Raw genomic sequence first — 121,896 nt, 5'->3', positions numbered from 1 at the left:
TTAAACGAACTCTAACACTTGTTTATAAATTATTGATACATAAATATTTGAAATAATATTTAAATAAAGCTCAATATAATATAAAAACTTAATCTTGTTAGAAATATCATCGTGACATTTATATAAAGGTAAAATTTTGTCTCAATTTAAACAGAAATTTTAATTTATTCAGTTTTAAAAAAAATTAGAACTAAATTGAGACAAAATAACATACAGGAACTCGGAATTATATTGAGACTTTTCACATAGAATAGTAACACGTGACACTGTCACTCACATTGCATTGTCTCCGTCATTTGACATAACGTTGACACGTGTTAATTTTTTATTTTTTTTTAAATTATAAAAATAAATTAAAAGAAAATTTAAAAAAATCACATTAAGACGTGTCAGATAACCTTAAACAATACATGTCAAAAATAGTTGTTGCCCTCTACATTTTTCTTGTTTGAGAAAGATGTTTGATCATGGTCTTTGCCACTGACCACAGTCATGGAGTATATATATTTGCCTGTGAAGTTTCTTTATCGTCAAAAATCCTACAAGAACTGCCTCAGTTTTCAATAAACAACAATGATTCCTAAGCTGTTACTTCCTCTCTTCTTTGTCTCTGTTCTTCCTCTTTTCTCCTTCTTCTTCCTTGGACCTTTTTCCCTGAAACTGAACACAAAAGATAAACCTTCTTCACATGACAACATTGTCCTCCCAAAAGCATACCCACTCATAGGTTCCTACTTGGCTTTCAAAGCCACCGAAAACCGCCTTATCCAGTGGTTATCCGATCTGATCAAAGTCTCACCGGCTGCCACTCTCATCCTTCACGGCCCCATGGGCAGCCGCGAAGTCATCACAGGCAACCCCGCCATTGTAGAGCACATTCTCAAGACCCGTTTCTCCAACTACCAAAAGGGCACCACCTTCACTCATACTCTCTCCGATTTCCTAGGCAAAGGAATCTTCAACGCCGACGGCCACAACTGGAAGTTTCAGAGACAAGTAGCCATCCAACAATTCAACACAAAGTCACAACGCAAATTCATGGAACAAGTCGTGGACGAGAAACTCTCCAACCGTCTCATCCCCATCCTAGCGTCAGCAGCACAAGAAGATCGAACCCTCGATATGCAAGACATTCTTCAACGTTTCTCGTTTGACAACGTATGCAAAATCGCGTTTGGATTCGACCTTGATTACCTGACGGCGTCAGATGAACGGAGCAAGTTCGCGCAGGCCTTCGAAGAAGCAATGGAGATCAGCACCAAACGGTTCTCCGAGCCGTTGCCGTTAATCTGGGAGATCAAGAGGGTGCTAAACGTAGGGTCGGAAAGGCGGTTGCGAATGGCAGTGAGGGAAGTGCACGAGTTCGCGAAGAACATAGTGAGAGAGAAGAAGAAGGAGCTGAAAGAGAAGGAAACGCTGGAATCCGAGGACATGCTTTCGCGGTTCTTGAATTCAGGGCACTCCGACGAAGAGTTTGTGACGGACATAGTGATAAGTTTCATACTAGCTGGGAAGGACTCTACTTCCGCCGCGCTTATATGGTTTTTCTGGCTAATATGGAAGAACCCGCGTGTGGAGAAGGAGATTGTGAATGAAATAAGGGAAAATTCAGAGATTCCGGTGGCCGATGAAGCGAAGGATATGGTTTATACGCACGCGGCGTTGTGTGAGAGCATGAGGCTGTACCCTCCGGTGCCGATTGATGTGAAGGAAGCAATGGACGACGATGTTTTACCGGATGGAACGGTGGTGAAGAAGGGGATGCAGGTGAAATATCACGTGTACGCTATGGGGAGGTTGGAGAGTATCTGGGGTGAGGATTGGGCTGAGTTTAAGCCAGAGCGGTGGTTAGAGAAGGTTGAATCCGGAAAGTGGAAGTTCGTGGGAAGGGATTCCTTTACCTATCCAGTGTTTCAGGCGGGTCCAAGGATTTGCTTGGGGAAGGAAATGGCTTTTATGCAGATGCAGAAATTGGTGGCCGGCATTCTCAGGCGGTTCAGGGTGGTTCCCGCGGTGGCTGACGGTGTAGAACCTCGCTACTTTGCTTTCTTGACTTCCAAGATGGAAGGTGGCTTCCATGTCAAGATCCAGAAAAGGGTTCTCTGAGACTGAAAGCCAATTAAGCAATTATGTCTAAATTTATAAAACAACTTTAAAATATTATATTATTATATTATCGTAATAAAACTTTCAGATTGTGTTTAAAGTAAGTAAAGATTATCAAAATATCGTTATTTTAAGAAAGTCAACATGAATTTATGAACTAGTAATCTTATTTCAAATGTAGAAGTAAAAAAGAAAATTGTTGTTCATCTAAAACAGGAAAATTTCAGTGTAGGAAACAACAAATATACAATCGTTCAAGAAGAATGAAAAGAACCAACAACAAAGATGTCAGATACATGAAAGAAATCAAAATTGTTAACGCTATGTTTTCGTTTGACTGGAGTAGTTCATTTCATTTGTTATCCTTAAACACATGTTGTTATCTATATGATAATTAGCTTTGATGAAGAAGTATAACAAATTACAATTAATCTAAACTGCAAATATCAATGTTTTTTTATTACTAATCTTTTAATTAAGGAAAGCAATGCAACGATGCTAATTTAATAGATTAAAAGTTAATTTATGTATTCAAAGTATATGGGACTATAAGAATTTCAATATATTTAGAAAGGGGATAAGAGATGGTGAAGAAACTTTTGGAACAACATACTTAAAAGCTTGGACATGGTTAATAAACAAAATATTAAAAGCAAAATTTTCATGCTTTCATTAGTATTTCTATAAATATATATATATATTCAATTTGTCCTATATTAGTTTAGAAGTGAGATAAAAACAAGGGTCTCATGTGTTATAATATTTTTATTTTTCATTCTAACCTATTATTGTCATCACCAATGCTATGTGTTGTTTTGTTAAGATTTTTGGACAAATTTTATTGTAAAGGAGAAAGCAATGTCTTAAATTATTAAACAAGCTACTCTAAGAAAATAATCTCTTGTTGACTATAATGAAAAAGGATGATCTAAGATTGTTTGTTGGATCTCAGTTTTTTGCAAATCTATTGTATGTTAGATATAAAATGTTAGATTTACTTTGGTGGGAGATAATCCTAGGATACATTTGTATAATAAAAGGACTTTTTGTAATGTTTTGAGTATATAGAGATCACAAGATATGCATCCCATTTGTGATTTGTTTTGTGGGAGATATGGGTGTTGTTTGTGGATGTCTATGTTGAAAAAGGAGATTTAATATACATAAGTTTCAATTTCTCATCTCTTATGTTTTTATTGGTCTTTTGTATAGGTTGAGACATCCTAATGTCTTATTATTTTATTTTTATTTATATATTGTTGGTAAAAAAATTAATTTTGTTGCTGGCAAATGTTTTTTCATAATCTTTCAATAAACTATTCAGTCTTTGGATTCAATCTTTTCTAGTTACCTATGTGACTTAAGCTTTGTTCAGTTCTCATTAGAACTATCAAAACAGGTTATCCGATCTAACAATATCTATTACAGATTAGTCACTTAATAAATCAATATAGTCCGACTCAATTATTAGTGAACTTTTTTTTTGTCATCGATATATTGTGATATAGTGTTTTTAAAACTTCTTATAATTCAAACTCTCATATTAAGAAATGTGCATGGTGTGAAAACAATTTGTATAATCCCACGTTGGATGTAAGAATATTAGAAGCTTTAAGAATATTTCATTAGAACATTCAACGTGTTAGTTGTCCTATTACATGTATTCTTACTTTTTAGAGACGTAGTAGAAATACACGAATTATTATAATTTAATACCTTTATTAATGTTTATAACATGTATTTGAGCCAAATAGTCAGTGCAACAAAAATATCCTAAAGCACTCAAAATCCACTAATTGTAAACGAAAGAAGTGTCCACCACGAGGACACATTCCATGCTTTTTCTCCGAGCCTTCCTCTTTGACTGTCCAACGTATCATTCTCTATATATACACAAATTTTCCTTCACGACCAACATATCTAACAAAGTACATCTCAAGATTTATCATCCACACATTTAAAAGTTAATACCGAATTCCGATTAGTCGCTAACACCTACGAAAATGATTGAGATTCTTCTGAATATGCAGCTGATAGCTCTTGTCTTCCTCTTCCTCTCCCTCTTCCTTCCCCTCTTCTTCTTCTCTTTCTCACGTTTCAGCAACAACAAAGAGGCTGCTCCAAACAAACAAACCGTTACTATCCCAAAATCATACCCACTCATTGGCTCCTACTTTGCCCTTAAACGCGTCGGCAACCGCATTATCCAGTGGGAATCTGATATACTCCAAATCTCACCAGCCAACACGTTCACCTTCCACCGCCCACTGGGCCACCTCCAAGTCTTCACTGCCAACCCAGCCAACGTGGAGTACATTCTCAAGACCCGCTTCTCCAACTACCAAAAGGGCTATATCGTCATTAGTACCCTCTCCGACTTCCTCGGCACGGGGATATTCAACGCCGATGGCAACACATGGAAGTTCCAAAGACAAATCGCCAGCCATGAATTCAATACAAAGTCTCTCCGCAAGTTCGTGGAGCAAGTGGTGGATGCCGAACTCTCCCACCACCTCATCCCCATCATGGCTTCAGCGGCACATCAAGACCAGACCCTCGATTTCCAAGACATCCTTCAACGCTTCACCTTCGATAACATCTGCAAAATCGCCTTTGGCTTCGACGCCAACTACCTGACGCCGTCGGTTGAACGGAGCAAGTTCGCGGTGGCTTACGAAGAGGCGACAGAGATAATCAGTAGACGGTTCCGCCAACTGTTTCCGTTGGTGTGGAAAGTGAAGAGGGCGCTTAACATAGGTTCGGAAAAGCGGTTGCGAATGGCAGTGAGGGAAGTGCACGAGTTCGCGAAGAACATAGTGAGAGAGAAGAAGAGGGAGCTGAAGGAGAAGGAATCCCTTGAATCGGTAGACATGCTATCGCGTTTCTTGACTTCGGGGCACTCTGATGAAGACTTTGTGACGGACATGGTCATAAGCTTTATATTGGCGGGGAAGGATACAACATCAGCAGCGCTGACGTGGTTTTTCTGGCTGCTATCGAAGAACCCGCGAGTGGAGAAGGAGATTGTGAAGGAGATAATGGAGAAATCGGAGGCTCCGGTGTACGATGAGGTGAAGCATATGGTTTACACGCATGCAGCGTTGTGCGAGAGCATGAGACTGTACCCACCGGTGCCCACGGACACCAAGGAAGCGGTGGAGGACGACGTTTTGCCGGATGGGACGGTGGTGAAGAAGGGGATGTTTGTGACTTATCACGTGTACGCCATGGGGAGGTCGGAGAGTATTTGGGGTGAGGACTGGGCGGAGTTTAAGCCGGAGAGGTGGTTGGAGAAGCTTGAATCCGGAATGTGGAAGTTTGTGGCAAAAGATTCTTTCACTTATCCTGTGTTTCAAGCTGGTCCCAGAATGTGTTTGGGGAAGGATATGGCTTTTATGCAGATGCAGAGTGTGGTGGCTGGGATTCTGCGGCGGTTCGCGGTTGTTCCCACGGTGGCCGAAGGGGTGGAGCCCAACTTCATTTCCTTCCTCTCCTCCCAGATGGAAGGTGGTTTTCCTGTAAAGATCATCGAGAGGGAAACCACAAACTAGTTATCTGGAACGGTGGTGTCAAATAACTTTTTCCATGTTACTATCATGTTTGGGATTTGACCTTGAGCATGAGCTTTATGTTTGTTTTAATTGTTTGTATTCTTTTGACTGTGTTAATATTCGTAATCATTATTATTTGAGAGAAGAAAACAATTTTTTTAACATTCAGAGTTATTTGACACCTTACTTTTAAGAATAAAGTAGATATTAAAAAATAAATTTTCATATTTGTAAGAAAAAAAAAGGATAAAATATCAAATATCAAATGAGTGTTTAATATTTTTATAAAGTTTATAATTTAGTCGTATTTAACTTAAAATCGAGTCAACGTGTAACTTTTCTGGTAACAGAAATATTAATTAGGTCGGGAATAGTCCAAGTGTGAGTCAAAGTCTTATTGAATAGAAAAGACAAATTTAAACAATATATAAAAATAAAGACCCATAACAACATTGACTTAAAGTTTTTGTGTAAAATTGGTGTCAAATATTTTATATGTGTAAGACTAATGTCATATAACCATATAAAACCACAATTTGTCAATGACTATAACCATAAATCATATATATGAAGAAAAAAAAATATAACCCATGAGTAGTATCAGAGCCGAGGGTTCGGAGTGACTGACCGTATAACCATAACCAAAACATATGACAGAATATATAACCCAATAGATTAACATGCCTTTCTTTTTTACCCATAACCGACAGATTTTACCAAAATTTTAGAAAAGTCAAAATAATAAACTCAATTTATATATTTAACATTTTTATTATTAATTCAGTGAAAATTAATACATAATTTAATATAGTTATAATTATAACAATATATATATATAGCTATAAATATAACTATAAATAATATTATCATTAGTTTTTTATATTCTTGAACTTATTAAATAATTGAATCATAATTACATTTTTTAGTTATTTTTTGTTCAATGTAAATAACCATATGTTCCGGTATATAAATTCGGATGCGATTCACTACCGGACTAGTTTCTGGTATTTTTCACTCTCTCCTCCCTCTTCTCCTGCTTTCACTCACATACCCCTTCAGTCATACCTCCCCGTCTCTTTATAATTTTTCTGATAACTTCCAACCCCGACTGACAAGCGAAACAACCTCTCTTTTTGGCGCTTATTCAGGTAACCTTTCAAGTAACCACCCGTGTATTTTGCATGGTATCTAGATTCATCTGGATTCAAGCCTAGATTTGGGGAACAAACTCTTATATTTCAGGACCATAACGTAGTGGGCTCGTTGGGCCTAAAAATCTGATCTATTGACTGAGAGAAATATCCCACTTCATCCTCCGAGCTAATGATCATGCCCAGAGCAAGTCGGAGTCCGAGCTAGTAATCACGTCAAGAGCATGTCGGAATCCGATCTTGGTACTATCCAGAGCAGGTCGGAATCCGATCTTAGTCTTATCCTAGTACACTATATTATTTATAAAATATTCATTTTCCATTTTACTAATATGCACATATCGATTCAAAAATCATCAGAAGCTTTCATTTCATCATTGTTATGTTTATGTGATGAGCAACCTTATTGTCTTGTTCTCATCTTCACTTTTTTTTATCAATTTAAAAAAATAAATTTATTCTTTTATTTTTTTTATCAATATACATGTCTATAAAACAAGTTTAAGACTAAAAAATAATTTATTATAATATAATAAAAAATTGAGAGACATAATTACTAAAAAAACTATGATAATCAAGTTACAATTAAAAACCCTCTATAAAAAATCACATAATACATTATTTGCTCTTCTATATTTATAAAAAATGAATATACAAAAGGGTAATGGGATAAAAAAAACAGGACTAAATATTAAACAAGTATTGTACTACCAAGTGAGACAAGAGAAATTTTTTTTCTTTAAGAATAAGAGAAGATATGAAAAAGATGGGGACAAAAATAATGAGTTTCTGTTTAACTTTTTTTTTCAGTAACAAAAGAAATCAGGTAAGAGTAAGAGATGAGTACAACATGTGAAAAAACACAAAAAAAAAATGTGAAGAAAAATAAAAATTATCTTAACAATTTTTTCTTTATTATATTTAATTTTATATTTTACTATTTATTAAAATTAAATGTTGTACTTTATAAAAAAAATAAAACAAAATACCTATTGATTTTTATTAATTTTCTGTGTATTAGTATCTAATTTAAAATGATACACATAATTTAAAAAATTAAAAAATATATAATTTAAAAAATTAAAAAATATATATAATTTAAAAAAATTTAAATACATAAAACTTAAAAAAAAGGTTTGGTGTGTGTGTGGGGGTGCCTCTGCCAAAGTTTGGTGTGTGTGGGGGGTGCCTCTGCCTGCTCCTTTGTGGCCCACTGTGATACATTCTTCGTCGATAATATTATGTTTGATATCAAATACACGACGAAAAACATAAATATTGAATTCAAAAGGATAACCATGACAGATTAAAAAAAGAAGGCAAATGTATTTAACATTGCTCTGATATCAATTGTAAAACTAATACGAAAACAGTTGTCATATAAATTGTTGTCAATTAGATGAGATTATTATACAACAATTATATATTGATTGACAAATGGATCACATTTATGAAAAAAATTGACCATGCGAATATCTCATATCATCTCACATATCAAATATTTGAAAATTTTATAACATTATTTGATCCTTAATTTTTGTTGATTTCATAAACTTTTATTTCGCTAAAATAATTTTCATTATTTTTTAGCATTTCAACTAGTTTGATATATAAAAAAACTTTTCTTAGATCTTCAAGGTACATTTCATCTTATCACAGTTTCAATTATACATTTATTTTTCTTTATGCGATTTTGTTAAATGATGTATCAAATTGTTTACAATACACAAATTTGATCAATTTTACTTATTTTTTATATTTTTATTTATTGGTTATTTTTATCCTGTTTAATACTAATTTGATGATTTTTATATAATTTTTTTATTTTTTAATTCAATATCTTAAGTGTAATTTTATCATTATAATTATATATGAAGACATTCTATTTATAATTTAATATCATTGTCATTCTTATTTATTACTGTTTGATTGAAATTTAAAAGATGAAAGATTTATACTAGATTTCAATTATTATTAATTTACTTTTTGTTCACTCATTTCATTCAAGTAATATTTATAATTTTTATTAGTGTATAAGAAAAAACAAGAAGATTTCATTTGAATTTAGAAAAAAAAAGTGAAGAGACATTTAAAATATTTTTAAACTTTAATACTTGTATTTTTCTAAATTTTTTAATTTTATCAATTTTGTTTCATTAACGTTGTTAAAATTAGTAAATATAATAGATATTTGAATTCTCATAAAATTTGACTTAGTACTCTAATTTAAAATACATATAATTATAATTTATTTCTAAATATTTGATATAAAAAAAATAATATGTCACTTTACTATTGAAAATTTAATAATATCATGTTTTCTTTGCATGATTGTTTATTTTTTTATAAAAATTAATTATTTGATAATGAAGAAAGCATGTATGAGGATGAATATGAGTTTATACTCTTTATTTGGTGGAGACTAGGATGAGATAAGTGCTATAGCTGTAACATCTCCTGGCGTATCCCATCCCAGGGACCTAGTAAGCATGTCAGGTTACACAGCCCGATGCACCCCAACCCATCACCCTTCTCCGTCCATTCATACTAGGTGGGTTGTTGGGTTGTTGCCAGTGGGAATCGAACCCCCAACCTGACCTTTAACACCTCTGGCACGCTAGCAGATGCTACCAGTTATTGTTAAAGGTCAGGTTGGGGGTTCGATACCCACTGGCAACAACCCACCCAGTATGAATGGACGGAGAAGGGTGATGGGTTGGGGTGCATTGGGCTGCAGTAACCTGACATGGTCTGGCGGGCTAGGGGTGTTACAATAGCTGTTGTGAATGGGTATGAGGATGAAGATCAATTTTTCCTTACAGATGGATATGGAATAATGAAATTTGTTACCGCGCTCAACGGCGAATCTTGACCAATAATTCTAGGGAGCCAAAATAATACAAAAAAAATTTATATATTTAAAATCATTGTTACTAATATAACAAAAATAAATGATTTGATCATTTAGCATCATGTTTCAAAATAGATTAAGAGATTGAATTTGTGATATTTTCATCTCCTCATGTAAGTTTTCTTTTATCACATGTAGATTAAGATATTCTTTTAATTTTCATAAATATATTTATTTAAAAAAAGTTCAAAACTAAAAAATAAACTATCAAAATCTAATAAATACGAAGTAATTAAATATTAAGAGACGTAATTATCAAAAGAAAATATATGATAATAAAGTCACAATTAAAATAAACATATAGTAGTCAATTTTGTTATGTTTATAAAAAATTACTATACAAAAACTCATGACATAAAAAAAATACAAAACTAATATTCTAATATCAAGTAGGACAACATGAAACAATAAGTGAAAAATAACAAGAGTAACTAGATAAGAAAAAAAATATCAATTAAGTTTGCATCTTCTCTTATTCATATATATATATTTCTAACTATTTTTGAACATGCCAAAATTTTAGGTATATAAAAATTAAAAGATATTAAAAAATAATTTATTTATATATAAAAATCTTTATATAAATACAAAAATAGTTAGAAAAAATCTGGGGTGCCAAAGTCTCGTTCAAGCCCTTCAAAAATCTGCCTTGACCATCTCACCTCATTGTCATTCCTAATTGCGATAAGCTAAATTGTAGACTTTTTTATCTCTTTTATTTATGTTTAAGATATTAAAATTCAAATAAAAAAAACATCTTTAAAAAATAACTATAGATACAATGAAAATAATCCAATCTTCATTTATTATAAAACTTTATTTTAGTAATGTGTATCTAATCAATGACGAATCTTCAAAAATTATTTTGGGACGTCAAAATATATATTAATTTTTTTGAAGGTGTGAAACATACTGAATGGGGGTTAAAATATTTTTGGTCTCTTAACTTACACAAAATTGTAATTATTTTCTGTCCCAAACTTTCAAACTTAAAAAATGAATAAATGTAATCCTTTTAACCCAACTGTGTTGATTGTTTGTTTTACGTGTGTGCCTTTTATATTGATATTTAAATTACTTACAAAATTACTTACATCATTTAACATCTTTCTTAGCTCAAATGTCTACCAAGGACGTCGTTTCGTTTAACATGTCAAATAAATTTAATGTTATTAGATTAAAAATATTATGTCCATTCATTTTTAGAAGTAAAAAATTTAAAGTATCAAAGTTTAGAACATAAACAAATTACAATTTCACTTTAGGAATTCAAATTAATTCGGGGGACAATAGCCATCCTCACACTATACTAAGGTTCATCCGTGTGAGTAACTAAGAAATTACATATATCTAGATAATGATATTTTACAGACTTTTGTCATGTTATATATCACTTTTGAAATTTATTGATGTTAGTAGACCATTAGTTTTAGTTTTTTTTTTTTTTTTAATGTTGAATAAAATAATTCTCATCATGGTTTTTCTTAACTTTGTAGGTTGTTTGTTGGTGTGATTCTGTTTTTCTATGAACAAACTCTTAGCAACATTTTTTTCTATTATAAAATAATATTTAAAAAATACTAAAAAAGAATATATTTTTTTAAAAAAGTTTTAAAATAGTAAAAAATATATAAACTTAAATTTGAATGACTAATAACTTCAAAAAATAATTATCTAAATTTTATTTAGAAAAATGTATAAATTTAAATTTAGATAAATATATGTTGAATTTATTAGTCATTTAAATTTAAATTTATGTATTTTTCCTAAACCAAATTTTTTAATTTGTTTTTTTATATAACTTTTAAGTTTTTAAATTTATTTAAATTAACAAATATAATATATTTTAATTTTTAATCAAATATTAAATTCAATGTATTTTTTAAAGTTTATGCTTACATGAGTTTATAAAAAATTATAATTTTTTATTAAAGTAATTTACTAAAAAAATATATATAAATTTATAAAATTAAAAAAGAATGTTGCTAAGAATTTGTTCCTAAAAAAATAGAATTTCAGCAGGAATTATCCTATTAGAAAAAATATTATGAAAATTTAGTCTTTTGGAAAAAAAAAATTACTTAAATAGTACAAAGTCTAGTTTGAAACAGAAATTGACTGATCGGCTACTCATATAAATAAAATTTAAAAGTTCAAAAATAGTTATAATATTAAAAATTTTAATTTTAAGAAATTAAGTTTATAATATCATGAAATTCTTCTCTAGTGCAGAATTTTCTATTTTACCTATAGTCCAACATCGTGATGTAATTTGACATAATTTGAAAATTATGGTAATGATCTATACTCATATATATATATATATATATATATATATATATATATATATATATTCTATTTCTATGTTGTTGTTTATTTTTTTAATTTTACTTTTTAAATAATTTTTAAATTAAAATAATTATGTTTTCAAATTTATTAGTAACCATTTTTAATTTTTTTTTCAATTTGATATCTTTTGAATTTAACCATTTTTTAATTAAAAATTATCTAAAACAAAATTATTTACAACAAAATTATAAAAGTTATTTATATTTAATTTTATAATTATAAAAATATTTTTTTTATTTTTTTATTTTCATAAAAGTATACAGACATACTCATAAGAACATGTAAGTTAAATATAACGTAAAAAAGTGATTAGACGGGCCCCTAAATTAAATATGTATTGTGATGATTTTATATATATATATATATATATATATATATATATATATATATATATATATATATATATATATATATATATATTGCGATTGATATACTTTTGTATTTGTCATTTATTTTTATGAGTCTGTATCATGTTTTTATTGTAATAGTATTTTATATGATTATATGATAGCAAATAACATTACACGTACATGCTTAAAAATATTGTTTTACTCATTTTTATTTGAAATACAATTTGTCAACAGGGTGTTTTCCTATAATATGTAGATAATAGATTACTATGTATTTTTTATGGAGTTTATGTCTCTCTCATAAATGCTTTGTTTCAATTATCGGATTAGAACAAAGGACAGACAGCATCCACATATTTGCAATGTTGTGAAAGTTGGAACTACAATCTAATTTGAGTTTCAAAACATGATTACGGGTTAAACACGTTTCTATCATCAAAACAAAATAAAATTTTACTTCGTATTTCTTGTATGTTTTTGTTTGATTATTACTTTTGTAACTTTTCTTAATTTGATCTCTGTTATTTTTATTTATTTTTTAAATATATCTATATTTTGTTTTAAACTTCCACTATGTAAATTATTTGTTTTTTTTTATGTCATATGTTTTTCAAAATAGGGAAACAAATTTCAATCTCCGAATTCAACCTTCACTGGCCACCTATGTGGCTCAACTCAGTCCAGTCGTCACCCCATATATTATCCCTTAAGATTCTTTTTATCAAAATGATTCAATTTAGATAATTATTATTGATATAGATACATTTAAAAAAATTTAAGGGTAAATTATGTTTACAAGAATAAATATAGAACAACATAAAAAAGAAGTTGGGTTTAGAAGCATGTGTAAAGATACATTTTTCATTTTTTTTTTATCAATTTTTTATTTAAAAAATTGATTTGTTTTAAACAACAAAAAATTAGAAAAAATCATTGATTTTGATTTATATTTATTTTGTAAAATAATATTTGTATTTATTCTATATGCACATGTATTATATTTTTAATTATGTCGTTAATTAATTACATTAATTAACATAATATGGAAATAAAAAACAATATCAATAATACAATTAATAAATTAAAGTAAGAACAATTTCAAAGAAAGTGTTCATATTATAAAAGAAATACAATAATTTGAATAAACCAAATATTTAAATTTTATTTTTTTATGAGTAATTTTGCTTACTTTGACATGTATTTTGACAATAATTTTTATTTTATTTTATTTTAAATATATTTATTTATTTTGTTTGGATACGAGTAAAATTATTATGGATATTTTGAATTGATCGATGTGATAATTTGAATTTTAACGATGGTTTTCCATTAAACTTAGATTTGTCATCACAAAAATTTTCAAAATTATTGACAGAAATAAGATTGTTATTAAATTTAAATTAATGACAAATTTTATCAACAAATGGTTTTTTTATGAATTTGTGAATAATATAATTTTTAATTATCGTCGAAATTTTTTGGTCGATAAAATTTATTAATAATAAATATCTTAAAATTTGTCAAACAAATTCATTAATAATTTAAATTTTTTATTATCTATGAATTTGTTAGTCGATAAATTTGTTGGAAAAAAGAGTGATAAATTTTACGCTCATTTTTTAACTTGGTATCACTTCCTTCTCTCTTTAAAATACTAGAAACTTTAATTTTGTGTTTGAATAAAGCACTTCAGCAATTCTAAGAAATTGAAATGCATTGCATTTAAAATTCTTGAAATTAAATTTCCTTCATTTTCTAAATAATATGTTTGGATATAGTAATTAAAATACCTTACATATCAATTTGTTGTTTAGATAAAATAATTGAATTTCTCTTATGAGATAAATTTCATTTTAACAATATATAATTTAATATATTAAATTTTGAAATTAAATTTAAAAAATATAACTGTCAAATTAAAATAATTAAATTTTGTCAAATTTTGATCGAGCCGACTTGATTGAATTCAGCCAATTTTTTTGTTGATGTAAATTCAGTCCAATTTGACCAAATTTGATCAAATTTCGGTCGGATCCGACTCGATCGAATTTAGCCAAATTTTGGCCAAACCATCTCGGTCACATTTGGCCAATTTTGATTGGGGATGACTAGGTCGCAACCTACCTATTTATCTATCGAGTACTTGCTTAAAAAATACCCATGGATATGTTAAAACTCGCAGGTACATGTAGATACATGTAAATATTTAAAGAAAGATATTTTATAAATTTTTAAAATAAAATACAAAAAATAATATAAAAAATATAAATTAAATTTTAATTTTAAGTTTTTTTTCAAGTAATACATACTTGCGAGTACAAATAATTTGATACCCGTATCCAAATTATTTATAAACGGGTATTACAAATTTTATCTACGAATACCTGTATGTACATATATTTTTTTCGTCCCAATCTTTAGCTTGTTGAATCTATTGGTCTCGTTATTTTGTTGCCATAAATAATTAGTAGTTATTATCCTTTGTTTCAAAGTGAAAGTCTTTTTGTCATCAGTGTTTCTAGAACTTTTACTTTAAACTATATTAAGGAATTTATAATCCCACATTGAATGTAAGAATATTAAAAGCTTTTAAGAATATTTCATTAAAACATTCAATGTGTTAGTTTCCTGTTATATGCAATATTACCTTTTTAGAGACATTAATTATTATAATTCAATACCTTCATTATTATCATAGTCCTTTTTATTGTACTATATGTTTACCTTGTTGACCAAGTAAGTGGATGTCACAATCTAAATAGTCCAATTTAGCCCAACTTCATGTCGTGGTTATTTGCACGTGATAAAGTATATATATATATATATATATATATATATATATATATATATATATATATATATATATATATATAATGTTATATCTTTTAAATACACTCAAGAAAACAAAAATGTTTAATACGCATATAACTTATATAACTTATAGTCTCAACTATAATTTAAGAGCAATCTGTATGAATACAGTAAGATTTTGGTTATGGGAAAAAATGCTTGTTCTAGATCTAGGCCCCTCTGTTAAATTTTAGATGTAGACAAATATCACACGTTAACAGGAAGATAAAAGATGACGAGTTTTCTTTTGCAAGGAAATGTGTGTTTTGGGTCTATGCATTCGAGAAATAAGGAGACTTTTCTTACGGCTAATTTACGCCCCTAGTCAAACCCGAAAAAGTTAAACAGACATGATAGAAAAATTGTAATGAAAACATGTGACATTCATCTCCAATCAATTATTCAAAGCCAAATGTGCAAATTGTGGACAATCGTTTAAAAAAGTTTGGACTAAATGACTTTCAATTTTTTAATATATTATCGATTTTTATTTAGTGTATAATATTTTCTTTTAAATTAGCTACTTCATAAATTAATCCTTTAATCTAAGTTTATGATACTATCTTTCTTAATTCTACCATTCACATCTTTATTAGATTAAAATACATTTCACACTATGTACAAGGTAAAGAAAAGACATATTTCATTCCCTCCATTAATTCTACTAACAATATACGTCAAAATTATCATAATAAAAATAAATTTAAAAGCAAAAAGGAGAAGTTGAAATATTTTAAATATCAATTAAAAGGTTAAAAATAATAAATAATTATGTTTTCGAGGATTCAAGTCAATTTTATCATTTAGTAGAAAAATGATTATTGGATACAAAATCTGAACTTTTTGAGACAAATAATTAATGCAAATGTCAATTTGGTCGATGGTCAGTGGGTTAATCCTATTTCACTCTTCATTAAAATCCGTTTTAAGGGCTCCCATATGAAAATGTCAAAAAACAAACCTAACCCCAAAAGTCCCCTCACAAGTGGGTTAGTGTTAAAGCTAAGGTAAGTTTGGACCCCTTAAAACATTACTTTGAGTTTGAGTAAAAGATTCAAGCTAAATTATCTTAGGTTGGTCTAGAATGAAGATCAATATCGATAGGCTGGCCAAGGCCAAAGGTCAACATGACCTTGCCCAGGCGAAAGATCAATAGGGCCTTGTTCTAGCCAACATTCTAGATGGACCCGACCAAATCAATTCTTACAATTCATAACTCAATTAGACAACAAATTTTCCAAAAAAAAAAAAAAAAAAAACTCTCTTTGTATTTTGGCTTAAATACTTATTTCGTCTTCATTTTTGCGGTATTTGTTGTCAATGATCCTTATTTTTTCCAAATATTTAAAATGATACATTTAAAATGAATCTCTGAAATTTTCACCTATCTACAAAATATAAACCAAATATTTTTATTAATAAAGGGTTAAATATGTTTTTAGTCCTTCAACTATTAGTGAAAATTGAAATTAGTCCATCTTGAAAACCTTAAACCAATTTAATCCCTTATCTTTAGAAATATGTGCATTTAGTCCTTTTAACCAATTTTTTATTATGTTGAAATCTAAGGTTTTGTTATTTTGAGAGGAAGGATTAGAGGGAGGGGAGAGGAAGAGATCAAAAGGATTAGATGGTGAAGTTGGTGTTGTTTCTTTTAAATGATTCAGAGGTGATTATACAGTGGATTAGAGAGTGAAATTTGTGAAAGTTTGTGACTGAATTGATTGATGTGATATATTAAAGAAAACTTTTAATAGAAAAAAGTTAGACTACCAAAATGTCCCTATTGTTATAGGTAATATAAAATTATATATAAATAATTTAAAATTATTTTATAAATTTTATTGAATGATTGAAAATATAAAAAAAAATATTTATAAAAAATGAATGATACAATATATTTTGTATAAAAATAAATTTAGTATATAAGGTGGAAAATAATTAATTTACATGGATTTTTTTTCTTTTTAATAGTAATTTTAGAAGTAATAATTTTTATTATAACCATAATAAATTATTATTATCGTTAATATGGAATTAAGAACGTGAACTAAAACCACTTGTATTGATTTTAACCGCTAAATCACATGTAACAAAAATTAAATAATGAAGGATAATTTGGTAAATTCAGCTGTGTCACCCTCTAATCTCACTATAGACGGTGAGATTGAATTTTCAGTCAATCCCTCTAATCATCTCCTCTCATCACCTTGTATTACCTCCAAAAGAACACGCTACTCACCTCCTAATCATCTCTTCTAAATTCTTGTAAATAGTACATTCACCCAAAAGAACACAGCCTAAATATAATACCATAATGGGGTATCCCTCGATAATAGAAATGTGAACACCAAAATAGGATATCTCATTATATATAGGTATAAATTTTAAAAATAAATATCATTTTTTTTAAAATTTTATTATATATTTTTTATTTTGTTGAATTTTTTTGTATGATAAAAGTACTTATTTTAGTTTAAAAATAATTAATTTAAAAGAAAAATTAAATGAATGAAACGGTTAAATCTAACAAAGCAATTAATTAAAAGTTAAAAATGATAAAATAATTATTTTAAATGGTTATATATTAAAGGATAAAATTAGGAATAGAAATGTGAACATAAGAATGGAGTGTATATATTAAACGATTTCTTTCTGTCTGTTCACATTTCATAATTCCAATTTTACCCTTTATAATATAATTATTTGTTAAATTTGTAAAGATTAACATTTAATTTACCTGTCTTCTATCAAATTTTCTATCTTCTATCCTTCCTTTCCTTATTCATCAATAGTTATTTTCTCATTTTCTTCTCCATTTATTTCACTTTATTTTTAATAAATATAAATTTATTTTGTATATTAATGAATAACATTACAACATTATCACCTACTAATATAATATTCTGCATATTTAAAAAATGCGTAAACACAAGTGCGATAACTAGGGATGTCAAAAAAATCGTATCTGCGCATAAAATCTGCAACAGGTAGGAAATAAATATTGTAAATGGATACTCGTAGGTAACATTTAATACCTGCATGTTAACGAGGCGGGTACGAGTATCATAGTATATGTACCCGTGGATACTCGTATCCGCTATACTATAATTTAAATTAAAAAAAATGATTAAAATATTAATTTTGAATGAGTTATTTTTTTATCATTTAGTTTTAACAAAATTTCATTTCCTTGTAAACCCGCGGATACCCCGTGGATATCTATGGATATTAAAAAATTATGTGAGTACCCACATAACGAATACCTAACGGATATAGATATGGGTACGAGGCGGATATTTAACCAGCAGGTAAGATACGAAGGAGCTACTACCCGTACCATACCTGCCCAGTTGACTTCCCTAGCAATAACACATGTCTTTTACGCTAGTAATAAAATATAAAGAGGATTACCTCTTTTTGTGTCCACAATTACTTATCCCTAATTTACCCTTTACAATACTATAAATAAAGATAATTCTCTTTTTTGTGTCCATAATTTCTTATCTCTAATAGTTATTTTTATATAAACAGGTAAAACTATTTTACGGTTTTTTTTTTTCAATTTATTAACGATTATTCTCTTTTATTTTCTTCATTTATATATAACAGGTAAAACTATATTTAATGTTTAGTGACAAAAATACATTTATCCACAAATAGGTTGTATTCACGAATTTTTATTATCTACGAGTAGCAGGTAGTGGATATTTTAATACCCGTTTATAAATGGATTAAGTGTGAGTATCATATTACCCGTATATGTGGGTATAAGTTATTTGCAAAAAAAAAAACTAAAATTAAAATTTAATTTATATTTTATTAAATTTGATTAAAATTAAAATTTAATTTATTTTTTATTAGCCATTACTCTTTATAATTTGATTAAAATTTAATTTAATTTACTTTTCTCTTTCAATAGCCATTACTCTTTATCTATGAAGCACGAATATGATACGTGTATCGGATACGTCGATACGTTTATTTTAAAAATAATAGGACAAGATACGTGATATATGAATATTGAAAAGTGTATAATAATTCTTAGAAACATAATAAATATATTATTGTTACTTTGTGAATCCAAATTAAACCATATGTAATAAAGTCTTCAACATAAAAAGTATTGTCATGACAAAAATACCATTATAAGAAAACTTTTAAACAATGATCAATTTTAGTAACAAAATTTATGTTAGAGACTAATTTTCTAATTAAAGACAAATTATTTTAGTAATCAAAACCTCAGTAGTTAATATAGTGACCAATTTAGAATCTAATTTATGATAAAAACTATTTTAGTTATCAATTTAGGGACCAATTTTAATTTTTCGAACTATTTTAGTTGCTAATAATGTTTCGTTTATAATTTGGTATATAAATTAATTACTATAATGACTAATTATTTTTTGTCACTAAAATTGGTCATTATTCAAAGATTTTCTTATAATTTACTACAACTTTGTAAATGAGATACTTAATTGATAAGTATTAATAAAGTATTTTAAAATATCTGATACGTGATCCAAATTGAAGTATCGATGCGTCATAGCTCTTTATAAATGCAATGCCTGACTTTTCTCTCTCCAATGTTTATCTTTTTATGTATTGTCTTCACTTTCCACATACTAAATGATTTTTTAAGGAAAATGGTTGTTTTATACTATTTTACTACCATCTGACAACTTTTATAAAAGTAAAATAATCTTAACAAAAATTAATTTTTGTATTTCTTAATAAAAAAAATGAAAATAGTAAAAAGAAATTATAGTGTCAAAATACCAATATCCATTATTTAATAGATTAAATATGATTTTAATATTTAATCTACTATATCTATGAGGAAAAAAAAATGTGCCATCGAAATTTCTTAAATGTCCATTTCTGTTCTCACGGCACGTGACCATTATTTTGGTCTTTTAGTCATTTCATGTTTTGCTTTTCCCAAATTTACTACTTTACCCATAGTTAGTCTTTTAACATCTGTATAGTTTATGGGCCTTTTTTTTTTCGGCCTTTTTATATTTAGTTCATTTTTCTCTCTCTTTATGGCCGTTGTTCATCAAATTACATGTATTGAAACATTCAAACAAAATTGTATAGTGGTACGAAAACATTAACACATTAAATGATACTAGAGCTTTGCTTTTTCAAGTAAAAATTGCTTAACAATTATGGTGATATATTGTTACGCTATTTTTTTTACAAATTGAATCCGTACCCCTTTTCTTATTAATGTTTCTTTTTGTGAAAAACTCTATAATAAGTTGAGTGACATCACTAATATAAAAGTGTTTGGATGTCTTTGTTACGTAAACATTATTAATGCTAAAATAATTGCATATGAGAGTTTGTCCTAGCAAATTCTTAAGGTATAAGGCTCGTATCAAAGAGTATTTAGTTTTTAATCTTGATACTCATGGTATAGAAAATAAGTTTTCTTATTATAATCAACAAAGTAACGATAGAGATAACAATTAATTCTCCTTATATTTATACAACAGTTTTAAATAATAATGTTTATTATTCTTACAAGATTGAGATGTACCCATGTTCCTAACGCTTCTACTGCTTTTTATGTATCTGCTCCTTCAAAACTGATATGTCTTTGCGTATGTATGTTTGAGTTCTCCTTCCAGACTTGATCACAAGAGTTTTCGGTTGAGAAGTCTGTAAAGTCACTCTGACGCTCAAATCAACAATACATCACAAGTAATAAATGTTATAATAATTGAGTTAGATCTAATACCTCTTGAATCATGTATATTTATAGTACCTGTATGAGTTTTGTCTTTCATGGGCCTAGATTTCATAGGGGTATCCAATCTTAGGGTTTCTTTACCTGTGACTAGTCATTTTAATCCTTTATTATTTATCTAAAATTGTGTCTCTTAGGGTAATGTCATCAGCGTGGACGTCTGAAGTTATCTCGTTCAACATCGATATATTGGTTGACGTCTTCTCCTCCCTAACCCATACATAGATATAAATGTTGATAATTCTAATAATTGTCAAATTCATGATTTTGTTTTGAATGATAATGAATTAAGCTCTAACATCATATGATAATGGTAATTTTTCTTAATTTTGTTCAAAACTGGTTCCCAAAACTCTTTTTTTTTGTCCCCCTTCTCTCTTGCTAAGTAAGTGAAAGGTACCACAATTGAAAATTGTTGTGATTATTTCTAGATTACCTTTTTGGATTCATATTCTTCCAGTTTTAGTTTTCTTAACATTAATCTCATATCTGAATGTTATCTCAAATTTTCTAAGCTATAATGATTTTGTAAACTATAACGATTTTCTAAAACTCGTATATATGATTTTGTATTTTCTAAATAAACTTGAGTAAGCATAATTTTCAATACTCATATGTTGACATAATTTAGAGTCCAAACTATAAAGAAGTAATTTATAAGAGAATAATAACTATTTTAGTTACGCAAGGTCAAAGAAATATGTGTCAGGCTAGACACTCATGTTAATCTTTAAAGTTCAAGAAGCAAATCAATGTCCAAATTGAGAAATATGTATATTAAGAAGAAAGATGAAAGGTGATGATTTTGCTTACGCAAATAAATGTTTTGGAAACAACCATCCTTCTCAAACTTTATACCTGTAGGACCATACAACCAAAGAATAACAAATTTTCTTAGCAAAACTCGTGTATGTTAGGCACCATAGGACAAGAAGTTAGCATCAAGAAACCTATGGCCACTATTTCATAGTCTTCAACATATAAACATGTTAAGACTAGGGGTTGTTGTGTTGTACACGAATAGGATACCCTCAGAGGTACATGGCATAAGGGACTCACTAGTGCAGGAAGGGCTTTTGGCAGCGGTTATTTTTGTCATTTTACCCTGATTGTATAACAGTTCTAGAACCGAGGCATATTAGGGCGAGGCCAAAAAGGTTAGCTTTTTGCCTCGGGTCTCAACCGAAGCAGAAGCTTTATATTCTGCCTCGGTTCTACTGAGAACCGAGGCCATATGTGCCTCTCTACATTTTCAACATCCCATCTTCTCCACCAGAAACCCTAGGTAGCCACCATGGTTCCACCACAACTTCGTCAACCACCGCCACATCCGAAACTCAAAACCAAAGATCCGCAACCACTACAATCTTCTCCTTCATCGTAAGAGCAATTTGTGAATTGTGCCACCACCATGAAACCCCCATGTTCTTCATACACGAAAATGTGAACATCACATTTGCATAAATGCAAACAAAAATCAACCATCTGCAGCAAATCACAAACCATAACCTGTGTCTCCTCCCCCAAATCGTAAAACCACCTCCGTCACAACGGCAAGTTTCTTCACGCTGCCACCACCTACACGTCTCGCCACCATCAACGACCGATCTCCATCCACGCACCTGCAACACAACAAAATGATGCCCACTTTGCGAGCCCCAAATCGCACTTTGCTAAGCCATAACAGGAATGAGCCAAACGTCAAGTAATTGCGAGTGGTCGGAGCGCAACAGTAGCAGTGGAGGTGGGTTGCTGAGAGAGAGAACGCGCACGCAAGGAAGAAGAAGAAAAAAAGTGATTCGCGATTTTTGAAACCTAACGAACCTTTTGGCCTCGGTTCAATTTTTAACCGAGGCAGAAAACAGTTTTTGGCAACGGTTCAGTTTCACCCGAGGCAGAAAATAACTTTTGGCCTGGTTCAATTTTTAACCGAGGCAGAAAACAGTTTTTGGCAGCGGTTCAATTCCAACCGAGGCCAAATATCACTGCTGTAGTGGCATTTTTGAAATATTAGCCAACTTTTAGGCTTCGAGTCTTCAAAACCGAGTCATATAAGACCATTTGGCACCGGTTTTCTAATGAATCGAGGCATAAAACTTGGAAAAAATTGCAAAAGTACCACCGCACCATTTTATGCTTCGGTTAAGCGATAACCGAGGCGTATAACGCGAGTTAAAAGACCAAAATTGTACTAGTGGCTGATGGGACTACCCGGCTAAGGTACCCTCAAAGTACACAACCTGGGAAGCCACTAAAATCATACACCTAAGGAACCCACCTCGTACACGGCCTAGTCGGGTTCATGTCGATCCTATAGGACGACATATGCTTGGACTGGCCGCCTTACCAAGTTAGTATAACCACCCCTTGTAACACCCCGTCAGAGTGTTACTAAAATACTTAGAAAATTTTTCCCAATTACAAAATTTCCTTTAATTCATCAAAATAAACCTTCCAATTTAAAGAATATCCAATGTTCAAACCATCTGACTTATACCTCCACTAAGATAACAACTGATCATATGTTCCCAAAACCACAACATGCAATTATCAAATCATATTACCCCCTAGTAATATCAAACATTACATCATTCTCTCATAACCAACCAATCCACCTTTCCTGCGCAACAACGCTTCTTGGAAAAGGCCTTTCCCATGCTTTCCATGGACTTACAAGCAACAACTCTACCCACTCAACAAAGACATGGGTAAGAGCACTCTTGCTAAGATCCTGCCAAAGACTTATGGCTGAAAAAAAAAATCCTTTTATCTTGACTTTATAGTTATCAAAGAATTAATATTGTCCCATCACATATGCACACTCATGTATATCATACCTCATCATCATAAGATTAACCATACATCATCATCATATCATAACCTAAACAATTTATCCTTAAACTTAAGGATTTTAACATATAAATCACTAAAAATTGTACACCAGATAATACAGATACAACAACATTTTCTTAAACCAACAACAACACCATTAAAAAAAATAAGAAACAGCAACAACCCTGATTTTTAAAACAACAACAACCATCTATATCTAAACCAACATAATAACATTATTGTAAATCAACTTTTGATTCCAATAATAATATTTTCTTTAACCACTAATGTAAACAATATTCATATATTGAAACATATTTTGTATATATAATATAATAATACTAAAACTCAATTGCTTAAATTCATATAAACTCAAAATCCAAATAATAATAATAATAATGTCCTATACAAAATATATATATATATATATATATATATATGAATTCAAAAGTTTCATTTTTTGCCAAAAAGATATTAAAAAATAATCTAACTACACACCAAAGCTTTCGACATTTCGTTTTAGTTTTATCAAATGAAACTCACCCAATTCCAAAACCCGGAAGCCCCTTTTTTTTTCTCTTTATCTCCATAAAAAAAAATACCAACACCTGATAATAAATAAAATCAATCACGCAATAATAAAAAAAACCACACAATCGCCATAACCATACTCTTACACCCAACCTATATTTATTTATTTTCTTTTTATTTTTTATTTACAATATACCTTCTACCATTACCCAAAATGCAATTTTTTTAGAATATTTCTATTTGAGACCAAGACTTAACGAAAATAGCACCAACTCACCGATGTTAAAACAGTTTTTTTTCCTTAAAAAAAATCCCTTAACACATAATTGTGATGCACCTTATGTAAGCTATTAAGTAAAACACTACCCCGCAAAGCATTCTATTAACTTCTCATATAAATTTAATATATAACATAGCAGTAAAATAATAAATTCAAGCCGCAATGCCAAAAACATAAATTGTTGTAATTCGTTAAAATCATTTTGTTCTTTACCGTGATCAATAATCTTACTATTCTCAAACCCAAAGTTAAAAAGCATGCAACCGTCATAGTCCAGATATATACTACGTGTAATCCTTCAACAATTAAAAATATTCTTTCACCCCAAATCATCGAACACACGTTACAACCTCTAAAATATTTTCCTAAAATATTTTCATACTATTTAAGTGCATAATTGAACTGATAAATTCAAGCCCACCATAGGTTATTATTATTTCGGTCTCTGTTTATCACCAACAAAAATTCACAACTTTTAATACGCATATAACTTATGGAGTCTCAACTATAATTTAAGAGCAATCTGTATGAGAATGCAACAAGATTTTGGTTATGGGAAAAAATGCGTGTTCTAGATCTAGGCCCCCTTGTTAAATTTTAGAAGTAGACAAAAATCACACGTTAAAAGAAAGATAAAAGCTGACGATTTTTCGTTCGCAAGGAAATGTGTGTTTTAAGGTCTATGCATTCATGTCAAACTTTAAAATTAGGGAAATAAGGAGACTTTTCGTACTGCTAACTTACGCCCCTAGTCAAACCTGAAAAAGTGAAACTTGATACTTGAACCTGAAGTTTTTCAGCCAAATAGTTAGCGCAACCAATACATCCTAAAGCAGACAAAATCCACCTCTTACCCAAATATGAAAAGCATCATAAACGAAAGAAGTGTCAACGAGAACATGTTCAATGCATCTTCTGGAAGTCCTCTTTGACTGTCCAACGTACCATTCTCTATATATATGTACAAATTTTCCTTCATCACCAACATATCCAACAAAGTACAACCTAAGATTCTACACATACGAAAATGATTGAGATCCTTCTGAATATGCAGCTGATGGTTCCTGTCTTCCTCTTTCTCTCCCTCATCCTTCCCCTTATCTTCTTCTTCTATTCCTCACGTTTCAACAACAAAGAGGCTACTCCAGCCAAACAAACTGTTACTATCCCAAAATCATACCCACTCATTGGCTCCAACTTAGCCCTTAACCGCACCGGCAACCGCCGTATCCAGTGGCTATCCGATATAGTCAAAATCTCACCCGCTAACACGTTCACCTTCCACCGCCCACTGGGACGCGTCCAAGTCTTCACTGCCAACCCTGCCAACGTAGAGCACATTCTCAAAACCCGCTTCTCCAACTACCAAAAGGGCAATTCCGTCATTAGCACCCTCTCCGACTTCCTCGGCACGGGGATATTCAACGCCGATGGCAACACATGGAAGTTCCAAAGACAAGTCGCCAGCCACGAATTCAACACAAAATCTCTCCGCAAGTTCGTGGAGCAAGTGGTGGATGCCGAACTCTCCCACCACCTCATCCCCATCATGGCTTCAGCGGCACAACAACACCAGACCCTCGATTTCCAAGACATCCTTCAACGCTTCGCCTTCGATAACATCTGCAAAATCGCCTTTGGCTTCGACGCCAACTACCTGACGCCGTCGGTTGAACGGAGCAAGTTCGCGGTGGCCTACGAAGAAGCGACAGAGATAATCAGCAAACGGTTCCGCGAACTGTTTCCGTTAGTTTGGAAAGTGAAGAGGGCGCTTAACATAGGTTCGGAAAAGCGGTTGAGAATGGCAGCGAGGGAAGTGCATGAGTTCGCGAAGAACATAGTGAGAGAGAAGACGAGAGAGCTGAAGGAGAAGGAATCCCTTGAATCGGTAGACATGCTTTCGCGTTTCTTGAGTTCAGGGCACTCTGATGAAGACTTTGTGACGTACATAGTCATAAGCTTCATATTGGCGGGGAAGGATACCACGTCAGCAGCGCTGACATGGTTTTTCTGGCTGCTATCGAAGAACCCTCGAGTGGAGAAGGAGATTGTGAAGGAGATAATGGAGAAATCGGAGGCTCCGGTGTACGATGAGGTGAAGCATATGGTTTACACGCATGCATCGTTGTGCGAGAGCATGAGGCTGTACCCGCCGGTGCCCATGGACTCCAAGGAAGCGGTGGAGGACGACGTTTTGCCGGATGGGACGGTGGTGAAGAAGGGGACGCTGGTGACGTATCACGTGTACGCCATGGGAAGGTTGGAGAGTATTTGGGGTGAGGATTGGGCGGAGTTTAAGCCGGAGAGGTGGTTGGAGAAGCTTGAATCCGGAAAGTGGAAGTTTGTGCCAAAAGATTCTTTCACTTATCCTGTGTTTCAAGCTGGTCCCAGAATATGCTTGGGGAAAGATATGGCTTTTATGCAGATGCAGAGTGTGGTGGCTGGGATTCTTCGGCGGTTCGCGGTTGTTCCCGCGGTGGCTGAAGGGGTGGAGCCCAACTTCATTTCCTTCCTCTCCTCCCAGATGGAAGGTGGTTTTCCTGTAAAGATCATTGAGCGGGAAACCTCAAATTAATACCAACTTCTTGCAATTAGACAACGCAATTGCTTCACTATGTTACTAGCATCATGTTTGTGATTTTGAGTTTCAGCTTTATGTTTTAATTGTTTGTAATTTTTTTATTGTATTAATATTCGTAATCATTATTTGAGAAGAAAAATAAATTTTCATATTTAGTTATTTGATAACTTACTCCTCAATTTTGTGTATTGGTGTAAGACTTTAAGGGTCTCTTCGTTTCGGTGTATTTATTGGTGTCACGTAAATAAGGAGATGGATTAGGAGGGATAAACGTTGTTAGATGGATTAGGAGGGATAAACGTTGTTCGTTTTGCATGATATCCAAGCGAGGTTTAGCGAGGATTTGAAGGATACGAACATTTTTTCATCCCGCTTATTTAGCTCAGATTTGAAGGAGAGTTTTATGAAATGACTCATTTACCCTCGTCACATTATATTATTCACGTGTTGCATGTACAACTACGTTCTTCAGCTTCAGCGGCTAGTGTGAGATTCCCTCAGAAAAAAGCAATAAGATTCCTGACATGTTGTGACTATACAAGCTGTGTTTGAATTTCTTTGACTGCAGCGGCCATTAAATAGCAATTGAATAAGTTAGAAGGTTGGTGTGTGTGGTTGGTGCAGTGTATAAGTTGGAAGAGGGGAGAAGACAGAGTTAGTTTTTGGCAGAGAGCAGAGGGTGGTGTGGCTTGTGTCATTTGAGGTGAGTTATTTTTCTTGCTTATATGTGCTTGGTGCCAGTGCGAATGAGAGTGGAGAGAAACACCAAACTGGTTCCAATTTGAAGCAGCTTGATGTTGTTCTTGGTGCGATGAGGGTGAAGACAAACACCAAACTGGTTCGAAGCTACATCTGAGAATTCGGAATGCTGGTGGCCTGGAACAGTTCCAAAATCTGAGAAATCCCCTACGCTGGAACGATGTTCGTGCCCTGGAACGGATCCGATGTAGCTTGGATAAGCTTGGAATCAATCCAGAAGGAGCAGACCCGATCCCCAACTGTGGAACCGATCCAGTGAAGCTTGGAATCGATCCCAGAAGTAGCAGATTACCAATTGATTAAACTCATACAAACACAAATTTATACTACTTATTACATAAGGGCAAAATGGTAAACTCTCTTTTAAATATATTAAAACATTTTTTTTAATCTATCATATCAATCAAATCACTCACTAACTCTCACAGACTTTACTACTAAATTCACTTATAATCACCTTTAAATCCCTTAAAGAAAACAACACACCCTTTACTCTCAAATTCACTCAAACCCATCCTCTCCCTTTCCCTCAAATCCATCTTTGGAAGTGAACAAAGCCTAAGTCTAGCTCAACTCTATAAACAAGGTTTAGACAATGAGTTTTGCACCTTTTCCAACACAGATGGCATTGAACAAAAGACAAACCTAGCTAAAATAGGCTTAACACATGGCTTTGATACCATATTAAGAAGTGGATTTTAAGTTTAACTCAATCTCACAAAACCGGTTGCACCCACTTATGTATTTTAAAATCATCTTATCCCTAGCCAATGTGAGATTCCAACACAAGAAACAACATAAGACAAAAAAATGTGGTTTCCAAATTTTAAAAATGTTTTTTCAAACTAAATTAATATAAATAATAAAAGTATATAAATATATTTTTAAAATATATACATATAAAAAAAATTTAAACGTTTCCAACTTTAAATTATGCTTCAATTAATCTATTGTCCACTAAAAGACTAGTCCCCAATGTAATTATCAGTTTTTTTGAAAAAAGTTTCGGTTCCTCGTCATGATATATAGAATTTTTGTTTTTTCAAAACTTGTACGTTGAAAAGTACAAAAAACAAAACTAGACAAAAGATACGCATTTCTAATTTTAATATAAATATGAAACAAAATAAAAACAACATCAATACAAAAAGAAAAAAAATACTAATCAAGTATGAGAATGGAAAAATTGGTACATATAAACAATATGATATTCAATGAATGTAATATGCCAACACCCAGAATAAGGATGCATGACTCTTAGAAGATAACAGATAATAGAGAATAAAGATAAAAGATAATTGACTAAAAGAACAAAACATAATCCAAATTGATTACAAGAGAACAAAGATAATTAATTATTCTCTTACTTGTAAATAAAATTATAATTTTACTAAATAAAGATTTTAAGTCATTAATTATCATTTTAATACCAATAAAAAATAACATATATTAGTAATAATTTAATTAAATTTATTATTAAACACACACTTATAATTAATTCAATATAGCTATTTTAGTAATAAAATATTTTTTTATGTTTATTTTTTAAACACAATTTTATCATTAATTTAATAAAGGCATATTAGTACAAAATAAATTCAGACATTTTTTCTTAAACATAATTTTATAATTAATAGAATAGAGAAATAATAGTAATAAAAAAAATTGAGACCTTGTTTTACTAGATATCTAAAGTGAATATTTTACTTGTTTTACCCTTGAGTCAGTCCTCTATAATTAATTCCAAAATCTTTATTTTGTATCATAGATTTATTGCTTAGAAATTTCAAAGGATATTTTTTGTCTTATAAGATATGTTATATGCATTTATATTTTTTTAATTAAAGAAATTAATTATTCCAAATTTGAATATAAAAATATGAAACTAATACGCATTAATTATTCCTTAACATAGCGGATCTTTACCAATAATTTTTGGAGAGCCAAAATCATATATTCAAAAATTAATTTATAAGCTTGTATTTATATCAACATCATTTTAAATAATTTCATCTTTTGTACTCATTGGATATTGTCATATTTGAGGATGTTTACTTGTATCATGTTTCAAATAATTAATATCAAATTCATCACTTGTAATTCTTTGAACCGTAAGAGATGACTCTTCTCATTAAACAATTGGAATATTACTATGATGTTTATATTATGTAAAGAGATTGAATTTATTTTGTTTTTGTCTTCATCGAAGCTTTCCTTTTATTACTTTTAAAAAATAAATTTATTCTTTTATTCTTCACATCAATCTACCATTTTTTTAAGGCATAAAATTCAAAAATAATTTTTCATATTTTAATAAAAAAATCAAAAACATAATTACTAAAAAAAAACTCTATAATAATCAGGCCAGAATTAAAAACTGGTTATGAAAAAACAAATAATACTTTATTTTTTCTTTTATATTCACAAAAAATAACATATAAAAAATTCATGAGATAAAAACAAATAATGTTAACTATTGAACTAATATTTCATTATTAAGTGATACAAAAAAAATAATTTTTTTTTCTTCAAGAATGAAAGAAAACATAAGAAATGAGAGCAAAATAATAAATTTGTGTTTAATTTTTTTTTCTTCAAAACAAAAATAAATAAGAAAGAAAGTAGGTGGGAGGGAGATGAGTATAATATGTAAAAAGTTCAAAAGACAATAGGAAGAAAATAAAATAAAAATATCTTAATAATTCTTTTTCTATTACATTTTATTATTTATTAACATTAAATATTGTGTTTTATAAAAAAAATTATTTAATTTAATTGTCATTCATTTTTAATATACGTTACATATAATTTAAAAAACTTTAATATATAAATTTAAAAGACTTTAAAAATATTTGTGGGATCATTCCCCTCGTCCCATACAAGATCCGTCCCTAGGTATAGGAACAATTTCCTAATTCTACCATGGACGTAAAAATATTCAATTAAAAGCCTTTAAGAATTCTTAATCAGAAGATTCAATATGTGTTATAGTTGTCATGTTATATAATCTTAAAATCATTTTAAAGATGGAACAATTATGATTTACCTTTCTTAATATATGTAAATACTTTTTATTCAACTTATTTGCCAAACTAATAGGTGTCACAATATGAATAGTCCAAGTTCGTATAGATTCATATCATTTTATTTTGTCTTCGTAAATTGTAATAATTTTTTAAAATTCGTGCATATGATTTTGTACTTTCGAAGTACACTCAACTAAACATAATTTTCAATACTTATGTATTGACATAATTCATAAAGTCCTTAGACAAACTAATTAATTTGTAAGAGAATACAATAACTATTTTAGTCAGTGAAAAATGAAAGAAAGGAAGAGAAAGGAAAGTGAAGTTGTATGAATTTAAGAAAAAAAAAGTTTCAGGTGGGAGAACGAAAGAAAAGTTTGTGAGTTATTTAATTTATATAATAATTTTTTAAAAACTCATAAAAATATATAATTGTAAAATAATTAAGTTACTTTTCTTACTATAAGTTAAAATTAATTAAATATAATTAATATAATATTATTTTATCAGTTTTAATTATTTTGTTATTAATATTATTTATTATTTATTTACCTTACTTATATATTATTATTATTTTATGATTTTATTACTATTATTATACATTAAATTATATTATATAATTAATTATATTATGTTAAATGTAAGCCTTTTTTTTTCAGTGTATAGAGTTTTGGGCCTGGCCTTTTCGGAGGCCCAAGGCTAGCCCTACAGTAGGACCCTATACCCTGCAGTGTTCACTCATTTGCTCTTGTATCCCTTCTCAGAAAACAGTTTCCTCTGCTCTCTTGTCCTCTGCTAGGGCACACCAGCCACACGTCTCCGAGCTACCAAGACCTTTTCTTTTCCAAGTAAGTGAACTTCGGGGCTTCTGGTCTGTTCATTTCCTTTTTCCTCTCCGTTTAAAACGCGTGGGTCAAGTTGGGGTTAAGTTCTCTGAGCTCGTTTTGTCCCTTTTTCCGTGTTTCAGCTCATTCCTGGAGCTGTAGTACCCCTTAGTTCAGATCGGGTTGCTTTTGGTGCTCAATATAGAGGTAAGGGAAGCTAGATTCATCGGTCTTAAATTATTCTTGGCTGTTTTTGGTCGTTGTATGTTTATATGCGTGCATAGTGTGCTTTTGTTGGATGAAATGGAGTTGCATGTGTGTTTGGGAGTGGAACTGGGCGGTTTCCGCCACTGCATGTGGGTTGACAGTGGTGAGCTCTGTCATTCTCGCCCAAGCGAGCTCGTCTCGCCTAGGCGAGGGTATCAGAATGCTCACCCTGGTTCTGCCTCGAGCACTCGCTCAGGCGAGGGGCTGCATTTTTGGGCGACAGGACAGCTCACTCAGGCGAGACAGCGTCGCCTGAGCGAGAAATCGTGAAAGCTTCCAAGACCCAATGTTGTAGGCTCGCCTAAGCGAGAGCCAGTCGCCTGAGCGAGACAGCTTCTCTCGCCTGGGCGACTACTCCTAGCTTGAGCGAGGCTGCTACAGCGGGTGGTTCCAATTCTGTTTTCTCTCTTTGTTTGATGGGTGAATTTTGTGATTTATTTATTTACCCCTTTCTTTCAAAACCTAAAGAATGTGAATATGTTTATGTGGTTGTTTGAATCTTATGAATTAAAAACTTGTATGTTGGCATGAATAACGCATGGATTTTGTTTGGTTGGTTGGTTGAGAACTTGCATGAGAATTGGATGTTTCGAGAAAAAGGTGGTGGATATGGTATGAAACATAAATTTGGTGTGATAGGCGTAATTCCATGAGTCCCGTGGGAAGACTTTATGGTGGTGTGTAGTGTATATATTAAGATAAGGATTCAAGTAAGGATCGCATCCCGAAACTCTAAAGGGTTAGTGAGTCTCAAGTAGAGCAAACTGACCCAAGTGGTGAGAGTAGCGGGAGGCCCTAGTCTTTGGCAGGATAATGGCCTTAGACATTTAAAGGCTAACCTCGTGAGTGGTAGGGTGAAACCCATTGGCAATGGCTCTGCAGAGCAGTAGAGGCCACCACGAGTGCAAGCATCCAGTGAATCCGATCTTAATATATGTATCCGGATAATTGAGTCATAGAGTTTTGCTTGCTTGTCATAACATGAATTATGTGCCTCTGTGTTGTATGTCTGGGAATGTTTATGCACTTATTCCTTTATACCATGATAAGTCTTATATTGCACTAGCTTACCCTTGCATGTTGTGTTTGTTTTCTGTTATGTTTTCCCTTTTGCGATGATCACCTTCTGGTGGGAGCAGATGGGAGGGAGGTTCGAGATGGATCCGGGAGGAGCAGCGGTGCGGCCTAGACTTCTCTGTCTGGATGTCTTAGGAGTAGTTTCATGGCCATGAGGCCTTTTGTATTAGTTGCCTTAGTGGCAACCTTTTTGCGAAACTGTTGCACCCTTTTGAATTTCTTTTGCTTAGGACTATGTGGTATGCCTAAGTTTCCTTTTAAGTAATTCCGGATGACTGTAATAGTTATCTTTCCTATGTTTTATATTTCTCTGAGTGCTTCTCGTTATCATGATCTTGTGACGTTTCATTTAGTAGTAATATCTTTCTAAAATGGGATGTCACATTAAACGTAATATAATGTATTATGAATTATGTATATGTATGATATAACATTTCACAAATTCGACATAAAATTAGAGTAGACAAAAAAAAAGTAATTGATATTTTTACAACTAATTTTTTTTTTTATGTAATTGCTGGTCATAGCATATATATATATATATATATATATATATATATATATATTTCTACAAATGCATCTTTGCTTTTTCGTTAAAACAGTAAATACAAACGTGTATAAAACTTATAAATGTAAGAATGGGTTGGAATCTGCAAGTCAATCTGGTCCACCACCGGTTCGAGCTGGATTGAGTTGAAAATTTTTTATAATTTATCAAGCCTACCTAGAATCCGGCTAGTTTATCCAGGTTGAATCCGTAGTAAGTCAGATGACTCACCAACCTGCAAATAAAGGTTACACAAGTATTTTTTGTTAAGTTAGACTTTATGTTTAGGTAATGTTAGGTATGTTTTTTAACCAACACATAAATAATTTGTATTTTTGTTATTTTAGTTTGTATTTGGATTATATTAAAGTTTATTTGAATTTTAATTAGAATTATAATTTAGTTTTGATAAAAAAAATAATTTTTTTTTTAATTTAGTGAGTCTGTGAGTTAGCCCGTTTAACCTACCAACTCGTGGTGAGTCGGATTAAGTTTAATTTTTTTTTGTTTGGTTGATTAACAAATAAGTTAGATTAGATTGACTCACTACATAATCAACCCATAGTGAATTAAACCAGATCAGACTGAATTATTTGTTTTGACAACTCTCCATAAGTATCCATAAACATACATGAGATAGAATGTTAAAAATTGTTAAAAATAAATAATGATATTTTATTTTTTTATCCATTTTTAATTTACAATTCCAATTAACTTTTAACTATTTACTGTAATATATTTTTTAATAATGTAATATAATAATTTAAGAATAAATTAAAAAAAATTAAAATATCATTATCTAAAAAACGTGACGATCTTGCTTACGTAAAGAAATGAACGTGTGTTTAAGGTGTAGCCAGTCTTGTCAAACTTTAAAGACAGACAAATATCACATTAAGAAGAAACCTAAAAAGTGACGATTTTGCTTACGCCAAACAGAAAGTAGTTCATGTGGTCAAACCCAAGAAAACTAAAAAGTTCATTCATCCCCCTCGACTTTTCAAAGTCAAATGTGCAAAGTAGTTTAGAATAGTTAAGCCTAAGGCCTTTTCTTTTCTATGGATTTTACTATTCATAGAGAAATAGAAGGATGAATTTATGCTTTAAATAGTGTTTTTTTTCGGTAGTTTTTTGAGTGAGGAAAGGAACGGGATAGAGAGATTTTAATTTTTTTCCATCTCTCATGTACTAAAGAGATTTAGAGTGATTTATTTATATTTACAATAATACCCTTGTTCTTACATAAATGTAAATTTCAGTTGACCATGCTTATATTTTTGATTTCACTATTTAGTTTTTCTTTTTTTCACATAAAATTGCAACATGGCCATCATTTCTATCGAAAAAAGACTTGTAAGGTTCTAATTTGACTAAAAAGAATTTAATTTTTATGAAAATAAAATAACTAATTATTATTTATTATTATTATTATATTAATAATAACAAATAATATTAATAATAGTAATAATCATAATTAATATTATTAATAAATATCATTAATATTTTGAATTATTACAAAAAAAAATTAAAATTAATTACAGTTTCTCTAATTATCATTTTATAATACTTTTAATATCAAGAACAATTTGATAATCTAATTTTTTTGTCAATTAAATTTTATTTTTTATTAGTCACATCCATTCAATCTTTCACAAATTTTTACAAAATTTACTCTCAAATTCACTCCATTAACATCTTCAAATCCTTTAAAAAAAATAACATAATCTTCACCTTCCAATTCACTCAAATTAATTATTTCCCTCTTCCTCAAACCCTTCCACTCAAAAGAACACACCCTAAATAACTTTCAATTTTCTAATATATTATCGATTCTTATTTTGAGCGTATAATAATTTCTTTTAAATTAATTACTTCATAAATTAATTATTTTTTTTAAGTTTATGATATTATCTTTCTTAATTATACTATTTCCTTATTTATTAAATTAAAATACGTTTCACACTGTGCAGAAGGTAAAGAAACGACATATGTTAAATATCAATTAAAGAATAAACATAATAATTTAAATAAATAGATGTTTTCTCGAGGATCCAAGTTAAACTTTGATAATTAAATAGAAAACATTATTGGTTCAATGAAAATATCAGAAAGCTGACAAAAATGCAGACATCACCCATGAGGACTTGTTCATTACATTTTCTCCACGCCTTCCCTCTTTCGCCTCTTTCGCTGTCCGACCCATCATTCACTATATATACACAAATCTTCAACACAAACATATCAAACAAATTACGATTCAAGATCAATCTAGTACACACTCAAAAGTTCACACCAAATTCGGATTTCGCAGTCACAAAACTTCGAAAATGATTGAGATTCCTCTGAGTCTGGAGCATATAGCTCCTCTCTTCCTCTTCCTCTCTCTCGTTCTTCCCCTCATCTTCTTCTTCTTCTCCTCCTCACGTAACGATAACAAAGAGGCTGCTCCAACCAAACAACCCGTTACTATCCCAAAATCATACCCACTCATTGGCTCCTACTTAGCCCTCAAACGCATCGGCAACCGCCGTATTCAGTGGCTATCCGATGTAGTCCAAATCTCACCCGCCGCCACCTTCACCTTCCGCCGCCCACTGGGCCGCCTCCAAGTCTTCACTGGTAACCCCGCTACCGTGGAGCACATTCTCAAGACCCGCTTCTCCAACTACCAAAAGGGCTATTCCTTTATCAACACCCTCTCCGATTTCCTCGGCACCGGAATCTTCAACGCCGACGGCAACACGTGGAAGTTCCAAAGGCAAGTCGCCAGCCACGAATTCAACACAAAGTCTCTCCGCAAGTTTGTTGAACACGTGGTGGATGCCGAACTCTCCGACCACCTCCTCCCCATCATGGCTTCAGCGGCACAACAGGACCAGACCCTTGATTTCCAAGATATCCTCCAACGCTTCGCCTTCGATAACATCTGCAAAATCGCTTTTGGCTTCGACGCGGAGTACCTGGCGTCGTCAGGTGAACGGAGCAAGTTCGCGGTGGCGTACGAAGAAGCGACGGAGATAAGCAGCAAACGGTTCCGCGAACTGTTTCCGTTTGTGTGGAAAGTGAAGAGGGCATTGAACATAGGTTCGGAAAAGCGGTTGCGAATTGCAGTGAAAGAAGTGCACGAGTTCGCGAAGAACATAGTGAGAGAGAAGAAGAGGGAGCTGAAGGAGAAAGAATCGCTCGAATCGGTTGACATGCTTTCGCGGTTCTTGAGTTCAGGGCACTCTGATGAAGACTTTGTGACAGACATAGTCATAAGCTTCATATTGGCGGGGAAGGATACCACGTCAGCAGCGCTGACGTGGTTCTTCTGGCTGCTGTCGAAGAACCCTCGAGTGGAGAAGGAGATTGTGAAGGAGATAATGGAGAAATCGGAGGCTCCGGTGTACGATGAGGTGAAGCACATGCTTTACACGCATGCAGCGCTGTGCGAGAGCATGAGGCTGTACCCACCGGTGCCCATGGACACCAAGGAAGCAGTGGAGGATGACGTCTTGCCAGATGGGACGGTGGTGAAGAAGGGGACGCTGGTGACGTATCACGTGTACGCCATGGGGAGGTTGGAGAGTATTTGGGGTGAGGATTGGGCGGAGTTTAAGCCAGAGAGGTGGTTGGAGAAGCTTGAATCCGGAAAGTGGAAGTTTGTAGCAAAAGATTCTTTCACTTATCCTGTGTTTCAAGCTGGTCCCAGAATGTGTTTGGGGAAGGATATGGCTTTTATGCAGATGCAGAGTGTGGTGGCTGGGATTCTGCGGCGGTTCGCGGTTGTTCCCACGGTGGCCGAAGGGGTGGAGCCCAACTTCATTTCCTTCCTCTCCTCCCAGATGGAAGGTGGTTTTCCTGTCAAGATCATTGAGAGGGAAACCTCAAATTAATACCCAACTTCTTGCATTTAGACCACATCATTTCTTCATTATATTACTAGTCCTATGTTTGGGATTTGAATTTGAGGTTTGTGTTTCACTTGTTTTTGTGTTCTTATAATATGAATATGAATAATCGTTTGGAGAAAGACGAGTGAAGAAGAAAAAGAGCAGTGGAATTTGATTTTGATGTATTTAGTATAGGTGGAAAAGAGTTCGATATAAATATAGTATTGTATAGTTGAATTGGAGTAGAGAAGGAACCTTGGTGACATTTGTCTCAAGGATGTGGACGTGGATTCCTGAAAAGAAATACCGTTCTTATTTATTTGACCCAGGACCACTCTTGATCAGTTTCGTAGAAAAAGATGAAGTAGTAGAAATATTTTATAAAATAAAAATTAAATGAAGTAGTAGAATGGATAAATTTATAAAATATTTTAAAATTCCTTTTCCTATTACTTCTTCCTAAACACTTCAGACATCATGCTAATGTTTTCAATTACAACACTTCAAAGATAAAATATAGCCAAATTCATCAAACATCCCAATTTTCTTTCCAACTTGTGGCCAGGAATCGCTCATATCTCCACGTGTAGCTTTTAAGCTTGAAAGTGTGATGAATAACTGCTTATGACGCATCTGCTTTCATTTAATCTTTGTTGACTGCTTATAAATAATTATCACTGATATATGACAAAAACATAAAGAAAAATAATACTTACATAACAATTATAACTATATTATAAATAAATAATATAGCACTTAACTAAAGTTGTGATTTAGTTTTATGTTTAACCAGGACTTTGAATACATCTTGCAAAGCATGGAAACTACTGCACCAGCTTAAATAATTTAGAATACATGACTTCGGTCCAAACATGACTAACACTTTCTGTATATTTAAAATTAAAGACGTTATCCTATGACGTAATTATTTTTTAACTTGTCTAGTTTTGAAACATTTGGACAAATTTATCCAGATATGTAAAAAACCGCAAATTTTAATGAAACACCAATGTATATACGCACTCAAATCGGCATGTTAGAAATCCCAAGTAGAAACCAACATGGAGGAATCCAATTTCTATGAATTGATATGCAAATTCAAGACCTTCCCTTTAGTACATCTTCTGTGGAGAGTGACACTGAGCAGAGTGATAACGTGTGACAATCTACACAATAGATGGGTAGGTAGTAGAGTTCTTCATGTATCATGAATGACTCCTGTGCAAAATCAGAAAGTCACCCCTTCTTCTACTCAAGTAGTAGTGAGGGTATGGAACCTATGCTATAGGTAATAGTACTAAACAACATAAAGAAGTCAATATCATTTCTATAACTTTGAAATAAGCTGTATCAGCAACAAGGACAACAAAATTTGGAGATGTACATTGGTTGCTATTATTTGGAACATATGGCTTCAAAGAAATATATTATTTTAAGGGATCATAGGATAGATGCAAAGAAGGTTTTTACCCTTGCACAAGTTAATGCATGAAATTGGATAACCCATAAGCACCAAAAAAATCAATTTTTTTCCGGATGTGTCTAAAATTAAATGTACAAGTTACATTGAATAACCAACTTAGTTTTACATTAGAGGTCATATTCTTAATACCTTCTTAGGGGAAAAGGTAGTATACACCACAAATGTAAAAGATAGCATAGAAAACAATCATTACAAGAGAATTCATTATTACTTATTATAAATATTCGTAGGTAAAATCTAGTTATTCTTTAATTTTCTTTTTCCTCAATTCAATTTTTATTTTATTTAAAAAGATCCAAGGATTCTTTAACTAATTTTAAGCTTTTAACTTTTTTTGGTTTGCTTTCTCTTCTTCCTCCGTCTTCATTATGATTCCTTAACCTTTCAGTTTTTTCCTCGTACCTTGTACATGGCTGAAGAGTGCACTCCTCATCGCACTCACCTCCATTGAAGATATAACGCGCTGGCCACAGCATGCGGTATGGTCATGCATTTGCGTCTCCAGATAGAGTTCCACCCGTTCAGCCTCTCACATCCACCGCCATTTAGATAGTTTTCAAGGACACTGGCCATACGCTCATGGAGGCAAGGAATCTCATCAAGGAGTAGGACGAACCATCCCACAAGATTGGGAAGAATCTAATCTTCGAAGTCCTTCACATCTACATTTGTTTTTCCCTAATTATGGATCAACTTGTGACACTGACAAATAAAGGATGCGGATGCCTCCTTGTGATTGATGAACATCTGATTGGAGTGATGACAAAGATGGAGACCAAAAAAACTAAAAGATGAAAGGTGAAGGCAGAAGAAGAAACAAAAAAATCCAGAAAAAAATACACTTAGAAAAAACAAACCACGTGATCACCTTTGAACACTAATCTTTTTAAATAAAATAAAAACTAAATTGAAGATAAAAAATTAATAAATCTCATCGAATAGACTATACAAATATTGGGGGGAAAAACTATTCAAGCAAAAATCTAATAAGATAACATATATTCCATAAACTTGTTCAGCATAGGCTAGAAATATCAAATCATTTATAATAATAATAATAATAATCAATGTGAAATACCCAACAAAAACAAGAGGACTAACAGTATAATAATCATCTACCCAGAAAAAATGAGAAAAAAAATCTAGTACAGCATAATCTAGAAATTATACCCCATAGTATAACTGGACGTAAAGTTTACAGTTTACAAATAGCTCTCCTCAAGCAAAATAAAAGAAACCATATCAATACCCATAATTAGTGCCATATACGGGCCCATAATCTGCAGAAGGCACGTGGCCTGTATGAGCACCAGTGCTAGACGGGGGAGATGCGTAAACCGGAGCATTAGTTGGATAGGCACTGTAACCTTGGCTAACTGATCCACCCAGTGGATCCTGCGTCGCATTTGCAGCTTCAGCCATGAAATTCTGCATCAGAAGATATAGAATGTGAGCATTTCAGAGAAACTAAACCATTAAAAAAACACCATTCCAGTAACTGCTCCATATTCTGTAACTATATGTTCTAATTAGTTGTATCTTCAATGTCAATACCATCATTAAAATGCGGGGAAAATGTATTAAGAAAGGCCATAAAAATGAATATGATAATTACAGTCATTTTCGGTGTATTTGAGTATAAAATCAATGGGCAGGAATCACAGATATATGCAAGGGATTGGTCAAACTAATGATTTCAGCATTTGAAATTAATTAATAAGTTTTACAGCAAGAATTGTCCAATAACGACAGGAGTCGTTACTCTTTATAGACGTGGATTCAGTATACAGATGCCCCCATTAATCATCTCTTCCTTGCCCAAAATTTGTCAAACTATTGTTTTAGATTCAACAAACATCACAACTAAAAAGGAGTTTCACCAGTAGGACTTCGAATTGTAGCGGATAGTAAGGCCAATAAATTGCCAATCGTGGACACATTGGCAACAGCGAAGTGGGGCTACCAGTACAAGGGTGTAATGTTTGACAGTGTTAAAATCATTTAATAACTCAAATTCGAATCAACAACAGCCCACATATCGAGGAGTGCCACATAAAGTTTGAACATTTGCCAATACAGGTAAAAAGCAGAATACAAGATGTGAACAAATACCTGAACCAGCTGTTGGGCTGCCTGTATTTGAGAAGAAGTTCCACTCATCTCGACAGTCATCTCCCCTGGAACACCCCTTGTTTCCTGAATTGTAATACTTGCTCCACTAGCACGACGAATATAACTGATATTAGTGCCAGATGCTCCAATAACAGCATCTGCATATGAAAGAGGAATTTGCATGTGCTGCGTGACCTGCACAGTATACAGAAAATTACATCATTTGAGATAAAAAACAAAAGGGTTTCAAAAGCGAGTGATATTCTCTACAAGCATCCTCAAGTTAGGCAAAAGACAACACCTTAGTTACAAGAGATTGTTGTGGTTGCGCACTTGATGAATGAATTCCAACAGAAGCATCCCTTGCATAGGCAGGTGGTGGACCTTGATGAAGGTGCTTATCCATGGGAGGCAACTCAGTAGTGGGTGGGTAATAACTATCATAGTGATGTGTAGGTGGCATATACTGTTGATTGGGTGCAAAAGCAGGTCCTCCACCACCACCACCAGCAGGAAACCCTTGCGGAGGAGGACCCCAATTTTGATGTGGTGGTCCATTCTGGTTAGCTCTGACATCTGATGTTTGCATCTGAAGTTTGGAAGGGAAAAATTTACCCAGAGAATGGTATCCAAAGAAACTTATACAATAAAGAATATTATAACATTGCAAAACACTCAACATTGACGAAATAAAGACAAGAGGCAGGAAAGAAACCTTGAAGCTATTTCTGAATTCAGATCTTTAACATTGAAAAATAATTTAAAAACAGGGAGACTTGCCTGTGTCTCGAAAACTCCAACTATACTGCGGTCAACCAAGAACTTGCGTAAATGAACTGCAATAAGTTCAATGGCCTTGTGAACACCAGTAGAATCCCCTTGTATTTCAACAATACTATCATCTCGCAGAGCAAATACTGGCAGGTGTTCTGTTTAAGCATAAATAATATATTAGTCCATAATAGAAATTCCCAATATCCAGGCACACAACAATAAGAGATTTAAAAGAACAGTCCAGTACTTTTCATTCAAAATAGGCTAAATCATTTTTCTTGTGTAATTGCTCATCAAGAAAAAAACTAATAAAAAATGCAGCATTTGACTGGAACAGAATCTTCAAAAACAAATAAGAACAGCTGATACAAAAACCAGTACAAGTGTAATGGGTCGATCTAGTGACAGCATATGCAATTTGGTATAATATGTCTAGAAAGACCCAAATGAAACCTAGGGCAAAAAGTAATTAAAAGCAATATTTATAAATAATTAGATGCAAACACAAGCAAGAATACCCTAAAATAATATACAACAGCTGTGAGCAAACCTGAACCAAGAACTCGTATGGTGCAACCAGAACCATCTTGAATGGATTTTATCGTTGATCCCTGCTTCCCAATCAAGCTTCCTGCTTGAGTATCTGCCACTAGAAGCCTGGTAACAACTGATCGTCCAGCAGTCAAAGCGCTATCTGTAAGTTCACGGTCAACATTGATAACTTGCTTATGAACCCTTAACAAACCGTCAACAGCAGGTGGTATGGGCCGATCTGGCTCTTCTTTTGCAGAAACCATTACCTATCACAAACATCAAAGAAAGAAAATTCAGTAACACAAAATACAAGACTATAAGATCTCAAAAATATGAAAGACATTCATTTCGTATTTTAAAGCAAACAATTAAATTGATCCATTCAATGTTCAAAAAACATATTTGTCCATCAAAATTGTAGTAATAGCAACAAAAAACCATTGGGTTTTAATTTCATTTTCAATTCCTTTCACACTGTGAATCTCTGTTTCAATGGATTAGCAACCAATTCCAGTTCAAGGCAGCTGTCACCCAACTAATTGATGGATGAATCAAGACAAATTTCAGATTTACAGATGTCAATCACATTATCTCCTGAGTCCTGACTTCATCTAATAGTTTCTGCTGTATTATCTTTTTATTGAGTTTAGGTGTTCTTCAAGGAAATAGTTTCACGGAGTGTGGCAAGACACCAATCGACCTGAGTTCTGAAGTTACCAGGTACAGTGAAAGCCTCTTGCCATCAAAGTCTGCACAAACTATTTCTGATTGTTAACATAGACACTTGACATGCTCATTGTTGTTCCCTGCAACTTGAACTTTGGCACTTCGATTTGAAGCCACTTTGATCACTCATATTTGCTTGACAACCTGCACATATCCATTTGGTTACCGAGACAAAAGACATCTCCTTTTCTTGTGTATATTTAACCAGTTTTATTATTATGTATTGTATTTTGCTTCACTTGGATACTTTTTGATCCACTCCGTTTGCAACTCTATTTTTTTTTAAATAAAATTACTCCATTGTAAATATCTTACATGTTTTATCATGACACGTCATTAATTTTTCAAGTCAATTACATAATAAGTTTGTTTGACTATGTAAAAGTCTTCCCTACAGTATTACATAATTCCCAATTTAAATATAAGCCACACTAGTTCTAAGTAACCATTATGACGGTCAAAATAGAGTTAATTGTTTTCAATGTACCAAGATGATCAGCAAAATAAACAAGTATGATATTCTTCAAACAGACATTCATACATGTGCAATGTTATCCTTCAATGCAAAAAATAACCAGAAATTGAAACTTACTGCTCTTTCTGAGATTCCAGGCGGACCATCAAGAATTTTAATTCGCGCCTTAGTCTCTTCTGTAATCTTCTTTATAAACTCACCCTTTCGGCCAATAATACTGCCGACCTTTTGCACTGGAACCAACATCCTGAAGACATTCTCTCCAGGCCACCCGGGCCACTTTTTTATTTCACTCCCTTTCAAAACGGCCTCGGATCCCTCTACCGGCAAAGAATCAAAATTCTCAGACATTTCTCCAGCACCATGGTCTTCTTCAACATGCTCCTGCTGAGGAGAGTCCGTGTCTCCGGGCAAACCTCCAGCATCATGTTCATGTTCATCAAAATGATTTTGAGGAAAATCGGTATCCTCCACCAAATCCACTGCATCATGTTCATCAGGCAGCAGATGAGGAAATCCAGAGCCATCAATAACAGTCCCTACATCATGTTCATCGGAGTGATTATGAGGAAAATTAGGGTCCTCCGGTACATATCCTTCATCATGACCATCAAAACCGTGCTCGGCCATGAGAAATGTTTTCTGCAAAAAATAAAAAATAAAAAAATCACTCAGTTTGAATAATTAACCGTCCGTCCCGTATTCGGCAGAAATTGAAATTCACGAAAACTAAACAGAAAATTGCCTTTCAGAATGAACATAAAAAGACAATGTTTAACAATTGAACAAATTCCAGAGTCTCAAAAATTAAAAACAAACTTCAAATCGGCGTCCTGACGGACGATATCGAGCAGAAATATATAAAAGAAAAGCCCTAGAAACTACAGTGAGAGAGATGAAACAGAGAGTAACGTTGAAAAAATTAGGGCTGTAAGTTGTTGAGATTAACGGTCAAATACACTTACATGATGGGTGAGAGAAGAGATTGCAGAGGAGTACAAGAATATTGAGCCGCGGAGAATTTAGGTTTTGCAAGAATGAGACGAGAAGAATAAGATAAACAGCTGCTAAAGCCCAAAGAAACAAGTTGCATTTATATATTGGATATTTTCGTTCCGAGTCACAAGGTGATAGCTTTAGCTCGTATATATATAAATAAATATATATATATATATATTTATTTATTTATTTATTTATGTATGTACGTGTACTCCATGGTATTTTTGTGAGAGATGAATTTAAATTAAGTCGTATGTAAATAAATTTATGTACACAAATTAATATATTTAGTATATGAATTCACTTAACACCTTAGAATTTTCATGTAAATTAATTTAATTTACATTGGGTTTATAATGTATTTAGTTTAATATTTGATTTTGAGTATCAAAACCCCTAATTTACGTACACGTTTAGATTAATTAATTAATTTATTTTTTTGCAAAAATTGAATTGAATTGCTTTAAATTGTAATTAAATATTTTAACATATAAAAAATGTTTTAACTTTCAAATTTAACTTTCAAATATTTTTTCAATATTAATAATTTTAGAATAATTAATTGATTTTAATTCAATCTAAAGATAATTCAACATTACTTTAAAAAATCCTTATTTTTTGGATTTATTGGTAATTATGTTGTTAATTGAGAAACAAAATATTCACTCTACATGTGAGACATTAGAAAGAAAATGACTGCAGATTTTTTATGTCATGATTTACCTCATTTTTATCTGATTTGAATTATTTAATTATTATAAATGAAAAGGATACTTTTGTATTTTAAAATAAACAAAATAATGATAGTTAAACTAAATAGTAGATGATTTATGATATGTTACTATAATATTTGAGTAATTTAATGAATTTAAATAAGATTTTGAGAAAGACTTAATAGTAATAGTTACAAAGGTAAAATAAATTGTATAATTTCCTTGAAAAATATAAATATTTGTTTATTTTTAAGTTGCAGATATGTTAATAAAAGTTTATTAACAAATTCGAATATCAAATAAATCAGGTTTCACCTTACAGAAATTTTAAACACAACCCAGTTGAAGTATTGACATCAAAAGTTCTAATCAAATTCCTTAAAGATTTTACATTCTACACTATGAATCTTTTTGTATATTTTAAATTAATACTTTTGCCAAAACTAGCACATATTTCCAAAATCTCTTAAAAAATAAAATTAATATGTGCACGATAATGAAGTATGAAGAAAAAAATAGTTTCATCTCCAAAACAATCAATTTCACAAAACAAGTTGACATTTTCATGTTTTATTTCAAAACATTATTTTGCATAAAAGGTGCATAAAGTAATATAAAAGTTTATCTCTTCGATCCACAACCAATCAATGTTAAATAGTCATTAATAAAATAGCGTAACGGTGTTTATTTTTTATATTATTCACATTTTTTTTAAAATATCCTAATTTTTGTTGCCATAATATATATATATATATATATATATATTATTTTGAAGTTAAACACCACAACAAACGTTTCTTTATACCTTAAATAAAGTGTCACTTTAAAGAAGTAACTAGTGAGAGACAAAAACGATATTATTTACTTTTAAAAATAAATATAATAAAAATAACAATACTTGAAAATGTCATAATTCATATTATATTACGACATTTATAAATGTTATTATTTTCAATTGTCGTAATTTAAATATTTAATTATTTTTTTTCACTATGTTTATAATTTCAAAATTCAATAAAATATATTTTTAATAATTACAATTCAAAATATATAAAAAAGTATTATGACTCTACAAAAAATTAACAAATTAGTAAAATAATTAAATCTTTTATTCCAATTACATCATTGATGTTGGGAAGATAACAAATCAACATATAAACAAAGAGAACCAAAACACATATCAAATCTTTCATAAATAAATAATACACAAAATAATAAAATGTATAAACAAAGAATAGAGGAACTAGCACACACCAAAAACTTTCAACCTGAAAAAATCTCACTATGAGGAAAAAATCATTGGACCTGCAGTAAAATCTTCGACCAATAATAATTAATTGATACAAAATAAATTCTCTTAGAACTTCCAATGATCAATAGAACATTATTTTCTTCACCAACAAGATACATAACAAACTCCAATGGATACTTAAATAAATAACAGAGGGAACATAATAAATTAGTTGTTATTTCTTTCTTTTTCTTCTTCTTCATTCTCTCTCTCTTTCTCATGCTTTTTTCTCTCACAAAAAACACTCACAATTTATATCACTATGTCTCCCACTCTATTTCATCTCTTTAAATCTCATGCAAGGATTGCATATTTTAAATTACATAATGAGTTTGGAGTTCATAAAAAAAATTACCTATTTTATTTTTCTTAATTAAATTAGTAGGACCAATAAATTGGTGACCCACCTAACAATTGTAAATATAAAAAAAAACACACACACACAATAAAAAAAAAATACTCTTATGGTCATTCTTCACGATGATATTTGATCCTCTAACTTTTATCTTCAAGTTCCCAATATATTCATTGTGTAAGCCTTATTGTTTTATCTTCAAGTTTCAAATTTGACTTTTTATCTACCATGCTTGTTTTCTTTCTCCAACATTTTAATGAAAGTTTTGTTGAAAATATCTTAATATAATTTAAAATATATATAATTAAAATATTTTCTTGCGGTTAAAATATTTTAGTATAATTTAAAAAATATATAATTAAAATATAATTGGAACTAAATTGAATTAAAAATACATATGTGAGGACTAAATTGAAATAAATAGACATATCGGGAGCACTAAATTGATATAAGACAATGACACTTAATAATGACACTAAATTGAAACTAAGAGATATATGTGGGACTAAATTGAGATCAAGACAATGACACTAGGTAATGACAATGACACTGACACATGACAGTATCTTACTACGTGGCACTAATAGTGTCACGTGTCACACTAGAGACCAAACACGTGGTAATTTTTTTTTTCAAAAAAAAATAAAAAAGAAAAAAAAAATGAAAAAAAAAAACACAAATTGACATGTGACACATCATTCATTTTTTAGTGACCTAATTGAAACATTTTGTCAAGAATTAAAACGTAATTGACACGTATTTAAAAGCGAAGGGCAAACTGACACATGTAAATAAAATTAGGTATCACCCGACTAATTAAACCAGATAAATATGATAATAATATAAATTAATTTTCATTTTAATATTAAAAACTAATAACAATAATAAAATAAAATAATAATATAAATACATTTATATGATAATAGTAAAAATTAATAATCTTAAAATATGGCAAATATATAAAATATGTTAAACTACATTGTTAAATTATTCCTAATTTTGTTTGTGTACTTAAATAGATTTCAATTTTTGTTAATTTTGTTTAATTTAATCTTTTTTAGCTAACACCAATTAAATCATTAATATCGTTTAAATCAAAACTTATCAAGTGGCCTTTATATTTGTATAACTCAGTTGGTAATATAATATAAAAAAATGATATAAAAAAGGAAATAATAAAACCAAAATAAATTATAATTATGCGAAGTGTTCACATAAAAGAAAAAACAAAGATATGATAGGATATAGTATAAATTATGTTTAAACGATACTTTATCAATACAATATTACGTAACATTTTCTTAAAAAAAATACTCGTGATTTATATTCGTCTACGAATTATGCAAATTATATAAAAATGTAACTATATTAAAAAAATGCATTTCATTAATATAACTACTTTTTCTATAATATAGAAAATTTATGTAACATTTTTAAACTACAATTAATATTTATAAATATTCATATAATATTTTTTAATTTTAATATTTTATTAACCAGTATAATTTTAATTAACATGACATAAAAATATGAATACATATACAACAGTATATTACGTAAAAACTATGATATATATATATATATATATATATATATATATATATATATATATATATATATAAATTTGTATTTGAATAATAACTTAATTAATTCTTTGGTTCCATACTATGCTTTGGTCATATATATTTTTTATTTGGTTTCTTTAGTGCATGTTGTTAACTCATTTTAAATCCAAAGATGATGACGCTAGCATGATGACACCATTACTTATACGATAGGAAAATTGTAAACTTAATAACGTCATTCAGAATGTCATGTGGCATATGACATGATTAGAAATTAAAATAAGAAAAGTGTTGTGTTTAAAGATCACAATAAAAAAATAATAAGTTGAGGGGACGAAAATAAGTAAAGATGTATTTTCTGAGAATACAGTCTTAAAAAATATTTATGTAGACTAAATTAAAAATAACATTTATAAAAAAGAATTATAATTGTTAAATATCTTATATTTATGGTTTAAATACACATTTGGTTCCTATTTTTATCAAAATTATTCAATTTGGTCCATATTTTCGTTGTTTGTTCAATTTGGTCCTCGTTTTGGTAAAATCGCATTTAATTGAGTCCTTTTGGTAGACGGAATTAAAAATTTTAACGACACAGTGACATGGTGTAATTGTTTGGGCTACGTGTCAGTTTTTTGAATACGTGATGGCACACATTGGCACAGTGTATCGTTAAATAAAAATTGGGGAAAAAAGTTAAATAAATTAAAAAGTTAAAAATGGTAAAGTGAAAAACAATTAAAACTTCAAGCACAATGAACTTAGGCAATCAAATGTGGTTTTACTGCAGCGAGAAGTGATAACTGTGGAGAGCAATCAATTGAGTGAAGAATTGAAATTTATCATTGGAGAGGGTGGAGAGCATTCGAGAGATCGCGAAAACTAGGGTTGGTCAGAAAGGGGAAAATTAGGGTTTTTGCGATTGGAGACAACATTAGTTAGGCTTCGACATTGCGGTTGGACATTTAGGCCTGTTTTGTAGTAATTTTGTAGTAATTGGTACTCTGTTTGTTAACTTTTTTTGTCCAGCACACTTTTGTTTAACATCTAAATTGCATGACTTTAACAGATTTTGATTGCACTTGAATGAATATTGGTCTCCAATAGTGGAGTTGTGATTCGCATTTGGACTTGTGTGACTGACAGATTTTGTATGTTCAATATGGATTCAATTATATTTTGGTATATTTTGCACTTCTGATTGACAGGTTGTGTTATAAAACAGGGACTCTATTCAACAGTTTAAACTTAAAACAAGGACCAAATTAAACATTTTAAACATAAAATAGGGATCAAATTGAACATTTAAACTTAAAATAGGGACCAAATTGCACATTTTAAACGAAAATATGGACTTAAATGGACTTTTTTAAACAAGAGTTGGGATGGAATTAAACAACGTAAACCAACATAAAGATTCATTCATGCAGAACAAAATACACATTACTCAACCCTGCTTCATCACCAACACACACAACATTCATAACTTACAACCCTGGTTTTTTACATTCATAACTTCAACACCCACAAAACATCATCCTCACCTACACACATTGAATTTTTAACATTACTGGCACCATGACTACAAAGATTACAACAACAACAATAACTAATCCTAAGAAAAATTGATTCGTTTTCTTCATAGCCCTCACAAAAATCTCCAGTTCAAAAATCTTCATCCTTTGCTGGGCTATAATACCATCTCTTTCATCACAAAATTCTTCATCACACCACTTGAAGTAGTTACACCACACATTATCACTGGAAGCAGCACTCTTGAACTTAGAACAACCCCAAAATTGTCTACCATTATTCTTCAAAGTTCTTGCCACTCGAAGCACTGCAACTTCTCCACATTTGCAAATGGGGATTAAACCCATACCCTTGGAACCACGAATATGAGACCCACCGCAACTTGGTTGCCCCCAACTGTTACAACAAGAGGAAGAAGACGAATGGTGATGAGACATACCTCTCAAACGCCAAATTCGAATCACCAACTGGATTCTTCCCCAACTGGATTAGCCACAGTTTTGCTTCAAACCTCTCAAACCCTAATTTCTTCCCCAAATCAATTTCCCTAACTTTTAAACTTCCAACGGTCATAAAAGTTCATTGTGCCAACGTCACAGCCCAAAAACTGACACGTAGCCCAAACAATGACACCGTGTCACTGTGCCGTTAACAATTTTAACTCCGTTTGCCAAAAAGACTCAATTAAATGCGATTTTACCAAAACGAGGACTAAATTGAACAAACAACAAAAATAGGGACCAAATTGAATAATTTTGACAAAAATAAGGACCAAATGTGTATTTAAGCCTATACTTATTTGTATGGACTAATAATTCGATTAAAATAGTATTTAATTATATTCTTTAATATTTTAAATTTAAGTTAATAATATATCACAAATGATATTAAATATTTTCTTTCGTGCTTTATATATAATAAGTGAACTTAAAGATTTGTTTAATATGTTTGAACTCTTCAAATAACATAAGAGTCTAAGACTTCATCTAACATACAAATGTTAAGAAAGGTAATTTATTCTAGTCAGATTCGATTCGAATTGATTATTTAGTGAGTTAATCTGATATAAAACTCATTTATTAACGAGTCGAAAAGATTTAAACCCGCCTCCCGATCGTACCACCTAAATAACCATCATCTTACCCTTCTTTTGTTTTTAAAGCATTGCATGCCCTTCGGTGTCGTTGGAAAGAAAGTGAAGAAACTCAGACAACACACACAAAAACTACTCATAGTGGGCACCGAAGACCATTTTAGAGTTTGCAATTATTTCTCTAGTCCAGATTTTCTATTTAATCTGTAATACTGTATTTCTAGTATACTAAAGAAGTTTTTGATATATTTTAAAACATTAAAATTATTGTTTATCAGTAAATCTTGAAAAATTCAATAAAAACAGCATCAGAAACTCAACTGATGAGAATCTAAATTATTATTTTTGCTTGTTTTATAAGATTGTCTTGTAAGTTATTGGTATTAAAGGATTTTGTTGCCTGAATTGTAGGATTTAAAGTTTTGCCAATAAAAGGAAATGGAAAACATAAAGCAAAGCCCCCACCTTGAAATGCCTGAGCAGATGATTCTGGTATGCTATGGAATTATTCAAGAAAGTGATCCTTCAATTGCCATGACGGAACTTAGCAATTATTATCACAAACACTGTCGGCCAAGATAAAAAAAATTATTACAACCATACAACATGTAATTGTCTCACCTTAAATAATAACTTTGTTGTCTTGTTTTTACAGTCTTCCAATATAATGTTTCCATAATAAGAGAGCATTGACATTTGAAATACTTTTTTTACACAATAATCTTTTATAAATTTAAATGATTAAGTAAGAACGTAAGGACTATTTTAAAATTTGTGATTAGGAATTTGTAATTTCATTGTTCCAACATATGGATTTACTACAATATAAAGGATTTTATGTATTTAAAAATTATAAATACCATATATCTTTAAATTTTTATGGTGAAATGAAATGCACCCATCTATTATTCTGTTTTACACAACTATGAATAAAGTGTATTTTACTGAAAAAGAATGTTAATTTTATGAGAAACCATTAAACATAAAAAAAAAAACATTTGATACTAAGTCATTATTAAAAATAGTAAATAATTATTATTTGTAATATATTTCTTTAAATAGATAAAATGTTAAATATTTAATAAAAGAAAAAAAAAACGTAAGTGATGGAGGATATGTGTTTAATAATCCACTTTTTCTAGATAAAGTAAAGTGAAATTGTGAATAAAAAAATTTCAAAACTACTATATTAATCGGCGAGTAAGCCAACAAAGAAAGAGATAATAATTGGATTAAAATATAAATTGTAATACTTAATTCATTGTAACTTTTTCTTTTTTTCCAATTTCACATTTATCCACATATCTAAAACTATAGGTAGTTATTCTATGCATTTTGAGTATGAATACTAAGTTTAGCGTTATGACATTCATTCCTTGATAAATCTAAACATGAATATTCATATCTTTAGGAATTTGGTAATTGGAAAATTATCTCTTCAAACATGTACAAATAGAAATAGGAATATAATACAAATAAATTTTTATTTTTCATAGTAATTTTGTGCTGTTCTTTTTTTTTTTTCATATTATTCCATCTGAAATTTTATTGAATAACCACACATATAATTTAGTGTTGAGAATTTAAAATTGAGTTGAAGTTCTACATTAGATAAATATGAGAAGGGTGAGTAGTGTATAAATATTAAAACTAATAAATTTATTGTCTTAACATTTTTAATTAAAGTTTATGTCAATATATAATGTAAATTAACCTCATATTTCATCTGGTGTTTATCTCTTCATAAGTAATTTTTTTTCTTAGAAAAATGTGTCATAATTTATGAACTTCATCTATAAGGTAATAAAAAAATTAAAGTAATTACTTTTTACAACTTTTTAATCTACAAAACTATAATAAGATTTGTAATGCTTTTTTTTAACGACTCCGAAATATTTGTTTATTTTTTATTTTATAAATTTTTCTTAAAATATCTACAGATACTTGTTAACACGTATAAATATATAAAAAAAGCGCACGGATGATTTAGTTTGAGTGTTAAACATAAACCCTAGTGTTTATTGTTAACAAAACTTTTTTAAAAAGTCAAAATTTTCTAAACTAGGAATACTAGAATTTATGTCATAAAAAAGTTGTTATATTTTTGACAAGTTTAACTTATTTATAAAACTATGTTGTATTAACAATTATTAATAGAGTTTTTATGATAAAAATAATGTAATTTAAAATTTTTAAAATAGTTGAATAAGTTGATCAAAGATTACAATAATTAGAATGAAGGGAAGCGAAAAACAAATACATCACGTATGTACTGTTTTACATTTTTATTTAATTACAAATTATTATAGTAATATATGAAAAAAATAACGTTATTTTTTTTTTATAGACTTTCTAATAAGCGCATTAAAGAAATAATAAAAAATTCAGAATAAAAGTAAAAAGGTCTCAAATATTTAGATGGAATTATTTTGTGAGAATAATTTGTATACATAAAAATAAAAGGCCACAGAATTTATAAAAGTCTAACCAATAAAATTATATTCATTGAAATTTATATCCACTCCTACCAAAGATGACATCCTATAAACAACACATAGTAGTACATTTACACAACAAAATTATCGATAGAAATTCCTCCGTTAAAGTATCATTTTCCAACCGAAGTGTACAATAAATAATTCTCTTTTAAGTATTATTTCTTTATGATAGTTTTAAAATGTAGTAATATTACCTAAAATATATCAGTAGATAGTATTGTTACTGGTAGTCAGAATTAAAATAAAATAATATTAATATAGTAGATAAATTCCATGTTTTTAACTTAATTGTAAACTACTTCAAAAATAAATTAAATACATATGTTTTTAAACATAAACATGATTACGAAAAATTTGTCTTTTTTATGTGCCTCTCACAATCCAAAAATTGTAAATCTCATTTCACACTGTTAAGTAACTCACATATACACACTATTTACACTGGATTTCAGTGATTAGAAGTGAAAGGAAGAAAAAGAAAAAAGAATTTCCGGAATTAAAAAATGCTAACAACAATGGGAAGTGTAGCATAGAGTAAGAAAAAGTACTTACCAAGTTAAGAATTTGTGTTTTAGGAGTGTTTCAATTATTGTCACTTTTGACAGAATTTACTAATAGGATCACAGTTTTTGAGGTGAAGATCCTTGAAATGTGAAAATGAATTTCCATTAGGTGGGTTCCCAACATGATCCATTGCTCTTGGAATTACATAATCAAAGCTTTATTCAGCAGAGCTTTGCATGACAACCTGTTGCCACCCCCTCTCCCATTTCCCAACAAATCTCATTTTCCACCTACAATTTTCCTATCAAAACTTCACGTGGTATACATTTTTGGGCCAGACACTTTTTTTACCACATTTTGAAGATGTTCTTCACTTATTCAACTCCGATTCAAAGGTCGAGATGATCCAAATATCTTCTAATATTATATACTTTTATGTTTTCGATTCTCATTTGTTCAAGAATGCACCAACTTATCTAAAATATACAAGTTTGAGTTTAACTATCATTTTGAATTGAATCCACACTGGATGGATGATTGGAAGATATGAACTGCATATAAAAAGCAATAAAAGGGGAAGATCTCAGTTCTGAGGTTTGAAACACTGTCTTCTATATCACAGCTGGAACAATCATGTGCTGAGATCATATGGCCATTATTACTTTTTCCTCTTTTTGTTATGTTCTTGAGCATATTAACCACTACTTGATCCATTATTTAATTAATTATTTGCAACTTTTCATGTTACATTTCCCCCTCATATACTATTACTCTCCCCTTTTTGTTCATATATGTTTATACTTTTTAACCAACCTTTCTTAATTCATTAAACTTGTGTGCTCCAAAATTGGCATATTCAGTGGTATATGGTCCTTAATGACTGATCACCATCACAATTTTTTATCCACATTAGTGGCAAACAAAAGTGAATTCCTTTACTTGAGAGAGGAGAATAAAGCCAAGGTCAAAACCTTTAAAAATAAGGAATCTCAAGGCATTACAAAATATCATTATATTAATTGAATGATACTTAACTTCCAATATCAGCAATTTTGTTTAGAGTACCAAGTGAGTCTAGGGGTGCCCTCCATTCAAATTTTAAACTGAGGGTATAGGTAGTATTTTAATTAAGGCCAATAACCTAATCTGAAATATATCTACTTTCAACATCGACGTGGTTCCGTTTGTGAGAACCAAAATGACAGTTTAACCTTGATTAATTAGAGACAATTCGAATACACAATTTTTGTGCAAACAAGAATTGTTGTTAAGGAAAGTGTGGTGCGCAAGAAACAAGAGTGTAGAAAGTGGACTCCAAATTGCATCACATGGCCCAAGAAAGAAAGCATCTGGTCTGAAATTTACGTATATAAGGACATCCCTCTGGTAAAATAATGCATGGCATGATCATGTAAAAAACTGTATCAATTTCTCTCCCTCTTCATCGTGCACGCGTCAAAGTTGTGGGGAATGTCATCTGGTTCGAGATCATTCATTGAGACAGAAACACGTTACATAACTTTGTCGAGTGATTTCGGACCAGGCTTCATTCCCCTCAGCTACATGCTCATCAACAAAGTGAAGAACTGGTATTTATGTTGGGTTGGTTGAGAATTGGATCAGCTACTATACTAGCAGGTAGGCATACTCAGGTGACTCACCGATACAACTCTTTCTTTTTCTTATTCTCTCTCTCCAATTCAAAAGCCTCTTATTGCTGATAATAATGGCAACTGTAATTACCGCATTCTTCATTGGATTTATGTACTTATGTCCCACTTACTGAGATTATGGCGTTATGAGTGGTTTCGATTTACAAGGGTGGAAAAAACAAGTGTTTGTATAAAACTATTTTATGTTTATAGGTTCAAAATTCATTGAGGACAACAGTTTCTGTTTGAAAGTTTGCTGATATATATATTTTTCTTAAATGTTGATTAATTTTTGGGCACATTTTGCTTTTTTTTTTTTGAAATTATATTTTAACTAAGTTTTGTTAATAAATGTTTGAAAATGCACACATGACGACATATTAATGGAGGAAAGAAAGGTTTATTGTGACTTGAGAAGTAAACTTTGTCGACCTCTGTCAAAAAATTGTTCTCAAATATCATAATCTTTTTACTTTTTTTATCTTATGCATTCAACTTGGAATCATTATTAAAAAAATTTATATTACAGATAAATTTTCTTACAAACTTTTAACAAATTTGTAATAAAATACTTTTTCTTGCAATTTTTAAAAAAAATCTTAATTGGCAGGTAAATATTTCTTACAAAATTATAAAATTTATAAGTATTTCTTATAAAATTTGTTGCGAAAAGTGTTTTATACAAAATATTTTGCAAAAACATTGATAACAATTTTTTGCAATTTTCTTTAAAACAAATTTTTTAAGTATTTTCTAAAAAAAATCAAAATAAAATTGATACGAAATGTGAGTTCTTTTAGTTCTGAATTAAATGACTTCGGTGTTAATATTTTTGAAAAGTATATTTATTTCAAATTTAAAAGTGTCTATGAATTACCTTGTGTGACTTAATAATTCTTTTAACCGAAAAAAAAATCACTATTTTTATTGAAGATGAAAGACTTAATACAATATAGAAATCAAATAAAAAACATGGTGACTAGAAAATAATACAGGAAGTACGAATAATAATTTATTTGTCTTACTAAAACTAACTATATGATTCTACAAAATTTCAAACCTTTCTTATATTTAAAAAATAGGGTTCGCAAAATGGGATATTGTCTCGATTTTGTTTATTTTATTGTTGATTCGAAAAAATAAATTGAAATAGGTACATTTCTCATACTTAAAATAAAGTAATATCTCCGTAAAAACAAGTTGATAAATAAGTTTACTCATTTTATGTTTGGTTGAAATCAAAAATTGAATTTTGACTTAGGTCAATTTGATATGGACTCATTGTCACTTAATTCAAAATTAGCTTTTAATTCATCTGGACTTGGTTCTTTACTTGTTTTTGTTTGACTCAGGTTTCGACAACTTGGCTCACCTTGGTTTTGATTTGATTTGGTCTAACATAGATTTGTCTTAGCTTTGTTTGAAAATGACTTGGTCTACTCAGTTAAATCTGAGTTAATATTGACTTAGGCTGATGAGGACTAGTCTGACTCAGCCTAAGGTGAATCCAGGTTAACTAAGTTTGACCAAACCAACTTGAGTTCAATCTATTTTAGCTCTACCTAGGCTTACTGGCTTGGTCTCGACCCTAAATCAACGTGACGGGACAACCCAAGCTTGGCCTAACATGAATCTAAACTAACTCAACTTGAATTTGACGTAAACAAATTTGACCTAAAGTGGAAACATGTTAGTTTTGCCTTAAATGGATTAGGATGACTCGACTCAAGTTGGGCTTGAGTTTACTCTGGATGTGGACTTGGGTCATCTCAACCTTACATAGATTTGACTCAACTCAATTTGACTTATCTCAACTTGATTTGTGACCATTCCGACTAGACTAGACTTGGGTCCGACTTGACCCTATATGGCCTAATTCTGGTCAACTTATGTGCGACCTAACTCAAGGCTAGGTTTGTCGAGCCTAATTGAGATTTGGCTTGGTCTAGCCTAATATGCGTATGACTCAGCCTATCTTGCGTCTGATCCTAACTAACTTTTTATGACTTGGCTTTAATTCAACTTTATCTTGTAGGAATTAGATTCAACTTATCTAGACCATTCCTTACTTATGTCTACTTGACCTTACATTTGTTAACTTAAACTGATTTCAATTTATGTTGATTTGAAATCTTTTAAATTTAAAAATGATTCAATTTAAATTTAATTAAACGAGTTGTACTAATTCCAAAATTATAGATTTAAATTTAAAATAAATCTATATTTTAGCGACCAATGATAATTTTTATTCATAATAGTGACTATTTTAGTAATCAATAATTTTTATTTTGTAAATTGATATCTAAATTGGTTACTATAGTGACTAGCAACTTTTGGTCACTAAAATTGGTTGTTAATAAGACCTTTTCTTGTAGTGTTTTCTTTAGTAGTTAAAACCTTGAAAGCTAAATTTTTATAAACTAATTTAGAGACTAATTATAATTTTTTATTCATAATATTAACTATTTTATATCAATAATTTTTTATTTTGTAGATTGATCACTACAGTGACTAACAATTTTTTGTGAGATCACTAACATTGGTTGTTAATAAATATTTTCTTATAGTGTATGCGTATTAATGTAAGAGTTATATATTACAATATTACATAAATTAATTTTCATATGAAAATTACTCAAATAGTTTTGGGCTTTTTTAATATGACAAAAAGAGGCACGATTGATATATAATTTAGACCTTAGGGTGTGTTCCTTTTTGACGGGTGAATATGGGAATGAGTGTGAAAATGAATTTGTGTAGATTTAAATGGATAAATTTTTGTGTTTTTTTGAGTGAATTTAGAAAGTAAAGTGAGTGGATTTATAGATAAGTTTTATAAAATTTAGAGAGATTTGATTGATGTGATAAATAAAGTTAATTGTAAAAATAGATAGAATTAGGAAATTACTAAAATATCAATGAAAAAAGAGAATAATTTTGTAATTTGATGTTATAAAAATAATTATAATTAATTAATAGAAATTAAAAAATATATATTAAAATTGTATGAAATTTTAAAATAAAAAAATTAAATTTTTATGAATGTAAAAAAAATTATACAATTAAATTTTAAACAAAAATTATATAAATAAAGTTAAAAAAATTGTAAAAAAATGAGAAGCAATCAAAAACACGTGAAAATTGGATGGCACGTGATAAGGATACTATGGTAAAATCACAAGTTATCCCTTCAAATCTTCTCACCTTGATTAGATGAGGATCATCATACATCCTGCATTTTCATTCTTTGACTTCCACGCAAATCGCTGCATAGGAATACATGCAATCTCTCAAGTCTGTTCTCTCAAACTCCTCTCAACAGGACCAACCATGCATAGAAATACAGTGTTAGAGATTAACAAGATACATATATCGTGTAAGTACATTTAAAAGGAACGAGTAATGCAAAGCGAGTTTTTATTATCCATTTTAAGTAGTATCAGTTTTGGATTTCATTATAATAAATATATATATATAATTAACCTACAATTATGAATTTGTATGAAAAATGATAATGTTTTATATTTCCAACAATGAGGAAACATTTTCCTTTTACATACGTATGACCCATAGACAAATGTGCATTGACGTGTCAATTTTGTAATCTATTCCAAACAAATATAACAATGAACAGAATAATAATACATTCTTAACCTATTTTTGTTATTAATTAATATTTATTAAAATTATGAACATCATTTATCATTTCAAAAGATTAATTTGGATTATTTCATGAGTTCTTTTTGTAATTTTAAATTAATAAAATTATATTTAAAGACGTGTGTTGAAAAAATATGATGAAGAACTTCATCAAACAACTACAGAATCAAATCTTCAAAAAAAAGACAGTGTCAAAAGACACAAAATTCTCCTTCATTGCAGCTCCTGTGGCCTCTGGGTCTTTTGTTTTATGGGAGATATGCAGAAAGGTAAACTCGGAAAAATAAAACAAAGGAAAACTCAAGTCTCATGCGCATGTTGTAGTTGATTTGTTAAAATTTTTTTTCATTAGTTTTTTCTCTATATTTATTCATCAAAATATATAATTCCTCATGCAATGTGAATTGAATTACGATGGTTTTCTCCCCTCACTCCCCTCAAACTTGTTCAGATTATGATGTCAAACCCAGTTTTACACAGATCACCGTAGCCATTTCTGTGGGGTTGTTCTTTATCGTGATCTTTCACTTTCGTCTGAAACATTCTAGAGATCGAAAGATCATCCCACGTATAAGATTATCACGCGCAAGCCACGTCCCAAAGCTTGAAAGATTCTCGCATTACGTAGGTAATAATGTTTGTTTTTCCATTTCTTTTCGATTATATACATGGATCCACAAACATGTATATCGTTCTGAAATTATGTTGCAAATGTTATGTTGTTTTCTAAAGCAATAACAATAACAATAATTGGCTTGAATAAAATGTGCTTTATTATAGAAAAATGGTATAACTATCACCATTTTCCTTATTCGAAAGTTCTCTGATTCTGCAGCTAGGCAAATGGGGTTCAAAGACAGAAGATTTTGTCCCCATCTATGTAGATTAGCTTCTGAATACATAAGGAAATACGAGGGACTTGAAGATGATATATACGCCTTTTTTGAGAATGAACCCGATGCAGATTCACTTTATGTGAAACTGGTTGAGGAGTTTGAGAGATGCATTCTTAGTTACTTAGCATTTCATTGGAACTACGGTGACACAATTATGAGTCAGGTATTGTGATGCTTACTCATTTAATAATTAATCTAAAATGGCTTCTCTGTACAATACTCGTTGAAACCGTGTTTTCTTTCTGATTAATATGCAGGTGTTGAGCTCGGAAAACGAGCCAAAAAAGAAGCTCAAGCACATAGTTATGGCAGCAACTAGGTGTGTATTATTGGTATTATGTGGTGGTACTACCATTAAAACTAAAAGTTCTTCCAACAAATTCAATAAAATTTGTCTTTCTATCTATTTTATTCAAAACTTCTCCACATCACCTACCTTTTACTGAGTTGTTTTCTCCTAATCATATTTATTACAGTGTTACACACTCCATTAAACTTATCTCTTAAGCTCACCATGATAACAAAACAATAACTATAGTATTTTCTATTTTCCTTAAATTACTTCAGTTGTTGGTTCTTTACCGAAAACCCTACTAACATCAAGAGCTTCCTTAGGTTTACCTTTATTCTCATTCTTGTCTTAAAAAATTCATAAAAAGATTTTACCTTGGGAAAGTTTTCATAAGCTATAATATAATCCAAATTTTACTGATTATGTGTTCCTTTTAGTGTTCTGGTGCATGACTGAAAAGATAAACAGTTTTAAACAATGCAGGTTTAGGGAAAAAAATAGTTTTTGCTTCTCATCACTTGAAAGGAAATATCCAAACCTCTGTTCAAATGCATTTGTTCATGTCAATTTAGTGGGATGAAATCCTATAAGTTAATGAAACAAGACTTTATTCTCTATGGTTCCAAAAAAGCTGGATATTTGTAGTTAAATGATTTACAATTATCATTGTCTTAGATACAATTATATTAGGTTTGGTTGAGCTTAAATTTTTTTCTGAGGCAAATAATTTTGAATTACACAGAGAGCAAAGGTTCGAGAGACTTGCCAAGAATCTGAAGGTGGCTAGAGTTTTTAATACCTTAGTGGAAGAAATGAAAGCGATGGGAATTGCTACAACTGATGATTCTCAATGTACAGAGGTGATGGCTCCAGTAGCTCATAGCGATAGGAGCCCAGTGCTCCTTTTAATGGGTGGAGGCATGGGAGCTGGCAAGAGCACCGTGCTCAAGGATATTCTCAAAGAGTAAGTGTAAGACCTAGTTTGTTTAGTGTTTTCGGAAACGTTTTTTCATTTAGTGTTTGTATACTCAGCACATTTCGGCTGTTCAAAAATTTGTTCATGAACAAAGTACTCCAAGAAAACATCTATGTTGGTTTTTTTACATATTTAGGACAAATTTGTCTATATATTACGAAAATGATCAAGTCACCAAAATATTACTGATCATGAACTGAATTGTGTGGACTTATACGACTTTAAAAGCAAGGTTCTGACGACTTTATATAACTTCTGTGTAAGTGTATGAAATAGTGAGACTTCGACTTGTCCATTTTTGTAAAATTTGAGCAAATTTGTCCTAGATATGTAAAAAATACTCATCTTCGTTTGTTTCCCTGTTTTCAACGATAATTTGTGCTAGCAATAGGTTTTAATTATGAATAAACGACAATGAACTAATGATGTTTGTCTGTAAATGAATTTTGAACAGACCTTTCTGGGCAGGAGCAGCCGGGAATGCCGTAATCATTGAGGCAGATGCGTTCAAAGAATCAGATGTGATCTACAAGGCCCTGAGCTCAAGGGGTCACCATGACATGATTCAAACAGCAGAACTGGTTGAGACTCTTTAATTTTCTGCTCTAGCCATTGCAATAAAAGTAGGAATTGGTAGATGTTAGTGTAGCATTATTCAATTCCAAATCTTTTGAAATGGTAACTTTTTCAAGTCCAAAGTGGTTCATCCACTTCACATTTGCATTGGATTGTTTGATTTTTCTTTCCAAACAGGTACACCAATCATCCACAGATGCAGCCTCATCACTCTTAGTTACAGCACTAAATGAAGGACGAGATGTGATCATGGATGGCACACTGTCCTGGGTGCCCTTTGTTGTGCAGACAATTACAATGGCTAGGAACGTTCACCGTCGACGTTACCGCATGGGAGCTGGCTACAGAGTGAAGGATGATGGAAGTGTAATTGAAAACTATTGGGAGAGAATTCAAGGCGAAGAGCCTGAACAAGTTGAAGGCAAAAAGCGAAAACCATATAGGATAGAGCTTGTTGGTGTAGTATGTGATGCTTATCTTGCAGTTGTTAGAGGCATAAGGTCATTTTCAAATTCTTCAATTTCTGATCAACATATTCATTAGTTTCACTTTGGAGATTAACATCTTAATTTGAATGTAAACAGGAGAGCTATCATGTGCAGAAGAGCAGTGAGAGTAAACTCACAGTTGAAATCACACAAGAGATTTGCTCAGGCATTTATGACTTACTGTCAACTAGTAGATAATGCACGACTATACTTCACAAATGCATTGGAAGGTCCACCCAAGGTACACATTTCCCTTTTCTTCTGCCGATAAAGTCAAATTTTTTATTTATTTGGTGTACACAAATTATTGATGCAACTGTTAGTCAATAACAAAATGGATCCCACCATTTGCCGAGAGAGAAATTTAGCCTCATGAATGAAACTAATGTGTATCAGTAAGAGAGAGATAGACAAAGAAGAGTGTTTTTCTTTTAATCCATTGCATCAAAATTCACTGAAAAATATGGATATCTTAACTCAGATCTTATTGTTGTTAAATCATTATAGGATAGACATGTGATCGAATCTCTGATGACATGCTTAAAGGAACAATATTATCTACTGAGTAACGAACTATGTTGATCACAAGATGATAAAAGTATTTAAGACATGAAACTTTGACACAACAAACTACAAATGTTGTTATCCATGCATTAATCATTTGATTAATATTGGTTGAAGATCTATTTTGGTATTACTGAGCCCATAATTGTTGTAAAGTTGATAGGATGGAAAGACAGAGACAAGACACTGCTTGTTGATCCAGATGAGTTCGACTGTTTGAAGAGGCTTGCGAAGTTGAACGAAAATGCGAACTCCATTTATGAACTTTACAAGCACCCCAACCCAGCTTGTGAAGCTGGATCAGTATGGAAAGACATCGTATTATCTCCTTCAAGGTTGAACATTCAACAGGAGCTCAAGTACTCCATCCAAAGAATTGAAAGCGTCAGATACAGCTTCACCCTTGAGTAACAGATCAAATTCTTCAACCAAAACCACCTTTCTAAAATCTCTCACTGCACACATTTCATGTTATACCCACCTTCATTACTTTACATGTATAAACAAATAGCATCTAGTGTTAATCTTACAGGATATTTTAATTTAATTGTCTTACACAAATTGAAACACACATTTCCTAAGTTAATGTTCAGATACAACTTAATGATCAAAAGGATAATTCAAACACCCTTCTGGGGCAGATTCTTTTATAGTTGAGAGTGAATCTTTATTGTGCTTTTAGACCCTTTTATTTTATAGAATTATTGGAAATATTTCGGAAAACAAGGACTAGTGTTTTTCATGTGGATATGAAAATCATTATGTTGTGGCTCATTCACTAAAGCGTTTTTTGTTTTTTTTTTTTCTGGAAAATATCAGATTACATATGAAACATGTTCGTATGGAGCTAATCGGAACAATATTTAGTGATAAAGTCAATTTGTGAAAAGAAAATTATTACTTTCTAAATTCTTTTAATTTATGTTGAAAATTAATTTTAATTTATGGAAGACTATTCTAATTCTCTTTGTTAGGAGTTCTTATAAGGAAGTATATCCAAATTTAATAAATCATTAAAAAACTCAGAAAACTGAAATTTAGCAAAATAGATATCTATTACCATGCTTTGTCTGCCACAAAAATATAAAAGGAGAAGGGGAAAAAATGAAAGAAGAAAGATTATAGGAAAATGAAGGGAACTTTTATCAACTCATAAATGTATGGGTTGCAAAAAAAACAAAAAACAGAGCACACTTTCTGCAGACGAAAAATGTAAGTTGCACTTACCTTCAAAGCCAAAGGAAAAAGTGGTTCAAATTCGCATTAGTTTCTAAATTTTATTCAAGCAAAATTTCTTTCTCACACCGATTTTCTCTGCAACACGTTAAGTTCTCTTTTTTGCCTTAGAAATTTGCAGTCAATAAAATCAATTACTTTGAATTTCATAACAACGAAAAAGTAAACTCGTTTTATGAAAAAACCAATTAAAAAGCCATGTGTACCACGTAGGTGAGAAGTAACAACACATCATGAGCGTCAATGTTAAGTTTGTTAAAACTGATGTGTCTGATATAATCCAATCAAAAGGGATGAATTGATTATTTTGGTTTTTCAATGAATTTAAGGAAATCTTGATTACTATTTCTAATCTTTAAAACTCAGATCCCCAGTTTTTAAAATTTATAGTTAATGGACTGATTTAATCAATTAGGAAACATAGAAGATGAAAGAAACAAAAGAGCACAATAATTTTTATACTGGTTCGATTCAAAATGAACAATAGAGTTACAATAGTCCAATCTTTTCCTAGGCAACCTGAGCTTAAGAGCATCCCACTAAATTAATAGAGTTACAAGAATTACAAAAGCATCTATATAATTCAAGACCCTAAAGAGTAAGGAGCTTGATCTACAAATCAAGAACTCCCCTAGATGCAATGCCTCCACACAATTGCACCTAGACCTTCACTCACACAGTGAATCAACAATGAACAAAAATACAATTCAAAAGAGAACAAGGAACGAATACACCTAATGGATGTGCAGATGTGACACTCAATCCTAAAGTTAAATCCATCATCAATCTTCTTGAATGTCCAATTGAATGATCTCCAAGAAAGCAAGAACTCTGCGAATCTCAATCTCAGAAAGATCTCTTCTTGATTCAGTTATGTGTAACCTTCAAATTGATTTTCAAATCTATTTTTAAATAAGAGTTCTGCTAGTGAGATTAGTAGATTAAGAGATTTACCGAATCAATTATCGTGGGTGAATTTTCACTACATCAGTACAGTGCCCTCTAATAGTCCATTAGTTAAATATTCAATCCATTAGTAAGTTCTGCATATGACATATTCAATAGATTGACAACTAATCTATACAACTCAAGCTTAGTTTACATGTAGTCCTAGATATGCATCACCTATACACAAGATAAATTCATGTCTAAATCTAAGACAGTAAAACAGTGATACAAAGACGTTGGACATCATCAAAACCAGCAGCTTTATAATATTAAGTAGACTCCCCCTTTCAATAAAGTTTACGGTTTTTAACATCCCACTAATGGAGGGATGGAGGGATTAGCAGGCAAACATAATTAATGAATAATTAAGAATCCAAATGCATGAATTTTTTAGGAGCTAATTAGCCCGTACACCAATCTTTCAAGGACTATAATTTGGAAAATTATCCGTTAATATTACCTTATAATATTAATAAAAAACTTTTAAGAAGAAAATAAATATTTTTTTTATTTGAAATTATCATGTTAATTAAACAAGTTATCTGTTACACATTTTAATTTCAAACACTAAATACTCCAAAAACACCAGTTGAATGGATATTTGATATAATTAAATGCTTGTTTAGATGAATGATGATTTGAGAAGGGACTCATCAATTATAGCATAAAGTTACATACAATAAACCTGTGTAAAATTCCACACAAGTGAGTGTTCTAGTATTTGTTAAATAAATTAAGCTATATACTCTAACAAAGACAGGTCTAGTATCTACTCTTTTTAAAGTCTTTTGATACTATCTATCGTGACTTTTCTTGCTTGCAAACTGATAAACAACAAATTGCAAAGAAAAGATAATTGAACCAAGAAAAACACTATACTCAACCTTGTTGACACATAATGTCCTTTGTCATATAAACAATGAGAAAAATGTTGTCCACCTTTTCTTTTTGTGTTTTCTTCATTTATTATCTAGAATCTCTATTATAGTTAGTTGGGGAGTCAAGTACAACATTGTCACCCTATTTTTGAGGAAAAAATGCTACGAAAACTTAATTGATTATTGGAAATTATACGGTTTATTAGGACATACAAGAATAATGTTACCTTCGAATAAGTGGTGCCAAAATTATCTTCAGAATCTTATTTATCTACAAAACTAAAAAAGTCTTTTTTTTTTTCTTCATGGATTTTTCAATATAAAGTACTAGTCTAGAACTTTGTAGTTTTTCTTTTCTGTTCATATTTATAAATGGGTTCAGATAACCTTATACCTATGTTTTTTATGTAGAGAGATAGAGGATCCATGTCCTGACAGCTCCAGAGATTAAATATTACATCTTTATAGATACGAATTATAATAAGTTTCCCAGGTTCATTCTCATATGAATCATTAGAATGTGAAAAATAAATCTGCTCTTACGTTAACTTTGGTGTGGTGTTTTTGTTTGTGGTAGCCACGCATGATGTCCCAGTGTTGTTAGAATCTAAAACCCCAAAGCGTGGTGGAGTTTTCAACGTCAGAGTCAGTAGTGTGGCCCACAAAAGCCCAAAGTCCTAAACCTAACGTAATGGGAACCAAAGCAAGTTCAAAGTTTGGGCATAGCCGCCGCATGTTCACATTCACAAGTCACAACCACGCTTTTGCAGTTTTCTTACGTTTTCCACGTGCTTCCCCTCCCAGTCTTCCATGCCTAGCTTAGCGACACACTACAATTCCATGCACTTCATCATTTCTCCTTTTTTTTTTTCTTTTTTTTTTACTCTGTTAGGCTGTGTTCTTTTAAGAGGAAGGATTAGAGGGAGAGAAAAAAGGAGAAGGAGAGGAAGAGATAAAAAAATTAGAAGGTGAAGAAATTGATGTTGTTTCTTTTAAGTGATTCAGAGGTGATTTTAAAATGGATTAGAGAGTGAAATTTGTGAAAGTTTGTGACTGAATTGAGATTAAAAATAACTTTTAATAAAAAAAAAGTTAGATTACCAAAATGTCCCTAGTGTTATAGGTAATATAAAATTATATATAAATAATTTAAAATTATTTTATAAATTTTATTGAATGCCTGAAAATATATAAAAAATAAATGATACAATATATTTTGTATAAAAATAAATTTAATGTATAAGGTGGAAAATAATTAATTTACATGAAAACTTTTTTTTCTTTTTAATAGTAATTTTAGAAGTAATAATTTTTTATTATAACCATAATAAATTATTATTATTGTTAACATAGAATTAAGAAAGTGAACTAAAATCACATGTACTGATTTTAACTGCTAGATCACATGTAACAAAAATTGAATAATGAAGGGTAATTTGGTAAATCCAGTTATGTCACCCTTCCATCTCACTATAGATGGTGAGATTGAATTTTCAGTCAATCCCTCTAATCATTTCCTTCAATCACCTTATATCATCTTCAAAAGAACACGCTACTCACCTCCTAATCATCTCTTATGAATAGTACATCCATCAAAAAAACACAGTTTTAACCTTTCATTTAGAATATTAAAAGAGCTTTTAATATATTTAAAAATATTAAAGACAATGACGGTATATTTAAAGATAAAATAAAAGGATAACATTTTTAATTTAAAATTAAAACAGTTTCATATTATATAAATAAATATAAATTTTATTTATAAATTAATTTTATAAAATTAAATTTGACTTAAAGTCTCTTTCTAAAAAAAAAAAGCTCTTTAAATCCCTTTCTCCATTGGCTCATTTATTTTTTTTCAGACCGAAAGACCAGCTATTGAAAACCTTACTGTGTAGGCTTTGCAGCATGTGTCTTGTTCATTTATGAGGATGATATATATATATGCCTTGTATCCATTTGTGTGTGTTGACCTTTGAGTCTTGAATTGGGTGGTTGGTTAGTAACATTGGTGAGAATGCAACTAAATGTGTTGTTTGGGAGATGAACCTTTAGGGTTCCGTAATCTCTATTCTTTGCTTCGACATTTATGGGTCATCTGCCAAGTTGGAATTCGACATAGTCAAGAAAATATAATGGAGACTTAATTCGGTTCATCAGGACTTTGGTTCCAACTGGAATAACTTTTCTTCTTCTAATGATCTAAAAATTTAGATTTAGCTAATTACGCCTACACTTTAATTTATTAGACGTACCAATTCACCCAAAAACATAAGGCATATAATTATAAAGATAATATTAACTCTTTTCTAATTTATTATGGGTATTATATATATATATAAAAATTTAGAATTATTTAGAAAATAATATTAAAATGCAAAAAAAAAAATGAAATTGAAGACTAAATTGGTATGATATTCTATTAAATCTTTAATTTTTAGTTATTGAATCTTAATTTTCTTGAATTATATTCCTTTAAACATATAAAATAAATTAATATGTTAATTTTAAAAATTATTTTAAAAATAGAATAGATTAATCTATTTAATTCATCAACTTTTGATGCGTTAGATTGATCTAATATCTTGGTTGTGCAACATGCCAAGTTAACTTGAATCAACGTATTTATAAAATGGATAAAGAAGATAGGTTCAAATAATTCCACTAAATTTTATAATAAAAGATTTTATATTTTTCTCAAAAAATAAAAGGAACTTAAAATGATTTTTTTAAATATTCTATTTATTTAAAAATGTTTTGTCTTATTTAGGTTAGGTTCCGAATGTTGTTTGACTAGTTTATAACTTTTTTTTCTTGTTTGATTTTACATGTTTGTTTTAGTAATTTGAAACGCTTAACATAGTTTTTTTTTTTTATTTTAGCTATAACATGCACCTTTTTTATATTTTTCTAACATACTTATTAAGTTTTAATTTTAATCTTATAAGGCAAGATTTAGTATATGTCTTCTTCATGGCTTTACTAATTTTTTACTTTTTACATTAAAGTAGACGTTCTTATCTTTTACCCGATAAGATATTTTCAATGACAAAAAATAAGTTTATTCTACTTTTATTATCATTTGCATACATTTAGATTATTATTATTATTATTATTATTATTATTATTATTATTATTATTATTATATTATTTATAATATGTATCTCAACGAATGATTTTAGATGTCAAATTCAGACTAAGGGTAATATTAATGTTAAATCTTTATTTAAATTATTAGAATTTATTCTCTTTCACACTTACATATACTCTTATTTTGCATTTAAATAAATATATATAATAAATACACATTCTTAATCACTAACAACACGGTCTTGAGTTTATTTTTATGAGAAAAATGATGAATCTAATGACACGAGAAACCAAAACCACCCCACTTCAATGAAATTTTGCCACGGTTTATAATACTGATTTTAGTTTTTCAAACTTATAATTCCATATACCAATATTGTTAACAGTGTAAAGTTGTTTTTTATTATTTTTTAAATATTTGTTATATTATATCATGTATTTTAATCAAGACATTTTTTTATACTTTAAACGTTATATTTTAGGATATTTTAACTCTTGTATTAATTAACCTAACGAATGTATTATAACCATTTTTAAATATGTTATATTTGCTTTATTTTGAATTTGAAAAGAAATATTGCAAGATATAATATGAAACTAATGGTTAATATAGAATATGAAGAAATATATAACAATTAAAAATAAAATAAATGCAACAAAAACTTTTATTTTTAAATAAAAGGTATAAAAGCTTAAATTAATTAAAATTATAAATATCTTGAAGCTATATTTTATCAATGAAATTAAGATTTATATAAAATTGTTATAAACATACATAAATAGGCCATTTTATATATACTTAGCTACTTTAACTAATAATTTCGTCAAATACTTATAATTCAAAAAATTAATTCAATGACTTTTCATTAGTGATTAGTATGTAAACTTGCTACTTCTAGCTACCAACCTTTATTTTGTTAACCAAAATTTCAGCTTTCAGTTAGATTTTCACCTAGTTTTATGAAAAACAATATATATATATATATATATATATATATATATATATATATATATATATATATATATAATTGTGATATAAATAAAAGAAAATGACACTTTTGCTTTGCAATAATTTGTACAACGAGGGACAGATGTGGCTGGACCTGTATTTTGACGTTGACCGGAAGATGCAGTCTGATCGCGGTATGGAGTAGGTTTGGAATTGTGACTGTAGCTTTCAAAATTAAAAATTTTAAAATGAAAATAAGCTTGACTCAAGAGTCATATATGAAATAAATTATTTATTTCCCCCACCCCATTTAACAATAATATTATGATTTTATGATTTTCATTTTGTTGACTTTTAAATTTTTACTTTATGACATAATTTAATATATATTATTAATTAATAATTAATGTATTTCTTTTTTTTTAAATTAATGATTCACATTAGATTGGATCGCGTCAGAGAATAACAAATAAACAATGAGAATCGAACGAGGAAAGTCATAGTATAATTTTTTTTTATTCGGCTCACAATTTGTAATTTTTTTTAATTTGAATTTAATTTGTTGTTGTATGGGTTAAAATAGGTTTCAATGGAATATTTAAAGTCTAAGCTGGGATTTTAGGTATGTGAAAGCTAAAAACACATGGAAAATATGCTTTTGGGTGATTTGGATATTTGTATTGTATTTTATTTAAAGTTTGAAGACATTGATGACTTTAAATATAGTAATTTTTTCTTAAATTGTATTTAAATACATAAAATTTTTAAGAACTTAGAGAATTATCTTTTATAATAATTATTTTTGACGAGTCTTATCTTAATATGTTAACCTTTGAGTGGTAATTCAGCAATATATTTATTTTAAAAATTATCTTTAAATGATTTGTTCTTATGTCTTATAAGTCTCTTTAATCATGTTGTATTTCCTTTTGTTACGATGTTACTTTCTTAATTATAGTTTTTTATATTTTTAATCCTTTTATATATTCTTTTATATCTTTAAGTTTAACTTAAATATATCATTGCTTCCTATTTTTTGTTAATTTTGGTTCTCAATTTTTTAAACGTTCAAAATAGTCATAATTTTTGTAAATTGAGATTAATTTAGTCCTTGTCATAGACGCTGTTTAAATTGTTAACGGACGGTGAACGGTAACTATCATGTGTCATTTTGTGATCTTTTTTTAATTTAAAAAAAATCTAATTTTTTTTTAATTTTAAAAAGGTTGTCCACATGGCAAACCCAAATTGTGAGATGTGACAATGTTAATACCAAGTGTCAAGCTAGTGTCACTGTCATATGTCAAGTTAGTATCATTGTCACGTATCAATGTAGTGACTTATATTCGATTTAATCCTAATTTTTGATATTTTTGTTCAATTTGGTTCCAATTTTATTACTCTCCAAATTGACCAAATTTATTTGTTATATATTTTTAAATTTTTATTTTTATTAAAATTCACATTTATATTAAATATTTCTTTCTTAATTCTTATGCCAAACCTAATTGTACTTTTGGAAGGAAATTATTATATTTTTATTTGATTTTTGCTACATGTAAAAAAATAGGGAAAAGTTAGTCTAAAATTAGAAAGAAAATTCTTTATTATTTTTTAAATGATAATGAAAAATCTTAATTATTTTAAAAATTAAAAGGAAAGTTCTTCACTATTTTGTGAGAGTGGTTGTTTTGTCATGTGTCTTACCTTGAAGATGATCTTCAAGTAACTTGTTTTTCTCCCTTAAGTCTCCGCAATCCTTTTCTATTTCCTTCTTATCACATTGTTGTTTTTTATTTTTTAAGTTCTTGTTCTTTATATTATTTTGTTCACACTTTTTTTTTCTCTTTCCGGATTCATCTCTTCGTTTCCTTGTGTTTTTAATGTCATAAATGTTCTTGAGTTGATCTGAATAAATGAATCATAAATTTACATGAATTCCTTCATGATTCAAGGTATAAATGACATTACATTTCTATTATACACTCTTGCTTTTGATTTACTTAATATTATGTATTTTTTTATCGGCACTTTTATATATATATATATATATATATATATATATATATATATATATATATATATATATATATTTCCTTTTCTTTTATAGTCTTAGAAAGTTATGCATGAAAACAATAATGCTTTTTGTAACATCCCAATTCCAGCAGCTTAAAACTAAACAAAATAGAGAGTTTCATCATAGTTCCAAAACAGTGTACACAATATATTAATACAGTCTTACAAAAGATATGACTATAAAAATATATATATATATATATATATATATATATATATATATATATATATATATCACATATACACTTAAACTAAACTAATAAACTCTATACTTAAACTAACCACTGATAAAGCTCTCACTGGAAACTTCATCCTCAACACTAAAATGAAGGCTCTTCATCCTCCAAAAGTGTCTTTGACACTGCAACCACATCTGCTCCCACCGAATAGGTGATCATCGCAAAAGGAAAACATACAACACGAGACAGACACACAGAAAACAAGGGTAAGCTGATCTGATTAAAGGAATCATACAATTCAATTATAAACAGAAATCATGCAATCTTTCTCATTTTCACCAGAATCACATAGACCACCCGAAACACAATTTAGATATATTACTATAGACTCGATATCCGGATTATGTAAGCGACATTGGATCTCTGGGTGGCTTGCACCTGTGAAGGTTCCCAAACTCTGCAGAGTTTGGACACAAGGGATTATCACCCAACCACTCCCAAGGTAAGTCCCTTTCGCGTCTGTGACTGAATCGGGTCCACAGATTAGGACCTCCTGCTACTCCTCATGACATAATCTATTACACTATACATGAGCCTTAATGGTTATTGGAGCGTCAGGATACCAACCCATACGGAGTCCTCATGTCCTTACACACACTAACATACTCTTCTGAATTTCCCTTGAAATTCTAATTCAATCACTTCTTCTCATATTCCAACTTCATGCAATTTCACCACACATATTACCAGTCATAACAAAACTAAGTTCACATTTTAACATTTAAACATAGCTTCATCCATTAGAAACAAGGGAAATAACACTCAGCTGCAGAGGTTCTCGCCCAAGCTAGAAGATCTCGCCCAGACGAAAGGGCTCTCTCGCTTAGGCGAGTCATTTTCGCCTGAGCGAGACTCGAAACATAGAACAACCCAAACTCTGGGCGAATTATCGCTCAAGCTAAGTTGTCTCGCTTAGACGAGAGTGACTCTCGCTCAAGCGAGACTAGCTCGCCTAGGCGAGATCTCGCGCAGAGACAAGGGATAAGTTTCTGGTGTTTTCGCTCAAGCGAGAGGTGCTCGCTTAGGCGAAAATACCAGATTCCCAATCTGTTCTCACATGCAACAATCCAAAAATCTAGCACAATCCAATCATACACTCAATTACATGGTTTAAGCACTCATACAACACTCAATCATGCAATTCAAAGTCATCAGGATGATTTCTATACAAAATTCAAGCAAAACAGTTAGCTTCCCTTACCTGTTATCCTGTTTAGACAGCTTTACAAACGTCAACGTCTTAAAAACGTCAACACCTCTAACTCTACAGGATGCTCTATCTACACATAGAAACATCACAAGAACGACCAAGACATACCGTTATGATCATTGATCAGCAGAGACTCATACTGATGATTAAAACGTTGCATGCAAGCGGAAGAAGACTCACATGCAAAAGAAAACAGAAAAAGACTAAAAAAGAGAGCGGAAACTCAACTTACACGAATGGAGAAACTGATCGGTCCAAATTGAAGAGCTCGCCGAGAGGATCAATCCTACAGTCTCGGTTCTTCAATCAGACAACCACAGAGACAAAACCTCTAGAGAGAAGTCAGAGAACTCTAGAAAAGTGGTTTCTAGAGAGATAGTGTGTTTTAAAATATGAAACTCATTTATAACAATTCTATTTATACTAAAATCTTTTAATATTAAAATAATCAAGTCTCACTATTTTTAAATCACTGTCTTTTAAAACGTCATTTTCTAGGATCTTTCACTTTTATATTAAATTAATAAGTGAATGACAAAATAAGAGTATTATGTAAAGGAATTTGTAAAAAAAAAAAAAACATAAAAGTATGAGTTGAAGTAAATATTTTTATTATTAAGATGTTCTTATATAAATTTTCATAGTCTTATATCTTATACTAGTGAATGATTCTATTTCTATTGAATTTTATGATAGTGTTATAATTTAATATCATATGAAAAATATACTGAAGATTATTATCAACTTGTTATAATTTATTTTTAAATAGTTACTAATAAATTAATTATAAAATTCCTTAATTATATTTGAAATATAACAAATACGGATAAGTGGGACCCTCTAAAAATTATAAATGCTCCTTCGAAAGTTTATCCATGATGTTTTATATCTTTGGACTATGAAGACGAGTATGTACTTCCATGAAAATTTATGTGGACGTGAGACTTTTGGTCTGCCAAAAACACAAGAATTTTCTATAGCCCATCAATGTGGTATCCCCCATAAGCTAAAAGAACAGGCTGTATATCTCCTTATCAGAATCCTCATTTCAATGTCACTTTTTAACAAAAAGAAAAAAACTCGTTTACAATAATTAAAAATACATTTTTTTATCTGTCACTTTTTTAAGAATATTTTCTGAGTAATTATCGGGGAAAAGACTCCATGAAAATTGTTCTGGCCAACAAGTACTATTATCTATTGGGCAGAAGCATTTAAAATTGATCTACCTCTTTTTTCATTTTTTATTATTTTTCTTTGTACTTTCATCAGAATTTTTATTAGTCCTAAAATTCTATAAATGTTTTATTTACCTCAATCAAACATTTTTTAATGTGTCTTATTTATTATTCCACTGTAGTTTCTAACATCTTTTAAATGTATTTACATCTATTATACCATTTAATCGACACTTTTTCTATCTTTATATATGTATTAAGTTTATTGATATCACTCAATCCACATTTTTTCTATATTTATATCTGTATTAAGCCTGTCGGTCCAATCAACATTTTTCATATTCTAGAATTGATATTAGACCTATCGAACCAAACAACATTCTTTCTACTTCCAGGTTTGTATTTAACCTATCAATTTGATCAACATTTTTCTTATCTCTGGTTCCGTATTGGATTTTCAAACCTAGTTATCAATCAAGTTAACATTTTTTCAATCATACCCTTCGGTGATCCAATCTATATTTGACCTAACATTACATAGTTTTCATTAAATCCAACTTTTAACACAACCTATGATAAATTTATTAACCCAATCTTCATTTGAATAATAATATTTTAATTATTTATTTTGATTTTTTTAAAACGATGTAATGCGATAATTTAAAATTGAAAAAAAATATGAATTAAAAATAAATTAAAATATTATTATTCATCCTATCTACAAAAGCAGCACAAATATAATAAAAGGAAGGAGACATTATCTTACCTAGCAGTCAAAATATAATTAAAGAATGGTTGATTTTGTTGGTGGTGATTGAATCTGTGATCTGATCCGAGTATTTTGATGTTAATTAATGCATGTCATCCTTAGGAATAGGGTTTTTAGGTAGTGTTTGCGTTGCAGCAGCAGCACGGATGCTGGTGGGGACAAAAATTTGGAGTTTTGACGCTATAGAGGGAGCCCAGACATACATAGCAGTAGGCGTAGGTAGTAGTTACATATTCTCATTTCTTCACTCAGCCTCAGTCAATGCGTATTGCATTTAAGAGGTGTCTTCTTTTGGTAACACCGCAATAAACACCCTTCTCCACCTCATCGTTTCATCATCTCAATCCCAAATTTTACTGCTCTCTTTTCTTCCCTCCCATCATATCAAATCAAACCCCCCCTCTCTCTCTCCCTCCTTCTTCTGCATAATCATGGAAAAAACTGTGCAACTATCACTTTTTTTTACCTTCACACTCCTGCACACCACACAACTAGTACCTTCAAATATTTTTACTTATAACACTTTGGTCTCAACACTTTGGTCTCATGTTGAAGTAAAAAGTAATAATTCGGTAGCTTACAATTTAAATGTGAAAAGTATGGGATCTTTGGTCTGCTTTTTCTCCATCTAAAAGTCCAAAAAGTTACAAAAGTCTATAATTTAGGTAAAGAGGAGAGATACAGACTCCTGCACAAGATTCGGCGTAACCACAACTGAATTACTCCTTCACTTCCCCCATTTCATCCTACAAAAATCTCTCTACAATGCAAAAGAAAAAAAACTTCCCCTTTTTATATATTGCTTCAGCCTACCATTTTTTCTTACCGTACCTTCTTTCTTTTTTACTTTAATTACAGTCTTCGGTTATATGACAGAATTTCGTGGTGTTTTTTTGGGTCAAGTATGCGAATAATTGTTGATGAAAGAAAGACTTGGTCATGTTTTAAATTTTGTGTCCCTAAGATAATGGAATCAAACAGTATAAAATTTAATTATGCTTATGCATTAATAGGATGAAGATAAAATGATGAATTAGAAAGTGAGGGCAGAGAGAAAAAAAGATTGAAAGGAGGTTCCAAATTTAGGAAACAGAGAAGATAATAGGAAGCTGTCGGCGAAACCCCAGACTGTCCCCACTCCTATTTATATACAAAACCCCTTTTCATTCTCATCCCATCTTCTCCCACTCACTCTTCTCCAATGCCTGCCCACGCGCCTCCAATCAACAAACACTCTCCGCCGCCGCCCAAACCCAAGCCCAAAGAGGCCCATTTCAGAGGCGTCCGCAAGCGCCCCTGGGGCCGCTTCGCCGCCGAGATCCGCGATCCCTGGAAAAAGACCCGAAAGTGGCTCGGAACCTTCGACACCGCCGAGGAAGCCGCCAGGGCTTACGACACCGCAGCCAGAACGCTCCGAGGGCCCAAGGCCAAAACCAACTTCAACTACGTCGTTGCTCCCGCGGTGCTCGCTGCCCCTGAATCTCAGGCCCCAGCCCATGACCCACTCGCCACACCGGTCGAGTTCTGGGGCCTTCCGTTGTTCTTCACCACGGATGCAGCTTCCGGGACGCCGGTGAGGTCCGAGTACAAGGGTTACAAGTTGGAGAACATTGCCGGTTTTGTGGTTACCAAGGAGGAGGAGAAGAAGCCGTTTTTGTTCGACCTTAATCTGCCGGCGCCGCTATTCTGAAGCCGCCGGCGAAAACGTCGGCGGTGATGGCCTAGTGTTTTTCTTTTATATATTTTTCTTTGAATTTTGTTTATATGACTTGTTTTGGGTGCTACATGGCCATTGTTGTGATGTTGTACAGTTCAGATTATAGGTTTTGAGCAACATTTTGATTATCGCGGTAGAAACCAGCTGGGGAATATGTTTACAGTTGATTTAGCTATTTGTTTGTCGTTTGTTGCATCCTTGGATTATCACTGAACCTATGTTAGTACGTACAGTTGCATATGCAAGTCCAGGTTTTATATATGTATCTCGAACTTCTAAATGTAAAGCTTTTTGGGTCTTTTTTCACCACCGTTAACTTGAAATTAATCAAACTCTGATTTACCCAATGGGTGGTGATTCATTGTACATGAATGGATTTTTCTGCAGAAAGTTTCGTATCAGTTGTTTTGTAGTCGCATGGCTTTTGTTCAATCTGTGTGAGCAACAGTAAATTAAGTAAAAGTTGTTTTTTTTTCAAAATCAAGTAAAGGTAATACTTTACAAAAATGGGCAGGCAGAACTGCAGAATCGATTCGAGTTTCAGAAAAAATGGAAAAAAGAAACAAAAGAAAAGGAAGAAAAAGGCGAAGACTGTGCATGAGACTCAACGTGCCATTGCTGCTGTTCTCCCTTTTGACCGCTGCCGTTACGAGCATGAACATCTGCATTTTGCCTTGTTTATCTATTTTCTGTAGGAATTAAGAGATGTTTGAATACATTTTTTCTTTTACAGAGGCTTGAGGATGTTTATTTCTTCCTATGTAATTTTATTTTTAAAAGAATATTTTCTTAATATTTTTATTTTATTGAGGAAGGTAAAAAAATAAAAAATTCGAGTGACAAAGTTATAATTACCTCTCATCATAATGTGTTCGAAAATCTTGTACCATACCTAACAATATTATTCCAATAAATCATGGTTGTCAAGAAATAGTATATCTAGCCAAATAATATTTTATGCTTCCCGCGTTATTATAAGGTTTGAATACGAAATTCTATAATTTTTAGAAAATTAAAATTTCATTCTCATGTTTATAAAACATTACTACAATAAATTTTAGCTGAATAATAATTCTACTCCGAACGTGGTCAAGATTGAATACTAGGCTTTTTTTCTTTTAATGAATGGATAAACTTTTCTTTTAAATTATTGAAAAGAATAAATTTTTAAAATTGCTCACATAAACAAATTGTAATCTAATTAAGCTTATATTTTTTTTTCCAAGTTTAGATTTTAGTTAAAAGTTCGTGTTTCACGCAACATTTATTTTGTTAGGATGAAGATCAAATCGTAACTTTTATTATATATACAAAAGTCTTCATTACTTAAGTTCAAAAAAAAAAAGAATTTTACTGTGTTCAAAATTTGGAATGTTATAACTTTTTTATCAGTTTTGAAAATTGTCAATACATTGAACCTTAATCTCTTGGAGAGTAGTCAACATTGATTAATAATGACATAAGCTGCTTTCATTCTCACTATAACTAATATAATGAAAGGGATATTTGAGTGTTTCTTCTCATATTTTGAGTACATCTTGGATTTTCATCTTTATAAAACTAATAAGTTTTGAGTTCATCCATATAAAATACAATTTATGAATATTTTTCATTTATTATCAAATTTATTAATTTTATTCAATATAATACTTTCCACTCGTATTTGGATTTTTAACAAAATTCATTTACTTATAAAATTAATAGTTATAAAGTAGTAATAAAATTAATGGTATGTTAATATAGAGTATTCTCATAAGGGAGTTTGTGTTTATTATATTCTAATACAAATATATATGGAGGACTAAAGAATTTATCGAGAGATAAAGAATTTATTGATAATTCTTCTTTATAGTCTTGTTATTTTCATAATGACAAAGATTTCTTCTCAAAAAATAACTATCTTATAGTTATATTTTTATGTCAAATATGATTTTGTTATAAGAAATTGATATTAGAGCTATTATATTTGTAAAGCTTGATGTTGAGAAATTTACTAAAAAGAATAAGGTAAATGACAAGTGAAAATGCTCACATGCAAAAAGAATGTGAGAAGTGAAAATGTTTGTTTTTCTCATATAATAAAAATGTGAGTTGACATTGGAAGGAAAATAAAGATTGTGAGTTGAACTCATATCTACCCTAAAAGAGATAATGCAATAACAAAAAATATGTATATAGTATAAATTGTTATCGTTGATTGATAAAGTTTTAGGAGTATTTGAATAAAAGACTCTCAAGAAATTTTGAGTAAAGCTTGAAAGTTTATATATAACAAAGTCTCTATATAATCGTGTTTATTTGAAGAAACAATTATATTCAATTTAAATCTATGAAGGTGATGTCATTCTTAAATATATTGATAATTTCAATCAAAATTTTCTAAATTTAAAAAAAATTTGTTGTTGTGATTGATTTATGAGGACCTAATTGTTCTTCTTGTTTCTTTTCCAAAAAGCTAGGATGAAAGATCTACTAAAATTATTATTAAAGTAGGAAATTACAACGATCTTGCAATTTTTGAATTAAAAAGACGTATTGATAATTCATACAATGGTACTAGTTCGCGTGAAGTCTAATATCATAAGAGGTATGATAGAAGAAGGAAGAAAAGTTCCTCAAGAAAATTCAAGCAACAAAACAAAATTAAGAACAACAACAAATATCATGATTATTAGAAAGATACAGTTAGAACTTCACAGTATGGTGGAAAGTAACTATGGTTCAAAAAAAATCAAATAGTGAAAATATTCTTTCTCTCACCAAATATAAATGATAATGATTTGATTCTTGATTCAACATGTGATTTTCACATGACTCCTAACACATATTGATTTGTCATGGTCATAGAGGGTGATAAAGTTTTAATGGAGAATGACACTACTTGTAGTATAGTTAGTAAAAATACAATGCAAATCAAGATGGTTGATGACATTGTGAGAACATTAACTAATGTGAGTTATGCCTTTGAACTCTAAAAAGAAATTTAGTTTCTTTGATGTTAGACTCTCTTCTATGTTCAAGTTGAAATAATGGGAGAGTGTTAAAAGTTTTTAGGGATGTCATGTCAATGAAAGTTGAAAATAGACTATATATCCTACAAGGAATCATAATCATGTTTGCAACATTGATTTGGTGTTGCAATTGTATCATGAATTAAATATTGGTGATGTTTCTTATAAAGAATTTTTTTACATTGAAAAATATTCCATCATTTGTTTTGTTATTTTGTAGAGTGGATAATAATAGTATGAATGAATATGAAAACTTGAAAATTGAAAATGACGATTAATATGTATTGATTGTATACATAAATAACAGAAAGATTCATCACAATTGAGTCATGAGCAAACTCAAATAAAAAATTAATACATTATCTACCATCCAAAATCTTAAAACAATAAATTTATGAGTCATTTTATTTGTATATTTGTATGCTAAATAAAATTGAGATATAAATATGTTATATATATTTAAAAGTCATTCACTACTAAAAAAATTCATATTTCCTGTTAATTTTATTTTGAACTTTTTTTTGTAAGAAATACTTACAATTATTTTTTCAAAATATTTTATACAAAACATTTTTCACAACAAATTCTGTAAGAAATACTTGCGAATTTTATAATTTTATAGGAAATAATTATCCACGAAAAAAATATATATCATTTCAGATTCTTAGAAAGAATGACAGAAAAAAGTCTTTTTTTGCAAATTTTTTTAACAAATTTAAAAAAAAAAAATCTCATATAATATAAGAATTTTTAGTAATAATTATTAATATGTTAAATAATTATTGAATGAGTTTAATAATAACTTGTACATTAAATAGGATCGTTTGACATCAAAATCTAACATTTTTCGGTCGTTGTTTTTCACTGTTAAGTATAAAACTTTAAAATAACACTACGACTTTTTGTGCTCTCTCATATCGCTATATAGAGGAAAAATCATTGTTTAAGATTATGTAAAACATTGTTCTCTTGGATATACCGACAAGTACAATTTTTATAATAGTGTCTATATGATAAAACCTTTCTTAAAACCATGCGCAACCTCTTGCATTATTAAATTTTTAAAATTGTTCTCAAATCTTCTTTTTTTTTATAGTAAATAACATTTTATACGGTAATAATAGAATTAAAATATTGTAATGTTTCTAAAGAAATCAATGTAAAATATTCTAATTTTCTTATTCAGAAGAATTTTAAGAAGTTACATGTCTTTCATGAAAAAACTCTAAATGAGCACGAAGTGAAATATGTGGAGAACTTTTGCACTATAATAAGCATGATACGAGAACCAAACTTCTAACTTTAAGATATGAAAAGTACTTAATGGCTGATAAAAAAAAAAGAGAAAAAAGTACTTAATGGAAAACGAGGGAGGAGAAAAGAAGAAGAATAATAAGAAAGGAATAGAAATAGATCGAAAAGTAGAGCTGTCAGAACGGATAACTCGATTCGACACAACTCAATCCATCATGGGTTGATGATTTAGTGAGTCAACCCAATCCGTCTCACTTTTTAGTGAGCCAAAAAAATTCGAACCCGGTCCGGTCCACCACGGGTTGACGGGTTAAACGGGTTGGCTCACAGGCTTACTTAATTAAAAAAATACAATTTTTTATTTTTTTCAATCAAAACTAAATTGTAATTCTAATTAAAATTTAAATAAACTTTAATACAATCCAAATACAAACCAAAATAAAAAAAATACAAATTATTTATGTATTGGATAAAAAAAACCTAATATAATCCAAATGTAAAGTCCAACTTAATAAAAAACACTTGTGTAACCCTTTTTCTGCAGGTTGGTGAGCCCCCCAGTGAGCAGGATTATAAATGAGCCGGATAAAAAATCAATCCGTATTGAAATTTGTAAAAGTATTTCAATCCAACCCATTTTTACAGCTCTACTGAAAAGTAAAATTATTTAGATGAAGGAGTAAAGGGTACAAAGCAAAGAAAAATCGATGAAAAAGTTTTTTTAATTTTAATTAATATGATAGAGTAAATGTCTTTTAAAGAAAAATACTAAAATGTTTTATAAAAATTAAATTTAATTAAATATTAAAAATATTAAAATGTTTATCACGTAAGTTGAGTTGTATTCTTTCGCATGGATTTTACTTTTTTAAGAAAAGTGTAAAGTTTACATTTTTTTTCTACTTTGTTTTTTTTTTCAGGTACTTGTTATTGTGCATTGTATCTTGAACGCGATTCAAGCTAGAAAAATGGTTGAATTTTCCATCTTGAATCTGTAGAATAATTATGTTTCAAACATAATATTTAAGGTTATGTTCTAGTAAATTTTGCCAAATCTCTGCAAAAGAAGATTTATCGAATGTATGATCCAAGTGACATTGAATATTGTAGACCAGAAAAATAGTTAAAAGAGAATACTCATTAAAAATAGTTATGACAGTTTTCAAACAGATACTTTGTACCAATAATAGTTTAAAAAAAAAAGTACCCGAAAAATAAATTTTTATAAAGTTGATTTCTTTAATTTTGTTTTTTTCAGACATTAAAATTTGATTAGTTTATCAGTTAAGTCAAAAATTCTGATTCGGTAGATTAAGTCTGAAAGTTTACGAGAAACGAAAACTGTATGATTTTTCATTAAATAAATTTATTTTACGTGTAATATAAGTTTTAAAATTATAAGTAAATGTCAGCTATAAAATTTTATGTCTATGTACGTAGTCTTCTAATAATAATTCAGACTGTTTAAAATGTGTTTTCTGAAAATATTATTGAGAAAGAAAATGTTTTAAACTTCCCAAATTAAAAAATATCTCCAGTCCTTTCTTTCTAGTCTAGGCCTTCGATTTTGGACTAGGCGCTTTTTGGTCAACACAGTTAAGATACGGATATTGTTTTCTGCACCAGGTTTTTCCTTTCTACACTCCATTAAAATATGATATCCGTCCATCATCAAAAGTGATGTTTTCTGGATTGTCTAATCCAAATTTATTTTTCGGATATGAAAATATATTTCACATTGTGTATTCGGAATGCATTTAAGAAAAATATTATATTTAAATTACTCTTAATAATATTAAGGGTGTGTTTGTTACCAAAAATAGATTTAAAGAAGAGTGACTCAATTGGTTTGAGGGGATGAAGAAGGAAAAATTAAGTTGTTTGTTATAAGGGATTAGAGGTGAAAGTGTAGAAATTTGAAGATAAAATTTATAAAAGTTTGTAAATAACTTAATGAATGTGATAAATATAAAATAATATTTTAATAGATAAAATTGTTATATTACAATTTTACTCCTATGATTAAAATTAATATAAAATAAAATATAATTATTATTAGTTTTATTATTATTATTAAGTAAAAACATATTTATTAAATTAAAAAATATATAAAAAAGATTAATGGATAATTAGTTAACTACGAATTGTTGAGTTGTTTTTCTCTCCTTATCTTTTCATCTATGCAAGAATAAAAGTATTTCATTCTCCTTAAAATCCATCTAGATCTATCTATAGAAATCAGCTCTAATTCCTAGAAGTAACAAATTTCATACATCCTCTTAATCGGTAAATCTTTAAAAACAAACACAACATAAAAAGAGTATATTTACTAATAGATGCAATAAATTGATCTAGACAATAAATAGAGAATAATTGTTAAACATTGATGAAATTATTCTGATTAGTCTTCATTTCATTGGTACTCTCATCTGACATTAAAATATTTCAATTATTCTTCTTAATATTAAAAGAGTATTTTTTACGAATAAATTAATAAATCTAGACAATATGTAGAAAAATTCCTATTTTTCTTATTATTATTATTAATAAGAAGAAGAAGAAAAAGAAATATAATAATGATGATGATAAAATAATAATAATAAAAACAGTAATAATAATTATATTAAATTATACAATCCAAAATATAATTCTAATCTAAATATATATCGTGAATTGTACACTCCAAAATATAATAAAAAATATATATTTTTAATTGTACAATTTAAAATATATTTTTTTACGGAAATACATTTCAAATTGTACCATGAATTATATACTTCTACACAATCTAAAATATATTTTAGGATCTGAAATGTAATAAAAACCTGCAGATATAGAGGGTACACGAGCTTGAATGTGGAGGTTGGAAACCCAAGGGACGAAGGGTTGAGTCTAAGGATGGTAAAAAAATCATTACCCGCATATATTCGTAATTAAAATTTATGATGGATATTAAATGAATATTTATAATGAAAATCCACGGTAAATATAAATATTTAATTATTTATTTTTTTATGAGGTGATTATGAGTAACATGATATTAGACTTGTGGATACCTACTGATAATTATAATAATTATTAGTAAATTTTATTTAAGTTTTTTTCTAAATTTAAGTGATCAAAATAAATTTATCAATGAAATATATATTAACTACGGAATAAATTTTTAGAATTGATTTTATATATTTTTATTTTTTTATGTGTACGTATGATGTTAAAGTTATTTTTGTAATAGATTAATTTTTTAAAGGTTAAATATTCAAATCACTCCTTTAAATTTGTCTTTTAGAAAGACACTTTATTTATATTAATTTTTATTGTGTAATTTGATTTATTTATTTTTTTAAAGTGAATTTTTGAAACCAAATTCATATTTTAAAGATTTATTTTTAAATTATTTTATTTCAAATTAAAAAAAATTAAATATAAAAATATGGTTAAAATACTCCCTTCTCCATGTTTTTGTTGAAAAATCTCAAATAGGTCCTAAGATTTTTTTTAGTCTCAATTAGGTTCATATTTTTGAAAATGTGTAACAATTAGGTTCATTCCGTTAGTATAGAGTTAACGGTGTTAAAGATGTGCCACGTGTCAGCTTCACATTTTTTAAATTTTTTAAATTTTTTTTTTTTTAATTTTTGATTTTTTTTTTAAATTATTCATGCCACGTGTCACGTCAATATTGTGCCACGTGTCAAGTCAGTAAGGTGACAGGTGTCAAATCATTGTCTGAATATCAATTTGGTCCATATATTTGTTATTTTTATTACATTTCAGTCCATTTTTTTTTTAATTTTCAATTTCATCATTTCTAAATTGAGATCAAATTTAACTTTTATTTACTCTTTACCTTTCTACAATATTGAGCAAAGTAAGAATTAATTAAGCTTTTGGTGGTACAGAAGAAAGTATTGGGGGTACATGGAGAAAGCCCCTTATTCTAGGCACCACAATGCTTTCCTCCTCAAGCCCGTGAAGGTACGTAAAAGACAAAATTAACTTTAGACATTTAATTTTTCTGTTTTAGGCTTCTTTTTTGTGGATTACATGATCCGGGAATTCCTTAGATCGTAGAATCTAGTAGTGTATTTTTTTGGACCGTTAAATTCAACTTCTGAGCTTATAAGTCTATTTTAAATCATATGATTCAAAAGTCAACTTTGGAAAAAAATGTTTTAAGTTGAGTAACTTGAAATATATTTTCAAAATAAATTTGTTATGTGGTCTAAAGTAGATTTGCAGTTCTGAATATTATTTTTAAATTGCTCAATATAGAAGTTTACATTTTATTGTATAATTTATAAATTTTAATTTTTATAAATTGCATTGTTCGAAAGTTATTATCTAAAAAAATTGATATCTAAATATTATAATTTAAAACAAATATTTAAATTCAAATTTTTACATTACATAATTTAAAAGTCATTCAAAATAATTTCTAAATTGTATTCAGACTACGCAAACCTTCATCTAACAAAAACAAAAGAAAAATTTCAACATTTATGAAAATACATTACAAACGTACGAAGGTGTAAAAAGAAATGTCATTACATATTTATTTTCTATAAAAGATAAGACAAAAGGTACGAAATTCTAACGCAATTGACGGTTATCGTAACCACTGCCATTATACCACTTTGGATTTATTCTTATAGCTTGTATGACATTAAATATTATTTTTTATTATAATTAAGTATACTATGAATCTACTGTCGGTCCAAGTGTGTTTCAATTATTGTTAGTGTATTTTTTAATGTTAATTTCAATGAATACTCGTGCGGTGGATACTTGTTTACAAACGAGACAAGTTTTTATGCTACGAATCAAGTAGCATTGATCATTATTATTTGTCTGTACTTTCTTCCGTTGGATCTCAAACTTATATAAGATTTGTGGTTGTAACTTGGGTTGGTCTGATCTTGTTTAAGTCTATTTCATACTTAATCCGTAGAATATGGTCACTTTGGTTTGTTTTCTGTTGAAAATTCAAGCTAAAAAGTCTGACTCATTTTATATAAGTGTGAGTTTGCGGATATGTAGGTTGACCTGTGTTTTTTTATTAAACCTTATAATAAATCTGTTAATGAAAAACTTGAACAAATTCATAATATTAAGCAAAGAGTTTGAAAAGTTTGATGATAAATTAATAATTCAACATTTTCATCATATTTATATTTATACTTTGACATACATGATATATTCTTCAAATTTTAGTACATTCAAAATACATAATATTCATCTTTTTCACTCATATAAGAATTAAAAACGCTCACATAAAAATCCGGGAGGAAAGTAATAAATATACACAAATACAAGTTTATTTTTTATATGGACCATGAGCTAGTTCACGCGGCTTGCAGGTTATGCAAGTCCAACTTTTACAAGTCAGCAAACTCAATATTTCGATCCATTCAACACTATTTTAGCAGATATATAGGCTAGCCCGCTGAACAAAACCCAGGTTGCCATCCTATACAAGATTTTGTTACATTAAGTAATTGAGAATAAACTTTTTACTATTGAAAACAGATTATTCATAAATTCTTATTATTATTTTTAGTTGTAATAATAATCACCTTTAAATTTTTGTTCTTGTTTTAAAGAGAAAAATACCAATTTATTTATATATTAATTTTTATAAGAAAAACTGACACAACGCATTAATATAACTTTCAATTCTGTTTTATTTTCATTTAATTTTGAAATACACTTATTATATCTAAAATATTATCTATAGCATAAGTTTCATCAACAAGATAAAAAAGTAAATCAAATAAAAAATTATTATATATCTATTTACTACAGATAAAAAAACGGAAATATTTCTTAAATTACATAAACATTAGTGCTTTTGTGTATTCTGGAGAAAGTGAGACAAAAGTGATGGTCAATAATTTTGTGGTTGTTGGAACCGTTGAAGAGGTTGGGCCCACGCAGACAAAACGTAGCCGTTGGTAATAAGATGGGCCAATATATTATCGCCAAGTGTGAAACATGTACCTAAAGTTCCTTGACTAATGCCAGGCTTTTTTGCTATCTTGCGCTTTGGGTGAATAGTGTCTTCAACTTCCTAATGTTAGGTTTGAATCGGGAGTGAATTCGAAGGAGTGAATTCGAGTATATTTGAATTGAGTTATATATGAAGATGAGATTATTTGAATTAAGAAAATGATCGTGTAATTTGAGTTGATTTAAAATTAAAGTTTGTGTGAGTTTATATATAATATGATGAATATGATAAATTAAAAAAAAAAAACTTTAATAAATAAAATTAGATGATTAATATTTTATTTTTGAATTTTTTTAATATAAATTTAAATATAAATAGTGAAAATGATTTTAAAATGAAATTAATATATATATATATAACAATATAATATTAATATATAAAGAGAATATTTTTATTGTGTATATATTTTATTTTTTTAATTTAATTCTTAATTATTCTTTTAAAATTAATTATTTTATAAATAATTTGTTTTTAATCATTATTTTAAAAAAATTTCATTTGTATACATATTTTATTTTACTGATTTTACATTGAATAATTATTTTAAAAATTAATTATATATTCTATATTAGTTTTAATTCAAATCTCTATGAAAATTAAAAAATACAAAACACATAGACGCTTTAGTCATTTTATAGTGTATATATTTAATTGTTATTTTACTCTGTATAAATCACTTTATTATTTCAACTTTTGTAACTATTTTCTCAATTCACTTAATTATTTCTAATAAAAAAATTACTAATGACAAATTTTGAAAAAGTATTTATTTTATAATTACTTTTTATAAATATATTTATATCTATATATAAAGATAACACATTTGTTGAGGACAATATTTATTGTTAAACCTGTCTCCAGATTCAATTTTACTTTCTTTTTTATCCATTTGTTTAACTGATTTCGTTTTTTATCCTATTTCTCAATGACAATCCTCTCTTCTAGGTACTTCTTATTTCTCCCATTGCATATGGTTCTTTTTTTAAATATATTTCACTTTTTCATTTTTAAATTTCATTGTTCACGTCGAGAACAATGGAAAAATATTTATAGATAGAGAGGGACAGAAAGCTAAAACTGCAATTGATATATAATGTAATTTAGGGAGGTACAATTTGAAAGTCATACATCTTCACATTAAATAAGTGAAATGCATGCCAAATAATACACCCAATTCCGCACTCCTGTTTCACTCATACACTAAACATTAACCCAATCACGAAATAAATATTCAAAATTCTAAAGCCTAAAACAATCCATGTCTCTACTAAACTTGAATTCCAAAAATAAGAACCATTATGCGACATTCAATTCATTAAAAGAGGGAGAGGGACTTAAAAAATGGGAGTGTGTTCAAGAACATGAATGACATGTTAAAGGTTCACTGTGAAGGAGCTGCAATAACATGCATAGACAATTATTAAAAAAAACATTAATTATGTTTTAAGTTCTTAATAAATTTGAAAATTTTCAATTAAGTATCTAATAAATTTATATGGTCTATTGAGTACTCAATAAATTTAAATTTTCAATTGAATCTCATGTCAACTCTTTTCTTCTAACTTAGTGATGTAGTTGTTAAGTGATTGAGATAATTATTATTTTGTCATGTCACCTTCATTGCTGACTTGTTATAAGATATAATTTTATTACTTTTAAGATTTTATAAATTATAATTTTATAATTTTATCGTTATATTGTCATGTCGTCATATTATTACATTGTTATATCGTCATATCGTCAGATTGTTATATGGTCATATCGTGTTATCGTTATATCGTAATATTGTGTTATCTTTATATCGTCTTATCGTGTTATCGTCATATTGTCATATTGTTATATATTCATATCATTATATTGTTATATCGTCATATCGTTCTATCTATCTTTATGTCGTCATATTATTATATCATCATATGGTTATATAATTTTATCGTTGTATCGTCATATTGTTATATCATTATATTTTCATTATATCGTCTTATCGTTATATCGTGTTATGATTACATCGTCATATATGTTGTCATATTGTCACATTGTTATATCGTCATATCATTATATCGTCATATAATTATATCGTCATATTGTTATATCATTATATCCTTATATAGATATATTATCATATCATCATATCGTTATCGTCTTATCATTATATCGTTATGTTATTATATTGTCATATCATCATATTGTTATATTTATATAATTATCAATTTTCAGATTTGTAAAATTATAAAATCCTAAAATTTTAAATTATAATTTGTAAAATTTTAAAATAAAAAAATAAAAAAATACATGTGGCTCCAATTGAACAAGTTGACATAATTTTTTACCTTTGTAATTTTTTACACTTGAAATTTTTTATTGTAAAAAATAAAATAATTTGAATATTTAGGTGTAGTGATTTGATGTATAAATTCAAAACAATTATTTTAACATGTATATATAAGTTATAATTAAACTTATTTACTAATTCAGTCTTAGATTAGAAAGGACAAAATTGGATCGTTTTAAAGAATTGAGGTGCTAAATTAAACAAAAAATTTAAATAGAGTACTAAATTAAAAAAAAAACTATTACAACCACCACGTGTCATGATTATAAACTGCCTCGTGCCATGACGATAACCTGACATGTGGCAGTTTATAAATTTTTAGAAAAAAATTAAAAATTAAAAAAAAAATTAAAAAAATTAAAAATTCTACATCTTGATGCATGTCCTGTATGAACACGGTATTAACTCCAACTTAACGAAGATGACCAAATTGAACCCTTTTAAATAATTTGGGTGTTAAATTGAACAACTAATAATAAGGTGACCAAATTGAACTAAACCTAAAAGATTAGGAGACCAAATTAGTAATTATGGCTAAGTAATAATAAATACTTTAAGCGAAGGTTAATTTGGAAAAAATTTTTTATTTTATCTGACACGTGAGAAAATATAATTATCATGATTAAGTTTTTTTTATAATATTTCCAAAAATCAACAATTTTAAAAATATATATTTAGGTTAGTCTATAATTTAGTTGTTATCAAGAAGCTCATAAACCTAAATTAAAATTTGAAATTAAAATAAAAGTCTTAATGCATACCGATATCATGTAATTAATAATAAAATCATAAATTATAAAATTATAAATTATAAATTATATTATGAAATTATAAAATAATAAATTATAAATTATATTACATGTGATGATAACAAAACAAGTGATATGACAAGCACATCAGTTACTTGAAAGTCACATCATCAAGTGAATAGAACAAGTTAACAATGAGAATTTAATTGAACTAAATTAAATTTATTGAGTACACAATAGAACAAAAAATTCATCAATGACATAAAACATGATTAAGCCTTATATTAAATACTTCTTTTTATTTATATTAAATATGTTTAATTACAACACATTTACATAAAATGTATTTGTAATTCTTAAATTAAATAATATAATTTAATCTTTTTGTTCACGTAAAATATCTTTATCTATATGTTTATTTTATCTAATGATAAAGTTAGTAAAAAGAATTGTTCGCTATCCTGACAATTTTTATTTTTTGATGCAATATAACAGTGTTATAAACACATGACTCGTGCGTCCCATATTCTTGTGCATTACAAGGAAGCTCAACATATGTTTTACATAAATTGTGATCTCCCAATGAAGAATTAATTGATGCACAATTATGACATTGTAATTTAATGATATACAATATATATTACACTTTTATCATAATCAAATTACAATATTACTATCTAATAATATAATATTATAAATATTTAAAGAATGTGTTTATATTAGTTAATATAAAGTTAATTTTAATAGTAAGAAGATTTTTTTTTCTATTATTATAAAGTAAGAATGAATATATCAAAGTGTACGTGTTTGATGCATCAAATAAATTTAATAAAATTTAATTAAAATGACTAAATCCAAACATTTTTAATATTGATAGACTAAATTGAATCAAAATTCAAAAAATAAACTAATGTCAATTTACATTAAAAATTGAAAGATCAAAAAGATATTTAATCATTTTTCATTTCTCTTTTCTAGGTGTATCAACTTTTTTCCCTCTGCCCTTTAGATTACATTAATTTGTTTCAAGATTAAGAAATCAAAACTAAAAAAAAACTTAAGAATAATATATTGAAAGTTAACTTTAATTTCACTTGTTTTTTTATAAACTATCAATTTTATCAATTTTATCATCAAGTATCAATTTTTTCTAAACAGTTCTTAAAATAAAAAAAGTATATAAATAATTTCTTAAATATTAATTTTTTCTTTTAATTATTAGAGAATCTTCAAATTAATTTTTCAATGTTGAAAAAAATATATGAACACTAAATTGATGTATGTTTCGTCTTGATTATTTTTCTTAAAATATTTAGTATATTTGATGTATGCTTAATATTTTATAAACATCTATGTATTTTCTTATAATCATAGTATTTATATTAATGATTTATCACAACAAACAATAACTAATACGTTGACAATTTAAACACACATCATAATTAATTTTATATCTAAAATAACATTTTTAAAAACTGAACTACTCGATTAAAAATATATAATTTATTTCTTTAAAATTGAAATATCAAATAGATATTTTATTCACTTTAATTTTTTTAATGTAATGATGTATAAAACCATACTATATTTTTTTATTAAATATCTATAAATTACTCTCTCTCTCTCTCTTATCTTTTCTCTTATTATATTTTATTTATGACAAATTTATCACTGATTTTGTTTCTTTTCTTTTTTTCTCTTTATCGCTCTCTAAAATCTTTTTAAGTGTTTTTAAAATATAAAAAAAATAAGAAAATGAAAAATCATTTAAAAATGTCATCTAAAATTGTAAAAATAAAATTTTCAAAATTTAATTGTTAAAAAATATTTTTCTACATGAAAGGGTGGTCTTTATGAGAAAAGGAAATACATGGATGGTGTTTATTTATATGAATTGATTTGTCAAGAAAATAATGGAAAAGAAGATGAACTCACATGTGTCCATCCAACATCCACACTACTAAACCATCATATTTGTATGAAAATAGAGTTTGCTCATGTGCAATTTCCATTTGGTTCATGTGTCTAATTGATGTTTACATCACTTGTGTGAATGAAAAAACATAAAACAGCATAATTAATTGATTATGCAGCTTGAGATAGTCAATTATGTTTTAATAGACATAATTAATTATATACCAACATTTAATGAATTATGTCACGTCATATAATCAATTATATTTTCTTTATTTAGTTTTTTACACTGAAAATAGCATTAATAATGTATAGTGAAAGTGTTAAAATTAGATTATTCAGGTGGGAAATTGTAGTTAAATTTATATAGGTTGATAGTATGTGTAGTAGTTAATATGGGTTTTGTATTTTTTAAATATGGTTTTGTTATAAAATATGATTTTAGAATAGATATAAAAGAGAAGAAGGAAGAATAAATAATAAAGTATTTTCACATTCACAAAATAAAGTACTATACCAATCTTTATGGATATAATGTGTAACTCAAAAATTACTAGTTTTAGAACTATTAATTAAGAGAAATAACTACAGAATCAGAATAAGAAAGATCAATAATAATCACAAAAATAGTTCATTATAATTTTCAATTTTCAAAAGTTTAAAATAAATCTTTAATAATAAAAAAAAAACAAATCAAGTTAAATAAATATCTTTATGACCAGCGTAATTTATATCTTTAAATTACGCAAAAACCGGATTTCAAAGTTTAATTTTAGACTTACATATTCATCGATGCGCAGTTTTTTATTCATAACATAAATGTATTATTAACTATGTCAGTAATTTTTTATAATTAAGAAAATTGCATTTTAAAACTTAATTTTAGAAAGACACCTATCATAAAGAGTACAGACTTTATATAATTGATGACCATTTTATAGTTGAATACTCAGATTGCAGCCAAACAAACATTTTAATTTAAGATAGACAATGCATGTTTACAAATCTTTTTAATATTAAATTATATTTCCTTTTAAGATAAAAGCATTTTAGTCATTTTTAAAAAAATTCTATCACATAAATGAATCATTTACAAATATCTAGACCATTATACTAAGAAAAAAAATATTTTCTTCCACATTTTGAGAAATTATTTTTTTAAAATCAATTTTATCATTTAAGTGATAACTTTAAAAAAATAATCATTTTTTCAATTGACTTTTTCTCCTAAAATTAAAATAAGATTCCAGTAATTTGACATGAGAGCTGAGTTTCTCGATCCTACTACTACCTTTTGATGTTTGTGGTTCCATGATAATTTGTGATACACTAAAGTACTTCTGGAAAGTCTTCGCAAACCCTTTCATCTGAAAAACAATAGATAACATCTTCGTATTCTGCGTTGTACTTTCTAACTTATTGTCACAACCAGAACTAACACTAACACGTAGTCAAAACCCCAAAACGCCAAACAATGCTCCTTTTCTTACTTGACCGATTCATAGTTTGAGTATGAAAACAAATGTAAAAATACTATAATAAATCACAATTATGCATAAACACCCCATCTTTAGTTGTCAACATGTCATGTTTCTGCCGCGTGGGACCCACATCGCTCGAGTGCCCCACGAGATTTCATGGACTCGCTGGCATCGCTGATCATGAAGTAAACGACACCCAAACACTGCCTTTCCTTTTTATTATTATAACGCTAACACAACCCCTAAACGACACCGTTCATACCCAACGCAACACAGGCACATGTAAAACTTTCCCCTCAATCTTCATCTTCTTCTTCTTCTCCATCATCACAAAAACACAAAACCACTGTGTGGATCTATAATTTCATCGTCCGATTAACGTTAATCTTTCAAACTTTCGGATTTTAATTACTTTAGATGCGATGTCATCCACGTCTTCGTCGGCGCCACATTACAGTTCTTTCCCCTCGCCCTCATCATCCGCCACCACTGGTCCTTACTTTATCACACGCGCCCTCACATCCACACGCGCCGCTTTCGCCACGCGCAGACCATGGGAAGAGGTATTCGCGCTCTACTCTTTCACGCCTCCCCACTCCATCACCGAAGCCACCATGCGCGTGAAACGCAACGTCAACCACTTCCGCGTGAACTACTTCATGATGGTGCTGTTTGTTCTCTTTCTCAGCCTCCTCTGGCACCCGCTCTCGATAATCGTGTTTTTGGTGGCGCTCGTCGCTTGGTTCTTTCTCTACTTCTTCCGGGACGAGCCGGTGGTGGTGTTCGGCTCCGCGGTGGACGATAGGACGGTGGCGGCTGTCCTTGCGACGGCGACCGTCGTGGCCTTGGTGTTCACCGGCGTGTGGGTGAACGTGGTGGCTTCGATTGTCGTCGGGATTGCGCTGGTGGTATTGCACGCTGCTTTTAGGAGCAGTGAAGATTTATACATGGATGAACACGAGGGTTACGATGGTGGGTTACTTTCGGTGGTTGCGGGTACCCCTACAAAACGAACGGGAGGGTACACTTAGTATCTAGGTCACTCTTACGTACATTTATTTTATGGAAACATCATTACCTTAAACACTATACCATGTTTTTTGTTTTGACTTTTGAGCATTTGGGTACAGTGAAGTGAAAATGTTCACGCATTTTTTAACCGAGCCATAACAGGGAAAGTTTATGTTATGGATTCTTTCTGGCTCTTCGTGCATACAACTTTTCTCTTCTTTTGCTTAATTTGTTTAATTTGTTTTACTTGGACGGGTTTGTAAAGTTTAGTCAAGGTTATTTTGAGTTCTAATTTCGCTGTATACTTTGTTTGATTTTGATATGCTCTTGCATTGTAATAGGGTCATTCATCTTGTTGTTGTGTAAAAAAAAATTATAAGTTGAAAATGTACGTGCATCTCAGTTTGTAATTATTGTCTCATTCTTAATTCAGTTTACATCGAATTTAATTTTGTCAATTCAGTCTTCTAAATATTATAATCTTACATATTATCCTTTTCCAACATGTGGATGACACATTCTACCTTGGTGTATCATATTGCTAGACCCATCAATAATGGTATGCCTAGAACATGTTGCTGATGGTACTTGGGTTGTTTCTGTAAGAAAGATTGCTCTATCTGCAAGTACTTTAAATGGTAGCATAGTGTAGTTGACGTTTTTTTTTTTTTTCTTTTGCTTTGGAAAAAGCGATTCGTACCCACAAACAAGTCCTTAATAATAGATGATAGGATGTTGCAAATGGACAGAGAAAGTTATAGGGAATTTAAATTGTGGAATGAAGGTAATAATTGATGCATCTTTGGAGAGAAAGGGTGAGGTTTTATTTTGTTTGGAGATGTGATTTTTGAATTATGAGTGGCATGTGTTGTTATACACCTGGTAAGCGTTGTCTTTTGGGTCCCCATGTGAGTATAGTTTTCAAAGAACAGCGCAAAAACAGAACCACGGAACGCCAATGCTTTTTGAGTTTTTGGAATCTGTAACTTCTTGATATCTCAAATATCTTAAAGCTTATTTTGGATATTTAGATAGAAGAAACGAATCTTGTCATGTTTATCAAAAAATGAATCAGAACCTTATAAATGAACCACATCCATAAGGCTCTTTTAGTTGTATGATTGATAAGAGAGTTTGGCAATCATTTTCAATCTGTTATCACATCATAAACTCAGCTTGTAGTAACATACTCTGTTTTGAAACCCTATTAATTTAAATTTTATAAAATTATATAGATCTAACTCTTTGGAGTAGACAGATCTCATGTAAAATTGTTTAATGCAAATGATATTTGTATAAAAAAAGTCATATAAAAATCTAATCAATGAAATAATTTTTTAAAATTTATATGATTTTGAATATATACATTTTTTTAATCTTTTAAAATGTCAAAATTGAATATTATAAATCTTTTAAAATGTTTAACATTTTTTATTTAATATCACAAATTTGTTATGAAACAATATAATTTTTATAAGTACTCTAACCAAATTCGATTGTATGAACTCGATCCTAAATTGGTGAAGCTCAAAACCATCTTAAAATAAAAAAGTTTACTTCATAACATCTTAATTGTATTGTATTGACTAAAACTCAAGTTTAATTAATATAATTAGATATCGTTATTTTCTATTATGTTGTTATTATCTTATTATTTTATAATAATTATTAATATAATTGATAGGTCTATTGAATCTGCACTCTACAACATAAAGTATAATAATTTTCCCTCAATACTAAATGTTTTATATACTAATATTAATCTGATATGATTTATATTTTGTTATAAGTCTCGTATTAATTAGAGATAAGACAATTTTATGATATATAAGTAAATATAAATCTTATATTATAAATTAGTTTTGTAGCATTGGCTTAAACTTAGACTGAACTTCTACGTGCCAACAAGCTTAATGTCCTAGACCATTTCGATCTGAATAAAAATACTTTTAAATAACAATTAAAGACGTCCTTTTATTTAACTTAAATATAAATAAAATTACCTTCTTACACATTAAAATATTTATTTAAATTGCTCTCGTAGTAAATATTACATTACTCTCGATCATAAATGTTGAGGTGGTATTTTAGTTTAACTAAATGGTATTCTTAAAACAATACCTGATAATAATATCACTTATCCGTTCATTATATTTTATATCGTCAACTTAAACATACTCTAAACTTGAGAGATTGTTTTAACTAGATTCTGGCGTAACTTTATCAATACGAGGTTTGCTTGAACCTTAGAAAGTGGAAAGGTATGGTAAAAATCGAATCCTTCATTTATTTATGATTGGGTTATGATAGGTTGAAGAATCCTTATACACGTGTACATGTATCTTATAGTTACTTTAATTTATATTTTAGTTACATACTGTCAACACCCAATTTTGTCCGGATTATAATATATACATTTTGTTTATCTATTTATTTATTTATTACTTTTTGTTATTATTATTTTTACTTGTTTATTTATATTATTATTATTTTCTTACTTATCTTGGTTTACTTTGATTTTATTATGTCCTTTTATCTCATTTTTATTTTATTTTGGTTTTCTTTATTTTTTCTTTTTCTTTGTTTTCAGTTTTCTTCATATTTATTTTTATTTTATTTCATTTTATTACTATTATTATTATTATTATTATTATTATTATTTAAAACAAAAAAACAAAAAAAAAGAAAGAACAAAAAGAAAACGAGAAAAAAAAGGGTAAAAAAAAAAACACATATTTGAAAAAAAATAGTAAAGGAGACATGAAAACAAAAAATTTACAGTAAGAGAAAAAAGTGGCAGAGCATTTAATTTCCTGCATGCCTAGCTCTCTCCTTTTTTGGCACCCTGAGGATGCACTGGCTTAGCTGCAGCTGCCTCATCACACAAAAAAGGAAAACTGTATGGTGACTGAAGGAGGATGAATGGACTGATGGAAGACTCTGCAAATTGGGCGAGAGAAGCAACCGCCACTTCCCACCCTTTTACCTCTTTGGACCGTGAACAAAAGGAGGTTCTGAGCAGAAAAAGGGGGGGGGCGAGAGACACAGCAGCGAATGGGCATAAGAAAAAAACAAAAAAAACAAATAGGAGATATATTCGGAGCAACAAAGAGAAAAAGGAGGCAAGTTCGCAAGAGAGAAAGGAGCCATCAGATCAACTGATAGTGAGAACTTCCGATACAATATCACAAAAGAGCAAGAGAACAACGGGGCAAGAATACAAGAATACACATTTTCGCATTTCATAAGAGTTAACAAAAAAAGGAAGAGAGCACCCTTGGATCATCTGAAAGGAAGAACGAGAACAGGAGAGCCTCCATTGATCACACCCCTACAAACACAGGGAGACTACAAGAGGTAAGCACCAATTGAACGTGAACCTTTGGATGAATATGTATGATCTTGTGTTATGTTGGTTGCTTGAATGAATATGATCTTGTATTCTGCTGGATTTGTTATGTTTTACTGGTTTGAGATGTTTGTCGTCCTCGTTACTATTTGCTTATCATTATTCATCCAACCTGCACGAAATAACCGAAAAGATAGAACCACCGCACCATTCATCAGCACATAGCCAGCCATAGCCAAATACCAAGCTCCTCAACCATCATCAAACACACCAAAAGCTCATTTTTTTTCATTCAAATCCCGCAACATTCCCATTCGAGGTCTACCACCTCAACATCCCAGCACACAGCAAACAAACTCCTCAACCCATCATCTAACCCCTAACTCATTCTTCTCTTCTCGCCACCAATCAAACAAAAAACAGCAACCCCAAACTCCCTCGTCTTCCCCAATCAGAAGCAGAGAACTTCGAACTGTAGAGTACGGTCACGTGACGTTGGCGGATCTAGTCGCAGTGTGGCTGGCGCGGTGGTGGCGAATCACAGGGGCTATGACAGCCATCTCGCGCGTGGGAGGAGAAGCGAGAAAGGAGACGATTCGCGGAGTTGGGTTCTCGCCGGCGACGCTTCCGTTGGTGGCTGGTGTCGACGGCGGCGTGCCTCGCCGTCCGTGGGATTTGCGGCAGCGGCAAGGGCTCCTGGAATCGCGGTGGCTCGAGGCAAATGGAGAAAGGGTCTCGCGCATAGAAGAAGAAAAAAAAAAGGGGCGTGTCGCCGGTGAGTTGTGATCGGCGTCGTCGCCGGAGTTCCCGACCCGCCGGCGTGGTGGAGCAGAGGTGAGGGCGGCGCGGTGAAGTAGGCAGCGGCACTCGCTGGCCGGTGGCAGCGTGTTGGTGTGAGAGAGATGGAGAGGAGGCTTTCTTTGAGTTAGGGTTTAGGTGTCTCATATGCCACATCTCCTTTACTTCCTACACCTCCCTTCTTCTCATGCCTGCACCTCCTTTCGTTTGAGCTAGACTGTTTGATTATTTTTTCTGCGCACCCCTGTTTTACTGTACATACACCTCTCAATGTTTACTAATCCGCACCACCATGTTTACTGACTACACCCCCTCTGCATTTTATCATCTTTTTGGGCTTGTTTTATATTCTACTTGTTGCACCCCATCGCTACTGAATACATCTCATTACTTTATGCACCTCCCACATTTCTTTTTTTTTATATTCCATTTTTGCCCATCTTTTTTTATAGAATTATAAAAATTACAAAAAATAGAAAAAAATCTAAAAAACCAAAATAGTTTTCTTTCCCTTTATTGTGTCTGTCCGGTCGCTCGCACCGCGTGACACTCAGTTTCAAAAAACACCAAAAATAGTTTTTCTTTCTCTTTTCGTGTCTGTCCGACCGCTCGCGTCGTGTGACACATACTTTCAAGTAATTCAAAAATACCAAAAAATATAAATTTAAAATATAAAAATATCAACATTTTCAAACAAAAGTCCTTTTAAGAACTACGTGATCCTTGATTCTCGACTGTGAGATACGTAGGAGCAAGGCTAGTCCTTGTCAGGTTCACCTCTAAAAATCAAATTGTTTTCTCATTTGTTTCTCATATCTTTTAAAAGAACTACGTAACCCTGATTTCTCACTTTAAATGAGAATACGTAGGACCAAGGTCAATCCTTGTCGGGCCCAAAAAAATTAAAAAAATATTTTGTTTCTTTTAGCATTTTCGTCTTATTATTTTTGGGGAAAATTAACATTTTGAAAATCACATCAACTTTGCATTTTTAATTAATGGTACCGCCCTTGGGCGGGCGCTGTAGGGTGCTAACACCTTCCCTACGCGTAACCGACTCCCGGATCCAAAATCTGGTTTTACGCAGACTTGTCTTATTTTTGTGGTTTTCCATAGTTTTCCAGAATAACTATGGTGGCGACTCCCAAATCTCTTTTAAACCCGTTTTCCTTTTCGGTTCGCCTTCCCGTCGCGATTCCGGTTGCGACAGCTGGCGACTCCACTGGGGACGCTAGAGAGTCAAGCCATTTAATTAGATATGCAAACTTAATGTGATTTTCCTAATGTTTTCTTTCCCCTTTCTTTTATTTGTGTATTTTTGTCTTCGTATGTGGTTGTATATATTTGCTTCTTGGATTAGTTGTGTGTGATTTACTTTGTTTATTTTGATATATATTTTGGAATTGCTCTATATCTGCCTGGGAAGTTTTCTGGCTGTTTTGCAGGTGGGGATTTGGGTATGCATCATTCTCCCTTCACACACGCACATTGTGCATTACATGAGTGGGGCCCTACACCCGGGTCTGTTTAACTTAGAATTAGAGGGGATTGTGTAGCAATGCCACAGTGGATGAACTTCCCAAGTGGTCATTGTGAGAACCCCAGCTAGAGTTTGTTTGCTTCGTTGGTACTCTCGCATCTTGTTGTCTACCAACTGTTGTGGGAAATGCCAGGAAGTGGGCCATAGCTCTAGTGACCTTGATCTTTAGGTATTAAGAAACAATCCTGGTGAGGCATGTATTTTAGCTTAGAACCATTAGGCGCCGGACCTCTATTAAGGCACAAAGGGAGGCATGTGCATTACCTTAATTCCCATCTTGCCTTTCTCATTTTGTTTCGATTTGCGATAAAGTCACGCATTCGTACATTCTTTTATGGCATCATTGTACATGCATTTTGGTTATTTGTTCATGCATAGCATGTACCCTGTCATAACATGTCATAACATTTTTGTGATTCTAGGTCAGAGATTTTAAGGTCGTGATTGAATTTGTGAGAAACAAGAGAAATTAACATGGAATTTCGAGTCGGGGGAAGTTTAGGGTCAGATGCCTTGAAGAAGAAGCTACCTATCAGAGTTATAGACAGTAATTTGAGTGGTCTAAGGGAAATAGTGCAACAAATGAAGACTATACAGAAGAATGCTTTCAAGAAGCGGCATGGGAACTTATTGAGGTTGCTGAATGTGGAAGTCCAAGCATCGGCCGTCACTGCTCTGGCTCAGTATTATGATCCGCCACTCAGATGTTTCACCTTCCAGGATTTTCAATTGGCACCAACAATAGAAGAGTTTGAACAAATTCTGGGCTTGTCAGTGGGAGATAAAGTCCCTTACAGACATTCTGAGCAACATGCATATATCTCTACATTGGCTGGAATCTTGAAGGTACACCCTGCCGAGCTAGAGGGTAAGATGGTCTCCAAGGGCAACTCGAAGGGGATCCCTCAAGGGTATTTAGAAGGGCATCTGCGTCGTTTGGCGGAAAAAGAAGTGGGGGAGACGTTCATGGATGCGTTGGCTCTCACACTTTATGGAGTCATACTCTTCCCTAACATGGAAAATTTTGTTGATCAAACCGCCCTCGATGTGTTTGTTGCCTACAAGATTCATTCGGAAAGTCCAGTCACTGCGATTCTAGCTGATGTGTATGGGAGTTTGAACCTATGCCACACACTTAAGAGGAAGAAGATGTTATGCTGTGTACCTATGTTGTATGCGTGGTTTATATCCCGAATCCGTCTAGGTACATTGAATGCTGAATGTCTTATTGGAGAGTTGCCACCTAGCGGCATCGAAATTCGGGGGGCGAAGGAATGGGCCCAGTTCTGTGCGAGTTTGAACGGGGGAAGAATTAGATGGTATGTCCCGGGACTGCCGAAGTCACGTGTCATTTCTTGTGGGACTTTCCCTAACGTCCCCCTAATAGGCACTAGAAGCTGCGTGAATTATAACCCTGTCTTGGCTCAGCGACAATTTGGGTGTCCGATCAAGAGCTCCCCAACTCCAGAATCCTTGGTTGCCGTTTGGACTTATTATGAAGAAGGAATTTCCTTTGATCTAATTCACCGAGTCAGGAGTGCTTGGGGTGAGGTCCTGCGTGTAGAAAAAGACCTAAGGCCATGGGTGATTGACGAGAAGATATCCTACCGACGATGGATTCTGGAAAGGGTTAACGCGATCAAGTTACCTTTCAAATCAGACCCTCCTGCTCCTGAGCGATCAGAACCTGTAGAGTCCGACGAAATGAGGGGGTTGAAAGAGGAGATGGAGAAGATGAAACTCAAAAATGCCAAATTAGTTAATGAGCTCCAAAGTCTCCGACACGAGTACGTGGATCTGAGGCGTGATAAGGAGGAAGTGACAAAAGCGTATGAAGGAATTCTTAGAAATCAAAGAGAAGAGCGAGATCATGCTTTCAGAGTTAAACAGGATTTGGCTGCAGCCAACACCGCGTTAAAATCAAGGGACCGAGAGAGAGATGCAGCAGCAACATCTAAGCGCCAAAGAGATCAAGTGTGTGAAGAATTTAAGAGAGAAAAGACTGAAGCACTAAAGCGGCTGCACGACGCTCAAGTTAGGATCAGTGAGGTCGAACGACAGATGCGGGAAATGGTGTCGACCTATGAGGTGAAGATGGATGAAGAACGTTGGCATAGAGCTGAATTGGAAAAGCAACATGAAGAGGTGATAAGTCGAATGAATGAATACTCAGTCGAGCAGGAGATGGCCGTGGAACATTGGAGGAGATGTTTCTCACAGCTGGCTTCCCTTGCAAATGGAGCAATCGAAGATGTTCCGCGATTATTGGCTGAAGCAGAGGCTGCACTACCGATATTCAATTCGCCTAGGGAAATTGAGGCGTTCTTTAGTCATTGTAAGGAATTGATAAGGGAGATGAAGAACATGATAGCCAGGGCTAGAGAATAGTTTTTCTTTCTTTTCTCGTCTGATGAATGTAAAAGACTTGTGGGTGATCGGGTTGTCTTGACAATATGTGATGGACTAAGTTTCATGTTGATTTCTGTGATATGTTACCTCAAGGTTCTCACGGCTTTAAAATTTCCGGCTAAGACAAATATTTGCATTCATTTTCATTTTTTTTTTCATTTTTCATAATTCATTTCATTTAATAAAAATAATAGAGCAAAAGCAAATACAACGGCAAAATTTCCACGACACCCTTACCGCACACGAGCTAACCATAGAATCATGGAAGATTGGGAAGAAGCTCATGAAGCTGTGAAGGCCGACATCAACCAGTTGAAGGATCAAGTGAGCCAGATCCTAGAGGCCTTAAAATCGCTGAAAACTTCGGGAGAAGCCTCCTCTGCAAGGATCGAGGAAAACATTCACCCTCAAGTTCCTCGATATGAAGTCCAGAACACTCAGGGCATGTCAATCCCGTTCCCAATGTACGGTCTGCCTCCGGGATACACCCCACCTGTTGGGGAATATTCAGAGGCAGAGCAGACTTCCTTTTCTTTTCCTGTGACTAACAACACACTACCAATCAATACTCAAGGGCCGATATTAGCCTCGACACCCACGACAGGAGTGGGAATGAAGGAGACAATCACATTCGCAGAACCAAGGGTGACTGTGGCACAAAATACTCCAAACATAACTGTTGACGAAGATGCTTTGGCTAAGGTCATGCCGCACACCACAACCCAAGTAGTGTCCGCCGGTATTGATAGGGCTAAAAATAAGCTTGAGATACTTGAAGAGAGGGTTCGAGCCATTGAAGGTGGTGGAAGCTATGGGTTCGGTGACGTTGCAAGGTTAAGCTTGGTTCCTGGTGTGATGATACCACATAAGTTCAAGGTCCCAGAATTTGAAAAGTATCAGGGCACCACGTGCCCTAAGAGCCATCTGACAATGTATGGTAGAAAGATGGCTGCTTATGCCTATGATGACAAGTTGTTGATACATTGCTTCCAAGATAGTTTGGCTGGTGTGGCGCTGAATTGGTATACACACTTGGAGCCATCTCGAATTCATTCCTGGATGGATTTAGCAGACGCCTTTGTGAAGCAGTATAAGTACAACACGGATAGTGCGCCGGATAGATTGCAGTTGCAAAATATGGCCAAGAAGGATACTGAGTCCTTCAAGGAATATGCGCAACGGTGGAGAGAGTTGGCTGCTCAGGTTGAGCCACCACTACTGGATAAAGAGATGGTGGCGACGTTTGTAAACACACTACAATCACCATTTTATGAGCACGTGTTGGGGAATGTGTCTTCCAATTTCGCTGATATCATTATTATTGGTGAAAGGATAGAAATCGGGTTAAAGAGTGGAAAAATTGCATATGGCCCGTTCGCGGCTGCAACTTCTAAGAAACCCGGTTTCCATCCAGGGAAGAAGAAGGAGGTGGAAGCACACACAGCCTCAGTGATGCCAGTGTGGGAAAGTCGGGCTCCCACTCACAATTATCGACCACACCTGAACCAACCTCCTTATGTGGCCAATGCAGTGTCTGTTCATCAAACACCACCTCAACAACAAGGGTTTTATCAAGCGTCAAATCTTTATCAACCACAGCATACCCCAAATAATGCTTGGAAAGCCGAACCTAACTCAGGTTTCAACCGAAATGTAGGTCAAAACACCAATATGAGGAGGAATCAAGATAGAAACTTTGTTCAGTTCACTCCCATTCCCATGACTTATACGGAATTGTTGCCGCATCTTCTTCAGAAGCGCTTGGTGGCAATTTGTCCGATGAAGCCTATGCAACCCCCGTTCCCAAAGAATTATGATCCAAATGCTAAATGTGATTATCACGGAGGGGGAGTTGGACACTCTACTGAAAAGTGTGTAGCCCTCAAACACAAAGTGGAAGCTTTAATCAACTCAGGGTGGGTAAAGTTTCACGAAGACAAACCTAGCGTTGAAGCGAATCCTCTTTCTGGACATGGGAATCCTTCTACAAATGCCGTGGAGGATAGGGAACACAAGCTAGTAAGGAATGTGAGTGAAATCCGGAGCTCCAAGCGGTTTATTTTTGAGACATTGCTGAAATTGGGTCTGTTAAAAGGCGGATGTAACTTGAGTGAAAAATGCGGATTCCATCCGGGTGCTAAACATTCTATCGACGAGTGCACCGAGTTCGAGGATGTTTTACAAAATTTGCTCGACAGAAATTTTGTGCAGGTATGTCGCGAGGGTATGGGGGAGGAAGTGTTTGCACAGGATGGCGGGAAACCAGATGTGACCTTGCCAGAGCCATTGGTGATTCATTTCACCAGATCCACCCCCACACTAGCAATGCAAGAAAGACAACCTATTACTATCCAAGCACCCTCCGCTTTTCCTTACAAGAGTGAGAAAGCTGTTCCATGGAAATATGGTGCATGTGTGTCGGGTGGGGAGCAAAGAATAGAAGGCCAGCCTACCAGTGGTGAGCCAATGGTTGAAAACATTTCGGGCATCGGTGGAATGACTAGGAGTGGTCGAATATTCACGCCTCCGATCTTGATGAAGGATGGAACAGGTAGTAGTGAACCGATGATGAACAAAAATGCTAATGAATTCTTGAAGGGGAAGATGATACAAACCGATGAAGAACTGAGAAAAGACGACAAGAAAGAAATATCTAATGAAGAGGCTAGTGAGTTTTTGAAGTTCATACAACAGAGTGAGTATAAAGTGGTCGAGCAGCTGAATCGCATGCCTGCTCGGATCTCTCTCTTGGATTTACTCATGCATTCAACCTCACATAGAAAGCTACTAATGAAGATACTCAGTGGAGCGCATGTGGAGAAGAATATCTCTCTGGACAGTTTTGAGGGAATTGTTAGCAACATCACTGCTAACAATTACCTCACTTTCACTGACGAGGAGATACCTACTGAAGGGAGAGGACACAACAAGGCCCTCCATATCTCTGTAAAATGCTTGGATCATGTCATAGCACGAGTATTAATCGACAATGGTTCTTCCCTGAATGTAATGCCAAAAGCAACATTGGGAAAGCTTCCGTGTGAGGGTATCCACATGAAACCAAGTGCAATGATCGTGAGGGCTTTTGATGGGAGCAAAAGAGAGGTGATGGGAGAGGTAGAACTGCCGATCCAAATTGGGCCGTGTGTTTTTCAAGTAACGTTTCAAGTAATGGATATCCTCCCAGCATACAGTTGCTTGTTGGGTCGCCCTTGGATTCACTCGGCGGGTGTGGTGCCTTCAACCTTGCACCAAAAGTTGAAATATGTCATGGGCGATAAACTAGTGATAGTTTCAGGAGAGGAAGATATTTTGGTAAGCGGACCGTCGTCCTCTCGCTATATTGAAGCAGCAGAAGAAGCCCTCGAGACAGCTTTCCAGTCTTTGGAAATTGTGGGCAATACCTATGTGGAGCCATACCCGATGAACCCACAATTGTCTCGTGCCTCCCTTATGACCGCTAGGATCATGCTAAAAGAGGGATACGAATACGGAAAAGGGCTAGGCAAGGACAATCAAGGAATGATATTTCCCTTGGAAGTCACTGAGAAAAGGAATAGATACGGCCTGGGATACAAACCTACTCGAGAAGACAAGAGGAGGCTGATGGAAGAAAGAAGAGAACGTGATCTGGCTCGCATGCACGGAAAAGAGCACGAGTTAAAAAGGATTTGCATCTGCGATATCAAAGAGAGCTTCCACAGTGCCGGATGGATCAACACTAGCCAAATAGCAGCTGTCAACGATGAAGATGAACGGGAAAGCTCAACTTTTGTGCAGCCATGCACTTCAGATGCACCACTCAACAATTGGGAGACTTTGGATCTACCTGTGATGTTTAATTTGGTTAAAATGTAATTTTTTTTAATTAATCCTACTGCTTTACCCGGAGCTCTAGGACTCATGACTTAACGGGTTGACACCTTTTTTCTTTATGCTCAGCGTGATAATCAATTTGTGTTTGCTACCTTCGTTCTTTTGTTTTGCTTTTTCATTGTTGTTTGTTTATCGTTTTTATAAACTCGAATAATGCAGATATGACAATGAATGTTTTGAAAATAACAATGTCGATATCCCCAATTTTGAGTACCCTGTCGATAATATGGAAGATGATTATGAAGATGATCCGGAACCCTCCCCTGAACTAATGAGGTTAGTGGAACAAGAATCTAAGGAAATAAAACCCTATCAAGAGGATGTTGAAACACTTAACCTAGGAGAGGAGGATGAGAAGAAAGAAGTGAAGATTGGCACTAGTATGAAGAGAGAAGTGAAACGAGAACTATGTGCTTTACTAAAGGAATTTAGGGACGTGTTTGCTTGGTCGTACAATGACATGCCTGGTTTAGATACTGATATAGTGCAACACAAACTTCCACTCAAGCCAGAATGTCCTCCAGTTAGACAAAAGCTAAGGAGAATGAAACCAGAAATGTCATTAAAAATCAAAGAAGAAGTGCAAAAGCAATTTGACGCTGGATTTTTAGCTGTGGCAAAATACCCTCAATGGGTGGCAAACATTGTACCAGTGCCTAAGAAGGATGGCAAAGTTCGGATGTGCGTTGATTATCGAGATTTGAACCGTGCGAGTCCAAAAGACAATTTCCCACTGCCTCACATGGACACATTAGTGGATAATACAGCCAGATTCTCACTATTTTCATTCATGGACGGCTTCTCAGGATATAATCAGATCAAGATGGCACCTGAAGATATGGAAAAGACCACATTTATCACATTATGGGGGACATTTTGCTATAAGGTGATGTCTTTCGGACTCAAGAATGCCGGAGCAACTTATCAAAGGGCCATGGTGGCGCTTTTTCATGATATGATGCACAAAGAAATTGAGGTCTATGTAGATGATATGATCGCCAAGTCCGAGTCAGAAGCAGAGCACATCCTCAACCTGAAGAAATTGTTCGAGAGATTAAGGAAGTTCAAGCTTAAGCTAAACCCGGCTAAATGCACATTCGGTGTGAAATCTGGAAAGTTGCTGGGTTTCATTGTCAGTCAAAAGGGGATTGAGGTTGATCCTGACAAGATGCGCGCGATAATCGAAATGCCTACTCCTAACACGGAGAAAGAGGTGCGAGGTTTCTTGGGCAGACTGAACTACATTGCTAGGTTCATCTCCCAGTTGACTTCCACCTGTGAACCAATATTCAAGCTATTGCGTAAAAATCAGGCCGTCAAGTGGAATGAAGACTGTCAGGCTGCTTTCGACAAAATTAAACAATATCTACAAGATCCTCCAGTCTTACGGCCACCGAGACCAGGGAGACCACTAATTCTGTATTTGACTGTACTGGACGAGTCAATGGGTTGCGTGTTAGGTCAGCATGATGAAACTGGAAAGAAAGAGCACGCCATATACTACCTGAGCAAGAAGTTCACAGAATGCGAACGACGATACTCATTTTTAGAGCGAACCTGTTGCGCATTGGCATGGGCCGCCCATCGTCTAAGGCAATACATGTTGAGTCATTCTACCTGGTTGATATCCAAGATGGATCCCATCAAGTATATTTTTGAAAAACCCGCTTTGACTGGAAGGATAGCCCGGTGGCAGATGCTACTGTCAGAATACGACATTATATATGTCACACAGAAATCTATCAAGGGTAGCGCTCTGGCTGAATATCTGGCTCAACAACCTATTAGCGATTACCAGTCGATGCAGCCTGAATTCCCCGACGAAGATATCATGGCCTTATTTGAAGGTGATCAGGAAGAGCAAAATGGAAAGACATGGACGTTATTATTCGATGGAGCTTCTAACATCATGGGACATGGTATAGGGGCAATACTGATATCTCCAGAGAATCAATACATTCCAATGACCGCAAGATTGTGTTTTAATTGCACGAATAATATCGCTGAATATGAAGCTTGCGCTATGGGCATCCGAGCCGCAATTGAATTGAAGGCAAAATTTTTGAATGTGTACGGAGATTCAGCATTGGTTATCAATCAATTAAAGGGGGAATGGGAGACTAGGGATCCGAAGTTGATTCCCTACAGAGCTTACATCATGGAGTTGGTGGAGTATCTTGATTCCATTGAATTTCAACACATCCCACGAGAAGATAACCAGTTGGCGGATGCCTTAGCTACTTTGTCATCGATGTTCGAGATTAATCAAGATGGGGTATTGCCAATGATCCAGATGAAGAGCCACGAAGAGCCAGCATATTGTCGCTTCATTGAAGAAGAATTAGATGGTAGGCCTTGGTATTTTGATATCAAACGATATTTAAAAACCAGGGAATACCCCGAAGAAGCATCTGAGAATGATAAAAGGACATTGAGAAGGTTAGCTGCAAATTTTATCTTAAGTGGGGATGTGTTGTACAAGAGAAACCACGACATGGTTCTCCTTCGATGCGTGGAGGCAAAAGAGGCCAAGTCAATATTGGAGGAAGTTCATGGAGGCACCTTCGGCACACACATGAATGGGCACTCAATGGCCAGGAAGATCTTGAGGGCTGGTTACTTTTGGTTGACCATGGAGAGTGATTGTTGCATGCACGTGAGGAAGTGTGAGAAGTGTCAGAAATATGCGGACAATATCAATATGGCGCCCACTACTTTAAATGTAATGTCTGCACCATGGCCATTTTCAATGTGGGGGATAGATGTTATTGGAGCCATAGAGCCAAAAGCCTCGAACGGACATCGCTTCATACTGGTTGCAATTGATTACTTCACTAAATGGGTAGAAGCTGCTTCTTACGCCAATGTGACGAGAAAAGTTGTGACTAAATTCATAAAAAGAGAGCTGATCTGCAGGTACGGATTGCCCAACAAGATAATCACCGATAACGCCACCAACCTGAACAATCAAATGATGACTGAATTGTGTGAAGGATTTAAAATCCAACATCATAATTCTTCTCCCTATCGTCCAAAAATGAATGGGGCAGTTGAGGCTGCTAATAAGAACATCAAGAAAATCGTACAGAAAATGGTGGTTACGTATAAAGATTGGCACGAGATGCTTCCTTTCGCTTTGCATGGGTATCGTACTTCAGTACGTACATCGACTGGGGCAACACCTTTCTCTCTGGTATACGGAATGGAGGCAGTGCTACCTTTTGAAATAGAAATTCCATCCCTACGAGTGTTAATGGAGACCCAATTGGAAGAGGCTGAATGGATTCAAGCTCGGTTTGACCAGCTCAACCTCATTGAGGAGAAGAGGCTAACAGCAGTGTGTCACGGACAGTTGTACCAAAGAAGAATGAAAAAAGCGTTCGACAAGAGGGTGCGCCCTAGAGAGATCCATGAAGGCGAGCTAGTTTTGAAGAAGATCTTGCCCATACAGAAGGATCACAGGGGCAAGTGGACTCCAAATTATGAAGGCCCATATGTGGTGAAGAAAGCATTTTCTGGTGGGGCACTAATTCTCACAAGGATGGATGGGGAGGAATTACCGTTACCGGTCAATTCTGACGCGGTCAAAAAATTTTATGCATGATGATTCCTTGATAGGAGACGCTACTAGGGGATACCGACATTGTATCCAAAGTTTGTTGTACTCTGCTTTGTTTTTCGTTCAATAAATACAATTAGGTTTTCTCCATAAATTTGAAACAATTGATGTCATGTTGAGCTCGTAAAGAGAATAAGTAACAGATAAAAAAAAAAAAAAAAAAAAAAAAAAAAGAAAGGATAAAAGACGAATAAAGCCATATACATACCAATGAGGCATCACAGGTATGATCTCTAAGAACAGGCTCGCTTCTAAAGGGTGTCGTGGAAGTAAAATAATAAAAAAAAAGAAGAAAAAAAGAGGAAAAATGAAATCAATTTTGGAATTTGTTGTTAATAAAGTCGTCAAGTGTATGGCATTTTCAAAAAATGAAAAAAAAAAAAAAAAAAAAAGGGGTGAAAATACAAAAGTGGGGAGAAGGGGAAGTCTTTCCATGGTTTGTCACATTAAGCATAACTTGCGTTCATCTCTTGTCAAAGCATCTGCATTCATATTGCTCGAACCACCAATTCATTCACTTTCCTCTAAAATAAAGGATTGCCCTAGGAAATAAGGAGGAGTGTACTGTGGCAGGTTTTGTTTAGTTGACCTTGTCTAACGATAGGCCAAAGCCACAAGTTGGGAAGAACAAAAAGGGATTGTTTGTTAGAATGAAAAACCTACAAAGGCGATATGGGAGAAGAAAAGAAGATGAAAGTGGAATGGGTTAGATACTGCCGAATTTTGGCTTGGAGTTAAGCTCATGCGAAAATAAGGTGAGGAAACTTCGAAATGACGTGTGGCCTCCTTCCCCTACCAAAATTTAAAGGAAAAATCATATATATCCATTTGTACCCCCTTTGAGCCAAAGTAAAAACTTCTTTCAGTATCCCTGGACAAGAATCATCAGCATGTCAAGTTACTCGAAACACATAAGAGGTGTTCAAACAGATCAATGAAAAAGAAATCTAGAAATGCATGTCAAAAAATCACAAAGTGATAACAATGCAAAGGACATGAAGGATGTGAAAAAGGAAAAGAAAAGTGAAAATAAAGATGATAGAACACCCCGAAATCCCAAGTGAAAGGCTTACCGAGTGTCATGCAAATGATTCTTGTTCCAAATTTAATACCTGCAAACTCATACTTGGGCCTTATTGACCATTTCTTTCATAAACCTCTTAACCCCTAGCCACGCTACAAGCCAAGAAAAGTCCACATCGATTGAAGAATGTTTGTCTTGATCTTCTCATGAGCTTAGTTCGTGGACAAAAGTAAGCAGTTGACGACACAAAAGAAATGAAAAAAAAGGGAGGGAGAGTGAGTAAAAAAATAAAGTAATAAAGATAGAAAATGGAGGAAAAATTTCCCATCAGCCTGTGAGTTAAGCAAAAGATTCAAATTGGGGCAATCCTTTCCGTCTCATCAAACTACGCTCTTGTCCAACGCAATAAAACTGGGGCAGTTTTTTTAAACCTTGCATGTTTCCTCTTGAGTATTAACCTCACCACCGGTAATGTTGCCCATGAACAATTGTGCAGCCTCTTACAAAACTTGTTCCTATCCCTCTTTCATTCGTGAGTTCGAGCTAGTATGTTTTGCATGATGTGCAAAAAAAAAAAAAAAAAAAAAAAAAAAAAAAAAAAAAGGAGAAAGAAAGAAAGAGAAGGTATTAAACTCATAGTTTTGCAATGTGCACCAGGATCTTTCACCAATCCCCATTATTTTTGCTTGAACATAATATCAGGGACGTGACTTGAACATGCCTGGGATTTGATGACAACGTTGACAACTGATTCCAAAACAAGAGCATCTTTGTAAAAAAATAAATAAATAAATAAAACAAAAACAAAAACAAAAACAAAAGCTTCACGTGAATTTTATCCATGCATCCATGCATTCATGCATTTCATCATGTTACATCATTCAAAAATGGATTCAAACGTTTAGTCACGACAAATGTTTTGCACAAATTTCATCAATGATAAGCTTTCACGTAATGTTGCCAACACATGAAAATCATCTGCAGGTTATCCTTTCAGATAACGACCCTCTCCTTGGGATTGGTCAAGTCCAAATCCTCCTCTCCTCATGACCCTCTCCTTAGGAATGGTCAGATCCTTGTGTTCTCCTTCTGGACAACGACCCTCTCCTTGGGATTGGTCAAGTCCAAATCCTCCTTTCTTCACGACCCTCTCCTTGGAATGGTCGAGTCCAGATATAGACCATCTCCATTGGAATGGTCACTGATCTCCGTATGGTTACATCATGACCCTCTGCAAAGTAACGGTCATTGATTTCTGTGTCACGTCAAGGCCCTCTGCAAAGCAATGGTCATTGATTTCTTGGTTGCATCGAGGCCCTCTGCAAAGCAATGGTCATTTTTTTTTTCTTCACATCATGACCCCCTGCAAGGTAATGGTCATTGATACCTCTGTCGCATTGAGACCCTCTTCATCGAAGTGGTCGTCGACTTCTCCTCATCTCGACCCTCTCCTTGGGATTGGCCAAATCTCTTTTGGGTTGTAACCCTTTTCTCGGTAATAGCCACCAAATCTTTCCGAGGCCTGAATCTTGACCCTCTCCATAGAATCGGTCATCGCACCCGTTTAATTCTTTTTTTATTATTCACCATTTTCCTCTTCAAAATCCAAACAAAATTTGCGTCTCTATCTTTACTTATCTTTTACTATGAAACAATGAAAAGTCAATTTTCAGATTACCTAGTAAAATCTAAGTAAAGAGGGGCAGCTGTCAACACCCAATTTTGTCCGGATTATAATATATACATTTTGTTTATCTATTTATTTATTTATTACTTTTTGTTATTATTATTTTTACTTGTTTATTTATATTATTATTATTTTCTTACTTATCTTGGTTTACTTTGATTTTATTATGTCCTTTTATCTCATTTTTATTTTATTTTGGTTTTCTTTATTTTTTCTTTTTCTTTGTTTTCAGTTTTCTTCATATTTATTTTTATTTTATTTCATTTTATTACTATTATTATTATTATTATTATTATTATTATTTAAAACAAAAAAACAAAAAAAAAGAAAGAACAAAAAGAAAACGAGAAAAAAAAGGGTAAAAAAAAAAAAACACATATTTGAAAAAAAATAGTAAAGGAGACATGAAAACAAAAAATTTACAGTAAGAGAAAAAAGTGGCAGAGCATTTAATTTCCTGCATGCCTAGCTCTCTCCTTTTTTGGCACCCTGAGGATGCACTGGCTTAGCTGCAGCTGCCTCATCACACAAAAAAGGAAAACTGTATGGTGACTGAAGGAGGATGAATGGACTGATGGAAGACTCTGCAAATTGGGCGAGAGAAGCAACCGCCACTTCCCACCCTTTTACCTCTTTGGACCGTGAACAAAAGGAGGTTCTGAGCAGAAAAAGGGGGGGGGCGAGAGACACAGCAGCGAATGGGCATAAGAAAAAAACAAAAAAAACAAATAGGAGATATATTCGGAGCAACAAAGAGAAAAAGGAGGCAAGTTCGCAAGAGAGAAAGGAGCCATCAGATCAACTGATAGTGAGAACTTCCGATACAATATCACAAAAGAGCAAGAGAACAACGGGGCAAGAATACAAGAATACACATTTTCGCATTTCATAAGAGTTAACAAAAAAAGGAAGAGAGCACCCTTGGATCATCTGAAAGGAAGAACGAGAACAGGAGAGCCTCCATTGATCACACCCCTACAAACACAGGGAGACTACAAGAGGTAAGCACCAATTGAACGTGAACCTTTGGATGAATATGTATGATCTTGTGTTATGTTGGTTGCTTGAATGAATATGATCTTGTATTCTGCTGGATTTGTTATGTTTTACTGGTTTGAGATGTTTGTCGTCCTCGTTACTATTTGCTTATCATTATTCATCCAACCTGCACGAAATAACCGAAAAGATAGAACCACCGCACCATTCATCAGCACATAGCCAGCCATAGCCAAATACCAAGCTCCTCAACCATCATCAAACACACCAAAAGCTCATTTTTTTTCATTCAAATCCCGCAACATTCCCATTCGAGGTCTACCACCTCAACATCCCAGCACACAGCAAACAAACTCCTCAACCCATCATCTAACCCCTAACTCATTCTTCTCTTCTCGCCACCAATCAAACAAAAAACAGCAACCCCAAACTCCCTCGTCTTCCCCAATCAGAAGCAGAGAACTTCGAACTGTAGAGTACGGTCACGTGACGTTGGCGGATCTAGTCGCAGTGTGGCTGGCGCGGTGGTGGCGAATCACAGGGGCTATGACAGCCATCTCGCGCGTGGGAGGAGAAGCGAGAAAGGAGACGATTCGCGGAGTTGGGTTCTCGCCGGCGACGCTTCCGTTGGTGGCTGGTGTCGACGGCGGCGTGCCTCGCCGTCCGTGGGATTTGCGGCAGCGGCAAGGGCTCCTGGAATCGCGGTGGCTCGAGGCAAATGGAGAAAGGGTCTCGCGCATAGAAGAAGAAAAAAAAAAGGGGCGTGTCGCCGGTGAGTTGTGATCGGCGTCGTCGCCGGAGTTCCCGACCCGCCGGCGTGGTGGAGCAGAGGTGAGGGCGGCGCGGTGAAGTAGGCAGCGGCACTCGCTGGCCGGTGGCAGCGTGTTGGTGTGAGAGAGATGGAGAGGAGGCTTTCTTTGAGTTAGGGTTTAGGTGTCTCATATGCCACATCTCCTTTACTTCCTACACCTCCCTTCTTCTCATGCCTGCACCTCCTTTCGTTTGAGCTAGACTGTTTGATTATTTTTTCTGCGCACCCCTGTTTTACTGTACATACACCTCTCAATGTTTACTAATCCGCACCACCATGTTTACTGACTACACCCCCTCTGCATTTTATCATCTTTTTGGGCTTGTTTTATATTCTACTTGTTGCACCCCATCGCTACTGAATACATCTCATTACTTTATGCACCTCCCACATTTCTTTTTTTTTATATTCCATTTTTGCCCATCTTTTTTTATAGAATTATAAAAATTACAAAAAATAGAAAAAAATCTAAAAAACCAAAATAGTTTTCTTTCCCTTTATTGTGTCTGTCCGGTCGCTCGCACCGCGTGACACTCAGTTTCAAAAAACACCAAAAATAGTTTTTCTTTCTCTTTTCGTGTCTGTCCGACCGCTCGCGTCGTGTGACACATACTTTCAAGTAATTCAAAAATACCAAAAAATATAAATTTAAAATATAAAAATATCAACATTTTCAAACAAAAGTCCTTTTAAGAACTACGTGATCCTTGATTCTCGACTGTGAGATACGTAGGAGCAAGGCTAGTCCTTGTCAGGTTCACCTCTAAAAATCAAATTGTTTTCTCATTTGTTTCTCATATCTTTTAAAAGAACTACGTAACCCTGATTTCTCACTTTAAATGAGAATACGTAGGACCAAGGTCAATCCTTGTCGGGCCCAAAAAAATTAAAAAAATATTTTGTTTCTTTTAGCATTTTCGTCTTATTATTTTTGGGGAAAATTAACATTTTGAAAATCACATCAACTTTGCATTTTTAATTAATGGTACCGCCCTTGGGCGGGCGCTGTAGGGTGCTAACACCTTCCCTACGCGTAACCGACTCCCGGATCCAAAATCTGGTTTTACGCAGACTTGTCTTATTTTTGTGGTTTTCCATAGTTTTCCAGAATAACTATGGTGGCGACTCCCAAATCTCTTTTAAACCCGTTTTCCTTTTCGGTTCGCCTTCCCGTCGCGATTCCGGTTGCGACACATACATTAATTTTATATTTTATATTAAATAGGCTTCTGATTAAAATTTTGTTTAGATTAAAAGATGAGTTTGAGGAGGTGAAAAAAATGTATTTGAGAAAAAAATACAGATTAAAATGAAGATATTTAGATTTAAAAAATAGTAATAAATATAACAAAACAAGAAAAAGAAAAGTTTTTGAATGGTTTGATTGATGTGAATGATAAAAAAGTTATTTTAATAGATGAAATTATAAGATTATAATTGTATTCTTATCTTTAAAATTAAATATAATAATTTTATATTAATTTAATATAAAATATAAGTTACTATTTAAAATATAAAATGAATTGATGAAACTAATTTAAGATAAAATGTGATCGATTAAAATAATACGCGAGTAATTAATTTCATTAAAAAAGTATTTTATTTGATGAAATTATTATAAAATAATTTTATTTATTATTAATAATAATTTTATTATTAATATTAATATTTTGTGTTATTAATTGTCGTAATTATTTTTTAAAATTTTTATTAATATTTAATTTATATTTTATATCTTTATCTTAATTATTTATCATTTACTATCTAATATCACAATTGTCAACATTAGCAATATCAAATTTATTTTATATTCATGCACAAAAAATTACATATTGTTACGGGACTCAAATCTCATATTACCACAATTCTTGAACTTCTTGATTGGATATTCTTCGATCTTATATGTCATGTTCTCGTCTCTTAACACTTCATGAAACATTTGGGGATTACATGTAGAAAAGGCTCCGTGAAAGCTCTTAAAGTCAAATCTCAGTTTTAACCACTAATAAACTGCGTACCTTTAATTGCTTGGATCCACTCTTATTTATAGAATATTAATCTGCTTGGTCTAAGTTATGGACTGAATCTTTATTAGGCTCCTGTGGGCCTGATTAAGACCATACCTCATATTCAACATTTTGTCATAAGGGTTTAACTATTTTATTCTAAGTTAGGGTATGCGGCACTGCCGATATAAAGAAAGACCGTTTAATTAGTGAGTATGTCCGTCATGTAAGTGTTATTTCACCATGTAGAATCCCTCTAAGTTTGATGACTACTTATTAATTAGCGGTTTGACGAATTTTCTAAGTTAACGGTTTAATTCGAGTGTTGTAATATATCTACTAACTTAGACATCGGTTCACGATGGTCCAACTATTATATATATATATATGTTCTAAAGTCAAACTATTGGAAAATAATGAGTTTCTTCACCTTCATGGTGCTTAAACCTAATAAGACACTTTCACGTAATTTTTAGTGCCACGTGATCCTAAATTCTGATATTTTTCTTTTATAAATGCACTAATTAGAGTCCTTATACGACAAGTTCAAAAAACAAAGGAGGATAAAAGAAATATGAGGTGTGCAACCCAACTTTACATCTATACAATATATATTTTTGATAAATGTTTTCGTATACAATTGAAAAAATATTTTTTAAATAATCTTATACACAAACTGTTTATTTATTTATTTATTCTACTAAAAATGCTATAAAAAATTATCTTATCATACTTGTAATATTTTGTTTTTTCCACTACAAACAAACTGTCCAATTTTGAATGACGGAATCTTCTCCCTTTAATATGCTTGAAGGCTGTTTGTTTTAGGACATTTATAGATATTTTTTTTTCATAAATATGTAGAGGAAGGAAAACTAAAATTATTTTTTAAAAATTTAATATTGGTTAATAATATATAAGGTATTTTATAAAATTTCCTCGTATTAATTGATTCGCAAGTTGATTTTTAAATTATTATATTTATTTTAATTTATAAAAAAACTTTTTATATATTTTTCATATCTTCTTAACTCATCAGTATTTACAAAAACCAAAATCTTGTAATGCTTATCAATAATAACATTGAGAGTAATATAGTGGTCGAAATAAATAGCACAGAAGGAAAACAAATTGTTAAGGTTATATAAGACAATGAATATTTTAAAGATTTAAGAAAATTTTTAAAATATCAACTTAATAAAAATTGTTTTAGTGAAATAAAATGATTATTCAAATGAAACAAAAATTAATAAAAATAAAATAAAAATATCATTTTTTTTATATTACCTACTAAATAAAATGTTTATGCTATTAAACACTTAAATTGACACAGTTAAACATTCTCATGTAAAAAATAAATATACAATAAATATAAATATTAAAAAATAGTAGAAGTATTCATATGTGAGAAATAAAAATTATTTAATTGACATACATCATTTGAATATAATTTTCACAAACGTTGTAGTGATATGAGGAAAAATATATTGAAAATGCAAATGAAGTCATGACAAGCATATGTGGATCTTAGTTGATCCTACCCCAGAAAAATTATTTTTTTAAAATCATATACAATATATATTTTATTTATGAAAATTAAATTATGTATATTTTTATCTTTTTTTCATAAATTATAACATTTAATGTTAATAAATAATAAGATATAAAATTAAGCAATAAAAAATAAAAAAATTATTAAAATATTTTTTATATTCTCTCTTATTATGTTTTGATTACATATTGTATTTTTCTCCTACTTTCATTTTTCTTTGTTTATAAATAGGAAGTTAGACCAACACAAACTCATCTTTTGTATTCTGATTACTCATATGTTCTAATAAAAAAGTAACTTTCTTTTGTCTATATTGACAAGAAAATATTAGTTTAATAAATAGTATTTTTTTATTTCATGAGTTTTTTTTTTATGTTTTTTTACGGATATAGAATAAAAAGATATGTAATATATATTGTTTCATAACCGTTTTGTGACGTAATTATCATATAATTTTCTTTTAATAATTAGGTCTCTCAATTTTGTATTAAATTTTGATAAATTAATTTTTTATTTTTTTAAATAGGTATATAGATGAACAATAAAAGAATATATTATTTATTAGGAATGATGAAAGAAGATACCCATAGAGATTAAAGTAAGAAAGCAAGAAAGCAAGATAGATTTTACTCTTCATATCTTATCTTTTGAATTATTCACATAAAAGATAATAATAAGGATCCAATTTTTGAATTAGAGAAAACCTTTTATAGGATTCAAAAGAATTAGATTTGCAAGAAATGAGTTTGGTATTATAAAAAATCAATTTTTGAATTAGAGGGTTTTATTCGCAAATATCTATGGGTACAAATTTTTTTAACATCCCTAATTCTGCTATATTTTTTTTTGGTTAAATATGTTTTATTCCCTCGAGTTTTAATGAAATTTGTAATTAGTTTCTCTTTAAAATTTTTGACCAATCTAGTCTTTCATCATTAAAGTTCGTGAATTTAGTCTTTTTAACCAAATTTTGTTAAATTTATCTGACATTTTAAACACATTTCATGATAGTATTTGAATTATTTACACAGATTAACACATTTTTGCTTCGATGTTAACTCAAATATTATCATAAAATGTGTTTTAAATGTCAAATAAACTTAACAAAATTGGGTAATAAGGACTAAATCCACACATTTCTAAAGATGAAAGACTAAATTGATATAAAATTTCACAGATGGACTAATTTCAAAATTCACTGAAACTGAAACTTGATGGACCAAAAACATATTTAACCATTATTCTTCTTTTTTTATGGAAAGATTGCTTTATAATTACTTTTTGAAAAAAAAAATGAACCTTCTTTTAACATACTTATTATTTTTATATAAATTTAATTATAAACATTTAAATAAATTACTAATATATATATATATATATATATATACTCCATTTTAATTATATTTCTATAGATGACATAAGATCTTCAATGAAATTAAGGTAAATTATATTTTGTAATAATATTTATCTGATATTTTCTAACATTTGTTATTTTGCATTACTTGATAAGGGTATCTCATATTCCATGTGTCCTTTGTTTTATAGCTATTATTTGGTAACGATATCTCATATTCCATATGTCCTTTATGGAGATGTAGTGAGCCTTTTATACCATTTAATATATTATTTAGAAACAATAAAAATAGAATATATAAATCGGTATAAATATCTTACAATCGAATTTAAGATATTAAATTAATTAAACCAATAAATTTAATACTTAAAATTGAAACGATAAAACACATTGACCCATAAAATTAAAATACAATTTCATTTTAAATTTAAATTTTTTCAATTTTTAGATATTTTTTCCACATTATTAATGTAATGTTAATATTTTAAAAGTTTATTTTACTCTTTTACTATTTTGTTTCTAAATTACATGAAAAGTCTTTTAGATAATGATATTTTAGAGATAGAATTTAATGTTCGTACTCTTTTTTCTCCACAACCATGAAATCTGACGAGTAATTTTTAATTTTTAGTTTATATTGATTAATTACTTCTAATTTTCTTATACAATTTTATCAATTAAAATATATAAAATTATTTATTAGTTAAATTATAAAATATCTTATAGTTTGTTTATTAAATATTATCCTGCTATTAAAAGAGTGTAAGATGTAGAAGCAATTTATAAATAATATATGATTAAGAATAATTGAATAAATAAAATAGAAATGTCTTAAATGGAGTTCATCATTTTTAACTTTTAATATTTTTGAAAAAAATATAAACGTACACTTAGCACACAATTCACGAAACTATATAAGCTATTAGCTAAGAGTCAAAGCCGGAACAAAATAAATAGGGGAATAATTCCAATGTTTTGGAAATTGGGAGGAAAAGAAAGAAAATAAAATTTGTAAATTCATTTGATAGTTACAATAATTTTTAAAAATAACTTGTTTGATATTTTTTAAAAATCATTTTGTTTATTTTAAGAAATAATTTTGACAGTTCGTTCAATGTCATAAATTAAATTGATCAATAACATATAATTATTGAAAGTATTTTATTAATTTTAAAACTAATTTTGTTCATCTCTAATGAGACTGGCTATACAAGTTATTTCAAGTTAAACAAAGTTTACACAGTAAAATTTATTATCGAAATACATGACGCGTAATTGTTTACGCCATCACATATAGCTTAAAATTTGTTATATGATAAATGAGACATATTAATAAAAATATTTAAAATATTAATATATAGGTCAAGCCTAGGATCGTAAAACATTAAAATAAAGTACTTATAATATTAGAGTGAATTTGTATACTGAAACTT

At 31.3% G+C, this 121,896-nt stretch overlaps 5 protein-coding genes, 1 long non-coding RNA gene and 4 pseudogenes across 8 annotated transcripts; 9 read left to right on the top strand and 1 right to left on the bottom strand.

Annotated features, from left to right (window-relative positions):
* Nucleotides 1-551: 551 nt before the first annotated feature.
* Nucleotides 552-2,201, top strand: LOC114163904 (cytochrome P450 94A1 pseudogene; annotated as a pseudogene).
* A 1,749-nt stretch (nt 2,202-3,950) lies between these two features.
* Nucleotides 3,951-5,825, top strand: LOC114173644 (cytochrome P450 94A1 pseudogene; annotated as a pseudogene).
* A 19,843-nt stretch (nt 5,826-25,668) lies between these two features.
* On the top strand, nt 25,669-27,417 carry LOC114180702 (cytochrome P450 94A1 pseudogene; annotated as a pseudogene).
* Nucleotides 27,418-31,793: 4,376 nt separating this feature from the next.
* On the top strand, nt 31,794-33,530 carry LOC146888973 (uncharacterized). The gene is made up of 3 exons (XR_014994310.1): nt 31,794-31,886; nt 32,006-32,069; nt 33,269-33,530. It is a non-coding gene; the product is annotated as an uncharacterized LOC146888973 (long non-coding RNA).
* Nucleotides 33,531-35,947: 2,417 nt separating this feature from the next.
* LOC114193753 (cytochrome P450 94A1-like) lies at nt 35,948-37,947 on the top strand. Its single transcript, XM_028083671.2, has one exon. The coding sequence runs from the start codon at nt 36,081-36,083 to the stop codon at nt 37,629-37,631; it is 1,551 nt and encodes a 516-aa protein (XP_027939472.2). The 5' UTR covers nt 35,948-36,080; the 3' UTR covers nt 37,632-37,947.
* A 2,185-nt stretch (nt 37,948-40,132) lies between these two features.
* Nucleotides 40,133-44,842, bottom strand: LOC114193757 (flowering locus K homology domain-like). The gene is made up of 7 exons (XM_028083686.2): nt 44,698-44,842; nt 43,850-44,374; nt 42,548-42,797; nt 42,004-42,152; nt 41,525-41,812; nt 41,224-41,418; nt 40,133-40,539 (listed from the first exon to the last, which is right to left on the bottom strand). Exons 2-7 carry the CDS (start codon nt 44,360-44,362, stop codon nt 40,354-40,356), a joined length of 1,581 nt encoding a protein of 526 aa, XP_027939487.1. The 5' UTR covers nt 44,363-44,374; nt 44,698-44,842; the 3' UTR covers nt 40,133-40,353.
* Nucleotides 44,843-59,756: 14,914 nt separating this feature from the next.
* On the top strand, nt 59,757-64,034 carry LOC114190799 (calmodulin calcium-dependent NAD kinase-like). 3 transcript variants are annotated; one of them, XM_085665065.1, is made up of 9 exons: nt 59,757-59,867; nt 60,050-60,226; nt 60,434-60,657; nt 60,752-60,813; nt 61,529-61,750; nt 62,217-62,343; nt 62,516-62,838; nt 62,923-63,067; nt 63,554-64,034. In XM_085665065.1, the coding sequence occupies exons 1-9, from the start codon at nt 59,849-59,851 to the stop codon at nt 63,608-63,610; spliced, it is 1,356 nt and encodes a 451-aa protein (XP_085521191.1). In that variant the 5' UTR covers nt 59,757-59,848; the 3' UTR covers nt 63,611-64,034. The 3 variants fall into 3 exon arrangements, with proteins under 3 accessions (XP_085521191.1, XP_085521189.1, XP_027935642.1); XM_085665063.1 differs by having other exon boundaries at nt 63,547-64,034; XM_028079841.2 differs by lacking the exon at nt 59,757-59,867 and having other exon boundaries at nt 60,013-60,226; nt 63,547-64,034.
* A 12,964-nt stretch (nt 64,035-76,998) lies between these two features.
* Nucleotides 76,999-78,046, top strand: LOC114180771 (ethylene-responsive transcription factor ESR1-like). Its single transcript, XM_028067066.2, has one exon. The coding sequence runs from the start codon at nt 77,165-77,167 to the stop codon at nt 77,651-77,653; it is 489 nt and encodes a 162-aa protein (XP_027922867.1). The 5' UTR covers nt 76,999-77,164; the 3' UTR covers nt 77,654-78,046.
* A 16,591-nt stretch (nt 78,047-94,637) lies between these two features.
* Nucleotides 94,638-95,852, top strand: LOC114173590 (PRA1 family protein F3 pseudogene; annotated as a pseudogene).
* A 7,947-nt stretch (nt 95,853-103,799) lies between these two features.
* Nucleotides 103,800-106,093, top strand: LOC146888972 (uncharacterized). Its single transcript, XM_085666889.1, has 2 exons — nt 103,800-105,996; nt 106,080-106,093. The coding sequence occupies exons 1-2, from the start codon at nt 103,800-103,802 to the stop codon at nt 106,091-106,093; spliced, it is 2,211 nt and encodes a 736-aa protein (XP_085523015.1).
* The last annotated feature ends 15,803 nt before the right edge of the window (nt 106,094-121,896 follow it).

Source organism: Vigna unguiculata, chromosome 1 (genome assembly GCF_037176805.1).
Source record: "Vigna unguiculata cultivar grain cowpea cultivar isolate G323 ecotype 2 chromosome 1, ASM3717680v1, whole genome shotgun sequence".
Classification (NCBI taxonomy): Eukaryota; Viridiplantae; Streptophyta; class Magnoliopsida; order Fabales; family Fabaceae; genus Vigna; species Vigna unguiculata.
This window is presented reverse-complemented; position numbering and strand designations above follow the sequence as displayed.

What these genes read in the sequence shown, in the direction of transcription:
- LOC114193753 (XM_028083671.2), top strand. Translation starts at nt 36,081, where the DNA reads ATGATTGAGATTCCTCTGAGTCTGGAGCATATAGCTCCTCTCTTCCTC.
- LOC114193757 (XM_028083686.2), bottom strand. Translation starts at nt 44,362, where the DNA reads ATGGCCGAGCACGGTTTTGATGGTCATGATGAAGGATATGTACCGGAG. An exon ending in CATACGAGTTCTTGGTTCAG is followed by an intron (nt 42,153 to 42,547) that starts GTTTGCTCACAG and finishes ATGCTTAAACAG; the next exon opens with AACACCTGCCAGTATTTGCT. An exon ending in AACAATCTCTTGTAACTAAG is followed by an intron (nt 41,419 to 41,524) that starts GTGTTGTCTTTT and finishes TATACTGTGCAG; the next exon opens with GTCACGCAGCACATGCAAAT.
- LOC114190799 (XM_028079841.2), top strand. Translation starts at nt 60,013, where the DNA reads ATGGTTTTCTCCCCTCACTCCCCTCAAACTTGTTCAGATTATGATGTC. An exon ending in TGATTCAAACAGCAGAACTG is followed by an intron (nt 62,344 to 62,515) that starts GTTGAGACTCTT and finishes CTTTCCAAACAG; the next exon opens with GTACACCAATCATCCACAGA. An exon ending in GCAGTTGTTAGAGGCATAAG is followed by an intron (nt 62,839 to 62,922) that starts GTCATTTTCAAA and finishes GAATGTAAACAG; the next exon opens with GAGAGCTATCATGTGCAGAA.
- LOC114180771 (XM_028067066.2), top strand. Translation starts at nt 77,165, where the DNA reads ATGCCTGCCCACGCGCCTCCAATCAACAAACACTCTCCGCCGCCGCCC.
- LOC146888972 (XM_085666889.1), top strand. Translation starts at nt 103,800, where the DNA reads ATGGAAGATTGGGAAGAAGCTCATGAAGCTGTGAAGGCCGACATCAAC.